At 40.5% G+C, this 121,896-nt stretch overlaps 7 protein-coding genes and 2 pseudogenes across 10 annotated transcripts; 4 read left to right on the top strand and 5 right to left on the bottom strand.

Annotated features, from left to right (window-relative positions):
- Window positions 1–2,475: 2,475 nt before the first annotated feature.
- Window positions 2,476–5,737, top strand: LOC103706266 (G2/mitotic-specific cyclin S13-7-like). 2 transcript variants are annotated; one of them, XM_008790322.5, is made up of 10 exons: window positions 2,476–2,746; window positions 3,365–3,473; window positions 3,560–3,595; window positions 3,685–3,748; window positions 3,855–4,070; window positions 4,166–4,291; window positions 4,407–4,655; window positions 4,740–4,898; window positions 4,999–5,177; window positions 5,271–5,737. In XM_008790322.5, the coding sequence occupies exons 1-10, from the start codon at window positions 2,704–2,706 to the stop codon at window positions 5,434–5,436; spliced, it is 1,347 nt and encodes a 448-aa protein (XP_008788544.4). In that variant the 5' UTR covers window positions 2,476–2,703; the 3' UTR covers window positions 5,437–5,737. The 2 variants fall into 2 exon arrangements, with proteins under 2 accessions (XP_008788544.4, XP_088559332.2); XM_088703206.2 differs by having other exon boundaries at window positions 2,569–2,746; window positions 3,858–4,070.
- Window positions 5,738–6,655: 918 nt separating this feature from the next.
- Window positions 6,656–14,168, bottom strand: LOC103706267 (UDP-glycosyltransferase 87A2-like). 2 transcript variants are annotated; one of them, XM_008790325.6, is made up of 2 exons: window positions 13,466–14,168; window positions 6,656–7,876 (listed from the first exon to the last, which is right to left on the bottom strand). In XM_008790325.6, the coding sequence occupies exons 1-2, from the start codon at window positions 13,968–13,970 to the stop codon at window positions 6,963–6,965; spliced, it is 1,419 nt and encodes a 472-aa protein (XP_008788547.4). In that variant the 5' UTR covers window positions 13,971–14,168; the 3' UTR covers window positions 6,656–6,962. The 2 variants fall into 2 exon arrangements, with proteins under 2 accessions (XP_008788547.4, XP_008788548.4); XM_008790326.6 differs by having other exon boundaries at window positions 6,656–7,870; window positions 13,466–14,116.
- A 4,509-nt stretch (window positions 14,169–18,677) lies between these two features.
- On the bottom strand, window positions 18,678–21,093 carry LOC148702776 (tryptamine hydroxycinnamoyltransferase 1-like). The gene has a single exon (XM_088702085.2). The coding sequence runs from the start codon at window positions 20,973–20,975 to the stop codon at window positions 19,677–19,679; it is 1,299 nt and encodes a 432-aa protein (XP_088558211.2). The 5' UTR covers window positions 20,976–21,093; the 3' UTR covers window positions 18,678–19,676.
- A 1,156-nt stretch (window positions 21,094–22,249) lies between these two features.
- LOC148702775 (tryptamine hydroxycinnamoyltransferase 1-like) lies at window positions 22,250–23,708 on the bottom strand. Its single transcript, XM_088702084.2, has one exon. It carries the CDS (start codon window positions 23,599–23,601, stop codon window positions 22,315–22,317), a length of 1,287 nt encoding a protein of 428 aa, XP_088558210.2. The 5' UTR covers window positions 23,602–23,708; the 3' UTR covers window positions 22,250–22,314.
- Window positions 23,709–32,195: 8,487 nt separating this feature from the next.
- LOC103706325 (uncharacterized) lies at window positions 32,196–48,718 on the bottom strand. The gene is made up of 9 exons (XM_039124729.3): window positions 48,544–48,718; window positions 46,939–47,712; window positions 46,721–46,843; window positions 46,571–46,637; window positions 40,912–41,015; window positions 40,696–40,798; window positions 40,305–40,600; window positions 32,914–33,219; window positions 32,196–32,828 (listed from the first exon to the last, which is right to left on the bottom strand). The coding sequence occupies exons 2-9, from the start codon at window positions 47,587–47,589 to the stop codon at window positions 32,472–32,474; spliced, it is 2,007 nt and encodes a 668-aa protein (XP_038980657.3). The 5' UTR covers window positions 47,590–47,712; window positions 48,544–48,718; the 3' UTR covers window positions 32,196–32,471.
- LOC148702774 (Alpha-L RNA-binding motif/Ribosomal protein S4 family protein) lies at window positions 34,504–35,186 on the top strand. Its single transcript, XM_088703204.2, is given in 2 exon segments — window positions 34,504–34,828; window positions 34,831–35,186. Coding segments are annotated over 2 exon segments (537 nt in total). The 5' UTR covers window positions 34,504–34,632; the 3' UTR covers window positions 35,172–35,186.
- Window positions 48,719–73,478: 24,760 nt separating the features above from the next.
- LOC103706327 (transcription factor MYBC1 pseudogene) lies at window positions 73,479–74,495 on the top strand (annotated as a pseudogene).
- Window positions 74,496–90,889: 16,394 nt separating this feature from the next.
- Window positions 90,890–104,553, bottom strand: LOC103706269 (uncharacterized). Its single transcript, XM_089925012.1, has 8 exons — window positions 103,538–104,553; window positions 103,320–103,442; window positions 103,170–103,236; window positions 98,160–98,263; window positions 97,944–98,046; window positions 97,554–97,849; window positions 91,567–91,872; window positions 90,890–91,481 (listed from the first exon to the last, which is right to left on the bottom strand). The coding sequence occupies exons 1-8, from the start codon at window positions 104,123–104,125 to the stop codon at window positions 91,128–91,130; spliced, it is 1,941 nt and encodes a 646-aa protein (XP_089781138.1). The 5' UTR covers window positions 104,126–104,553; the 3' UTR covers window positions 90,890–91,127.
- Window positions 104,554–113,234: 8,681 nt separating this feature from the next.
- On the top strand, window positions 113,235–114,771 carry LOC103706270 (transcription factor MYBC1 pseudogene; annotated as a pseudogene). The gene has a single exon (XR_015968245.2). The product of XR_015968245.2 is annotated as a transcription factor MYBC1 pseudogene (transcript).
- The last annotated feature ends 7,125 nt before the right edge of the window (window positions 114,772–121,896 follow it).

Genomic DNA, 121,896 nt, shown 5'->3' with positions numbered 1-121,896 from the left:
ATTTAATAAATGGATTATGTGGATCGGATCGGATTACTTGTTTAATAAATAGTTCGGATTCAGATTTAAAATTTTAACATGTTTAATAAATGGATCAGGTTTGGGTTGATAGATTCTTGACCCGATCTACTTCTGACCCGGCCCGATTGCCACTCTCAAGTGAAGATGACAAGATGAGGAAGAAGATAAGTAAAAAGTATTTTGTATTATATTTTACATTATATAATATATTATATTATATATATTATATAAATATTGGAGCCCGGGTTGTTTAAAGTGTGGGCTTAAATTTCAAGCCCAGGCCCGTCTAAAATGATCCGATCAAGAATGGGCCACCTGGTATTTGAGGAAGTCTAGAATAAGTTTGGCTCGCCGCTGGTACCGATCGCCACGCACAAATGATGATAGGGGCACGTGCGATAGGTCCCTATGTGTGTCACATGGTACATAGACCTATGTGGGGGTGGCGCGTACCGCACGTGGGAGATCACCATCTGCGCCCAACGGCGAGGCAAAATGCTTTTATTTTTTTTTTGAACTTCCCTAATCTTGACGAAAAGTGGGATCTGAAATCGAGTCAAAAAAAAAAGTATGCAAATTAAATTTCTCACGTTTTGTCAACTCTTTCTAAGTAAATGTGTTCTTTGGATTGAAATTTTGTGAACATGATTTTAAATAAGATCAAATTTAGGTTGCAAGCTCGGCGATCCTTTTTCTAATTTGATTAATTTGATTCACCTTATGTCCAACTCGAACCAATACAAGTTGACCTGGCCTATGCCAAGCCACAGAGCCTAAATCATGTCAGGTTGCAAGATTTTCAGGTGGGGATGGTGTGGTCTTATTAGTTTCCAGACTGTGGTTGCTCCAGAAGCGTTTAGGTTGGGACTAGTTGTATTAGATTTGATAATTTTGTTAATATGGCTTCAATTGCTTCACCTCTAATCTGATATAAGATGCAAGATGCATCCCATTTGATAGTTTGTGTTGTTTATAAAAATACATAGAGAAACATTGGAAGAAAGGCCTGTGCATTTTTGACAATGGCGTATGAATAATTGTTGTTGTGCACAAGCTCTAGCTCAGGGATTTACAAATTATCAAAGGTATGGGAATGATATGGGATCCTAGCCTAATTACATGCGCACTTTAAGCATAAGAAAGAGCAATAGATATAATAATATTAAAACAAAAAATGGTAAATTAAATAATAATATAATAGGCCTCTCTCGGCAATAATTTGATGTGATTTTTATATTCATGTAGCGTGTGTGTACATTGGTGCATGCATACACGTGCGAGATCAGTGTTTACAAGACTATGTGGCGAAAACTCAATAATAAAGTCCAAGACTTCCAAAATCTATTAGCATAGAGAATATAACCCTAATTTGAGAAAATGATTCATATAGCCGGTCTCAACTAGTTTGGGACTCAAACTTGGTTGAGTCAAGCCAGGGTGTATAAGAAGGGATAAATCCAAATTATAGAAATAATAAGTAACTTCATAGTGGGTGATATGCATGAAATATAATACTTGAATAATTCAAATAAAGTTTGTTAAAAGATTAATAGTACTCATCATTCATCAAAAGTTTGGAAAAAGCAAAAATGATTATATTTGGAAACAACTTTAATGAATGTTAACAATATGTCATTGTTGATGATATCTATGTGTATACATTTTTCAAAAATGATGCATTTATTTATGCAAAACAAGCACAATAAAGATATGATAACGAACAAATCTTTAAATCTTGAGAATAATTCGAAAAACAATTCAGGGAAAGAACATTTTGAGATGCATTTAGAAAATTGTCAGTAATTAGTGAAATTACTTGAGCACCCAACATGTTGTTTAAAGTATTCGTAAAGATTTCGCAAGTGATTATATATATAAAATCCATACTAAAAAGTACCTAAAATTTAGTGCTCATGGCAATGATAATTATACTAGCACACCTTTTTTTTTATTGTTTGTTGAGATCCCCTAGCAAAAATCTCATGTGATGGATGAAGGACTAGGTATTGTGGCTATTCAGCTACTCTTCCAGTTTTAATGGGTTAAAATTTGTTCATATTACAGATAGGCATATATAGGAAAACATGTAGCTCCTTGTTTGAAGTGGTCCAATGGCCGAGTCCAGATAGGTCTTGGGTTGATCCAACCCATTTGCACCCAACCTGAGTGCACCCTAAACATCCGTTATTCCTCAGGGCCACATGCCCCGAGATCAAGTTCATCGAACGGCGTTAATTAATTCAAAATAGGAATCTTGCTTTAATAACCACACCCGCTCCCCAACGGCTACTTTTCTAGGAGCACTTCCTCCTCTGCCCCATCTGAGCCGTAGGATTTCGCAGATCGGACCGTTGAGACTTTAAAAAATTCGACCGTTGGGAGGCACCCTTCCTCCCAAAGGCAACCCTCCTCCCCTCCGGCCTTTTAATGTGAGGCCAACGAGCCGAGAGAAACAGAGAAGACAGAGGCAGATAGTGCAAGAAAGAGAGCAGAAGGGAAGGAAAGGAAGGGAAGAATAGAAAGGACTTGTCCTTATTCTTCTTCTCTCAGAGCTGAATCCAGGCGGTGGTGGTGAATCCGAGCGTAGAAGGGGAGGGGAAGCCGCGGACGGCTCGCCTCCATTCGTTCCTCTCGTCGGTGTTCTTGAGTCTCTTCGGGAAGAACCAGGAAGGAGAAGAATCCATGGCTACCAGGCATCACGCTGTGGTTTCCCAGCAGCAGAAAGGTAAATCTACGGGAGAACTGTAATCTATGGATCCTTTTTCGATGGGTTTCTTGAGATTGTTACAATAAAAGATCGTTTCTTTTCTTCTTGGCTCCTTTTTGGATCTTCCTCTCTTTGCTTTCTTTTCTTCGGTGGATTTTTGTTGGGTTTCTTTATTTTGTCTTGATGGTATCTATGTCGAGGTTTCTTCTGGTTTCCAGAAATTTTTGTCTCATAAAGGTTCGTTTTTTCTTTGTGGATTTTAAAAACTTCCGATCTTTGATCCTTTTAGTTTTCTGGGTAATAATGGTTAGCGTCCTCTTTTCCGTCGCTTTAATTTGGCAGGGGGAAATGTTGGTTCTTTGAGTCTATTAACCTTGGCTTCATCTGTGGAGCAGGCTCAGCAAGATCATGTCTTTTGATTTTATGATAGATTCCTAATTTTTCTTTAATATTGTGATATTTCTTTCCTTGCTTCGTTTTGGTTGTGATTTTTCTCCTTAATCTTCTTGTCTTCATGGATTCTTGTTCTACGTGCGGCCTTTGAAGGAAGAGGTTTCTTGAATTCTTGCGTATGATCTTCTTGTAGATATTAATTTGAGTGTCTTAAATCAATAACATATCTTCTAAAATCATCAGGCGCGATTATTCCTGCGGGCAAGCAGAAAGCTGCTGCCGGTGCAGATGCGAAGAACCGGCGAGCCCTTGGAGATATTGGTAATCTAGTCAATGTCCGAGTTGCTGAAGGGTAAGAACACCATACCTTATTTTCTCCCCCAGGATCCATATATTTGATGCTTTAAATAACTTTCTTTTATATTTTCTTCTGTTCAGGAAGCCGCTTCCCACAGTTAATCGGCCCATTACCAGGTGGGTTCATCTTCACCCCCATATCTTGCAGTTCTAATCCTCTTTCTTTCTCTTGTTCAACTCATCTCATATCCTTTGTTTTATTTCAGAAGTTTTGGTGCTCAACTCCTTGCAAACGCGCAAGCCGCCGCCGCCGCCGCCGCCGCCGATAAGGTACATTGATCACCTCCATATTGTTTCCAATAATTTTTTTTGTCGTTATCAGTGGTAGGATGGATTAAATGAATGATTTCTGTATGCCTCATTAATGATGGTGCAGAAGCCTGTAGTTGTTCCTGCTGATGGAGCAGCAGTGGTTAAGGCTGCCGCAAAAGCAACTAAGAAGATTACTGTTAAGCCAAAGCCTGAGAAAAAAGCCATTGAGACCAACCCTGATGAGAAAACAAAGGAAGAATCTGAGACTAGTAGTTCCCGCAGCAGGTCTTCAAGGAAGAAGGTCAATACACTTACTAAAGTACTTACAGCTCGAAGCAAGGTATAATTTTTTTCCCACTAGACTATAACATTACCTGCTTTGATTTGTATGTGATGAGTTTACTTAAATGTTCCTCCACATTCCATCCATGTCAGGCTGCCTGTGGAGTCACTGACAAACCCAAAGATTTGGTTCCTGATATTGATGCATCGGATGCCGATGATCAGTTGGCTGTCGTGGATTATGTTGAAGATATCTACAAGTTCTATAAACTTGCTGAGGTACACTTTTCATATAAACTCTGCCAATTTTATCTATAATTTCTCATTATCCATTAACCTCTGTACATAACTGCCAATGTTTGCTGAAATTGTTTGTTTTCAACTGTTGATGCAGAACTCTTTCCGGCCGCATGACTACATGGACTCACAAGTGGAGCTCAATGCGAAGATGAGAGCAATTCTGACCGACTGGCTGATCGAAGTGCATCACAAATTCGAGCTACAGCCTGAGACTCTATACCTGACTTTCTACATCATTGATCGCTACCTTTCAAAGGAAATAGTCATGAGGAGAGAACTCCAGCTTGTGGGAGTCTCTGCCATGCTAATTGCGTGCAAGTACGAGGAGATATGGGCTCCAGAGGTAGGCTATATTTACAACTATCTGCACCTTTTTCTAATTTCTCCATCGATTGTTTAATCCAATAAGCTTGGGCATCTGGTGCAGGTCAATGATTTCATCTGCATATCAGATAGGGCCTATACCAGAGAGCAAATACTAGTCATGGAGAAAGGAATTCTGAACAAGCTGGAATGGAACTTAACCGTTCCCACGCCTTACGTATTTCTTGTGAGATTTTTGAAGGCCGCGTTATGCGACGAAGAGGTAATATTAATCGGAGGTTTTCTGGTGTTTTTCTATTGCTCATTCCCTTCAGCAGTCTCAATTGCAGTTCTTACTTTAGTTTCTTCTGATTAAATTGCAGATGGAGCACATGGTTTTCTTCTTTGCTGAGTTAGGTCTGATGCAGTACTCCATGATCATGTTCTGCCCATCAATGGTTGCTGCTTCTGCTGTTTATGCAGCTAGATGCACTCTTAAGAAAAGCCCACTTTGGACTGAAACACTCAGGCACTACACAGGGTTCTCTGAGCCACAGCTATTGTATGCAGTTATGCCTGATCACTAGTTACAAATATTTATGTGTAGAGGGAAGTAATCAATCCTACTGAAAAATATTGTTTTTGGATGCTGCAGGGACTGTGCACAAATTTTGGTGAACTCTCACTCAGAGGCACCAGAGAGCAAGCTGAAGGTTGTGTACAAGAAGTATTCAAGTGAGCAATTTGGAGCTGTGGCTTTGCAACCCCCAGCAACAAAACTGTTGGAAGAGTTGTTGGATGCTTCAAGGAAGAAGAGTTAAAATGCTTCAAGGAAAGTGATCTGGGAGAAGTGATGCTGGATTACCCACTGGTAATTAATATATATTTGTTTCTTTGTTTCCAGAGAGATGAATCAGTGAGGAAAAGAAGGTGGTGCTGAATCATCCAAGTTGATGATACAGAGGGATTCCTTTTGTCTGTTTTTGGTCCCTACTCTTCACTCCAGAGTTTTATTACTTTGAAGGAAGCAAAACAGTTTACTGCATTCTTTTAATGTGCATATAGTTTGCTGCCCATTGGTTGTTGAGACGTCTGATTTTTATGAAGCAGCTTTTTGTCGAAGCATAATGATATATATATTTTTATCCAAGCCATTTTTATGTCATAAATCCTTTTCTCGTTGTGCGTAAAATTTTTATGCAGCGACGTTGTAGTTAGATTTGATAGAAAGAACACCTTGGCACGTTGCCGCCACCCTTTTCCAAAGGATACCAGCATCTCTTGGTTCACATACATGAGAATCTATAACGATAATCTAGCTTTTTTCACCTGCATGTTCAAAGTGCAGGACCCAAGACGTAAGCAAAATAAGTAACGTTACATGTATCACTGCTATACTTTTATATCTGGCTACTGTGCTATGTGAATCAAGCCATTCAGTTGTAAGAAAAAAAAATAATCAAGACAACCAGTTTCTGTTTAATTAAGATGCAAGCTAGCAAGTGAAGTTCCATTCAGTAGTCCTCTGAAAGTCCAAAGTAGAACAAGATTTTTTCGTTCCAAAAACTACCCAAGTTAAGATGTACACGAGACTTGAAACCTGAAATCTCAAGTTAAGATACTTAGGGTTTTGGCGATCTTTTCTATCTAATGAATATGAGGAGTCCATTTGGAAATCGTCCGCCATGCATCCACCTCCGAGTATATGATTTAACAGAAATCACACAAGAGTAGATTGATAGAAACATCTGATTCTTCCCCCAATTAACAAAGAGATCTTGGCGAAATTGCCACATATGAAATTGAATATAATTTTGCAAAAAAATACCCTACTTATTTCTCGAGAAGAGACGGAAAACATGCTCAATATATCCTTACTTGAAGAAAACCTCCCCTTCAATTGGTCTTTTTTCACAAAAAGCAGACATGAGATAATAAGTCAAGTCTTTCCCTAAGATTTCAAATAGCTGTCCCGAATTCAAGTTGATTATGTTTGAGATGGCTCCATGTGCTCTGATTCTTCATTTGTATTCATACATATACTACAACATGTATTTTTATTTTTGAGAAAACAAACTCTCCTCTTTTTAGAGGGGTCCCATTCATACATAGACTACATTTTTGAGAAGACAAAGTCTCCTATTTTTAGAGGGGCCCTATTCATACATGGACTACAACAAGTTAAGATACTTAGGGATGTACTACTACACGAGACTTGAAACCCGAAATCTCTTCTTTTCCGAGGGGCCCTATTCATACATAGACTTGTAACATATTATTTTTATTTTTGAGAAGACAAACTCTCCTCTTTTTAGAGGGGCCCTATTCATACATAGACTACAACATGTTATTTTTCTTTTTGATAAGACAAACTACAAGTTATACTGGCATCTAACAGATCTCTGACAAAAGAATTGAAATTAGTCCATGATGATCCACCGTCTTGAATTGCTCTATGAGAAGCCTCTCTCAGTTCTGCAGCTCTTCTCCTCATCTCCCTGTTTTCAACTGTATCTTCCATAAACCTCTTAATAGTTTTAGCAATCTCCTCTCTCCCAACTACTTCGTCTTTCGTCACCATTTCCTTCAGACTCAGACCTACCTTCCATTCATCCACTATAAGCCTGCTATTAGGTGGTTGATCCCAACTAATAGGAAATGTAAGCATTGGCACCCCCGTGAACATACCTTCAAGAGTTGAATTCCAGCCACAGTGAGTCAAGAAGCCCCCAACCGAAGGATGACACAACACCTTCAGTTGGTCACACCAAGGCACCACTAAGCCCATGACACCACTCATTTCCTGCACTTGAGAAGAGTCCCCACGAGCAACCCACAAGAACCTGGTCTCACTAGAACGCAAGCCCATTGCAATCTCATCCATCTGAGAGCTTGATACTGAGAGGAAGCTGCCCAGTGAGACATATAGTACGGAGCTCTTTGGTTGGGAGTCTAACCAGTCGAAGTAGTCCTTGCCACTGCCATTAAGCAGTATGGGCTCCTTTGGTTTCTCTTCAAGGGTCATATAAGGAATGGAAGGGCCGACCGGGCACACAGGACAAGAGAGCTCTGCTCGTAATGCATCTATAACACAAGCCTCAATCTCATAGAACGAAGTGAAGAGAACACATTGTGCTTTCCTTACCCAAGAGAAGGCTTCCAATGCTTGTCTCAGTGTCAGCACGGAACGGACAGTTCTGAAATCAGACAACCTCACCGAAGCAAGACAAGGAAAAAACTGCTCCAAAGGCTCATCTGCATCTATTGCAAATACAAAAAGCATTTTCAAGACCCAAGCATTCTCTTTAACTCAACTGGATACTAGATAAGTGAATTCAATGAAGTGCAAATTAGTTATGGCTGGACTAACTGACAACTATACTGAGGTTGCCAGAGCAAATAAGGCTTCACTTCTCCCAGATTCAAATAGAGCCTAAATTGCTAATAAGGCTTCAGTCTGCTGGTTGGTACCTCTTACCCAGTGTTGCACCGGGAAGAGATTCCAACTTCAACTTGGAATGTGGCTCTCCCACTGATGCTATCCTTAATTGAAAAAAAAGCCTAAATGTCCTTGAATCAACTATGTTTTAGTTTCTTTCGAAGAAGAAAGTTTAATCCAGACAAAGGATAAAGCACCTAGCCTATTGATATGGTGCAGCACTAGAAAGCTTATGCCAGATAAAAATCTTCAGCAGATTGGCCACTCTTCAACAAACAATGCAAATCTTAAGGCATGCTCAAAATTCATTCAGTACTGAAATACTAAGAAGCTATATCATGGTTCCTTGACTAGCGAAGATGAACCTTAAACATCGTCTACGTGATCTTGTTTCGGACTACGGCATGTTTCATCAAAATTTAGGAATGTTATCTAACATGCGCTAAACATGACACCAACCATATAGGCTGGTTCCAATTTCTTAGGCAACTTTGGATGAGAGATTTGGCACAAAACTCAGAAAATCTATTGGTAGGTAGTGGAACTACCTTAGTAGTTGCACAGCATAAGCACAAAAGGGGAGAAACTTTGTTTTTCTCCAAAACAAAGCAGTCATATGCACTCAACTCATATTGTTAATGATTCTTTGATCTAGATGCCATGCATTCTACATTGTTTGCCAATGAGTTCTGCAATGAAAAATCTTTGGAGGGCCATGAAGAATCACATGCAGTATTGTCCTTGACAAGGGATCAATCAAGTAAGATTAGATAGTAACTTGATAAAATTTTTTTGAAGAAGAAAAAGAGTAGGTGGAACAAATGCATATCACCACCTTCTTTTATGAGTGCAGGCAGCAGATTAGACCTAGGTCTCTAGCATCCACACAAAGACAGATATTTCTTTACGGATATTTGCTTGCTGGTATTGGGTAAATAATGTTCTACCTGACAGTTTTTTTGATATAATTCTACTTGACATAATTGAAGAGAAGATAATCATAAATCTGTAGGCACATTAGAAAGTTTGTACCAAACAAAATCCTTAAAAGGGCAAAGAGAAGATGATGGAGCTAAGTGAGAAAATTTATTAGTCGAACATTGTAATTTGGGAGCATTAATAAGAATGAGGTTATAGAAGCAGAAAAGATATCAAGGAAAATGCTTTGGAATATTATGCAAAAAAAGGTTCCTTGCACCCATTAGGTCCAGCTTGGCAACTTCATAAACAAGCACTTCAAATCAATTCCTGCAAGTCAGCATCATACCATGTGGCAGGATAGCTTTTTGTGTGCAGGAACCCCCATAGCATTACTCAGATATCAAAATCAGCTACTATACTAAGCCTTTTGATACCGTCAAAGAAGCTGAAACTATGCTTACCCCCCCCCCCCCCCCCCCCCCAACCCTCCTCAAAAAACAAACAAAAAAAAAAGGCAAAAAAGGAAAAAATTTCTTCTTGTTAGCTAGTGAGCTAGTAAACATACTTCAATATTAGAATGTAACTTAGCACCAAACATGAAGATAGCTGAAGTTAAGGTTTCAATAACACCAGCATTTCACTCAACAGGGAAGCCAGAGATAACACTAAACTGATCACCAGGGGTCCTAGCGGGTCATATCAGGTCAGGTCATCCAGGTTTCGCTAAGTTATGCAGACCTAGTAGGGTGGGTCTTATTCCATACTCAATCCTTCGAAGGTTGTCGGGTTTGAGTTCAGGAAATAAAAATACAATAAGATGCATCAATTCTTGAAGTCGACTTTGAGTTTGGGTAATAAAAATATCATAAGACCTGTTGATTTGGGTTTAGGATGATCAATGTGCATTGGGTTTAGGTAGGTTGAGTCAGAGTTTCCACTAGCAACCAAGAAATATATCTTGAACAATTAATAAACCTAAAATTATTCATGCTTTAAGAAGCTTATAGATGAAACATCAAATTATACGCTCCAAAAGTTAAATCATGAATAGAAAGCACTTGACACATAACTGTGTAACAATGTTTTATTGGAAGTTGAAAAGTTACACTTAATTTAAAATCAAGTACAAACACTAAATTAGACGAGATTATTTCAAAGAGCTCATAATGTTTGAAGAGTCCTCTTTGATAAAGAACATACATGTACTTTTTTTCATATATTTTCAAAATTTTACTATATATTAATCAAATTTCAATTAGTTTTATACTCCTAAATTATATGTTAACTTTTCATGCATTGTTTTCAAAAAAAATGATTTATGATTATTTTATATCCATGCTATAATTAAAAGGTGGTGTAAAATGACCTAAATATTAGTAATTAAACTAAAAATATATAAATAAGACTGTATGTGTATATGTATATATTTATGTATTAAGAATTATAAATGTGAGATTTTAGACATTAGTAGGCGGATAAGTAGCAGTGCAAATATATACATGCGTGTATGCATGCTTATATATTTTAAATTCCATCTGTCAAATTTCGTGAGAATAATAATCTTAGTTCCTCTCTTCATGAATATTTGTATAAAAACACGATATATAATCCAAGTGTGCCTCTTTTTGTTTCTGCACCTCTACCTTTTTTATTAGACATTCCAAACCGATTGGTCTATATTTTAAAAAGAATTCTCTACCTATTCCTCACCCTTTTGACTCTTTTTTTAATATTTTAAAAACAAAAATATTGATACATTTTCTAATATTTCATGTTTTATCTCCTTATCCCCAAATTTCTTAAATTCTTTTTCTTAATAATCTGTAACATGAATAGCACATGTCTAGTTGCTAGTGATTTATACATATACATATACTATATACATGCATATATATATATATATATATATATATATATATATATATATAATACATAGATATATACATATGTATATATGTATGTATTTATATATATATACATGTATGTATATATGGGTATGGTTATAATACACATAGGGTCTAAAGAAAAGACTTTATACCTGCCGCCGAATTCAATATTAGTAGTCAAAAAATAAAAACTTAAGGCTGTTGGATGTGATGTAGAAGGCCTAAAATATCTATATACAAAATATCATATGAATTAAAGACACCTAGCCGATGCATCAGATCACCGATAAAAATAGTTATAATGGAACATATATTGTTTTGATTTTGGGATGACTTGAGGGGTCGAGAAAATATATGATTTTTGTTTATATAAATTTTAGGCCTTCTAGATCACATCCAGTGGCTTATATTTTCATTTCTTGGCCATCAACATTGAATTTTGTGGTGGGGTAGAGTTCAGTATAAACACCCTATGTCTATTATAACCGCATCCACATGAATTTCTCCAAGGGTGGACCCACGATTTTTTCCTTTGTTTTTTTTTTTTTTTTTTTTTGTGGGGGGGGGGGGGGGGGGGTGGGGGTGCAAAGGATGTACTTTAGGTCTGTCGTGCAAACCAGTCGACTAGAATGGGTGTATGATGATCTTTGAGATTTATACTCAAATCATCATCTTTGCATGAGACGACTAATAATCTAATTTGCGTTATCTGTATAATGTAAATCTCATAGTTCATGTTGCATTATTTCTTTTACATAGCAAATCTAGACAACATTATACAACAGAATGCATAAATAAAATAGTATAAGTTGACCAATCAAATTTAATTTTTTTAGAAATTATTGAAATAATTATTATACATTATATATTCTCTAGTGGGAATGTATTAAGCTAACTACATCAAGTCCTAAATTGTCCTACTATTTAAGGGTATATAAAAATTACATATAATTTTAATGGAACATGAAGAAGCAAATAAAAAATAATTCATCTTTTTATCATTTAAACCTAAGCGGATGTCAATAATAAGTGTATTTGTAACCAGTGAGCAATACTATATTTTTATAAAAATGTTCAATAAAATGTGTAGATTGGGATCTTTGATGATTTAGAAGGGGGGAACATTTTCTTTGGAGCCTAAATGTACCCATTAACTGTCCTCCTCTACATCGAGAAATTCCTCTCTTCTATCCTCCCTGCTTAAGCCAATTATCTTGATATATCCTAAGGTAATCATCATTTTTTACATAAAAATAGGTAACCCAATATAAAATCTTAATAGATGTTATCCAATTTATAATTGCAGTAATGTTAAGTCAGTGTTTGGTGAGTAGGCAGCTACTGATGGTATTATGGACTCGATAGTTATTTTGAATAAATCTTGTACATCTCCTATTTCTCAGCAAAAGGAGGTTGGTGTTTTGGATAATAATGCAGGTTCTTCTATCTGAAAGAGCGCCAGATTTACTGCAGATGGTACTGATAACTCTCATATGTTGGACAGAGCTAGTAAGAGAAAGAAGGACATTATGAAGGTAATGAAATGACTAAGAAGTCAGAGAAAGATTCAGCAGATGCTCCTCTTGGTTCTATGATGATCACAGTTTTGGATAGGTTAACCAGTGAGGAACTTATAACCATGGCTGCTAAATGTAAATTGTTGTCTATTGGTCCAAAGTTCTGCTGGAATAAATGAAATCAAAGAAGTAGAAAGGGTAAAGCAGATAGTTGAGTTGGAGTTGTTGTTAAAGAAAAATGAGAAGGAAGAGGAGGACGATAGCTCCTCTTATCTTCTAATTTCATTTTTCTGTTTACTTTGATTTTTCTTTCAGAACTGAAGCTTTTTATATTGGAATGTTAGGGGTATCTGTGACCTTTCTAAGAGAAGCTTGTTAAAGAATGGCACCGAAGCAAATGGCTGCATTTTGGCTTCTTTTCAGGAAACATCTATGTCATTTCTCAGATCTTTTGCTGGTTCTAGACTGAATTGTTGGTTTTATTAATTGGTTGGTCAAATCAGTGGGTTAGTGGTGTGGAAAAAGTGCAAGGCCAGCATTCTATGTTAGTTATGTTTACTTTTATTAATTCTAAGGTTAATGGTTATTGTCTCATATATATGGTACTTAGGATTTAAATGAGAAATTGGTGCTCAGAAGACATAAGAAATACTAGAGCTTCTTTTGGTGTTCCATGGATAGTGTGTGGGGATTTTAATATGACAAGGTGTGGTTGTGATAGAAGTGGTGATCCAGGTTGACCTAGAGATATGGAATTATTCAATATGTTTGTTCAAGAGGTACAGCTTACTGATTTACGTTTATGTAAAAGAAACTTAAGAGTAATAGAAGTAAATTATTGACCATGGGATCAACTGGCTTTACGTAATCCTATTATGCAAAAAAGGTTCCCATTATTGACAAGGTTCCTATTATGCTAAGCTTGACAAGGTTCTTATTTCTGCTGAATGGGATCAATTGGCTTTACGGAATCCTATTATGCTAAAAAGGTTCCAATTATTGACAAGGTTCTTATTTCTGCTGACTGGGATCAATTGGCTTTACGTAATCCTATTATGCAAAAAGTGGAATTGCTGACGGGACTCACCGCTTTCGTCCACCAGCAGCGGCCGGTCTCCGGCGACAGGAAGGCGGTCGAAGTGGTAGAGGACGGAGAAGAACGACGCCGACATGGTGAAGAGCGAGATCACCGGAATATTCCTCCGGTTCCCCAACGCCACCGCCCATGGGAGGTAGGTGTCGGCCACGATGGCCGTCACCGGCGGCTCGAGCCGGTCGAGGAGCTGCTCGACGGGGTCCTCCATCTTGGTATAGACGGCCTCGAGGAAGCCGTTGAAGTCGGCGGCGCGGCCCTTCTCGGAAGGGATGACGTTGGGGATGGTGCGGAGCCGGACGCCCGGCGGCGGCGCGGGGGAGGATTGGAGGAGGCCGAGCCACTCCTCCGTGACGACGAAGGTGACGGCGACGCCGCGGGCGGCGAGGGGGCGGCAGAGGGCCGTCATGGGGTTGATGTGGCCGCGCCCCGGGTACGGCATCGCCACCACGTGGCAGCATGTTGATGCTCCGCTTGCGTCCAGATTCGGGGGAGACATGATCGGACGGTCGAGGTTAGCTGCACTTACGTCCAGATTCTCTCTTCTGGTCGCTCGCACTTGCTCCCGAGCGGGGAGGGGATGGAGAGGGTTTTCGATGCGATCAGGGGGTGAGAAAATTGGAGACGGAATGGATATCGTCACCCCAGGTGAGTGAGATGACCGAGGTTTTATTTAAGAACTTTTTGTTACAGTGGAGTCATCAGAGGGATGGGAAAGTAATTTCCCGTTTATTTAATCAGCAAGCCATGACCACGAGGCGCGGGGGTTGTTGAGCAGCTCGAAGATGGAAAATTAGCGGACGGCTTTCTACTTTCGGCGCGATAAGTGGCCGGCAAGTTTCCGTAGGATAACGACCAAGTTTTTATTTTGGATCAAGCAAATATAAAGTTTTTATGTGATAAGATTGGGTTCTGTGTCTTTTGTCCATTATGCACAGTGGCACCGAATTCTATAGGCCATCAAACACTGTTTTATCCCTTCTCTATGCCTTCATCAAGACTTATTGCTCCTCTTTTTATGCAAACAGTCTCTTAGTCAAACAATTGCTCGCATGTTCTACTAAATAAGACTACGGAGCAGGGCATCACATCAAATACCGAGGCTTGGACAATATTTCTTGGGATGAGGGGGGGTGAGACGAATCTCTCATAGACTACGGCAATCCACCTGCAACCGGGCATCTTGACCACGAGCTTGTCTCTCATTATTAGGCGACATTTTGCTGTGTACATATATTGGCGTATGTCACCATGTGTTAAGAAAGGAGCCAAAGAACCAAAGTCCTCTCATCACGGGCTCACGGCAGGACGATAACACACAAGAAAATTCTCAATACAGTCTTTCCTTCTCTTTCTCTTTATGCTTCCTTTGTGAGAGGAGATTGATACCTTAGAAACTAATAACACTTGGACCTTGACAGAGTTACGACCTGGTGAAACCTTTGTCGACAATATGTGGGTCTACAAGTTTAAATTCAACTCTGATGGCACTATGGAGCAACGGAATGCATGCTTAGTTGCCAAGAGCTATAGTCAGAGGCCGGGGCTTGATTATCTTGAAACGTTTGTTTCCGTTGCCAAAATGGTCACCATCCGCACAATTCTCGCCCTTGCAGCTACTTGCGGATGGCATCTTCACCAGTTAGATGTCAACAATGCCTTCTTGCGTAGCAATCTTGACGAGGATGTCTATATGAAGCTTCCTCCTGGTTTCGGACGAAAGGAGAGACTAATGTTTGCAAACTCAACAAATCTCTATACAGTCTTAAGCATGTATCTCGACAGTGGTATGCAAAACTTTCATCAACCCTCATTAATGCTGGATATACACAATCCAAAGTAGACTGCTCACTATTCGTTCGGTCCCATGAAGATACTTTTACAGCTATTTTGGTATATGTGGATGACATCATTTTAGTAGAAAACAATCTTGAGCAGATTAATGAACTCAAGAAATACTTGAAGGAATGTTTCAAACTCAAGGACCTTGGCACCTTGAAGTACTTTCTGGGGTTAGAAGTGGCTCGTACAACAAAGGGTATTTTCCTTTCACAAAGGAAGTATGCATTGGAAATACTCGAAGATATAGAATTTCTTGGTGCTAAACGAGTGGCATGTCCTATGGAACCAAATCTGGCACTTAGTGAGAATGATGGAGAACATATTCTCGATCCATCTTTATATCGCCGACTGGTTGGAAGATTAACTTACTTAACCATTACCAGGCTGGACTCATATGCAGTACATGTACTCAGTTAGTTCATGGACAAGCCACGAACATCCCCCTTGGATGCAGCACATAGAGTTTTGCGATATATCAAGTAGACACCAGGACAAGGAATTTTCCTCTCTGCTGATAGTGGTACTCAATTATATGCATTCTACGATGCAGACTGGGCGCGTTGTAGAGACACTCGACGATCAGTGACTGGATATTGCATCTTACTTGGGAAGTCGCCTATATCCTGGAAGACGAACAAACAAACGACAATGTCACGTTCTTCGACAGAAGCAGAGTATAAATCTATGGCTTCCACTTGTCGTGAGATCACTTGGTTGAAATATCTATTGACAGACCTTAATGTACCTCATCTGCAGCCAGTTAAGATGTACTGTGACAACAGAGCAGCAATCTGTTGGAAATTGTATCCTAAGAGTCAATCGTCAGTATGTTGATGATTGAATTTTGTAAATGAATTGATAAATTAATAAAATGTTATTTGGCATTATTCATCATTTCATTGTACATCTTCAAATGAACTATTATATGATGAAGTCCTTAGGACTTATTTTATGATAAAGGAGGATTTATTTTCAAGTCCTTAAAACTGTTCGCGATCAAATGATATGCTATTACTAGGACGACAGTATTATCGAGATTAGGTCGCTGTGTGACATATACGTTGGTTGTCCTCTTAACCAAGGAGTGTGGAGACACTGATATGTCACACAGGTGAAGTGTAGGAGTACATTTCACTGAACGTGACCAATTCCGGAATGCTCTAGTGTCGAGAGATGTTCTGAGTGGATATGGGTATATGTGTCCTTCCTGGGTGCAGTCAAGTACTTGCGAAGTCGATGTGTGAGTCAAGATGGAATTGACCCCTCCTAGTGACAGGAGATAATGCCCTTGTGTTCAATTTAGCAAAACCTTGGCCACGGTAATCCTTGTGAAGAGTCACAGGATTTGTAAAGTTGAAACACATTATAGATGAACTGATTAAAGAGTTGACAGTGAACTCTGAAGTCGTCCTGAGCATTTGGAGTCATAAGGATGAATTATACGGTAACCATAGTCCAAGGGTTTTTGAATGTTGCTTTGCAATCATTCGGCCTATCTGGACGTCGGGTACCATTACTAGATGGTTATTTCGATTAGTACAAGAAGTTGTTCTTGTGCTATCGGCTTAGGTTCGAACCTATGGGGTCGCATGCATAGAAGTTTCTAGGTTGATCAAATGGCTGATTGATGATTAAGAATCATTTAGGGGTAATTTGGTCAATTCGATTGACAAATTATCCTAAACAAAAGTTGCATTAAAATAATTATTGAATTATTGGAGGATTAATTAGCAATTAGATTGCTAATAAACTCAATTTGATTGAGTAATTGGGCTTAGGTTGAGCAAAATTGAATAGGATTCAATTTCGGCTGCATCAGGGTTTGACCTAATTGGATTGGGTTCAATCCAAGTAGATTGAGCTTGACCCAATTGATGGGACATGACCCAACTGGATTGGGCTTGATCCAAATCAATTTAATGGACTTATTTGATGAGGATTGTGAGTCCAAATAATCAAAATTAGATAAGGAGAAGAATCCCTAAATTTTAGGAACCCATCCTTATCCTTCTTAGAGAAGAATGACACCTTGATTTATCCCTAAGATGTTCCATGCCTATCCTATTTATTTTTGGCCAAAAATTGGCGTGCGAAGAGAGGAGGCGTGGGGCTATATTTTCTATAAAAATGGCACCTCAAATCTTCCTAAAAATATTTATATGAATTTTCTAATTTGTAGGAATTACATGGCGCATGAAATAGGGTGGTCTGTGGCTGAACTTTGGACGCATGAATTCCTATCTTTTAGGGATCCAAAATGCACGAAATTTGGATATGTTTATCTGGCAAATCACCATAATTTTTTGGGGATTTTATCAGCCAAATTAATTGGCTAAATTAGGTGTGAGGCGTGGGGGGGGTCTTTTAGTTATAAAAGACCCCCATGCCTAGGGTTCAGAATATACAATATTTAGAGGTTTCAAAATATTCTGAAAAAATTCTCTGAGGGCCTCCAACCCTTCTTCTCCTTCTTCCTCACGTCCATCCTCCATCTCCTTGAAGAACAATCAAAGGTTGAGTGTTTAGAAGGAGAAAGCTTCAGTCATTGCAGCGTTCCTGCGCGAGCTAGCACTCCCGCGGAAGACGATTTACCTAGGGCTTCGCGTGGACAATCTATAAAGACCAGATATGTGTGCGGCTGCAAAGCGTGATCAAGAAGTCATCCAAGAACTCCAAGGAATCAGGTATGAGATTTGATCTCATTAAAATTTAGATTAGATCTTAAACATGGTTGCTGAAATTTCAGGGTTGCTGAAATTTCAGAATTGTATGTTAGATATGCAATCATTGTTTCATGCTTTACATAAATATTTAAATCATGGTTCTTATTTTTGTTGTAGAGATTTGATCTCTAACGTGCATGAAAATTAAATAGTTTAATTTTTAAATGCTTCCGCTGTAATTTTTTTTTGAAAATAAATGCATGCAGCCCGCAAGGGTTCCTTTCACAATCCATATAGCATCCAATCCTATATTCCATGAGCGGACAAAGCATATAGAGATTGACTGCCATCTTATTCAGGAGAAACTTCAGAGTGGTCTTATTCAAACTATGCACATGTCTATAGATCATGAACTAGCAGATTTATTCACTAAGGCACTTGGTCCAACACAATTTCAATATCTACTTGACAAGTTGGGTGTCATCAATATCCACTCCAACTTGAGGGGAAGTGTTAAGGAAGGAGCCAAAGAATCAGGGTCCTTCCATCATAGCAGTAATGGACCCGAAGATTATGACAAGATCACAGAGTTTGTTAAGGAAGGACTCGAAGAATCAGGATCCTTCCATCACGATAGTAATGGACCCGAGGATTCTGGCAGGATCACAGGGTTAAAGGACAACGGCTAGCAATTCCATTGATGATTCAATCACATGATTCCTGCTTTATTTGCTTCAATTTTGTGTATAAATAGGACCATGTACAGGACGACAACACACAAGAAAATTCTCAATACAGTTTCTCCTTCTCTTTCTCTTTATGCTTCTGTTCGTTATCTAGCTCTGATTTTTCACCATGGATCCAACAACCACCCAGAACACCCCAAACTAGACATTGGGCGGCTAAGAAGATCTACTACACACCCATAATGCTCACACTTTGGATCAATCCCAAACATATTATATTCATCCTATTGAAGTATTCCAGCCTGACATGGCATACCAACGGACCACAAACCTTTCCGGCAGCTGATTGAAGAGCTGATGGGCAGTGGCGACGTCACCATACCGGGCATGACCTGCAATTGTGGCGGGCCAGGAGACCACGCTCCTCTCAGGCATTCGATCGAACACCTCCCTTGCCGCCGCGATGCTGCCGCCACAGGAGGAGCAGCCCGAGACCAGAATGTAGACCACCAGCTCGTGAGGACTGAAGGAGTGGTGGAGGGAGGGAAAAGAGCAGCAAGTGGGGGAGAAGGCATCGCCCTGCCAAATCAACTGCTTTGCGACTCTTTGAGCAGATTATTTGAGTTAATCGAGCATTTGCCTTTCCTTATTACCTCTTCATATAAAAATCATATAATAGTACCGTAGCAAAACTCTCTCTATATATATTATATTGCTTCGCCTCAACGTACGTGGCAGCACCAAATTTAACCAAAGGCTAGCCTGACGTACATTATGTGAATAAAGGCAAACAAAATACCATTTTAATTTCGAATTCAACGCACTTGTCGTGCTTGTATAACACTTCCACGTTACGAGTCAAACACTTAACTCATACTTGATGCGACAAACCAACCTACGACACAATTGTTCAAAATTTAGATAAGATAAACAGCAAAGATAACAATGAACGCAAACTTTCTCCGTGGCTGGACGTTGCATGGCAGGATGCCAGAGTTATTAGAAACAGAAGATCTAATCTAGAGAGTGAGATATCTGCCTCATTCTCTGGGCATGCTCCTCAAGCAAGGGAACAAGGACATCTATTCCTCCACCCCGGTCCACCCCAGGGAGGAACATCACCATACCCTCGACAGGGATCCAAGAAGGTAAGAAAGCTTGCAGTTTCCCCCCACCACCAATATCCATATCCTGGAACTTAAAACCTAGCCAGCTATTTGCCTCCGCGATGGGCGATAACACGTTCCCATGCAATTCATAAACAGGGACAAGATCCTCGTCCTCGTACATCGCCCCAAATTCTATAAATGACTGTATAAAGCGACTGTCGATACTAACAGCCGCTTCATGAATCAGTCTGGTGGCCTCCGCAAGACCTCCTTCCATAAGCTGCTTCACACTAGCCTTCGCATGAGCATCGACGACCAAATTGCCGAAAAACTCACTGGGAACTGCTGGCTTCAACCTTGGCCTACCATTCACCGCAAACTCCATCGCGGTGTGCTCACTGTCCTCGAGCCCCCGGGCAATTGTTATCTTCCTCCAAACGTGGCCGAGTAAAGTCTCAAAGGTAGTATACTTCTCTTTCATGTTAGCCTTCAGCTTCGCAGTTATGTACTCGGAAGAGTAGCGCAGCAGTACGTTGGTTATCTTGGTAGGATCAACATCAACCCGACGATGCACTGTGAAACCGGCTTGATTTGGCGAGATTGGCACGAAATCAATGCCCCAGTGTTGGAACTCAGGCTTTGGTGGGCACCGGGGCTTGAGCCAAGATCGATCGTAGACCGGAAGGCGGTCGATGGGAATGCCACGAACCGTCCGTCCCCATGCAACAAAGAAGGTGCTCATGGACTGGCCGTCGGCCACCTTATGGTGCGCGGTCACCGCGATTACGAGCCCGCCGCACTTGAAACGGTTGAGCTGGACTTGGAGCAAGTGCTTGGCTTCTTCTCTCGGGGGGTGCAATAGCTCGAAGTCCGGCGATGGCTCTAGCGGCAAGTGGTCCGATAAATTCGAGGCAACCGTTGCTTCTACCACCAGTGCACCTCCACCGCCGCCGCCTATTAGGAGGCACGGACGGTTGCGGTGGCTGCAGGAAAACCGACCGGTGAGAGTCGGGAAGTGGACTAGAGTCTTTGACAAGGCTTCGATGAGTGCGGAGTTTGTGGGGGTGGGAGGGGTGAAGGCGAAGAGGACGGCAACATGGATGTTGATGGCATAGCGGTCGAAGATGGTGAAGGGTACTTCGGAGGGCTCGGCATTTGGGTTGCCTTGGGCTATGATGGTGGAGCCATGGACATGGACCTCCATTTGGTTCACCAGCTCTTGAGCTGCATATATGGTCTTGTGTTGGTTGGTGGAGAGATGAATTTATATTGGGATGGATGGTGTTGTAGGTCTCAGAGATGACGATCACTCTTTGTAACTCGTGGGTAAGTGGGTTTAAAATTTTTAGTATTCATGAGAAACTCCAAAAGGTGACACAGGTTGGACTTGAATAGTCTTTTGGCCACCTCTAACGTTTGAATTTGATGATAGTAAGCAGTCACAACTCACCGCTTTTGGCATCAATGAGAAGCAGCACTTCACTCGAATTCTCAGGAGAATTTGCTTTTTACACGCTTATTTCTATTTTCTAGACACTTATATTGATTAATAAGCAAACGTAAAATAACTTTTGAAATCGAGGGATAGGAATAATCTCATATTAATTCCCTTCCCCCCCTCTCTCTCTCTACCAGACAATTTAACAGGATAACACACTAGCCATTCGCCTTATTCATCAACTATCTTGATCCAATCTGTCCGGCCCATTGAGCCAGATTCTCTTGTGAACTAATTTTTGAGCCGTAGCCTATACCACCTACTTCGCACAAAGGGACAAGAATCCTACGATAGCACTCCTTGAACTTCCTTCATGCGTACTCTTCGATGAACCATGCAATTCGCAGTGACCATCAAATCCGCCGAGTAGTTTGTCATCAATTTGACTATCATGCATGCTATCAAACTTGCGGAAAAGACGAAAAGGGCCCGTCCGGTTGTCTTTGTTGGAATAAAGCGCCCGTGAAAACAGAAGACCCGAGACTTTCTTTCACATGGGTGGCTAATTGGTTCGCATGTATTTTACCGCATGTATTATTTCAATTCCTCCGATTATTATAACAATCAAAGTGGGTAAGGCACTAAGGCTACGTTCATGATTTTCTCCCATTAGAAATATATAGTTATGAAACAATATTGTAACTTATGTTTATTGGTAGTGAAACAATATTGGAAGTTCACAATACATAGTTGATTCAATCTATTCAATAGTGAGTTGAATATATTTATTGATAATAGAAAGAGATGGGTTATCTTTTGTAACTTATCGTCAGAGATTTGCTTCAAAGTGGTCGCACCAAATTCAACTTAAGATCGGCTTCGTGTGCACCAGGTGAATAAAGAGCAGCAATACCATTTACCACCAAAGGGACTGAAACACTCACATCCAGTGAACCCTTACCTGCTATACGACAGACCAACCCACGACACAATTATTTAAAATACAGACATGACATGAGTAGAGCTAGCGATCACGAGCACAAGCTTTCGGCCTAATTAACTAGCCATTGGCAGGATGCCAGTGTTATTATTACAAACCGAAAATCTAATCTAAAGAGTGAGATATCTGCCTTAGTATCCTTGCATGCTCTTGGAGCAAAGAAACAAACACGTCTACACCTCCACCCTCGTCCACGCCGGGGAGAAACATCACCACCCCCTCGACAGGGATCCAAGTAGGAAAGAAAGCTCGCAGTTTCCCTCCACCACCAAATTCCACATGCTGGAACTGAAATCGGAGCCAGCTATTGGCCTCCACGGTTGGTGACAATACGTTCCCTTTCAACTGATATACGGGAACAAGGTCCTCATCCTCGTTTGTTGTCCCAAAGTCTATAAATGATTGCATATAGTGACTGTCAACCCTAACAACTGCTTCATGAATGAGTCTAGCAGCATCTGCAAGACCTCCTTCCACTAGTTGCTTCACACTGGCCTTCGGATGTGCATCAACTACCAGATTGCCAAAATATTCATCTGGAACTGAAGGCTTCAACCTTGGCCTACCATTCACCGAAAGCTCTATCGTGGTGTATTCACCATCATGGAGCCCACGGGCAATTGTTATCTTCCTCCAAACGTGGCCGAGTAAAGTCTCAAAGGTAGTGTACTTCTCTTTCATGCTAGCCTTCAGCATTGTAGTTATGTACTCCGAAGAGTAGCGCAGCAGTATATTGGTTATCTTGCTAGGATCAACATCAACTTGATTCACAGAGAAATCACCTTGATCTGGCAGGAAATCCAGGCCCCAGTGCTGAAATTTAGACTCTGGTGGGCTTCGGGGCTTGACCAACGATTGATCATAGACGGGAAGGCGGTCGATGGGCATGCCACGAACCTTCTGTCCCCATGCAACGAAGAAGGTGCTCATGGACTGGCCGTCGGCCACCTTATGATGCACAGTCACTGTGAGTATGAGCCCGCCACACTTGAAGCGATTGAGTTGGACTTGGAACAAGTGCTTGGATTGTTTGGTCGGAGGGTGCAATAGCTTGAAGTCAGGCGATGGCTCGAGTGGCAGGTGGTCCGATAAATTCAAGGCCACCGTTGCTTCTACCACTAGTGCTCCTCCACCATGGCCTCCTATTAGGAAGCATGGACGGTTGTCGCGGCTATAACCAATCCTAGAGGTGAGTGTTGGGAAGTGGACTAGAGTCTTTGACAAGCCTTCAATGAGTTCAGAGTTCGTGGAGGTAGGTGGGGTGAAGGCGAAGAGGGTGGTATAATGGATGTCGAGTGCATAGCGGTCGAAGATGGTGAAGGGTACTTCGGCGGGTTCGGTATTTGGGTTTGCTTGGGGTATGATGGTGGAGTTATGGACATGGACCTCCATTTGGTTTACCAGCTCTGCGCTGCATGGTCTTATGTTAGGGGTGCGGGAGATGGATTTATATTGTGATCGATGGAGGTGACATCAATCTCAGAGACGATGGGCACCGTTTAACAATCTAGCTAGCGGCCGTGAGCTAGTTCCATATAGATCAGCTTAGATAAAATCCAAGAAGATAAAAGTTACATACCCCTTATTAGATTGGATAGAGTTCGACTGTAAATCACACTAAATATAGAAGCATAGGCCGAAGAAGTGAATTTGACCATAACATGGATAGAGAAGTCGAAAGATTAGAAGCTGGCTGTGATTAACTGTGATGCATTGGAACGATTCATGGACGAAAGTATATTGAATAGTGCTATGGTTCATGGTTGTGGTATAGATGGGGTCTTAGGAGTGAATTTTCGAAATCGTTGAGGATCATGGCAATGTGGGTAGTTACAGGGATCAATAGTCGTGTTCATATATTTTGTCAACGCATCTTATTTTATCATAATTTATCTTACCAATAGATTTCTATCTTAAGAATAATGTTGACTTAAATTTCTAGTACCATAGCCCAGGCTATAGTCCTATCGCTATCTGAATCCATTTTTTCGAATAGTAGTGTGATGATGGTGAAAGTTCTCGAAGATTAAGGCACCAAGACTCGCTCTACTCTCGTAACTTTCCTTCGATCAACCTCTTTACGACTGATCTAAAGCTGGTAGCACGTCTGCGCACCTATCTACTTATTGTCATCCTTTCTATCAAACAACGAGTTCTTTGGTACACTCGGATGGGATACGAGGACACAAATAAGTTTTGTGGCACGCCCGAACGATACAAAAAGGGCCAACACTCACTCTTAGTAACACATGGATAGATGGGTTTAAAATATTAAGGGCCTATTTTGAATATTCCTGTAGGAATATCTTAGAGAAATCAGGTCTGTTGGCAGGCTCATCTAGTCGCCACGTGTACGGTGTTCCTTGAATATTAAGACATGGTGTAAACACATGAAGATCTTTTTTCTCTCACGTAGGATTAGGACTACAGGGGTATTGGATTAACATGGGCCATCCATAAATAAGGCTGCCCAATTCATGAATCTATCAAAAAAATCCGACCGCATCTTGCTAGATTTTTCAAACAAGCCCTAGGTTGTCCCGGTAAACTCATACAAAGACAGTCTTTTGGACACATCTAACAAATGAATTTGATGAAAGTAAGGCGTCACAACTTACGGTTAGTGGTATATTAATTGAGGGGCACTTCAGTCACGAGCTACCAATCTTAACTTTTTGGTCCTCAGTGTAACTAGCATTTTATGTCTACTTTTTGATTTCTTACACAACCATCCCCGCTTCTTACATGCTTATTTCTATTTTCCAGACATATTATCCTTGTCAGATAACTTTTGAAATCAAGGGACAAGAGTTACTTTGCAATAAATAGATTAAATGTAAAATGACAGAAATTAAATTCAGTGGGTGGAACTCAATTTACCCTCCTCTCTCTGTGGAACACATCAGAGACATTTTAATTAATTAACAGCCCTTCTGTAAGGTATTTTATCAGCAATCCTGAACAATTAATCTGTCCGGCCTATTGGAACAAAATCATATTCTCAGCTATATCGATCCCACTTTCCACCAGTGGATAAGAGTCCTATATACCTTGGCTCTCCTCGAAACTTATGCGGTGACAACCTCGAGACTCAGTTCTAAGATGAACGGAATCTCCTTCATCAGGCACACATTCAATGGACCATGCAATTCATAGTTCATCAAATATATCAAGTAGCATATCATCACTTTGACTATCTTGCATGCCAACAAATACGTACGTAGCCGGGACAAATCTAGCGCCCGATAAAACAGAAGACGTACCCCATGCCAGGTTCCGCCACCTACTCCGGTCCTCAGCCTCTTTCCAAAATGCTCCTCTCTCTCTCTCATCTCTTTATGTCTTGGATAATCTTGAAACTTGCTAGAAGTTGACGGTCATTGCTCTCTCATTCCTGCTGCACCAAGGCCTGAACCCTCCACCTAATCGCGGTCTAGCAACAGTCTAACCAGGTACGTAAAGGAGCCTTGGCAATGTCGATCCGTTATGTATTATTACAAAGTGAACACTCGACGGTACAACTTCATTGATGCTACTTTTCAAATAGAGTATAGGCGTACGTGTCTTTTCTACGTGGGAGCATGAGTCATTTTCTTGTTTGTTTTTGGGTCAACTACTCGTATAGTTGGTAAAGTTATTGAGGTTGATGCCAAGACCCGATCCAAGTCTTGCTGTGACCTTATTTTTAACTTGCTTTATTTCTTCTCATCCAGGTTCGACGTGCTGACTTAAAATGAAAAACTGCATTGTCTTTTGCATCTTTTGTCAAATGAGTTGCTATATATATATATATAGACTGGGCTATAATTAAACAGATCTCCAGTGCTCAGATCTAGTCAGATCTAGATTGGATGATAAAAGTTCTATATCGATGACTCGAGATATTGGATATGAACTACTATATTTAATCTACTTACATACCAAAGATCATATGATTTGGAGATCCCTCATTAATGCTGGATATATACAATCCAAAGTAGACTACTCACTATTCGTCCGTTCCCATGAAGATACTTTTACAGCTGTTTTGGTATATGTGGATGACATCATTTTAGCAGGAAACAGTCTTGAGCAGATTAATGAACTCAAGAAATACTTGAAGGAATGTTTCAAACTTAAGGACCTTGGCACCTTGAAGTATTTTCTGGGGTTAGAAGTGGCTCGTACAATAAAGGGTATTTCCCTTTCACAAAGAAAGTATGCATTAGAAATACTTGAAGATATAAGATTTCTTGGTATTAGACCAGTGGCATATCCAATAGAACCAAATTTGGCACTTAGCGAGAATGATGGAGAACTTATTTTCGATCCATCTTCATATCGCCGACTGGTTGGAAGATTAATTTACTTAACCATTACCAGGCCGGACTTAGCATATGCAGTACATGTACTCAATCAATTCATGGACAAGCCAAAAACATCCCACTTGGATGCAGCACATAGAGTTTTGCGATATATCAAGCAGACACCAGGACAACGTGATGGCTTAAAATGGAAAACTGCATTGTTTTTTGCATCTTTCATCAAATGAGTTGCTATATATATATATATAGACTAGGCTACAATTAAATAGATCTCCACTCAAATCTAATCAAATCTAGATTGGATGATGAAAGTTCCATACCGATGATTCGAGCTATTGGATATGAACTACTATATCTAATCTGCTTACATACTAAATATCATATTATTTGGAGATCCCTAGACTATATATTAATTCATCGAATAACATGAAATAACACGTTATTTTTGATTACTTGAAGAATAGGCTAAGGATCTTGAAATCATATGCTTTTTAATATATAAGTAGTTTAAAGATAATAGATCACATCCAATGACTTAGATCATTGATGTAGAATTCTGATTGTCTAATTTAGATCTGACTGAATCTGAGTAGAGATCCACTCAAGTATATATAGCGAGTGGGGGATGGAGAGAGAGAGAGAGAGTTAGACTACACATTTTGTGTTTAATTCTTGAAAAGTAAATTAATAATTCAATATCTTGTCAATATCAAAATGAATGGTTTTTATAATATGATATATATTTTACTATGACCTAATTTTCAAAACTAGTGAATTTAAATTCATTCATATTTTAAGATATGTAGATTATAATTCATAAAGTGGATTTTCATTTTATGTACCCTATAATATATTTTATTATACTACTATAATTGATGCTATTCGTTTAGGTGCTGACTTGATGTGTGGGTTATTGTGCATTGTATATTTCAATAACATTATATCATAATAAATTATATATTATTCATTTTCTTTTGTATAACATAGTTATTATATTTATTATATTTAAGTGTTATGCTAATTTTATTTTCGTTATTTTTAAATCTTATAACGAATATTATGTTATTAACATAATATGATTAATTATTTAGTATACTCATCATATATTATTAATTGCAATATTAGGTTATACAAGATCTGTGATTATTTATTTTGGTATCATAATGATCGATGATGTTAATATCACCGTTTATTCATATTATGATATGATGTTGTATTATTCATTTAAAATTATGGTAAAAGAATTTTGATATTGATTCTATTATATTGATAATATTAAAGTTATAATATAATATAATATATTATATAATGCTACACTATAATCCGTATAATTATAAATTATAAATATTATACATGATGTTTATTATATTATTTAGATAAGAATTATTATTCTATTGTATAATATACTATGAGACAATATCATATGAATATTATACTGTATTTAATATAATAAAATAGTTCGGTAACAATGTCAAGTCTGGCTGAAATGAAATCCTATGATTTATCAAAGGATTCAATATTCTCGTTCGCCAGGAAGAAAAAAAAAAGGATTCAAGATAAGCTGAAGTTTTGGCATAATTTCTTTCTTTTCCTTTCTAGCAGAGTAGGTTGTAGTCGATGGATTGCGAAACAGGATTAGTACATCCCCGCAAACCAGTAACTCTCCAAAGAGAATGGAGGATTTGGATCTAGATCTCAGACTTTACTAAGTTGATAAGAGACTTTATCCTCCTTTGATAATGAGGTTGAGCCCATTTATATTACATGAACTGTAAACGTCTGTGCTGGATTTAAAAAAGAGATCGTCCAACCCATGATGACCTAACGAAGCCCAAGGATCAAATCCATACTTTGCCCGTTTGTGAGTGCATTAATTCCGGGTTACCCCAAACTTGACCAACTTATTGAAAATATTAGTCAAAATTTTCTTAATTCAGAGGGTCTAAATGTGGGAATAAGATTATATCTCCGTAGATTGCGATCACCAATCGATATGGAAGATACGAAGAAGTCTGGGATGTTAATCCCACGCCCACCGTGTTTGGCACCAATAGCCCGAGTTAACGGAAAAGAAAGTGACTTCTGGGGATCCTTAACATGCATCTTTACTTGGGGCGCCCACTCGAGCTTATTTCTTGTCATGGCTACAAGAAAGATAAAATGACGTGATTTGGATTGCTAAGCCTGGCTTGTTAAATGCAATGGGTCTTTGATCTTGATTCGTTTTAAAGGCTAAGATTGATTTAAAATATTCAAACTTGGACTAAAAACAAACTAAATATCAATTCCAGTTTGAGCTCCACTTTTCTGACTCATGAATGCTCGGGCTTGGTGTGAGAACCAGGCCAATTGGGCCCATCCAGGAGACCAAAGTCGGCAGGCCCAGTCGGCTTCAATTCAAAAAAAATTCAAAAATGCAAGCCGTGCATATCCTAATGCATAGCAGCTAATAATCTAAAACATCTATTTAAAAAGGCAGGCCTTAGGTTGGGGTACGACACTTGGTCCTTAAAATATGATTTGACCTTGATCAGATAAGCTCAAGCAAGCCTGTTATTGAGTTGGGCCTAAATTGTTCTTCAATGGCTGGGTTCAGTGGTGAACCTGGGTTCCTACTATTATTTCTTCTTTTAAGACAGACAAGAAGTATAGCAACCAAAAACGCCAAAGTGTATTTAGTATCTGACATAAGTCTTTTTTTTCAAGAAAGAAGAAACTCATCACAGCCATACATCTTGCTCCTGCAACCCATGTACCAGATGCTGGTATCATTAAAGAAAAGATTTTGTTTCTTTCTAGGACAACGCTTGCCGGCTTGCCTAATGAACGAGCCAGCCCTCGATACAGTCTTCGGTACAAGACCGGCCCAACTTTTAAGCGACTGAGACGGTCGCCCAAGGCCCCGGCCCAAAGAGAACCCACCGCAGGGACAAAACAGAAAGGAAAGAGCCTCCTCTGTATATTCACCTAAAGCCGGCTCACTGCAGGAAAAGCCTCAAAGGCAACAGCCTTAGGCCCCCAAGTACATTGGGCCTCTCCTCTTGTGGCAATCTATTTATTACATGGCCTCCTCGAATCCAGCTCGTTTGCACTTCCTAGTCTTCCTTGCACAGGTTCTAGAAATTTAAAACTATAATTTAAAGTTGTAGAAGCAAATCTTTAGCCCGGTGTTTTACTTATATATATATATATATATATATATATATATATATATATGTATGTATATATAGTAAGGTTCTAACAAATACTGATATGATCCAATAACAGTCCCCATTCCAATAGTTTTTTTTTTTGTTAATTGAGCTTCCACCAGATCGTGGCACTATCAAGTAGGTGTCCAACTAATAGCCAAGGCTCATGTCTGGTAATTTCTTTACGCAAGCTTCAATACTAATTACTTTTCCCCTCCTTGCTTTATAAAAACCAAAGGACCTCATGCATACAATGGAATACATATGTAATCTGTCAAGATAGACAATGACCAATTTCTTAAACAGATACACTATGACCTCTGAGACTCATGAATTTGATGTACTCCTGTAAAGCATCCAATCTGCTGACCTCCCAATACAGAAGCAAGAGTGCACGTATACCAAATGTGTTGTTCTTCTTCTTTCTTTTTTTTTTTTGAGGAAAAAAATTGGGCAAAGTCCAATCTAATTAAGCAGGAAGAATCTATGCAGGTACATGAGAAATGCAATTCAGCTACGAGCAAAGAAAATGAATGTTAAATATTAAATAAAAAATGGTGCAAATAAAGTTTCTAAGTTTGTCTTAGTGAAAAATTATGCAGCCACATTATTTTCTTTCTTATCTTGATCATGCTGCAGAGCCATCTCAGCAATCTTGTCTTTCAATGTGCATCATATATCTCTAGTATCTTATTCTATTGCTTAAAGTTTGATATCCATATAACATTATCGACTTCGTTGTCATTGTACAAAAAAGAATTCTTTTGAGCTTCACAAGTATGTGATAATTCTAGAATGTTTACTTCATCCACCTTCATCTCATTTATGATATTTGTCATGCTATGTTTAACAGATCCAAGATCATGAGAAATGACTCCTGTGGAGAATCTCTTGGCCATAAATCTTAGGTGAAACCTCATTATCATTTATATTTCTAGTAAAGTCGCATTACGTGTACTATACTGAAGTTGTACATATGACAAGGACACAACATTCTGTTGGATTTTTTAGTTCGTTGCACTCCCATCAAAAGCAAATAGAAGTGGTTGTTTGCAATTTAGAGGTTGATTTTTATTAGTGATAACTGATAAAGGAAGGTTTTATATAAATATTCGATAAAATAATAGATATGATTTAACTCATATGATTTTGATGAGTTTACATGATTAAGTTGTGATCAGCAAGAGAGTTAGCTTTCTCATATCGTAGCTTTATAAAAATAGACAAAATTAAATAGACTGCTTAATATAATATTAGTTGGTAATAATAATTGTATGAAAACACAAGAAGTGCATAAATTCATTTTTTTATAATTAGTACGACAATATAAATAAAATTATGAACAACTCACTCTTTTTAAATATGCTTGTTTATAAAAAAACAATATTTAGAGGCATCATCTATTTAGCATATAATACATTGGAGACAATCTATTTAGTACTAAAGGCATTGAAAAAATGTAAAATTTATAAGATGTTGGAGGAAATGGACAAAGCATCTTCATATACATCCTTGTTGTCTTTTTCAGCGAACTAAAAATGGTAAACTCTATTTGGTATATTATAATATTGAAGTTTTTAGAAAATATTTTTCTGGATATCTCCTTAGCAGTTTCTAAGTTTTTTATTATTATATTTATATATGATAATCTATAAGTAGTTTTCACAAGCCAAAAGTTCTATTATTTAATTTTTGTACAATAAACAACTAAAATAAAGATTATATACTAATGAGATTTATATTCAACATTATATACTAATGCGAGATTTTATTTGTTACAATATATACCTCAACCATCACCATTTGTTTATATAACGACTATTGCAAAGGTCATCTAATAGCAACGATTTGAAATTACAATCAGATGGATCATATGATTGGGGAATGCCGAAAAGTCATGAGCTCAAACTGGTTGGGCTTTAAAAGAACAAAGCTTGCTCGCTTCCGGCTCAACTGTGCATTCGTTCAGCGGTGGGGCATCATAAAAACATATTTTATATCTACTTTTATTTTTTATAAAAAAAATATCACTCAAAAGTTATTCCAAAAAAAAAGGGGCCTTTTGCTATTTAAAAGTGGAACAAAAAAAGATTGGCATAACTCATAGAATAACTATGCTCACATACTTCACTCTTACTATTTCCGTTTTCCATAGATCCAAATCAAACGTAGTCCAAGGCTATTGAACATTCCAAGACCATGGAGTATCGAAACAATAACGATCAACATCTACATTTATATTGTATTACTTAAACAGACCCTCCAAGTGATGACCGATATAATTGCACAAGTCTGCGACCAAAAAGAAATATCTAGCTTTTTAAACTAGCCAAAGATAAATCGAATATCTTTACTGCTAGTGGCAAACTGCAAGCCAGCATGGCAAAATCAAAAGCACAATGCAGCTATTCATTCAAACAGTCAAACCTGCTAACTGTTCCCCAGCTCATGCACAGAGAAATACTCCAAACCATTCAAATGGGACATTAGCTTTCCTCCAATTACTGGTAATCAACTTTGATTCCTAATACTTGCTGAAAGAGAAATACTTTGAATGAACAAAATACAGAGACCAAATTCATGAGGCAAAACTAACACCAAATACAGAGACCAAATTCATGATGCATAAGTAACACCATTTGACCCACAATCCTCAAAAAAATTAAAAAACTAATAATATTTACTGTTTACAAGATCATTGAATACCTCTAAAGTCAAAAATATACTCGAGGACAACATAGGGGACTTGAGGCTTCAGAATGTTTCATCATTTCCTCTTCCTTCTCTTACTGTGCCTCCCATCACTTTCAGAACTTGGTTCCGACTCCGACTCAGAACCTGGTTCAGAGCCAGAGCTACTTGAACCCAACTCTTCAGAACTTTCAGATTCTTCATCTGAATCTGACACAGTTTTCTGCTGCTGCATTATGAGGCGAGGCATATTTTTCAAATATTCTCTCAAGTTCTCCGTAATGCCACCTAGTCCAATTGATGTGAAAAAATTGATGGCAAATCTTGTGTTTTTTGGGTTATCCTTGGGGAAAATAGACTCAAATGAATCTTGCATGGTCGGATCATTTAGACGTTCATTAAGCAAACGTATGCCGAGATGTTCTGACAATTCCTGCATTAAAATTACATGTTATTTTAAATTTAGAAGCGTCAATAAGATAATGAAGAAATAGAATTCCATAACACAGGATATATACCTGGAAGAGAATTTTTATAAAAATTCGAGAAGATGAAGTCGTGTCCTCCTCCGTCAAGCGGATATAAGCTAGAACATGCCAAGGGAGTGCATCAGTTCCAAGTAAGTGAGCGAAGAACTTAGCCACATTACGTAGTTTATTAGTTTCAAGTCGATGTATCATGGAATACTGTTGCACAAAGCATTTCTCAAAGTTTTCCTGGTGGACTTTATTGATCATGCAAAACCGCTGTCCTAGAAGCCCATAATAACGAAGATATGTTCTCTCTTGGCTGCAGCACTCGAGCAGCATTATGCATAATTCCATCTGTAGTGCAAACAAAAGAATAATGGATGAGTAAATAGGGGGTGCAAGTTTGATAATTCATTTCATTACTTTAAAAAACAAACAAAATATTTGTTGGAAATATAGAGGAAACAATTAAAACAAGGCATGCAAATAACAAGGCAAAAAGTATCTCTCAAAAAACAAAGTGAAAAATATAGAAACAAGCCAGACCAGACTCATAATAATAATCATTTAATATAAATCATATTTTTATAGGTTTCTATGAATTAAAAATGGGTGATCAATTTGCCTACTACAGATCCCATACTGTGTATCATGGACCGAAAATCTATAACCCTGATTTAATTGACCTATGCTTGTTTGAACAAGATCTCTACATGGTTCCTCCTCTGAATGAAATTCTATGCGGTCCATAGAGACCACATCTTCATCCATAGGGTCCCACGTGCCCAGATCAATAAAAAATTAGTCAGATCCAAATTCCTATTGACGATAACTCCATTAATGCTGGCATTTTTAATATCCTTTTCACTATCCTTGTCAGATCACCTAGGCTCCTCATCCTTTGTGACCCTTCGACAAGTCCAAACCCATACCTGTTGATGCTCCATCTAGTTACTGTGGTAGTAACTAACTCAAAGCTCAACCTTCTTAATTTATCCACCCTAGCACTGCCATGCCAACCTAAGGATTATCATCTAATGCAAACATAATGCAGGCAATGAGCCCGATAGTATAAAAAGAAACTAAAACGAAGGAGATTATAGGATGTGGAAAAATCAAGATAAATTAGCTAAACACATCTCGGAAATAAGAATGAAACTTTGTCTTGACCAACAGAAAGTTTAGCACAATTTGCGACCAGAGGAATTCCCCCTAGAGAACAACAAACGCCATAATAATTCACCGCAACTTTAAAGCATAAGGTGTTGTTGCTTGCTTTAGATTCAGTCGTGACTAATCGCACCTCAAAATGCATGCATGCAAGCCACTAGCCCAAGAAATCTGTTAATGTTACTACATGTGTTGAAAAGATGTATATGCATAGTTAGCATATAAGCCTTCTATATGTTAACCCATTTATCCATATGCTGTTCGTGCAAGTGTATAACCCTCCCAAAATATATAAAATGGCACTTGCGGCTTGCTTACACGCTCAAATATTTACTTGTCAATCTACATTATACTGTGCCATAGAATATGCAGTACATTAGAAGGTTACCAACACATTTGAGTGGGTGCATGCTCTGTACAAGGTGCATAGAAACAGGTACTGGTTCAGATCTACCTGTGTCACAGGGATTCACAGCAACATACTATGATAATTATTACAGCATAAAAAATACTCTACTAAACAAAATTTACAGTTATGGATTGTTTTCACATCCCATAATTATATTTTAATTTCACATAAAGCATTAACTACTTATCATGGTTTACAATAACGGTGTTCTAACTGATAACTGTTTCGGCCAACCCTCTACTCATTTGAAAGTTTCCCACGGTGATCTAATATCTTTTCAAGAAAATTACGCGAGAACCCGCGGTGAAGAAATAAGGAGATCTTTCTATATCGACATATCAGTTGGAAAAATCATAGGCAAATTCCTGCCGGTCAGAATGTGGAGAAAACCAAAATAGAATGGTTCCGCCTACTCAAAACTCAGAGGGGGTGCCGCCTACTACTAAAATCCCGGTTTTTGCAAGAGTTGCGTTCTTCTATGCAAGAAGAAGACTTAGAAAGAACAAAGAAGTTTGGATCTGAAAAAGTATGCTTAGGCAGTTCCTTTGCTAAGCACAACATAATGAAGAGGAATTTGTTTCATTTCAAATACTTCTTCTTATTGAAGAGAAGGAACGAGAAAAACCGAAATCTTCCTACTCTAACAATAAGTCCTTTTGTTTACAAGGCTTCTTTATATAGTAATTCGACCTATTGCTCCGGATCCCCGTTTACTTCATTGAGGTAAATATCATAGAAAAATATAATTTCTGTTAGTTTCTGTTATTTCTTGTTCTAATACAAATAACGACTGTTATTTTCACTTGTACCTTCTTTTAAATATATATATATATATTCAACACTTAAACCTTTTGCCTTAAAATTGCTGACCCCACCTCCCCAAAAAAAAGGTGATTGTACAGTCCCCAAAAAAAATAATACCATTCTATCTGATGAAAAGTGAAGGGAAGGATAACACCCATGGAATGCCGTACCGGCCGGTACGTACCGGTCCGGTCCTAGACCGGTACCGGAACCACTAAAAAACCGGTATTTTCCGATTTTTTAGCCGAACCGGCCGGTACGGGTGCGTACCGGCCGGTTCGGACCGGTACGATTTTTTTTTTTTAGAACCACAGCGCCTCGCGCTGTGGTTTTTGAAACCACCGATACCGGCCGGTACGTACCAGTCCGGCCGGCCACCGGTACGCCGACCGGTATCGGTACGGTGGACCTTGCAACACCACTATTTTTCCTATTATTTCCCATTATGATACCATTATATAAGCCATTATTTCAGTGATTATTTTAATATTAAAATTTGAAAGTTGCTTTTCGAGACAAATAACGACCGTAATAACTATTATAACGGTCAATAACAGTTTCGGTGGTGGTCCGTTATATATGGGATAACACATTATTTAAAACCTTGCTATTAATTTCTGCTTACAGGTGCTGGTGCTGATAGTCAAGATTAATAAGTTTTCACAGTGAAAATTCTTGTCTCTGTTTTAGTCTCTGAGATTGTTTTATCCTATGTTACATTAGTTTCTTCAACTGATTTCTTTACATAATTGTGATATACAAGTCCATGATGCGTTTCTCAGGAAAAGAATGCATGTTTCATCTGACTTAAAACACTACAGAGAAGAGTTAAGGTTCTAGTCTGAATATCCAAAAGGTTTACTCTTCCTGTAAGAGGGAAAATAGAAGTAGCACAAGAAATGCCCGCGCCGGGGGGGGGGGGGGGGGGAGCAACACCAAGAGAAATGCAATGATCAAAGATAAGCTTCCACCCTCAAGTTTATAGTCTTCATCAATATCTCTACAACTTTAAAGAAAATGTTTTCTTGTCCTATGAGGCAGTTACTGTTGTTCTGACTTCTTTAAAGGTGGCAGACTCAGTAAATCTTCCCTTCATAATCTCAGACATCCTTCTATAAAATTTGCTGCCTCTTATATTTATATCTACACTACAGAAGCCCTGCCACCTTTTGCCTGTCCCACTTGGATAAATTGTACTTCCTTATTACACTGTTAGAATGTTCAAATGGGAAAAGACAAAAACAACTGTTAGAAGCGGCTTCTGCTCGGTTCATACCACTTGGACATCATATGTTTGTGGTGCTTTTATATATTTTACTCTAATGCGAACTGATGCGAAAAGACAAGCAATCCCAGCAGTCAAGGCTATTTCTGAAACTTTTTCCTTCCAATAACAAAAAAAAGGGTGGTCAGTCATGTTCCTCAAATAAGAATGTTATCTACAATGAAAAACAAAGGCAAGATCCCACTAAGATTATGGTGTTACATTTCATTACACAAAATCATATCTCCTGGTTGTTTGGTTGGGTCAACGGAAGTAGGTTATCTTAGTGGTACTCTAGTATATTAAAAAAAACTTAGCGCTACTCAATTTCTATATAACATTAAGATGGGGTTAACGTTTACTATCGCATGTCCTTAGCCAAGCTTCTTCATCTGGCTTGCAAACAAGAAGCATCATCAAACTTTTCTTCTTCATCTTAAATAAATGCTTGTCATGATTTTAGCTAACGGTCCAATTTCTATATTATATGTGATCATCCAAACAAGTGCGTTAGTTTCAGTTATGACAAAAAGGAAAAAATAAAACCCTTAGTGCTTTCTAACTTCGAACAAAACTATCTTTATTCTACCAAAAATAACACTTTGTAAGATCTCAACCATCTAGAGTTAGGGCTACAAAGTAGTTTGGTTAGACTAAAATTTTGGCACAATTTCAGCTTAATCAAAATTTGGATTAAGAATTAACTCAAACTAACCTTGATCTACTTCTATCTTAGGTTGGAATCAATAGAGAGATAAGTGTTGCAAGCCTTCTGCTGGCCAAACACTTCTAGAAAACAGGAACGCCGAATAGTTATTCCAAGGCTAGAATAATTTATTCATTGGATAAAGCCCTCATTATTCTTTCCTCTGTTTTTGCAATAATAGGATTAACGCGAGAGTTCATGTAGTGCCATGTGGCCCATATGAAGTAGTCCTAAATTATTTTTTTGGTAAAATTCAGACACATCTAAGGATTATGTTCTGACATTTATCAACTTAGCATTAATGAGTATAGCTCATTATGAAGCATATCTATCCACAATTTCACACGCTACAGTATGCAGTACAGCTTTCTCATATAAAACATAAAATTGATAAGTTCTAGAGGCAAACTATCTGAGAATATATTTTCATTAAGATTTGTTATACTTAATCATAACATGTTGTAGCACACATTCTTATGCATGTTTATTGAATGAATATTAAATTTAACAACGAAATTCAAATAATGTGGTTAAAAGAATTTCAATCTAATAATCTCTTTTTTCTTCTAAAAGACCTAGGGACACATCTGACGTTTGAATATGGAACCACTTCCCAATAAAAGAGAGGAATATCCATTGGGTTACAGCTTAAAAATGTTTGCATGATAATCAAATGATTTAAAACTGCTAAATTTTCGTCCTTTTAATTCTACATTTTCACCTGCAACTTTTAACCCGACAAGTGTGGGTGCAATAGGTTAAGCATGCCTAAATCCAGTAATGAACTAAATCCATCTCTATCAATTTATTCAAAAAAATCAATCTAGAATTAAATAGTACATCTAATTCACGAATTAAACATGGATCTTGGAATAAGCGTATAAATGCTCAATCATATTTTACATGGGAATAAATAATAGCAACCCACTTATATGTTGATCCTGCTAACTTGATTTTGAACTCTATTTAGTTATGAATAGCAAGAATGGATAAATTTGATGCTCTTTATCACTTACATAAGCTAGAAAGAATTTTTTGTTTCTTTCCTACTTCGGTTGGGGGCACTTGGAGAGGAGGTTGTATGGTTTTAAGAAGCTGCAGATTATTTGGGCTCCATGAGTTTAATGAGTGTGAATTGCTATTTATGATTATAAACACAGGTATTGCAAGAGCCATTAGATAAAATTTCATATAACATCTTAACCAAGGTTTCTACAATGCTGACATGTTCTAACAACACCCCAAAACCATTCCATGTACTCATGACTTTTGCAAACTGTATTATATGGATATTTTCATACCTTTTTTCCTTTTAAGAATACAGATGTTCTAAATTTGAGGGATTTGTTGGGTCAAATTAAAATTTTTGATTATGCACACATGAGTATTACAAGGAATGTTACATAATGCTCAATACAACACCTTAAGTAAGGTTCTAACAAATACTGATATGATCCAATAACAGTCCCCATTCCAATAGTTTTTTCTCCTTATAATAGAAATAACAGTTGTTATTTGCTCATTTAAATTAGATTTTTGGGAATAAAAAATTGGCTCTTATATCAGCTGTTGTTAGCTGTTATATCAAGAAATAACATACAATGATGATAAAATAATATGTTTTTTAATTATGTCGTTATTCACAGAATAAGTAGATAATTTGGCATGAGAATTTATATATTAAATATTATTCTAAGCAGATGAAATTGAAAATATCAAATGTTATGAACAGGAAACAACTAAGTGATGAGGCAAGGTTTCAATTCTTTATTGTAGCTATTAACTAAAACATAATCTTCATAGGCCTCAAAAAAAAAAAAGCATGTTTGTTCTTCCCTTTTTTAAGGTGTAACTAAATTAAGCTCTCTTTTTTATCCTTTCTAAATTTTAATAAAATGCCTTTGACACATGTAGAGATGGGTTGCCATCTTTGGCTCCTGACTTCATAGAAGAATATATTTGTCATAAATAACATTATCACAGATCTTTCTCTTGGTTTATCAATTAATTTTATTATTAATTTTTATTTTATTCTTATTACGACTATTATTATTATTACTATGGTGTTGCATTGAATTTTTCTTACGAAAATCAATTAATACTATGCACAGATTTTTTTTGAGAGTAAAATATTTGATAGGGGTATTTTTGGAGAAAAGGCACCTATGAGTTTTAATTTAATTAATCTGCAAAAAATTCAAATACTATAATTCATTTCAAAGAGAATCTATAATTTATGATGCATTTTCTGAATCAAACAATGGTTTGCAAGTATCGAGTTTGCCTATTAATTTTCATACATGTATCCAATATGATCAAAAATGCAGCAGAAAGGCATCCTGACCATATCTTTATAGAAACAGTTGGCTTGGCAAATCGGCATAATAAAAGGATTAGATAACATCACAGTATGCTACTTTAAAGTAAGTTTAACATAGTCAAATTTGACTTAAATGGCATTATCACATAAATAATTCCTTCCCTTCAACAAGTGTTCTAATTTTTGCAGAATTCATGTTTTTTCCCTTCATCAGCTATCAAAATCATTAAAATTGTCCCATATATCCCCTCATAAATGATTATATCTTATCATGTTCCAACTATTTTTAACAATTACGAGTCAACAGTTTCAAACTTCATTATCAACACTGAAACAAGCAAGCACATTCTCCAAAATTGGGATGCACGGTTTATTGGCAATCCAAATTCCAATATATGTGTACAGGATACAAGATAAAATGTACCGGAAATCAGACGGCATTGGAAACATTCAGCTATTTTACAATAGATATTAATAGACAATACTACAAAACATCGAAGCAGCCATCATTTTAATAGAAGATGAGAAACATAAAATGATTTGAAGCCACTGACAGGACAGTATAAAATTCAAAATATCCATCTATATTAAGCCTACAGCAATTAAATTAGTCATTCTTTTCTCAGAAATCATATAATGAAGTCATATAATGCAGCCAATAAAAACATGATCACCTTTGACAAGCTTTAGAAGTTACAAAAATAACTAATCTACTAGCAGTCAATATAAACTAATGCAAGTGAAGAGTAAGGATTTTATTACTTACCTCTTGACCAGGCTCAAGTTTGATTTTTAACAGCTTATGACCAGCCTCCTCAAAATCAACACTTGACATGATTGTGAGATAAATAGTTCTCCGTAAATTAACAAGATTTGTCTCCGTCTCATCTTTTATTTCCATTTCCTCTGCTTCCTCCTCTTCAGATTCTTCTTCGTCTTCATCATCTGAGGCTACATCAGACCCTTCTTCATCTTCAGAAGACTCCATCCCAAGGACACTCTTCTTAATATTTTCATAAGCCTTCTCATCATCCAGAAATTTTGGATTTGGCTTAAAAACATCTGCCAATTAAACAAAAGAGTAACAAACTTGCAATATATTAGCCTATGTGGCAAATCACCACAACATAAAAGAAAATTTATAATTAATAGAATACCAAGATTTGTCTCTGGATCTATTTCATCTTCCAGGGATATTTCATGGGTAAATTGATCTTCTTGCTCCACAAGATCCAATTCTGGGCGGATAGCTGGAAATCCCTGAATATCGATGTGAAACCATATAAAATGATTGAGTGAACCATACACTTTGACTTAAATAATATAGAGACATGCATAATTCAAGACAATACCTACAGAAAGTTCAACCATACCTGAAATTTGGCTTTCCTTATTGCAAAAAGGCCTTCAATCAAGAATTGAACTCGTTTATCTATCTCTCCTTCATGAAGTATTCCCCTAAAACGTTCAAAAATACCTGCAAAGATTGAGAAATATAAAAGTTAACCATGAGAATGTAGATGTGTTGCTTGCAATACCTTTGGTATCCAATGCAACAACAAAGAATGCTCATCAAATGGCAACAGTATGGACTATGGAACTTTTGAACAGTACAGTTAAGTGCAATTGTGTGTTGCAGATGCTAACGAATAGGGATGCATACCTCAGATACAGATAATTACAAAACTAAACATAGGTAGCATTGTGCAGTCCGAGGACTCAAAGGTGCTGCTCTAAAATCTGAACTGCTATTTATATCCTCCTAAACACAACATAGATTATTCTTTACGGCAAAGTGAACCCTTGACAAAATTATACATATCAACCTAGATATGCCCAAAAAACTATGCATTTACATATGTCAGCAGAATATGAGGCAAAAAATGGTTGCCGAACTATAGAATGTTGGATCAAACAATTCATATTTGTAAGGATACCACAATGATAACTTCCACAACAAGACATTCACTTATTTGCACCATTCTTATATAAAATACTGAATGGAAAAGGAAAATCACCTATAATGAGTTAAAAATATCGGATGGAAGAGCAAAAACACCAATTATAAGTTGTCTAGTTGTGCAAAATCAATCAACTACCCAGCGTATGCCGAACCGGCCCGTACGGGCCGGTACAAACCGGTCCGGCCAGCTACCGGTACGGCGGAGCCGTGGAAACCGGTACAGGCCGGTTCCTTGCCGGAGACGAAGAAGACGAGGAGAAAAAGAGGAAGCGCGGGGAAGAGAGGGAGGGAGCCCACCTTCGGCCGCCATTGGAGAGCCGCGGAGGGGCGTCGGAGGCCGATGGGGGGCGGCGGAGGCCGGCGGGGGGCGGCGGAGCCCGCGGGGGCGCTGCGGAGGCCGCGGCCGCGTCACTGTTTCAAAAGAGACAGGGGACGCGGCCGCGTTTTTTAATTTGGGGATTTTAAGTGAAGTCGGTTTCGAAAGAAACAGGGGACGCGGCCTCCGCAGCGCCCCCGCGGGCTCCGCCGCCCCCCGCCGGCCTCCGCCGCCCCCCACCGGCCTCCGACGCCCCTCCGCGGCTCTCCGATGGCGGCCGAAGGTGGGCTCCCTCCCTCTCTTCCCCGCGCTCTCTCTGGTTCTCTTCTTCTTCCCCGGTTCCGGCGGGGAAGAGCTTCCCGGTTCGTACCGCCCGGAGCACGGTACGAACCGGCCCGTACCGGTCCGGTAGGCAACCGGTACGCCTACCGGACCCGGTACGGTGGACCTTGCAACTACCCGTAAAAGGTTTAACTAAGCTCCATATATATACTGAAGACAAATTTCAGCAACTAATAGAGACAACCATTAGTTATACCTGGATGTCTTGTTATAAATATCAGACAAGTATATGACATGCCAGCAATTTTTTTCCAGTCACACAAGACTTCCTCCCCTTAAGAAGTGGTTCACATAGCTTAATACATAGGTTAACATGGGTTAGGCTGCACCAGCAAAAACTAGATCCACTAAGCCACTTATATCAGTAAAACCAGACAATGGAGCTAACAGCTGATTTTATACTTGAATCAAGTCTCTAGCACCTGAAAAGTAAATGCTTGCATCTAAACCTCAGTATGTGGAGCTCAAGTATCTACCAAATAGGATAATACTCTAAATCTTCAGATAAGAACTTCTAGACATGACATTACTTAACATATTGCATTAATAGTTACATAGTGAGGTGTCATTTAGTGTAGTAGAAAAAGGGTTGGGATCAAACTAAGAAAAAAATTGTAACCATATTGAGAACAAAGTTGATCAAATTAAATCCCCCAAGGTCAAATCTTGTTGTCTGCTGTTTTCTGGTCAAGATTTGGTCACGCTCATGGCAGAGCAATAATAATTGTAGAGATGGTTCATGCTGAATACTTGAATGTATAAATTCCAAGTTCCTACCAAAGTGCTGGTAGCGTGGTCAAGCTGTTATCCATTTGTGCTAATGCTAAGTGTTGGACCAGATCCCACAAAACCAAGAACAAAATGGGTGGTCTGCTACATGGCAAACATGTATGATACTCCAACCTTGAATAAAATATACATAAGGAAGTCCTACCCAATATACATAGAAACATTATTTAACCATAAGATCAACCATCAGATGGAGGATTTGGAAATCCTGGTTGGGTATGCATTGTAGTTAACTATAGCATACCCTAGCTAGGGCCTTTGCCATGACATGAATGGTTTAGGAATACATCGTACAGAAAAAATGGAAATGACAAATGCTTATTTGGATTGAAAGTGAGGGGAAAAAACTGGGCAACATAAGCATAATAATCCAAAAATATAGCAAAAGGAAACCCATTTATCATCTTGCAGAGACCTAACAAGGAAATAAGTGGAAACAAACATAGAGAACATATTGGCTTATTTGTCATTGCAAACATGAATGGAATAGAAGAAAATATTAGAGGTTGATTACAAAAACAGAAGACCTAGATAAGATAAGAAAATGAATGTGGACTCCATATGGCCATATGTACAAATACAGCATCTATAGTAAAAATGAAGGGTTAAGCACACTACATGATTTAGACTATACCTATACAGCAGAATACATTTATAAGAAAACCGAATTACGGTGATCTCATTGCCAAAAAGAACTTCCTTCCACATAACTGAGCATTTCCACAAACAGTGCAATGTTTTTGCAGCTTGATCTAGCATGCAACATGAGGGTGAGCTTTGGTGCAACAATACAATCGCTCCCTTGTGACCCGAGTGTCATGGGATCAAAACACGGAAATAGTATTCCGCACTTGGAGGTAAGATTGTGTACATCTAACCCTCCACAGACCCAACAGTGGTGAGAACCTCATGCATCGGTCTGCCCTTTTTATATGAACATGCAACATCAACTCTTTTGGACTGCAATGGTAAAAGCTGTTATACTAAGTGATGCAAGGATGGCAAGGAGAGTAAAGCAATGAAGAGATAAGAGGAAATAACCACCAGTACATATTCTAGTGGTATTGAATGTCAACAAAAACTTATTTAGGCAATGGTTTGACAATAGAGATCAATATCCTAACTTAAAACTTTATCCCAAATATATATATCAAAGTATGACTACTTTATGGATCTGAATTGAAGATTAAATACCACAATCATAACCATCCAACCTTCTTCCCAACTATTTGGGATCAGCTTTACGGACCTTCGCTAAGTATTGCTATTTAGGACTACCTATGATGTTATTCTTAGCTACTCCATATCCTTCTTCATAACCTCCATCTAGGTTACCTCGGATCTTTCCCTCACAACCTTCCACACAAAAATTAAAATACCTCTTCTTACTAGAGCCTCCTTAGATCTTCATTATGCACATCCAAGCCATCTCAAATGATTTTCCATCACTTTGTCCTTAATACATAGCAACTTCTCCAACCCTTTTATACATTAATTTCTTAATCTATCCTTTTTAGTTTTACCAAAGATCTAACTTAGCATTCTCATCTCTATCGCACTACTTATGAACTATCATTATTACCCAACATTGCAAGTTATACAGCATTACAGGCCTTGTCGTTGTTCCATGGATTTTTCCCTTAAATTTCCAAGGCATGTGTCAATCACATAATACTCCATATACACCTCTTCATACAACCAGCTCTAATTCTATTACCTATATCTATTCGTATCTCCCCATTAATTTGTATAATAGATGTTAATCATGGAACCAATTACTTGGTGATATCTCTTAATCCATCAATCTCGATTGTAATTTCACCTTCATTTCCATTCACCCCAAATTTACATTCCATATACATTGTCTTTGTTCTATTGATTTGTAATACTCTATCCTCTAAAGCTCCATTCCATAAGCCCAATTTAGTATTTAACCTAGTTCTTTTTTCATTAATCAACATTGTATTCTCAACATCATAATACATTTTGTTTATTAGTAGTAGGTTCAACCATAATTAGTGCAAAAAAAGTATAAGCTTAGTATTGATCCTTGGTATAAGCCTATTGTGATTGGAAACACACTTGTACCACAACAATTCCTAACAATTTTCGATGCTACAGCATATATACTCTCAATTAATATGCCATTTATGTAAAATATTGCTTCTTAAACCCCACCAAATTACTTTTCTTGGTACTCTATTATAAGCTTTCTTTGAGTTAATAGGCACCACATATAAAGTTCTTCCTTTTCTCAATATTTTTTCCATCAACTGCCTAAGTAAAAAAGCTACTCCGCTGTTGACTTTTCAAGCATAAACCCAAATTGATTGTCTGAAATTGTTGTTTTCTTTCTTAATCCTTGTTCAATTACCCTTCTCCACAATTTCATAGAGGGACTCATAACGTTAGAGGTGGCCCTAAATTGGAATTCTCGATAAATGAGGATCCATAAAACCGATTCCAAATAGCTAAAAAAGGACAAGTTGTTAAGGTTATGATTATGGTACTCCTAAGATTAGTTCCTCAATTATTAGAAAAATTTTGTGCATCACTTTTACTTATGACAGACTTCTCCTCCAATCATTTGGAGTTTTCTTGTTTTTCAGAAACTTGTTAAATAAGCTAATAAACCAAGTTAACCCAATATTTCCTATGATTTTCCCAATCTCTATAGGTATTTCATCTAGGTCTTATTGTCTTAGCATTTGGCATTCTTTTCAGCTATCTCCACTACTATCTTATGGATTATACATATAGAATGTCGCCTCCTCCCTAACTGCACTTCTTCGATAAAAATTTCTGCAGTAGAATCCCATTTAAATTCTTTTAGAAATAATGACTCCAATTTTTTTTTTAGGTTTCTCACTTTTCACTATCCTCACTCATAATCCATCTACTTCAATCAGTATCTTTAGATTTCCTTTCTCTAACTTTAGATATTTTATAAATTTCATACTCACCTTATTTTGAACCTAAACTATCATATAGATTATCGTACACCACATAGTTAGCTTTATTTACAAGCCTTTTTGCATCTTTTTAACAAATTTCACTCCTAATAAAATTTAACAATTGCATGAATCTTGTTGCCCTCAAAGAGAGTTTTGTATCAAACTGCAATATTTGGAAACTTCCTACAGCCATGCTTGACAATTTAGCAATCCAAAGCTCCCAGTACAGTACAATAAGGATTATTCAACTGGCTTGAAATTTCACTTCCTCGGTAACTCTTTAAAAAACCAGAATTTGCAGTTTGCAGCTATAGAAAAGCTCTTTTTAAATCAAGCTTTAGGAAGCTAGGAACATAAACAAGAACAACATATAAGACCAGGTTTTTTTATTTGTAAAAGTAGATGTTCGTCGCATATATTTTAAACTTGGATCGCTATTTAGATAATACCTATCTACATCCTCCCTTAACATAAAAATATATGTATATGTGTGTGTGAATGCATGCACGTATAAGCACATCTTTGTAGGTGGTCAACAACAGCTAAACAATCAACTTCCACAAATGAAACAAACCATAGAGCACAATCAAATTATCAAGCTAAAATGCCCCAAGCATACATCAGCTAAATAAAATTACAATTTGCACTAAAAACTAAATCCAACTCACCATGGAGACCTTGAGGGGAGAAATCTTGAAGCAATGCTCCACATTCTTTAACAAAACCTACAGCCACCTGCACAAGAATAGAAGATGTACACATAAGGATGGTTCGACTAAACTTAGCATGATGAAAACACTTATAAAAGAAAACTTTACCTCTACACTATCATCAGTGGGGTTTTCCAGCAACACTGTTAGAAGCTCTAATGCAATAATCTCATGGGCTACTTGTTGATTCACAAGATGAGCTATAAATTTTGTTGCAGCAAGTAATTGAGGCTGACATAGAAAATATTCACCAAATATATTAGTACATCATCCTTTCCTAATCAAAAGACAACGGCAACTGAAAGGTGAGGAACACAAATGCAAACCTTGTCATTCCGTTTATATGCCCTTTTGAGTTGTAACACGATTCTTTTCAATAGAAGCAAACCCACTTCTGGGAACTTGGTATTCACAACAGCAACTAATGCAGCAAATACATCTGTAAATCCAGGTGACGCCATCTGTGATTTCATACATGACCGGCAGAACAGGCCCCGCCCGCGGATTAGGTTTTCTGAGAAAAGCTCGGGGATTATATTCTTGATGTTGGTGGCATTGACTTTGTTCACGAGTCCATTAATGCTCTTCCGAAGAGCATCCCAGCTGAGTCGCTGGTAGGCCTCGCTGCTCTTGTCCTGTACCTCCCGCATCATCTGTGCCATCCTGAACGGAGGGATGTATACACCACCAGTCCTTCCCGCATTGGAATCAGGCATCGGTGGTGGCGGTGGCAGCTCGTTTTCGACTTTCTTGGTTTCTTCCTCTCCTGGATGGCTTTCTTCCATATCTCTATCTCTATGTCTTCTATGCCGTGCTCCGCGGTCATCATCTGTGTTCTTCTCTCGCCTTCGAGGGCTTCTATCATCATCCGAGTGCTGCTTCCTGCGATCCCGCTCTCTGTCTCTCTTTTTGTCTCGCCGGCGAAGGCTATTGTCCCTCTCTCGAGCCCTAACATCTCTACCATCCTCGCCGTCCATCCAGCTTGTTCGAGGCTCAGGAACTCGCCTCTCTCGGTATTTTATAAGGGGCGCTTGGTAACCCCAACAGAATCATCACCGGTGATAACTAAGGTGATTTGATCCCAAGTGACCTAAGATTAACTGATAAAGGAAGGTTTTATATAAATATTCGATAAAATAATAGATATGATTTAACTCATATGATTTTGATGAGTTTACATGATTAAGTCATGATCAGCAACAGAGTTAGCTTTCTCATATCGTAGCTTTATAAAAATAGACAAAATTAAATAGACTACTTAATATAATATTAGTTGGCAATAATAATTGTCCGAAAACACAAGAAGTGCATGAATTCATTTTTTTATAATTAGTACAATAATATAAATAAAATTATGAACAACTCAATCTTTCTAAGTTATGCTTGTTTATAAAGAAACAATATTTAGAGGCATTATCTATTTAGCATATGATATGTGATAACCGCCCCACTCCCAAGAGAAACGGAGGGGGGCCATTACACCATCGTGCAGGCGTTTGTAACGCCTGATGGTGGGCGGTTACAACCGTCCGCCTTCCCCAGCAATCGGAGGCTACAAGAAGCCCCGATCGGTGGAGAATTTCAACATCCTCTTCCCTCTTCTCCATTGTCTCTCTCTCACAAACCTTCACGGTTGGCAGGATCCGGTGTTAGGCCCACGCCGCCGGAGAAGAGGGCCGCGTCGCCGGAGTAGGAGACGAATGCATGTGGCCGCGAGCTACGTCGGCTACAAGCCGCGGCGGCATGGGAGGCCGCAAGCCGCGGCGGCATGGGAGGCCACAAGCCGCGGGGCCGCAGGGTCGGCCGGTGCCGCGGACCGGCCGGGGAGCGCCACCGGCTGCGGCTAGGGCCCTCCCCGAGTACGATCTTCCCTTCACGGGAGAAGGAAGGGGGAGGAGGGCAAAAAAAAAAAAAAAGGCTTAAGGACTTACCTGGGAGCCGCCGGCCGGCCTAGGGGGGGTGCTGCTCGGCCTCTCCCAAGCCCTCCTCCTTTTCTTCCGTCGCGAGAGAAGAGGAGGAGAAGAAATGAAGGAGGGAGAAGAAGGTTCGGGAAGGAAGAAGGAAGAAAAGAAAAAGAAGAAAAGAAGAAAAAAAAGAAAAGAAAAGAAAAGAAAAGAAAAGAAAACAAAAAAAAATCCCTAACGGGTCCGACCTAACAGGTCGGATCTGAGTTCGGGTCCGAACCTGTTAGGCCCAAATAAAAAAAAAAAAAAATGGGTTTAGCTAAATTTGTCTAAACTCGATCCCAATCAGAATGGGCTAAGTCCGAACGAACCCAAACTATAAATTGGGTTAAATCCGAACCAAATTAAGCCCAATTGAGTTGGTCTGAACCCAATTAAGCTGAGTTAGTCTCGGCAGACCCAAATTGAATATGAAATAAGACCAATTCAAAACTAGTTTAAATAAATTGAGACCAAATTGACTTCAGGCTGACCCTGACTCAAGCCTAAATCAGCCACATTGACCCTGGACCAAAATTAAATCTAACTGGACTTGAAATTGAGCCCAATAACCTAATCAGAAGACCAAATTGACCCGAAAGGGCTAGACCCAATTAAGAACCGAGCCCAATTCTTTAATTAAAGACCCAATTGACCTACATGAACCCAATCTGGTTCTAAATCGAGGCTAAGGGCTCTAAATTAGGTAAATTGGACTTGAGATCCAAGCAAGTAAATTCATGTTATGATAAATTAGAAAATTATGAAATAAATAGAGAATAATGTGACCCTTATGTTATTTATTTAGGTAATTAAGGATTTGTCACCCGGACGTAAAAAAAATTGGAAAGCATATTGCTGTAAGTAACCTTGGCACTGATCTTAAAGTTTTTAAATTACTGTTTATTCATCATTATGAAAATGTATTGCTTATGATATATTTTCCTCAAAATTAGGATCAAGTATATGATTGCATGTGATACATGAATTTGATTAAAGAGCATCCTTCATGAATATTTGATGATGTATGAATTATGAAATTATGATTATGTTAGACTGTATGAAAAATGATATTTGAGGCATGTTTATGCATTTTAAATTATATAATGCCATTTATCATTTTCCAACCTATTTATGATGATTATGATTTATGAAAGAAAAAAAATATGATTTATGAACTCTCAGATAGCTATGACCACCTCTAGAAATAGAGGCCAGTCGACACCCTAGAGCTAGCATCCAAAGAATAACAGGCTCTCTGCCAACGGGTTAAAGTTGGTAACGAATAACAGAATTAGTCGACTAAGATTAACAGGCCCTGTCACGGGATTATAGTGACCATAGCAGCACATCCGTCTGAGAGTATGTTTTATAAAGTATGGATAAATGGCAATATTTCTATATAATTTGCATTATCATGATTTTGAACTTTCATGGATGGAACATGCATTGCTTTATGACCTGATTTGTGTATATCATCTATAAAATGTTTTATTTTGCTACAATTGATGGCTTTTTAATCACTGCATTGGCATAATTGTACTTGATCCAATAAGATAGTACTTGGTTACTTACTGAGCTGTGTAGCTCATATCTTTGCATCTATTTTTTTTCTACAGATGAATAAGACTACTAGGAGCAGGGAGCTTGGTGTTATTCAGGGTTGGGGTAACTAAAAATGTTATGTAATAATTAAACTTTAGAAGCTCTGTACTGTTCCAACTTCATGAATAATGTTATGATATTAGTAAATGAAACTATTTATTTTTATTATGAAATTTTAAGTGGCTTCATGTTATTGTGTGCATAAGATTGCAATAGCACGGCCGTGTCATGATCCGGATTTGGGGCGTGACATTTAGTGGTATCAGAGCAATAGGTTTAATAAAGAGTTAAAAAAAAAGTTTTAGTAAGGGAAATGGGTAGTTAAGTCTCGTTAAATTAAATTCGGCATATTCAAAATAAAGAAAATTAGTTAATTGAATTATGCTAATATTTTTATAGGTGAAAATGAGGAACAGAGAGAATGAAGTCTTGGCAAATATTGCAGCTCGGAGGAGAGGAGCAAGAGGGAGAGGAGTTGCCAGGCAGCCAGTCGAGCAAACTCCTAACCCAGATGCCACCCAAGCCGATTTTGCCAGAGCAAGTCAGGTGATGACTATGCAGCAGCAAATGCAGCAACAGATGCAGCAGCAGATGCAACAGCAGATGCAGATGCAGCAGCAGGTGCAGGTGCAGATGCAGATGCAGCAGTAGGTGCAGGCCACTGTCCGACTTGCACAGTCCATTGAGTCCTACTATGAGCGATTCCTTAGGCTCAACCCACCTATGTTTGATGGTGGAGCTGACCCTCTGGTTGCTGAGACCTAGATTCGAGAGATGGAGAAAATGTTTAAAGCCTTGCAATATCCCGAAGAAGTGAAAGTCAGATTGGTTATTCCTATGCTGAAGGGAAATGCAGAGTTCTGGTGGACGACCATTGAAGCTGCACTCTTGGGTGAGGACGAGCTACCGACATGGGAGGAATTCAAGAAGATATTTTATGAGCAGTATTTTCTTGAGTCAGTTAGAATATCTAAAGAAAATTAATTTTTATCTCTGAGGCAGACAGATGATATGACTGTGCTAGAATATGCCAACAAATTTACTGAGCTGGGTCGGTTCCGTCCTCAAATGATAGAGGTTGAGAGAAGCAAGGCTAACAGATTTGAGTAGGGCTTGAGAGACGAAATTCGATCCCGGTTGTCAGTTCTGATCCTCACCAGCTACGGAGAGGCCCTGGAGAGAGCATTGAAGGTAGAAGCAGATCTGAAGAAATCATAGAAGGAAAGAGGTGAACAGAAAAGGCTCGAGATGTCAAGGAATCTGAGGAACCGGTCAAGGAACTTTGAAGGCCCTCCTAGCAAGAAGAAGAAATTTAAGGCTTGTCATTATTGTGGCAAAATGCATTCTGGTCCTTGCTTGAAGAGAATGGGAGCTTGTTTTATATGTGGGCAGCCAGGACACATAGCCAGAGATTGCCCAAACAAAAAGAAGGTTGAATCTGGACCTTCTAGACCAGCTGATCAGATGCAGAGAGGAGCTGCACGGGTGTTCGCACTGACACGACAGGATGCTAGTGCTAGTGATAGAGTTGTGGCAGGTATGATTCCCATCAACTCTGTTGATGCTTCAGTACTATTTGATTCTGGTGCTATACATTCCTTTATATCCTCCAAGTTCTCTGCATCCTTACATCTTATGCCTGATAAGTTAGATGAGCCTTTACTTGTTGCTACCCCTCTTAAGAAGACAGTAGTGGTTGATTCTGTTCATAAAAACTGCATAGTTCAGATAGAGGACATAAATTATTGGCTGACTTGGTACTGTTAGACATGTATGATTTTGATGTTATCCTTGGTATGAATTGGTTGTCTGAATATCATGCTCACAATGATTGTTTTGGCAAGAGGGTAGTGTTTCAGATACCTGGTGAACGAGAAATTTTCTATCAGGGTGATGCACCCACTATGAATCCCTCTTTGCACATTATCTCTACAATGAGTGTAAGGAAAGCCCTCAGAAAGGGATGTCAGGCCTACCTAGCTTGTGTGGTAGACACTACAAAAGAAACAAGGCTGGAGGATATCCCTGTTGTGAGAGAGTATCCAGAAGTATTCCCTGATGATCTACCTGGATTACCTCCTGATCGGAAGATTGACTTTCGAATCAATCTCTTACTGGGTGTTGGACCTATCTCGAAGGCTCCTTATCGGATGGCCCCGGCAGAGCTGAGAGAGTTGAAGGTCCAGCTACAGGAAGTCCTAGAGAAGAAATTCATTCGCCCGAGTGTTTCACCATGGGGAGCTCCTGTACTATTTGTCAAGAAGAAGGATGGAAGTATGCGGCTGTGTATTGATTACCGGGAGTTGAACAAGGTGACAGTGAAGAACAAATACCCTCTACCCCAGATTGATGATTTATTTGATCAGCTACAAGGTGCACAAGTCTTCTCCAAGATAGATCTACGGTCTGGGTATCATCAATTGAAAATTCTAGCTGATGATGTGCCGAAGACTGCATTTCGAACGAGGTATGGGCACTATGAATTTTTAGTTATGCCATTTGGACTAACCAATGCGCCAGCTGCTTTTATGGATCTGATGAACATGGTCTTTAAGCAGTATTTGGATCAGTTTGTTATTGTTTTCATTGATGATATACTGATCTATTCTAAGAGCAAAAAAGAACATGAAGATCACTTGAGAGTGGTATTACAGATTCTTCAGGAGAATAGATTATATGCCAAACTGAGCAAATGTGATTTCTGGCTGGATAGTATTGTATTTCTTGATCATGTAATCTCTAAAGAAGGGATGTCAGTGGACCCAAAGAAAATAGAAGCAGTGGTGGATTGGCCTCGTCCTACTAATGTCACTAAAATCAGAAGAAGCTTCTTGGGTTTGGCTGGTTATTATAGAAGATTTGTGGAAGGATTCTCTCAGATTGCTACTCCTTTGACTCGTTTGACCCAAAAATGAGCAAAGTTTGTATGGAGTGAAGATTGTGAGCAAAGTTTTCAAGAGCTAAAGCAAAGGCTGGTATCTGCTCCTATTCTTACTTTGCCAACCAGTACTGGAGGTTTCACCATCTATAGTGATGCCTCCAAGAAAGGATTAGGCTGTGTACTAATGCAGAATGATAAAGTAGTAGCCTATGCCTCTAGACAGTTGAAGCCATATGAGCAAAATTATCCGACACATGATTTGGAGTTGGCAGCAGTGGTCTTTGCTCTGAAGATTTGGCGACATTATCCGTATGGTGAGCCTTGTGAGGTTTTTACTGATCACAAAAGCCTAAAGTATATATTTACTCAGAAGGAATTAAACATGAGGCAAAGAAGATGGCTTGAGCTACTAAAAGATTATGATCTAAGCATCAAATATCATCCGGGAAAAGCTAATGTTGTGGCAGATGCTCTCAGTAGGAAGTCAGCAGTAGGCTCCATATCTTTGCTTACCACTCAGAAGCAGATTTTGAAAGATTTTGATACGATGCAGATCGAGGTGATTACCAAGGATGCTGGAAGTATGTTGGCTAGTTTGTTGGTGCAACCTACCTTGATAGAAAGAACAAAAGCTGCTCAACAGACAGATGCACATTTGTGTCAGCTTAGAAATGATATGGAGAGAGGGTTACAACCCGAACTTCGAATCCACCCGGATGGTACTCTGCATTTTGGTAGTAGATTATGTGTGCCCAAGGATGCTGATCTAAAAAGAGAGATTCTGGAGGAAGCTCATCAGTCTCGTTTCTCTATTCATCCCGGCAGCACTAAAATGTATAGAGATTTACGGGAACATTTCTGGTGGAACGGCATGAAGAGAGAGAGATAGCAGGATTTATAGCTCGGTGCTTGGTATGTCAGCAGGTAAAGGCTAAGCATCAGAGACCGGCTGGTTTGCTAGAACCACTAGAGATTCCAGAGTGGAAATGGAAGCACATTACTATGGATTTTGTTACTGGGCTTCCGAGGACAGTAAGGAGGAATGATGCAGTGTGGGTGATTGTTGATCGTCTCACGAAGTCAGCTCACTTTTTATCCTTTAGGGTTGGCACTTCACTTGACAGGCTGGCTCAGAGGTATATTGATGATATTGTACGCTTACATGGGGTACCAGTAAACATTGTGTCTGATCGGGACCCCTGCTTTGTATCTGAATTTTGGAGAAGCTTCCAGACTGCTATGGGCACTGATCTGAGACTCAGCACTGCTTACCACCCTCAAACTGATGGTCAGTCAGAGAGGACGATCCAGACCTTGGAGGATATGCTACGGACTTGCACTGTTGATCTGTGAGATTGCTGGGATGATCATATATCACTAGTGGAGTTTGCTTACAATAATAGTTATCATTCTAGCATCCAGATGGCACCTTATGAAGCCTTGTATGGAAGAAAATATCGGTCTCCTCTACATTGGGATGATGTTGGAGAGAAGAAGTTGTTGGGCCCTGAATTAGTTTAGAGTGCTAGGGAGAAGATTCTACTGATCAGGAAAAGGCTCAAGGCAGCTCAAGATAGACAGAAAAGCTGGGCAGATAAGAAAAGAAGAGAAGTGAAATTTCAGAGGGGGACTTTGTATTCTTAAAAGTTTCACCCTCGAAAGGTGTTACAAGATTTGGAAGACATAGTAAACTGAATCCTCGCTACATTGGACCCTTTGAGATTTTTGCCAGAGTAGGGGAGGTTGCTTACAAACTGGCTTTGCCACCAGAGTTATCTAGTGTGCATAATGTCTTTCACGTTTCTCTTCTACGGAGATACATTCCTGATCCCAGCCATATAGTACAGCACGAGCCCCTGCAGATTGATAGAGACCTGACTTATGAAGAGTATCCTTTATGCATCATTGCTCATAAGGAGCAGGTCCTGAGGCGACGTATCATCCCTTATGTGAAAGTTCAGTGGAGCAACCATTTAGAGAGAGAGGCCACATGGGAACTTGAGGAGGATATGCGAGCAAGACATCCGCAACTCTTTGACAATGCAGGTATGTAAATTCCGAGAACGAAATTCTAATAAGGAAGGGAGAATGTGATAACCGCCCCACTCCCAAGAGAAACGGAGGGGGGCCATTACACCATCGTGCAGGCGTTTGTAACGCCTGATGGTGGGCGGTTACAACTGTTCGCCTTCCCCAGCAATCGGAGGCTACAAGAAGCCCCAATCGGTGGAGAATTTCATCATCCTCTTCCCTCTTCTCCATTGTCTCTCTCTCACAAACCTTCACGGTTGGCAGGATCCGGTGTTAGACCCACGCTGCCGGAGCAGAGGGCCACGTCGCCGGAGTAGGAGACGAACGATCCCCTTCAGGTAACGCCCTTCCTCATATTTTATTCTTGGTAGATCTAGATAGTGATTAGATAAAAAAAAGAAAAAAAAAGGGGAGACGGGCGCCCGCTGCATGTGGCCGCGAGCTACGTCGGCTACAAGCCACGGCGGCATGGGAGGCCGCAAGCCGCGGGGCCGCAGGGTCGGCCGGTGCCGCGGACCGGCCGGGGAGCGCCACCGGTTGCGGCTAGCGTCCTCCTCGAGTACGATCTCCCTTTCACAGGAGAAGGAAGGGGGAGGAGGAAAAAAAGGCTTAAGGATTACCTGGGATCGCCAATCGCGGGTGCCGGCCACGGCCGCAGGCCACCCGCCGCGGCCACGGGTTGCGAACCACTCGCGCGGCCGTAGGCCACCTGCCACCGCCGCCCGCACAGCCGCAAGCGCGGCTGCGTGTGCCGCAGGCCCAGCCGGGAGCCGCCGGCCGGCCTAGGGGGGGTGCTGCTCGGCCTCTCCCAAGCCCTCCTCCTTTTCTTCCGTCGCGAGAGAAGAGGAGGAGAAGAAATGAAGGAGGGAGAAGAAGGTTCGGGAAGGAAGAAGGAAGAAAAGAAAAAGAAGAAAAGAAGAAAAAAAAAGAAAATAAAAAGAAAATAAAATAAAATAAAAGAAAAAAAAAGACCCTTAACGGGTCCGACTTAACGGGTCGGATCCGAGTTCGGGTTCGAACCTGTTAGGCCCAAATAAAAGAAAAGAAAAATGGGTTTAGCCAAATTTGTCTAAACCCGAGCCTAATCAGAATCGGCTAAGTCCGAACGAACCCAAACTGTGAATTGGGTTAAATCCGAACCAAATTAAGCCCAATTGAGTTGGTCTGAACCCAATTAAGCTGAGTTAGTCTCGGCAGACCCAAATTGAATATGAATCAAGACCAATTCAAAATCAGTTTAACTAAATTGAGACCAAATTGACTTCGGGTTGACCCTGACTCAAGCCTAAATCAGCCACATTGACCCTGGACCAAAATTAAATCTAATTGGACTTGAAATTGAGCCCAATAACCTAATCAGAAGACCAAATTGACCCGAAAGGGCTAGACCCAATTAAGAACCGAGCCCAATTCTTTAATTAAAGACCCAATTGACCTACATGAACCCAATCTGGTTCTAAATCGAGTCCAAGGGCTCTAAATTAGGTAAATTGGACTTGAGATCCAAGCAAGTAAATTCATGTTATGATAAATTAGAAAATTATGAAATAAATAGAGAATAATGTGACCCTTATGTTATTTATTTAGGTGATCAAGGATTTGTCACCCGGACGTAAAAAATTTGGAAAGCATATTGCTGTAAGTAACCTTGGCACTAATCTTAAAGTTTTTAAATTACTATTTATTCATCATTATAAAAATGTATTGGTTATGATATATTCTCCTTAAAATTAGGATCAAGTATATGATTGCATGTGATACATGAATTTGATTAAAGAGCATCCTTCATGAATATTTGATGATGTATGAGTTATGAAATTATGATTATGTTAGACTGCATGAAAAATGATATTTGAGGCATGTTTATACATTTTAAATTATATAATGTCATTTATCATTTTCCAACCTATTTATGATGATTATGATTTATGAAAGAAAAGGAATATGATTTATGAACTCTCAGATAGCTATGACCACCTCTAGAAATAGAGGCCAGTCGACACCCTAGAGCTAGCATCCAAAGAATAACAGGCCCTCTGCCAACGGGTTAAAGTTGGTAACGAATAACAGAATTAGTCGACTAAGATTAACAGGCCCTGTCACGGGATTATAATGACCATAGCAGCACATCCGTCTGAGAGTATGTTTTATAAAGTATGAATAAATGGCAATATTTCTATATAATTTGCATTATCATGATTTTGAACTTTCATGGATGGAACATGCATTGCTTTGTGACCTGATTTGTGTATATCATCTATAAAATGTTTTATTTTGCTACAACTAATGGCTTTTTAATCACTGCATTGGCATAATTGTACTTGATCCAATAAGATAGTACTTGGTTACTTACTGAGCTGTGTAGCTCATATCTTTGCATCTATTTTTTTCTACAGATGAATAAGACTACTAGGAGCAGGGTGCTTGGTGTTATTCAGGGTTGGGGTAACTGAAAATGTTATGTAATAATTAAACTTTAGAAGCTCTGTACTGTTCCAACTTCATGAATAATGTTATGACATTAGTAAATGAAACTATTTATTTTTATTATGAAATTTTAAGTGGCTTCGTGTTATTGTGTGCATAAGATTGCAATAGCACGGCCGTGTCATGATCCGGATTTGGGGCGTGACATAATACATTGGAGACAATCTATTTAGTACAAAAAGCATTGAAACTATGTAAAATTTTTAAGATGTTGGAGGAAACTGACAAAGCATCTTCATATACATCCTTGTTGCCTTTTTCAGCGAACTAAAAATGGTAAACTCTATTTGATATATGATAATATTGAAATTTTTAGAAAATAATTTTCTAGATATCTCCTTAGCAGTTTCTAAGTTTTTTTTTTATAATATTTATATATGATAATCTATAAGCAATTTTCACAAGCCAAAAAATTATATATGATAATCTATAAGTAATTTTTGTACTGACCAGTGATTCCTCGCCTTCTCTCCATCGTCAGCGTGTCGGCGGTCCCGATGATCGTCCGCCGAGCTCCGCCTCTTTCCTTGGCCACCCGAATCGAAACCCTTGTCACCGGAGCGGCTGCGACCCTCGTCACGGTGCTTACTTTTCATCTCTCGGAGGATCCCTAGAATCAGCACCGCCGAATCTAGGCTTGTCGTGGCTGTCTCGGGCGTTGGAATCGGCGGCACCTCCTCGTCGGACCTTCGTTTCTTGTCCCTCTCTCGAACCCTAACATCTCTACCATCCTCGCCATCCTCGCCTCTCCCGCGTCCCCTCCCGTCCGACCGATGATTCCTCGCCCGGCGGTCATCCGCCGAGCTCCGCCTCTTCCCTTCGCCATCCGAATCGGACCTCTTCGAGTAGGTATCGGAGGCGGCCATTCAGCTTGTTCGAGGCTCAGGAACTCGCCTCTCTCGGTATTTTATAGGGGCGTTTAGTAACCCAACAGAATCACCACAGTGATCTAAGATCCTGGTGATCTGAATTCTAAGGTGATTTGATCCCAGTGATCTGAGATCAATATGTTTGGTAGACCATAGTTCAGTGATTAAAAATCTCCAAATATTCATGAGTAACTTGTTTGGTATGATTCAGGGATCCAAAATTACTGACTACATAATACCACAAATATCCCTGATATATTATAGATGGATTTTTTATGTGTTTTTAATTCCAATGAATTAAAAATGTAAGCCAATATGCTAATTTCTATAATAGCTCCATAATTTTGTCACATATTCTACTTTTAGTAGCCCTTATCATATATTTATTAATCATATAAAATATATTATAATAATATATTAATATATTTATCAATATATTAATTATTAATATATCATATAAAAATATATTTATTACTCCTATAAATTATTAATCTTATAAAAATATGTTATTTTTCATTATAGAATTAATATTTTTATTTATACTTATAATACATTTTTTTAATACAAATAATTATTTTGATTAGAAAAATAAGGTAAATAGGAGTAATATAGTAATATATTAAATATTTTCATTATATAAATATAAAATATAATAATATATTTCTACTATAATTTAAAATTATCCTTCAATAGTAATAGCATAATAATATGATTAGTAATATTTTATAATATAATTTATATCATTAATATAATATATAATATCAACATAATATTATATATATATAATATTGACATAATGTATTGATGGTATATTGATATATCAATTTTTTTGCTAACTTGAGAGGTATTTTTGTCTTTAATTTTCAACCTAGGATCATTGCCCTGGGTTGATCTTGGATTCCTGACCTCAAGGACGGTATCCCATCACCGAGTCATGTGGGTGGAGGTGATGAGATCACCGCGTTTGGTTGCACCACGGTGATCCTACATGGCGGTGATCCTATTATAGAAATTAGCATATTGACTTATATTTTTGATTCATGAGAATTAAAAACACATAAAAAATCCATCTAAAATATATCAGGGGTATTTGTGGTAATATGTGGTCGGTGATTTTAGATTCTCGTACCATACCAAACAAGTTACTCATGGATATCCGAAAATTTTTAATCACTGGACCATTGCCTGCCAAACATATTGATCTTAGATCACTGGGAATCAAATCATCCCAGCATTCGAATCACCGGGGATCTTAGATCACTATGGTGATCCTGTTGGGGTTACCAAACGCCCCCATAGGGTAGGGCTAGCAATGGCTTAAATGGGTCCGGTGCAGATTTTTCCAATTTTGGGGTGATTCCGACTTTGACACGGATCGGGTCAGATACGATCCGGATACTTCCAGAACCAAAAGCCAGGCTTGCTGAGGGGTTTGATAATTTGAATCCAGATCTTTATTTATATAACCCAAAAGGGCCCAAACTCATCCAAGAATTGGATGGGATCCGCACTGAAATCTGGACGTGGTCAAAGTCCTGGTGCGGATCCATCCAATTGGAGTACATTTCAAATCTAGGTTCAAAATGGATGTTGGATTAGGACCCGGTTGGATGGTGCACATCTCAAGTAGGTACAATTATTTCGAAAACTCAATTTTCATTGTGCATCAAAGCTACTAACTAATGATTTAGTCTATAAATATATTTAATAATAATAATGACAAAATTTCTAAAAATATGAAAGATATAAGAATCAAAGTATTGGATTCCATACTAAATTAGAATCGGCTCTTGAAAATCAAATACATATGCTGTTCAATATAATATATGCTTAAGTACATATGGAATAAATTTTTGGTTATGAAGGATATTGCTACAGTATCACCAACTAGATTATTTGCCCGGCATGGTATTCAAAAATTGGTGTACTACAGGAGCAATAGATGGCATTTAGCTACTAGAAAGGACATGATTGTTGTTCTACCAAGTTGTCGATCACTATAAAAGATCATTGATTTCGGTGATATTGTAAAAGGTGACCTATAATTAAATAAAATTGCATGCGGTTCATTTATTTATAGATAATGTATATTGAGCAACCTTATGACCAATTAATTCTCTATTCCTCTTTATCATGATGAAATGCCTTGTATGTTTGTGTAGAGAGTTTTCTATGAGCATGCGGCGATTTCCATGACCCTCGGCTCGTAATCTTAGGTCGGGGCGTGACAATCTATATCTAAAACAACATATACCACTTTACCTATATTGAAAGCAATATACACTACTGTATTCAAATACAAAGAAACATATACAATATATATCCATAGCCACCATATCCTATGTGAATTGTTCTATAGTAGTCCTACAAAGATCATCTGTCAGACCAGTCTATGAATGTACAGTCACACTAACCAAGGCCCAAATCCTTCATTTGACTTAACATTGAAGTTCATGTCTACAGTATAGATCTGGTTCAAGCTTGCGGTTTAAATTGCAACCTAATCATCCAAATGTCCAACTAAAGCCTAAGCTACACCTATATTTACAACATATGCAGACCAATGACTGCAATCCATAGATCTATTAACGATCAACTTCAGAAAGTCATCTAGTATAAATTGAGTAATAATAGGTTTGTACGAGAGACATATTTGCCGGTAGAATAAGAGGTGCTAGAAGGACGTCAACCTTCGATCAAGTATGAAGGTGCAAACTGAGAACTCGGTCAGTAGGTCGAAGTACTCAACCCCTAGGTTGAAGTTGGACTCAGCTAGCAGATCAAATTGCATTGCAATATGCCAAAGTTGTACTCAATCTGTAGGCCGAAGTACTCAGTCAGCAGGCTGGCTTCTATTAAAAGGATGCCAACCTCGGACAGAGTATTTGGAGTACAAGTCAAAACACTAAAGGTGTAGGCTGAAATTCCAAAGATGCAAGCTGAAATACCAAGGGCAAGGCTAAAGCATCAAGGTGCAGCCCTAGTACCTAAGGTGCAGATCAAGAGGAGTGAAAGCTATTGGCCTAGGATAAAGCTTTTAGTAAAGTAAAACCCAACAAGGATGACTGACCAGCAGTTACTCCTATCTGGAACGTAGAAGGAGTGGTGACACTAGCTAAAATGTAGGAGTCGTGAAAGGAAGTATTGCCTTTTCCTATCCTTTTTGGACCTGCCGTGGAAATTGTTTCAGCCCTTGTGTCCCATCAGGACGTGCCAAGGAACTCGTTGGTTGATGGAAAAGGTGATAAGTCAAATAACAACGAGTAGAGAGGTGTGCAAGTGTACCACTGACATTAGAGCAATCAGAAAGATAGTGACCGAAGGGACGATGCAAGAGTAGCATGGATCTAGGTGCTTTGATTTTTAGAGATTTTCGCCATTATCACACCACTGTTCGAGGAAGAAGCTCACTCTATGATAGTAGAAGTCTAAGTTAACACTACTCCTAGGCTAACAAGACTACTGGTAAGGTAAGCTAAAATAAAAAAAAAATCATTGGTAAGTTAGATTGTCGAAGGGTTCTTTTGTTCAAATTATAATTTGATATTTATCATTGGCTCCTCTTAACTAGTAAGATAGGTGCTACTACTCATCTTAGGCATGTTTCTCACTATTTTATGCGACATGGCCTACTGTTACCATATATGATAATAGTGATTATGGGCCCTACTTGAGCACAAAAATATCAAATTTTAAAGAGGCCCAACCATAAGCTCAACTACAAATGAATGTAGTTTAGGCCCAAGGCTTGGTCCATGATCAACTCTATATGATAGGTAGTGCTATCCTACTTCTCACGTCATGGACTGTGGAAAGTTGGGTACTATTACTTAATATGGACATTCGCCTTTGTTGCTATGTGCGATATGAGCCACTATTTCCATGCATGGTATGTTTGACTACACTTGTCATGCACGGTTAGTTGTAATCGCTGGCCAACCACTATTATTGGACTCTGGTCCACTAAGGCTTTGTCCTAAGCCGAGCACTCTTGCCCTCTTGGATGTACACCATATTTACTTGGCCTGCATCTTTGGTGGTTTGGCCTGAACCTTCCTTGGCGTATCTCCCTTTTGATCATAGCTAGTATGAATGTGGTGTAAACAATGCCCCCCACATCCCATCATTTGACGATTAGGAGGATGGGATGTATCTGTCAGGCCTCATTTTGGACTTGGATATCATTCAACTTGACCGATTTAAAAGCTATAGAGGATCTAGAAGAGGCTGGACTTAAGCTTGAGTAGCAAGTAGAAACCATGAAGAATCTGGTAGAGATAAGATGATGCAGCACTACGATGGGGGAAGGATGCTGTAACGACAGATCAGCGAAAACCAGAAGATAGGGGAAAGGAAGAAGAGGAGGAGAGGAAGAGCGGAAGAGAAGAGGGGAAAGAGAGAAAGAGAGGAGAAGAACGTAGATGAGAAAATTTTAATCACTTCATTAAAAATCCTAATCATGAAAATAGTCCCCTATATATAGGGCCCAAATACACAATTAGCATAAAACCCCCTAATACAGAAATAAATCCTAATAAGCCCACAAATAACACAAATAAGCCCTAAAATGCAAACAAGCCCAGAAATAAAAATAAAATAAATATGCAAATAAAATGGTGGCCTAGCTGATGTCCCCATCAACTCCTTCCGGATGGAAAAAAAAACTCGACCCCTTCGAGTGCAGATCTGGCCGGCTGTCGTACTGCTCCAGAAGGTCAGGGTCAAGGCGCTGCAACTTTGCTCGCGAAATCCACGTCACATCCGATTCGAATCGACCTTTCCACTAAACAAGGTAACGTTGGTAGCTTCCTCTTCTGATAGATATAACCTGCTCATCTAATATATGTTCTATGTGTTCTCTGCGTGCATGAAACTTTGGAGGTGGAGGCTCAATAGCAGGTACTGGGTCAGGGTGATCAACAAAAGCGGGTGCATCAACAAAAGGATCAAAAGGAATGAATGTTGACTTTTTGTATGAGACTAAATCTTTAATATTAAATGTCGCACTAATCCCATAAGCTTCAGTAAGATCTACAACATAAGCATTCGAACTGATTTTCTTTAGGACTTTGAACGGTCCCGCACTACGAGATTGCAACTTTTTGAACGTTCCCAAAGGGAGTCATTCAGGTCTAATTCTCACCATAACATAATCGCCTACATTCAATTCTTTATAACATCTATGCAAATCAGTAAGGGATTTATATTTTAAGTTATTAGAGTGAATATGTTTGCTGATTTTCTGATGCAGTGATTGCAGGTGTGATGCAAATGATTGTGCAGACTCAAAGACTCTATGTTGATGAGACATGGGAATCAAGTCTAGGGCTGCCTAGGTTTATATCCATTCACCACTTCGAAAGGTCTCATGCCTAAGGACATATTGACCGAACTATTATATGCAAACTCGGTAGTCGGTAACAGTAAATCTCAGGTCCTAGCATAGGCCGACGAAAATTTTAACTTAGTGCCAATTATGTGCCCAAGAATTTTCCTAAAGGAGCTCACGAATCTAATATCTCTATCAGATATAATAGATTTTGGAAGGTCAGGAGGTCTAACGACTTCATTGAAATAAAGTTTGGCAACTCTAGAAGCGTTAGAAGTCCTAGGACATAAGAGAAAGGGAGCCATATTTGAAAAATGGTCCACAACCATAAATATGAAATCGTGCTTGATATAGGTATGAGAAAATCCCAACACGAAGTCCATACTGACATCTTGCCATGGGATCGTGGCTTTAGACATAAAATCTAAGAGGTCGTTCATCCTAGGGATGGAAAAACGACACTTAACCGTAATTTTATTGGGGGTGAGGAGTGTGGGTATAGCACTGGGGCTCAAACTCTTACAAATATATCCTTGAGTGAGGAGTTTGTCAACTTGATATTTCAGTTCGATGTGGTTGTTTGGGTTGAGCCTATGATGGGGAAGATTTGGCAAAGATGCTCCAAGAATGAGATCAATGACATGCTGGAGATCACGCATCGGAGGAAGTGTATCCGGAAGATCCCGAGGAAAAACAGAGTGAAACTCCTCCAACAGGGAAACTACTGCGGGTGGGTGCTCAGGATTCGACTTCACATTGATAACTCTAGCCACAAGGTTAAACATAGGTGATTGGCTGTCGATATCTTTCATTACCGCGTTCGAAGTAATGATGTGAAGTGATTCATCTTTCTATAGGGTAGCACTCTTTTTGGTAGGGACGGGCTCCCGAGGGGGCAATGAGTTCAGTATAATTTTCTGACCCTGAAACATAAAGCTACACTAATTCGAACGTCCATGAAGTGTGACATCCCTATCGTATAACCAAGATTTTCCTAGAATGACTTGACCTACGTCCATCGGAAGGCAGTAGCACCAGATCTCGTCTTTATAAGATACAAATTGAATCAGAACAAGGCATCTTTCCGACACCGAGATGGATGTATTATCTACCCAGGCTACCTTATATGGGTTGGGATGAGGGGTAGATTTCAGGTCGAGGCGGGAAACAACTCCAGACGCAATGGCGTTGATGCAACTTCCGCTATCAAATAGGATTTTGCATGTTTTACCATTGATCTTAATAAGCGTGTAAAATAGGGAGGTTCTGCGCCAATCTTGTTCGATCTTGGTTTGAGCTAGAGTATACCGAACCACATGAAGCCCAGGATTTTGGTCATTCCGATCAGTGGGCTCATTTTGGGGTTCAGGCCGGATAAACTCTAACCCGGTCTGTTCGTCTCTAAAGTCTTCTACAAAATCCTCGATGTTTGGTTCATAGATTTCTTCGACACATTCAGTCTCCTGGGTCCCTACTTCAAGTTCAGTCATTAGATAGGTCTTAGCATTACATTGGGACGCGATATGGCCAAACTTTTGGCACCTGAAACATTGGGTTTGGCTTCTAGAATGAGGATTGGGATCTAGTATGCCCTTTTCTTTATCATTTGAAGAGTTCTGGACAGGTATCGGGGATGTCCGAATCGGTGCTTGGCTAGGGCCGGGCTGGTTAGAAGGATTGGGAAGCTGCCTGGGTTGTGGGAGGTAGTTTTGATTAGGTCGGGCTTCTGGGGCCATGGATTGAGGGTCGGTACGCCTCACTACAGGGGTTTGTAAGAAACTATCTACATCTTGAGCCAACTGGTATGCTTGGCCAAGAGTAGTAATTTCTCAGAGGATTAGTTCTTTCTGGATTTTCTCGCGGAGTTCTGCCCGAAATCTAGAGAGAGTAACAGTCTCCTCTTCGATGGCACTGCACCTCATATGAAACTCCTCAAATCGTGCAATGTAATCAGCAACGGTTGATGTCCCTTGAGTTAGTTTCTGCCACCTATCCATAAGGCGTTGTCGGTAAGAGAATGGCAGATACTTCTCATTCAGCTTTTCCTTCATATCCTCCCAGGTGGTGATACGAGGAAGCCTTTGGGTCTCATGCATATGTTCAACATTATGCCAGTACCAGTGAGCTTGCCCAATAAGCTTTATTTTAGTGAATCGTACTTTTCTATCGTCAGTCATTTTGTACCACTCAAAATAATTATCCATGGCTGCTCTCTAATCAGGATACATGCTTGGCTCTAGTTGACTAGCAAATATGGGGGCATCTACTCTTACAGTACGAAGTAGTCGTTCGTCAAGATCGTGCTGGTGATCATGAGGATGTTGGTTCCTAGGAAGATGAGGAAGATCTACAGGTGGTGTGGCCAAACCAAACTCGGGATAAGCTGTGATTGGGGTTGACGGTTCAGGAGTCCTAGGATGTTGTACTAGAGCACGGATCTCTCGTTTGAATTCGTCATGATCAGCTCGTAAGGCAGCGACTTGTTCCACAAGATCTTGCAGAACTCCAGAATCTATTGTGGCTAAAGGGGTCTTAGAGTGAGTGAGAAGGTACTCCCTACCACTACGGGTTGGCATGCAAGGGCTTCCTAGTTGATGATGTGATATGCAATGCTACTAATGAACCCTAACTGACCAAATGTGATGCAGGACAACTTACTAATGCAATTCGGAAATCAGCAAATTTTCAAAAAAGAAACTTAAAATTAAATGTTACTAATTTGTACTTTGGTTATTTCAGAATTAAAGTAGGAAATTAGTCACTATAAGAGGTTAGGTTGCAAGTACGTATTACAGTCGTTCTAATCCTAAAGTTATATGATCGACGGATGTTGAGAATTATCCGATCGCTAAGGTGTGCTAATTTAATATCTAGATTTAAATAGTGAGTAGGATGGGTGTGGTAGTAGATGTTCTAGATTTTGCAGTTTGACAAGAAAATAATTTTCAAAATAGGATTGTCATGCATGAGAACTAGAACATAATTAGACAAACAAGCCCAAAAGAAGGAAGAACCTGTTACCTGTGGCGGATGCAGTCAACCGGAAGCGTCTATTGTAGAGTCTCGAGCACGAAGTTGGCGCCGGATGAAGCTAGCTGGAGATGTGGACCTAGATCTGCAGCACAAGGGGCTCCTGGGCTTCTGGAATAGACTGAAGAATGCGCTGTATCGGGCCTGAAACAGGGCCTGTGGCCTATTGGGCTTGGGCCGCGCTTAAAGAAGCATGCGCGCGGGCCTGGACCAAGCCGAACCTTCGGCTGCTTGGGCCTGGGCCGCGCTCAAGGAAGCTGGCGCGCGGGTCTGCGATGGGGAGGGGAAAAGGGGTTCACGTCTTAGGTGAAAGGTGGCCGAGAGAAGGGAAAGCGGAGGGGGAGACGGTGCGGAGGAAGAAGCATGCGGAGGATGGCGGTAGCGGCTCGGAGAAGAGGGGGGCCTAGGCGGTGGTCCCCTCGGGTGCGGTGATGGCGTGCAACAGCGGAACCGCGGTGGCGAGGATGGCGGAAACGCCGGTGTCGGTGGACGAAGCTCGGTGGAGGCGGAGCCTGGCGGAGGCAGCGCAAGCGGTGGAGCGGCGCTGTAGTTCGGAGGGAGAGCTCGGAGGAGGTGGTGCCTGAAGGGGCGCTCGGCGGAGGCGGTGCTCGGAGGATGGAGGCGGCGGCGGTCTTCTAGCGGTGGCTTTGCTGGTGAGGCTGGAGGGGCGACGGCCGCGGCGGCTAGGGTGGAGCGGCACTTCACGGGCGGCGACGACGACGAGCGAACAGAGGTAGACGATGAGCAGAGGTAAGTTTTTTTTTTCTCCGCGTGCAAAGCACATGCTACTCTTTTCTTTTCTTTTCTTCTTTGGATCCGGGGTACCGGATTCGGGTTAACAGGTTTTGTGACTTACCCGTTAATCCTTTTCTTCAACCTCCCGACGGTTTTGGGAGGACATGCCGCCCTTCGTGGCGGCGGCTGCGGGCAGGGCGGAGGTCGCGGCCGCAGCTCTGCGGTGACGGTGGCAGCCAATCTTGGGTTTCCCGGTGGCGGTCTCCTCTGTGGGCCCGGCTCTACGGTGACGGTGGCAGCCAATCTCGGGTTTCCCGGTGGCGGTCTCCTCTGTGGGCCCGATGCAGGCGGTTGGCGACAGACGCGGGCGGCCCGAGTTGTAGCGGCGGAGGGAGGCGTTAGGGCGGCGACGGAGAGGGAGAGCGATGTCCCACTCCCGGATCTAGCCATAGAAGGTGGCCACAGGGGTCGCGGTGGTCTCCCGTGGTGAATGGTCAGCGAGCGTGCCCTTTTCTGGGTGGTGCGGCCACGAGCGGGCAAGGGAACAGCGCGAGCAGTGGAATGGCGGGCCTATGAGGGGTGTCGGGCCTTTCTCCTCTAAAACAGATGAGGGGTTTCCTCTCTGTTTTTTTGCATGAAGCCCGAGAGAGGAAAGACAAGCACTGGATCGTGGCTTTGGCGATAGGGGCAAAGCCGAGGCTCTGATACCAAGTTTATACAGCACTACGATGGGGGAAGGATGCTGTAATGACAGATCAGTGAAAACCAGAAGATAGGGGAAAGGAAGAAGAGGAGGAGAGGAGGAGAGGAAGAGAAGAGGGGAAAGAGAGAAAGAGAGGAGAAGAACGTAGAGGAGAAAATTTTAATCACTTCATTAAAAATCCTAATCATGAAAATAGTCCCCTATATATAGGGACCAAATACACAATTAGCATAAAACCCCCTTACACAGAAATAAATCCTAATAAGCCAACAAATAATATAAATAAGCCCTAAAATGCAAACAAGCCCAGAAATAAAAATAAAATAAATATGCAAATAAAATGGTGGCCTAGCTGATGTCCCCATCATAAGACCCATTGCTATACTTGGCTTCCAACCCATGGGTATGTTGGATACGGTAGAATACGTTGCTCCCTACATATAGATTTGGCTTGTATGTCTAGTGATGGCAAGAAGATGTGGTATCCATTGAGGTGGTTTCCCTCCAACCCTTAGGATAGGGATATGCTGCACAGTAAGCAGTTTGAACTACTGTTCTGTACTTGTCTCTCTGAGAGGATGGTCGGCTCTAATGACAAGCCATGTATTGGTGTGATTTCACTGACCGAAGCATTATTGATTGCTTGTTCAGTCTGATATGCTCCTGCAATTGCATATACGATCTCTTCCTTATTATCTAAGTCTGCACATTCTGAGAGCTCCACAAGATAAGATTCGGCTTCTTCCTCGTGATAGGTTGAAATTTCAAAGTCAGGTTCCTTGAAGACCTCAACATTTTTATGTGAAGATTGATGGGGTGATCATCTATCATGAAGATAGGATCGGCTAATTCCAGCACAATGGATATTGGAAAGTGATGCAGCTTATAACATCGGCTCTTAATAGCAGAAACAAATCTTTCGACCCATTATAGTTCCGAAACTAAAGATACCATGTAGCGCTCTATAAATGACCTTTGCACAGTGGCCATTTTATTCTTAATCGCTTCATCAATCTCTGGATGCAGCAGCATAATGGTAGCTATACAACTGTCCCACCAGGTATGCTAAAGAACTTGCTTGCCCTTTTTCTGACCCATTTCGGCATGGCATAGAATTTGTTTGGGCACTTGTATCCTATTGTATATGCTAAGAAACTCGTTGACTAACGGAAAATGTGACAAGTCAAATAGCAATTTGTAGATAGGTGTGTGAATGTATTGCCGACATTAGACCAATAAAAAATAGGGGCAATTAATTCCCCACCCTTTAAAAGACCGCACTATAATAAAAAATCCCTGTTGACCAGTCTTAAAACTTTCCGTCCAGTATCTCTGCCAACTTTAATTCCCGGTCCTTTAGCTTTTTTCTTTTTTTTCAAAAAATACCGAAAATGCCCCTGCCCCTTTTGATCTCCCATTCCTAGAAGAACAAGAAAAAAAACGTATGGCCACTGCTGACCACTGCCTGTCCCCGCTCGAGCTCCTTCCCGCGGCCGCCGCCGACCCTGGCTCGCCCCCTCCCGAGCCCCCTCCCACGTTCTGCCCCCACCCGAGCTCCCTCCCGCGACCGCCGCCAGCCTCGGCTTGCCCCCTCCCGAGCCCCCTCCCATGACCGCGCCGCCAGGAATGCCCCCGCCCCTTCACGAGCCCCCTCCTGCGGCCATCGCCGGTAGTAGCCCGCCCTCCTCCCGCGTCCGCCGTGGCCCAGCTCCTTTCCGGAGCCGCCGGCCTCGCGAGAGGAGAGGTGTTCTCCGCTGGCCAGCCGCCGCCGACGGTGGCCCCGCCCCCTCCTGCGGCCTCTCCAATGGTTGCCACGGGTCGGCCCCCTTCCGGCACCGCCGGCTTGCGGGAGGAGAGGAAAGAAGAAAGAAGAAAAAGGGAAGAAGAGAAGAAAGAAGAAGAAGGAAAAAAAAAGAAAAGGAAAGAAGAAAAGAAAAAAAGAAACAAAAGAAAAATAAATAAATAAATAAATGCATAAATAAATGCATAAATAAATAAATAAATAAATATAAATAAATGAATGAATAAATAAACAAATAAATAATATATTCTAATGAAATAAAAAATATAAAAAATAAATAAATAAAGCCGCCACGGTCGGGCCCTCTCCCGTGGCCTCCATCTGCGGCCGCCATGGCCCGGCCCCCTTCCGGCGCCGCCGGCTCGCGGGAGGAGAAGAAAGAAGAAAGAAGAAGACAGGAAGAAGAGAAGAAGAAAAAAGAAAAAAAGAAAAAAAGAAGAAAAGGAAAGAAAAAGAAAAAAAGAAAAGAAAAGAAAAAGAAAAGAAGAAAAAAAGAAAAGAAAAAAATAGAAGAAAAGGAAAGAAAAAAAATTTAAGTGTGTGTAGATAAGACTTGATTTTATTTATTTATTTATTCGTTCATTCATATATATATACATTTATTTATTTATTTTTCTTTTTTTCCTTCTCTTCTTCCCGATGCCTCTTCTTCTTTCTTCTCCTCCTTCCTTTTCCTCCCGCGAGGCTGGCGGCGCCGGAAGAGTGCCGAGGCCGGCGGTGGCTCGGCGACGTGGCCGGTGGAGCGCGGCCGAAACCCTTTCGCCTCCGGATTCTCTCGCGGGCGGCGATGGTGGGGAAGAAGCACGGGTGGAGGTCGAGGGCAAGGGAGGCGGCGGTGGAGAGGGAGTCGCACTTGGCCTGGAGGTCGGAGCCGATGATGCAGAAGCGGAACGGGCACACGCGGACCTTACGGGATGTCTTGGAAGGAATAGGATTCAAAACAGGGGGAAAAAAGGGAAAATGAAGATGAAGGAGGTGAAGGGCATTATGGTCTTTTATGAACATTTATTATGCATTGGAAATGGGTATGGACCGGTTGTTAAAGCTATGTTCAACGGGGATTAATCATTACAGTCCGGTCAAAAAATGGACCGGACATTAGTTTCCCCTAAAAAATATGGTGATTGAAGGGAGGATACATGAGTAGCATGAGTTCAGATGTCTTGATCTTCAAGAATTTGGAGTTGGGACCTGATGAGTCTGACAATAGAAAGGAACATCTTTCCAACAGAAGCATAAAAATCTTCGTCCATGTGCTAATGTTTGCCCTCAATGCTTCCAACCAAACATATCAATCTTCTAATTAAGGGTATTATGCTTAGGGTTTATCTTTCCATGGGCTTCATGCCACACTCAACTTAGATAACTCCGGAAACACTTATGGTTGGGACAAACTTGTCTGCAATGTTCATGACACATCACACCTTAGATGCATGAAGTGCCATGCACTCTCAGAGATACAGTCATAATATATAATCGATGTTATGTTGGATAATTATAAAGTCAACAAGTTGAGCCGGAAGGCTGAAATATTTTCATGTTATAATCTTGTGCTGGAAAATCATTCAGCACCTATGATTTTTTTGGTTTTTTTCCATGGGCTGTGATACCTAAGCCTTGCACCTTTCAATCACAAGAAACTACTCAAAACACAATTCATTAGAAGACATCGACCGCAAATTTAGGACACCAAATTGACCTGCCTGATCCTTCTTTTCATTACAGCACCTACAATGAGGTTGTGCATAGACATAAGTATGGATTCTTCTATAGTTTTAATCTATATCCATAGTTCAGGTATGTGGCATAATACTATAGCTGCAATATTCTAAACTTCACTCTGTCTATGAGGCAATAATTGGCTTAATTGGAATGATAATTTTACCATAGTTCCTTTTTAACTATCAGAACTTCTTGTGCAGCCAAATTGTGAGGATTATAGAGGATCCACTGCTCATTTAATAATCTTTACTCCTTTCTGTCTGGGGAGTATTAACTACAGTTTTTTCTTTTTTTGGTAATACATTTCATTTTTCTCTCTCTTAATAGAGCTAACAACTAAACAAAATGGTACTATTTGTAACTCTTTATCATAATTAGAAGAATTAAATTAAGTAGGAGAAAAATAGTAGTATCATACAACTACCTTTATTTGAATTATAGACATATTATTATAATTTAAAAAAGATTTTAGCAACTAGCTCTCAAAATTTTATTTTATTTTTTTATAAAACGGATGTATCATACATGGCAGGTACAAATACATCCAAAAAAGTAAAAAAATAATAAGTTCCAGAGCGCACCGGATAATCCTCTCGCTCAGCTAAAGGATCTCCCCAGAATGATTAGCCACATATGATGCTATCCAATCTGTTGCAAAACCATCTCACTATTCATCATAGCTTGAATATTTCTAAGCAGCACATGGTTATCGCCTCCCTCCTATATTTTGTTGGATTCAACTAATAATTATAGTCAAATCGTCCTCGTGACAACACTGACTCGCAACTAAAATATTGAAGATCCGACCATCACTGGCCGCAATTATTCTGAAGTCCAAATATTTGACGGTGAAGCCGGCCTCTTTCTTACTCCTGCCATCCGGTGCACATCCCTCGAAACCTGCTCAACGCTGGGAAGTAGAACGGATGGATGAACGTCACCAAAAGCAGTGCCCTCGTACCAACCGGGCTCATAAACGTACCACCGTCCCGTATATAACGGCGAGTCTCTCCAAGTCCACATCACCCCCTCCGAGTCCCCACCGCCCCAGCCACCGAGGTCCAAATCGAACCAACTCCAGGCGAGAGAAGAACATGGCCATAACGTCACTGTAATAATTGCAAATCCCAAATAACCAAAATAAACCTCACTTAATAAATCACGAGCGATAACGAACCAAAACAAACAAACAAAAACAACAGAAATAGAAAACAAAAGAAAGAGATCCACCTCGAAGTCTCTTCCTCGCCACCATCTTCCCACCCATTCATTCCCCTCTCCAATTCCATCAGCCTCTCTCTTCCCACATCTGATATCTTCTTTTTTTTTTGGTGAAAAAATAGGAGGGGAGGGGGAGGGACCAGCCCACCCGCGTAGCAACTCCATTACTGGGCCCCCCTTCCACCAGGAAATGTTCGATACAGATCGCAGGTTTCGCGTGCCTTCCCCGACCCGTGGGCTCATCCCACTGGGTTCACCGCCTCACGTGTGGGTACGTCACCCCAGCGCCACCTTGGTACAAGTGGAAGGAAAGCATAACCGCCAACAAGCCAGCCGGGCGTGGGGCATCCGGTCCCCTAATTTAATCGACGCCCGCGCGTTTCGAACCCGGGCAACTTGGGCGGAATTATCGCCCCCTTACCACCAGGCTACTACCTTGGTGGCGATATCTTCTTTCCCTCCCCATAAAAAAGTATAAGAAAAGAAGGAGAAAGAGGGAAAGCAATGGTAGAGAGATCAAGAGTAATGGGAGGAGGGATGAGAGAAGAATCGGAGGAGGAGTCGTCAAACATCAATACTACCAACAGCAGTAACAACTGGTTCGCCAGCTGGGAGGATCAGCTGCCGAAGCCCGAAGAGCTGATGCCCCTCTCGCAAACCCTCATCACCCCCGACCTCGCCCTCGCCTTCGACCTCCCCTCCCATCACCGACCCGCCCCTGCCGCAGCCGCCGCAGCCGCAGCCGCAGCCGCCCTCCCCGACCACGAATCCGGAGGCGGAGCCGCCCTGGTCGGAGACGAGGGGGCGGCGGCGCGGACGCTGAAGCGGCCAAGGCTGGTGTGGACGCCGCAGCTCCACAAACGGTTCGTGGATGCGGTGGCCCACCTGGGGATCAAGAACGCCGTCCCCAAGACCATCATGCAGCTGATGGGCGTCGAGGGCCTCACCCGGGAGAACGTCGCCAGCCACCTCCAGAAGTACCGCCTCTACCTCAAGCGCATGCAGCAGACCTCCTCCTCTGCCGAGGGCCACGGCGGCGCCGCCCTCGCCGGAGGCGGCCACATCTCGGCGGCCGACCACCAGCTTTTCGCCAGCGGCCCCGTCCCCCACCACTTCCTCGGCCCCCGAGGGCCGGAGCCGCCCTTCGTGCCGCTCGTCCCTGTGAACCCACTCCACCACCCGCACCATCAGCACCAGATCGGGCAGCAGTACTACTATCAGAGGCAGATGGGGCATTTTGGGCCGGCGGCGAGCGGGGGCGTCGGTGGTGGTGGTGGTGGTGGGCTCGATCACCGGTTCCTGTCGCAGGCCTCGGCACGGCCGATGGGTATGCATCAGATGGGAATGGGAATGGGGATGGGTTTCCACCCAGCGGCAGGTTCGTATGGGGAGGAATTGGAGTCGGGGGAGAGGGGAGGTGGAAGGAGGGAGCACACTCTTTTTCCCACAGGTGATGATTTGTTATGAAAAGAATAAATTGTAAGGAAAAACTTATCAGTTGAGGCGTGTTTCACTGTCCTTAAGAATAGATTGCGCCCTTCGAAAAATGAATTTCAGTGTAGTAGGTAATGACGGCCTATTCTCCAGGATATAACAACCGGGTCACTTCAAGCGAGTGTGCCGGATACGACAAGTCAGGCTCAAGCCCAACTCCCATGGGGTTGGGGGGGTCCCCTCCTGCGCGCGATGATCGAGCACGACGCGCCCGGTTAACCCGTTTCTAGATCGAAACTACCAATTTTGGCTTGGGTCTCCATTGGACTCGTACGCACGTGGGTTACTTACTTTCTTTGTTTCACCAGATTAAAAAAGGTTAAAGATTATATAAAGACCATTTGATTATCATCTCTTTCCAATGTGGGACTAAAAAAAGTACCCAAGAAAAAGGAAGGGTAGGCTTGAAATTTTGAAATACTCCAACAATCCCCCGCATATTTCAAAATTCAATAAACAATAAGAAAAATAAAAGATATAAAGGAGCGCGAGAGTTCAATGCATCAAAATGGTATTTTTGAGACTATGATCTATTTCTAGGACTAGTGAAATATGAAATTTCTAGGACTAGTGAAATATAAAATTTCTATGAACCAAAAGTTCATGTAAATCAGTGACCCATAGACCACATTGACCTCTCAAGTTCTAGGCTTGTTCTAAACGGGCTGGTGCAAATAGGCCATGCACCTTACCTAAATATTCATGAGTGCTTTAGAGAACTGCCTAATTCTCATAGGAAGCGGCCCTACTCTCACACCCATATAGGTGGATCCATCAAGTGTGTATTGCTGGTAGACATACCATCCTAAAGGACTATGGTATCCATTAAGAGCTTTATCTCATCCTCATACACTGCAGTTTGCACTATCTACACCATAGGGAGGGATTCTCAAAATTAAATATGATAGTGCACTCACAGTCAACTAACGACTTGTTATTACCCATATGAATATGCTTCATGGGATCTCCAATCACACATGTTGGGTTTCTATCGTTATTGACTTCGATATAGGTATAAGTCCCATCCCCCTCGATGTTTCACTCACTAGTTTTCTACCTAGTGGTTTGGTTAGAGGATTAGCCAAATTCAACTCTGACTTAACAAAATCAAGAGATATAATCCCATCATCAAGCAGCTACCTTACAATATTATATCTCAATCTAATGTGTCTATTTTTTCTATTTTTTTCATTATAAACTTTATTCTTAACTCAATATATAGCAGCTTGGTTATCATAAAAAATAGACATAGAAGGTGTTGGTCTAGTCCATAATAGAATATCCCCCATAAGACTTCTAAGCCACTCAGCTTCAGAACCTACCTTTTCCAAGGCAATAAACTCGGACTCCATCGTAGACCGAGCGGTGCACGTTTGTTTGGATAATTTCCAAGATACTGCACCCCCACCAAGTGTAAAGATATATCCACTCGTGGATTTCATCTCATCTGAATTGGAGATCCAATTTGAAACTAGGTAAAGAAAAAATTGACTCTCTACCTCATAATAAACAAGAAAAAGAGACATATGAAAATTATGAAGGTGACTTAAGAAGAAGTAAAAGAATTAGAAAAGAGAAAAATTTTGAAAATGACTTTTATACTTTTCTTGTTGATAATGAACCTCAAACTTATAAAGAAGCAACAATTTTGTTGATGCACCTTTTTGGAAAGAGGCTATTAATAATAAAATAGAGTCTATTATGTCTAATCATACTTGGACCTTAGTGGATTTGCCTCCAAGTGCTAAAACAATTGGTTGTAAATGGATTTTTAAAAGAAAGTTAAAACCTAATAATTCAATTGATAAGTTTAAAGCAAGGTTAGTAGCGAAAAGATATTCACAAAGAAAAGATATTGATTATTTTGACACCTTTGCACCAGTTTCTAGAATTATATCTATTAGAGTTCTCATTGCATTAGCATCCATTCATAAATTGATAATTCACCAAATGGATGTAAAAACTGCATTTTTGAATGGAGACTTAGATAAAGAAATTTACATGAAACAACCAGAAGGTTGTGTTGTTCCTAGTAATAAGGACGTGTGGGCTACTTACTTTTTGTATTCCAGCAACTTTTTTTTTTTGCTTAAGCGGGTTATTCATACCTCACGGGTACGAATACACCCTAAAGAGTCAGAATACAAAATGTCCCGAAGAGCTCCGGGCATCTCTCTCTCCCCAGCCCATAGGGTGCCTCCAGAGTGGCTCGCAACAAACGCGGCCACCCAATCGGCCGCCCCATTGGCCTCACGATATACATGCATAGCCTGTAGCGTAACACCCTCCCTCACCATCATCCATATGTCACGAAGCAGAGGATGAGCATCTCCGTGACCGACCGGGCCCCTACGAATCCAGCTGATCACCGTAGCCGAGTCGCCCTCCAGAAGGACCGAACTCGCCCGAAGTACTCGCCGCACATAGGACAAGCCCAACCAGGCCGCTCGCAACTCTGCCCCTGGGACAGAGATATCAAAAATCTAACGGCCCCCTGCTGCCACCACATCCGACCTCGGGCCCCTAACAACAAAACCGGCCCCTCCCCTCCTACCACCGTCCAAGACTGAACCATCAAAATTGACCTTGAGGAAACTCGGGGGTGGGGGCTCCCAGGTAAAGAATACCCTGTGTGGAGCTGCCGAAGCACTATGGGATCCCCAGATGTCCCGAGCTATCAAAGGTCTATGAGCTGGCTCTGCCTGAATAATCTCTGTCGCCTGAGCACAGGCCCGCTCCATCACAAACCGTAGGGACAGCCGACGCTGACAAAACACCCGGGCGTTCCTGGCCAGCCATATCTGGTACGCTGTGCAGGACGCCCTAATAGCCAATCCCCGCATCTGAGTAGAACCCGCCCAAAGCCGAACCTCCTCCAAGTAAAACTCCCTACTCCTCCAGGTATCCTCCGGTATCCCAGTCAGCCTCCAAACACCTCTCGCCCATGCACAGTGGAATAGAACATGATCCACCGACTCGTCCACCCCACAGTCCGGGCATAAGGGTGAAAGGCCCATACCGCGTCTACACAGCTCTGAGCATGTCGGCAATCGCGCCCAGGCCACCTTCCAGAGGAAAAGAGCAACCCTCTGGTGTAGCCCAAACCTCCACACCCAACCACAATCTAGCCCCGACTGTGAACCTGGCTGAATAAGCCGGGTAACATCGCCGACCCCAATGCTCGCTCTACTGGTGGTGCTCCAGACTCTGACATCTGGACCTCCTGACCCCGGAAGGGGAATCGACCAGACCCGCTCTACTAGATGCTCTCCAAACAGCTGGCCCAGCCTGTCACTATCCCACTCGGCTCCTCCTGGTCGGAGCAGATCGGAAACTCGGAGACCCTCCCCCGCCTCAGCACAGAGAGTCGTCGGCCATAGTCTCAAGGGAACTGTATCCACCCATGGGTCCGCCAGCACATCAATACTCCGTCCATCACCGATCAGCCACCTCGAATGCGCTAGGACCATAGGCACATGCCTCTCAATCTCTCGCCACATAAAGGATCTCCTCCGCCGGGCTATCCCCTAACCCTCAAGGCCCGTCCGGCCGTACCTGGCTATCATAACCTGGCTCCAGTGACCATGCGGCTCCAGGACAAACTGTGCCGCCCTCCGTGCCAATAGGGCCTCGCGTCGCACCAGGGGTGACTGCACCCCCAGCCCGCCCTCCCGCAGTGGTAGACACACCCTCTCCCAGGCCACCAGATGTATCCCATGCCCCCCTTCGTAGGAGCCCCAAAGAAAGCTCCGCATGAGCCGCTCAATCCCCACCAGCACAGTCTTCGGCACTACTGTATGAGCCATCAGATAAAAAGGCATGGAACATAGAACTGACCTGATCAATGTCAACCTCCCCATCATAGAAAGTGATGATGCCCTCCATCCCTCTAATCTGCTCCGCACCCTCTCCAGTAGGGTAGAGCACTCTGCCACCCGTAATCTCCTCCCTGTGATGGGAACCCCAAGATACACCAGAGCCCCTGTCTGCTCCTGTATCCCCAATGTCGCCCTGATCTCCCGGCGCACCCTCCCCACAGTGCTTGGGCTGAAGAAGATGGCGGACTTGTGTAGATTGACCCTCTGCCCAGACATCACACAATAATCGGATAGCACGCCCTGGAGGGCTCTGGCGTCCGACACCCTCGCCCTAGCAAGTAGAAGGCAGTCATCTGCAAATAGTAAATGAGAGATAGGTTGGGAACCCGGGGCTGGACAGTAGGGTGCCAGCCCCCGATTCCCACAAGCAGTGTGCAAAGCTCGGGAAAGCACATCAGAGCAAATAATGAATAGAAACGGGGACAGAGGACATCCCTGACGTAGCCCCATAGTAGCACGAAAGAAGGACGATGGTGAGCCGTTGATCAAAATGGAGAAGCTAGGCCCATGCACACATCCAAGAATCCAATCAATCCAAACCTGGTGGAACCCAAAACTCTCTAGTGCCCGCCGCAGAAAATCCCATCGGATCCGGTCATAGGCACGCTCCATATCTAATTTCACTGCCATCAAGCATTGCCTCCTCGAGGCTCGCTGCAGATCCCCCATCATCTCATGGGCCAGCAAAATGTTGTCTGAGATGCTCCTCCCTCCCACAAAGGCTCCCTGCTCCTGACTAATGATACGTGGCATAAGGTGCCTCATCCTCCCCACCATGATCCTCGCCACCACCTTATACAGGGTGTTGCATAAACTAATGGGTCTGTAATGACTCGGTTCCGAAGCATCGGGACGCTTCGGTATCAAGGTGATGAAGGTGGCCTTCCAGTCATCTGCCATGCCAGCTCGGCTAAAGTAAAGCTGTACTGCCTCCACCACTGCCCTCCGAATAATGCACCAATATCTACGAAAGAAAAATGGAGGAAAACCATCCGGACCAGGGGCCTTGTCCTCTGCGAGCCCCCAAACTGCCTCCTGCACCTCCAACTCCGTCACTGGCTGAATCAAGGCTGTGTTCTCTGACTCCTCCACTCTGAACTCCGACCGTGGGAGAACTCCCGTCTCAACTATCCCCCCCTCCTCAGTCCATCTAGACCTGAAGAACTCAAATAACACCTGCCTAACTGCCGAGTCCTCCTCCACACGGTGGCCCGCCCCAACCCTCAAGGAGCGGATCAAATTCCTCTGTCTTCTGATGACTGTGGATCGGTGAAAAAAGCTAGTGTTCCGGTCACCATCCTTAACCCACTGAATTCTGGACTTCTGTCTCCAAAAAATCTCCTGCTGCCGCAACAAGGAATGATGGGAGGCCAATGATCGCCGCAGGTCCGCCAGATCAGCCTCCGAAAGCACCTCCCCTCGATCCTCCCGCCCCTGGGCGTCCGATATCGCTGCCTCTACCTCCTCTAGCCTCCTGAAGATATTACCGACGGTCTCCCGGTTCCAACGCCGAAGACGGCGTTTGGTGAGCTCCAACCTGCGTGACACCCTCTGCATAGCGTCACCTCGTACTGGCACCCTCCACACCTCCCTAACTATCTCCCAGGACTGGGGATATGACAACCACAGCTTCTCAAAGCGGAAGGGGCTATGATGCACAGATCCCGACACTGTCGATATCAAGAGAGGACAATGGTCAGAAGCAATCCGAGCTAGATGACTAACCTGGTAGGCCGGAAAACGCTGAATCCAATCTGGGGATGCAATGGCCATGTCGATCCGCTCCCACACTCTAGCTTGCCCAGATTGATTGTTACACCAAGTAAAACGAGGTCCAGAGTAGCCGAGGTCCACCAGCCCATTCCTCTCCACAAACTCTCGGAACTCCCTCCTGTCCACCGAATCAGAGTATTGTCGACCTCCTCTCTTCTCATCTGGGCCTAAGATACAGTTAAAATCACCTACCACCATGGTCGGTACTCCCTGTGTCAACAAACTAGTCAATTCTCCCCACAGAGTCCTCCTTACCCGGTAGTCGGTGCTAGCATACACCCCACACAACACCCACGGGGGTTCATTTGGTTCTGAAATGACCATAACAATCTGCTGGGAGCAATTACAAAACACATCCACCGTACCTATACCCCGCTTCCACAACATCAGTATGCCTCCAGAAAGACCCCGGGATTCCACTGCTAAGACTTCCCAGTCACGTGCCAATCGCCTCTGTACACGCCGTAATCCGTCACCGGAAACCCGTGTTTCACAAAGAAAGCAAATCTCTGGATCATGAAGCTGAACTAACCTCTTGAATGAGGAGAAAAAGGATGGCTTGGCCGCCCCCCTGCAATTCCAAGCTAACACCTTCATTAAAAAACAAATTAGTTCTTCTTCCCCACTCCAGGAGCCAAGGCGCCATCCTGGATTGAAGCCTTCAACAAATCTACAACCCTCCCATGATCCAAAATAGGAGAACCTTGTTTGGAGCCCCCTGGCACGCCCTTTGTCACCACCGCCCCTGCTGGCAACGGCACACTCCCAGGTAGGCGTGACACTGTGATCGGCTGGATGGGAGATCCACTAGCCGTGACCTCCACAGGGAAACTCGGGACCCCTTTTCCCTTGCCCGACTCCACCGTAGAAGCAACCTCCTGCTTACCACTCAAGGCTCGATCCAGCCCGGCATCAACTGCCGCAGTCGCCGGCGTCGTCAGTCCCCCACTCGTCGGCAACATCCGACACAGAGCAGTACCCTGGACATCCAAGGAGGAGGAGGGGAGCGAAACCAAGGTTACCTGCTCTCGAACCGTCGTCGCCGACAGCATCCCATCCGCCAGCTCCTCCGGCCCCGTCCCGTCCACCGCCGCGCCATCAGCCCGTGGAGAGGTCGGCCGCAGTACCATTGAAGGACCATCGACCCCCCTAAGTAGAGCTCCGGCCGGCCTCTGACGAATAGGAGCCCTCACCGGAGGTAAGGAGGCACTCCGGAAGTGCCTCCTGCCTTCCTCCCTCCGGCGAAGCACCAGACCGTCGAAGGAGGGAGAAGACGAGGTTCTGGCCAGACCGTGGGCCGGCCCATTCACTGCTTTCCCCGCTCCGGCTGCTGGACTGGGCTTTGATGGGCTCCTAGCCCGTTTCATTGGGCTTGGACCCTGACCTTTAGTCGGTCCATGGTCCGCCTGGTGGACCGACTCATCCGGGCCTACCTTCTGGCCCGTCTCCACTACCGAGTTCCGGGCTAACCCGGTCAACCCGGTCGTCACACCGAGATGGGTGGACTCACCATTCATGGCTACCGAGCTGCTCGCCTCCCCCTTCGCCGGCGACCTCCGTCTGGCCAGTTTGGTGGGCTTTTGCCACCCCTCCGTATCCACCGGTGACTCGGGAGAGCGTGCCACCAAACACGGTGAACTCGGCCCCGGCTCAGGTGAGTGGCGTACCTGCGATGCCTCCCCTCGTGATTCGGTCGTCTTCTTCGCCGCCGGCTTGCTCGCCCACGGCTTACGGATCATAGATGTCGACATCCAGGGGCCAAAAAGGCTCCTGCTCCCGGGTGGTAGACCCGTCTTCCCCGCCCCATCCCCCTCCCTTGACTCCGATGACGATGCCTGCTGGGCACTAGTTGCAGTCGCCATCGGGGCTGGAGGAAACGGGCAAGCCTCCTCACCATGGCCGAGGCGGGCACATTTGTAGCAGAAGCTTGGGAGATTCTCAAACCGGAAGAGTTGCCAGTGCAGATCAGATCCAATCCGGATGAAAGTCCCCGGTCGGATCGGCTCCCGGGCATCCAGTTCCACCTTGACTCGTGCGAAGCCGATCTTCCGACCAAGATCCGTGGTTTTGTCCAATGCCAGAGGGCGGCCGGCCTTCGCAGCAATGCTCAAGATTAAGTTTTTCGACCAGTACTCCATTGGCAGGTTGGGGAGCCTCAGCCATACGATAAGCCGATGGAGATTCCCAGCATCCGGCACAAAGTTAGGTCTCCACCTCTCCATGGCTAGAAGCTGGCCAGCCACCAACCACGGCCCGGCGTCCATGGCGGCTTCCCGGTGCATCTCCGTCCGGAAGCGAAAGGCAAACGTGTCGTTCGACATCACGAAGGCCTCGACGTCGTAATCTAACTTCCCGACCCTTCGCAACTCCCGGCTGATCCACTCCGCTGGCACCCGACGACCCACACTCCGAACAATGACTGCAGTATCCCTCCATGCCGCTCTTGCTAGCTCCCCCTCCTCCGGCGGAATGTCCACCACGTCCGTGAATCGCAGCTTCAGAGCCTCCAAATCAGCTTCCGGGATTTGGTCGTTTGTCCAGAGCGGCGGCGGCGGCCTCGCCATTCCTTTCGTCACCTCCGCCCACGACCGACCGGTCGGCTGAGATCGCGACGGCTTCTCACCCTGGTCCACCGCCTCCGCCTTCCCAGAATCGTCCCGGCCAGGTGACCCCATTGTGCTGCCCGGCGTTCGAACAGAGACCCCCCTAGCCCGGCTACAGCCGGACCCACCCGAACTCCCCCTCCCGAGACCTCGTCTGTTACGCCCCCCAGGTGTTTGAAGGAATACCCCACCCGTCGCACGAGTTCCAGCGCAACCGGGCGCACATCCCAAGTCACTCTCTCTCCAGCAACTTCTCAGACATATTTTTTATTCAGATTCTTCCAAATTTTTGCAGCTTTTTTGTATGAACAGTAGACATCAAAAAGGTTTTTTGACAGTGTACTCAGAATTGTGTGCCTACATACTTTATTTTCATGTTCCCACTCTTTGAGTTTAGTGTCAAAATCTTCAGACCCTTCTATCGGTTTCGACTGATTTAAATACTGAGCAAAATTAATTATATCCAATGCAGAATAAACACATACTTGCCATCTCTTAAAATGCATGCCATTGAAACTTTCAATTTTTGAAATATCAGGAATTGATCTAGTAGTAATCATAGCAGAATCTATAGTGATCTATTCTTAAGATTGTTATGCGAAGATAAGATGGTAAGAAAAAACTTATCAGTTGAGGCGTGATTTCACCATCCTTAAGAATAGATCATGTCCCTCGAAGAATGAATCTCGGTGTAGCAGGTAATGACAGCCTATCCTCCAGGATATAACAATCGGGTCACTCCAAGCGTACACTCACAGATGTAGTGACACTAGCAAATAGTCCAGAATCGCTCAGGAACACAGAAAATAGAGAGAAGTATGAAGAGGAGGAAGATAAGATTTTTTTTGTGATAATCCTCGAATCTGAATAGGGTTTAAAAAGAGAAGAAAGAGGCGTTTATTTAAAGGACACGATGTTTTACCAAGAGACAAAACCAAAATGATTATAAAATTTAAATTCAAAAAAAAAAAACCAAATAGCAAAAATAAGCTAGGCTCAAGCCCAACTCCCGCGCAGGGGCACGATGATTGAGCGCGACACTCCCGGTTAACCTGTTTACGGATTAAATCTGCCAATTTTGGCTTGGGTCTCTATTAGGCTCGTGCGCGCATGGATTACTTACTTTTTGCATTCTAACATCTTCTAAGACATATTTTTTATTCAGATTCTTTCAAGTTTTTGCAGCTTCTTTGTATGAACAGTAGGCATCAAAAAGTTCATTTGATAGTGTACTCTGAATTGTGTGCCTATATACTTTATTTTCATGTTCGCACTCTTTGAGTTTAGTATCAAAATCTTCAAACCTTTCTATCGGTTTCAATTGATTTAAATACTGAGCAAAATTAATCATATCCAATGCAGAATAAATACGTTCTTGCCATCTCTTAAAATGCATGCCATTGAAACTTTCAATTTTTGAAGTATCAGGAATTGATCTAGCAGTAATCATAGCAGAATCCATAGTGATCTATTCTTAAGATTGTTATGAAAAGAATAGATGGTAAGAAAAAACTTATCGACTGAGGCGTGATTTCACTGTCCTTAAGAATAGATCGCGCCCTTCGGAGAATGAATCTTGGTGTAGCAGGTAATGGCAGCCTATCCTCCAGAATATAATAACCGGGTTACTCCAGGTGTATACTCGCAGATGCAGTGACAGTAGCGAACAACTCAGAATCGCTCAGGAACACAAAAAACAGAGAGAAGTATGAAGAGGAGGAAGATAGGATTTTTCTTGTGATAATCCTCGGATCTGAAATGGGTTTAAAAAGAGAAGAAAGAGGCATTTATTTAAAGGACACGATGTTTTACTAAGAGACAAAACCAAAATGATTATAAAATTTAAATTCAAAAAAAAAAACCAAACGGCAAAAATAAGCCAGGCTCAAGCCCAACTCCCGCGCAGGGGGGTTCCACCCAACGCACAATGATCGAGCGCGATGTGCCCAGTTAACCTGTTTCTGGATTGAATCTGCCAATTTTGGCTTGTGTCTCCATTGGGCTCGTGCGCGCGTGGGCTACTTACTTTCTGTATTCCAGCATCTTCTAAGACATTTTTTATTCAGATTGTTCCAAATTTCTGCAGCTTCTTTGTATGAACAGTAGACATAAAAAAATTCATTTGATAGTGTACTTCGAATTATATGCCTACATACTTTATTTTCATGTTTCCACTCTTTGAGTTTAGTATCAAAATCTTCAGACTTTTCTATCGGTGTCGACTGATTTAAATACTAAGCAAAATTAATCATATCCAATGCAGAATAAACACGTTCTTGCCATCTCTTAAAATGCATGCCATTGAAACTTTCAATTTTTGAAGTATCAGGAATTGATCTACCAGTAATCATAGCAGAATCCATAGTGATCTATTCTTAAAATTGTTATGAAAAGAATAGATGGTAAGAAAAAACTTATCGGTTGAAGTGTGATTTTACTGTCCTTAAGAATAGGTCACGCCCCTCGGAGAATGAATCTCGATGTAGCAGGTAATGGCGGTCTATCCTCCAAGATACGATAACCGGGTTACTCCAGGTGTACACTCGCAGATGCAGTGATACTAGCGAACAGCCCAGAATCGCTCAGGAACACAGAAAACAGAGAGAAGTATGAAGAGGAGGAAGATAAGATTTTTCTTGTGCGGTTTTGAATAGGGTTTAAAAAGAGAAGAAAGAGGCGTTTATTTAAAGGACACGATGTTTTACCAGGAGACAAAACCAAAACAGTTATAAAATTTAAATTCAAAAAAAAAAACAACGGCAAAAACAAGCCAGGCTCAAGCCCAACTCCAGTACAGCTGCGCAGGGGGGGTCCCCCCTGCATGCAATGATCGAGTGCGATGCCCTCGGTTAACCCATTTCCGGATTGAATCTACCAATTTTGGCTTGGGTCTCCATTGGGCACGTGCACGCGTGGGTTACTTACTTTCGCTATTCTAGCATCTTCTAAGACATATTTTTTATTCAAATTCTTCCAAATTTCTGTAGCTTCTTTGTATGAACAGTAAACATCAAAAAGTTCATTTGACTGTGTACTCAGAATTGTGTGCCTACAAACTTTATTTTCATGTTCCCACTCTTTGAGTTTAGTGTCAAAATCTTTAGACCTTTCTATCGGTTTCGACTGATTTAAATACTGAGCAAAATTAATCATATCGAATGCAGAATAAACACGTTCTTGCCATCTCTTAAAATGCATCCCATTGAAACTTTCAATTTTTGAAGTATCAGGAATTGATCTAGCAGTAATCATAGCAGAATCCATAGTGATCTATTTTTAAGACTGTTATGAAAAGAATAGATGGTAAGAAAAAACTTATCGATTGAGGCGTGATTTCACTGTCCTTAAGAATAGATCGCGCCTCTCGGAGAATAAATCTCGGTGTAGTTGGTAATGGCAGCCTATCCTCCAGGATACAACAACCGGGTCACTCCAAGCGTACGCTCGCAGATGCAGTGACACTAGCGAATAGCCCAGAATCGCTAAGGAACACAGAAAACAGAGAGAAGTATGAAGAGGAGGAAGATAAGATTTTTTTGTGATAATCCTCGGATCTGAATAGGGTTTAAAAAGAGAAGAAGGAGGCGTTTATTTAAAGGACAAGATGTTTTACCAAGAGACAAACCAAAACAGTTATAAAATTTAAATTCAAAAAAAAAGGCAAAAATAAGCCAGGCTCAAGCCCAACTCCCGCGCGGGGGTGGGGGGGTCACACCCGGCACGTGATGATCGAGTGCGATGCCCCCGGTTAACCCGTTTCCGAATTGAATCTGCCAATTTTGGCTTGGGTATCCATTGGGCTCGTGCGCGCGTGGGCTACTTACTTTCTGTATTCCAGCATCTTCTAAGATATATTTTTTATTCAGATTCTCTCAAATTTCTACAGCTTCTTTGTACGAACAGTAGGTATCAAAAAGTTCATTTGACAGTGTACTCAGAATTGTGTGCCTACATACATTATTTCCACGTTCCCACTCTTTGAGTTTAGTGTCAAAATCTTCAGACCTGTCTATCGGTTTCGATTGATTTAAATACTGAGCAAAATTAATTATATACAATGCAGAATAAATATGTTCTTGCCATCTCTTAAAATGCATGCAATTGAAACTTTCAATTTTTGAAGTATCAGGAATTGATCTAAAAATAATCAGAGCAGAATCCATAGTGATCTATTCTTAAGATTGTTATGAAAAGAATAGATGGTAAGGAAAACTTATCGGTTGAGGCATGATTTCACTGTCCTTAAGAATAATTGCGCCCCTCGGAGAATGAATCTCGATGTAGCAGGTAATGACGGCCTATTCTCCAGAATACAACAACCGGGTCACTCTAAGTGTACACTCGCAGATGCAGTGACACTAGCGAACAACCCAGAATCCCTCAGAAACACAGAAAACAGAGAGAAGTATGAAGAGGAGGAAGATAAGATTTTTCTTGTGATAATCCTCGGATCTGATGTTTTACCAAGAGACAAAACCAAAACGATTATAAAATTTAAATTTAAAAAAAAAACCAAATGGCAAAAACAAGCCAGGCTCAAGCCCAACTCCTGCGCAGGGGGCGTCCGCCCCTACGCACGATGATCGAGCACGACGCACCCGGTAAACCCATTTTCCTGCGCTCGTGCGCGCGTGTGCTACTTACTTTCTTTACTTCACGAGGTTAAAAAAGATTAAAGACTATATAAAGACCATTTGAGTTTCATCTCTTTTCAATGTGGGACTAAAGAAAGTACACAAGAAAAAGAAAGGGTAGGTTTGGAATTTTGAAATACTCCAACATGATTGGGTAGGTAATCTTCCTTAATTCTATGAGAAAGGTTGAGGTTTGGGGGAAATATAGAGAATAGAACGGAGAAGGGTTCTATCATTAGGTTGGGGTTTCTTTTTCCATCCTTACATTGTAATGGTCATCTCTGTTACGGCCGTCAAAACATTCTCTGCTCATGTTGTTGTTGTTGTTGTTGTTCTCATTGTTGTCATCAGTATTATCATCGGTAGCAGTTATAATTAATATTGCCTCAAAATTGAGTGGAATTAGGTATTGGAGCTCCAATGTAGAATAGTATCTCTAATCGAGTGATGGCTATCATAACTGGGGATGTTATCAGAACTAGGATTTTGATCAAAACTTGTTGCTTTATTTTTCTGGGTAGTTAAAGAAAAATGTGGTGATAGACTTCTTGAGCCAGCATAGGATGGTGATGGTATCATTTGTCTTTGAAGCGAATGGAAGTTAAGGAAATGCATAATCAGGGTTTATTTGATTGGTCTACAAGGACTTGTGTACCCTTTGATTCTTAGGCTTTTGATTTGTAAAGTTAAAGATCGTAAAATTGAACGGTGCTAGTTTCTATTTCCTTGTTGTTGCCTATTGTTCTGAATTACATGACTTGAAAATTCTGTTAAAAACTAGTATTTATGAATGTTGTCTGAATGTTTTCTGTATAACAAGCGGCTATGCAGGTACATGAGAAATGCAATTCAGCTACGAGCAAAGAAAATGAATGTTAAATATTAAATAAAAAATGGTGCAAATAAAGTTTCTAAGTTTGTCTTAGTGAAATATTATGCAGCCACATTATTTTCTTTCTTATCTTGATCATGCTGCAGAGCCATCTCAGCAATCTTGTCTTTCGATGTGCATCATATATCTCTAGTATCTTATTCTATTGCTCAAAGTTTGATATCCATATAACATTATCGACTTCGTTGTCATTGTACAAAAAAGAATTCTTTTGAGCTTCACAAGTATGTGATAATTCTAGAATGTTTACTTCATCCACCTTCATCTCATTTATGATATTTGTCATGCTATGTTTAACAGATCCAAGATCATGAGAAATGACTCCTGTGGAGAATCTCTTGGCCATAAATCTTAGGGGAAACCTCATTATCATTTATATTTCTAGTAAAGTCGCATTACATGTACTATACTAAAGTTGTACATATGACAAGGACACAACATTCTATTGGATTTCTTAGTTCGTTGCACTCTCATCAAAAGCAAATAGAAGTGGTTGTTTGCAATTTAGAGGTTGATTTTTATTAGTGATAACCGATAAAGGAAGGTTTTATATCAATATTCGATAAAATAATAGATATGATTTAACTCATATGATTTTGATGAGTTTACATGATTAAGTCATGATCAGCAAGAGAGTTAGCTTTCTCATATCGTAGCTTTATAAAAATAGACAAAATTAAATAGACTACTTAAAATAATATTAGTTGGTAATAATAATTGTATGAAAACACAAGAAGTGCATGAATTCATTTTTTTATAATTAGTACAATAATATAAATAAAATTATGAACAACTCACTCTTTCTAAGTTATGCTTGTTTATAAAGAAACAATATTTAGAGGCATTATCTATTTAGCATATAATACATTGGAGACAATCTATTTAGTACAAAAAGCATTGAAACTATGTAAAATTTTTAAGATGTTGGAGGAAACTGACAAAGCATCTTCATATACATCCTTGTTGCCTTTTTCAGCGAACTAAAAATGGTAAACTCTATTTGATATATGATAATATTGAAATTTTTAGAAAATAATTTTCTAGATATCTCCTTAGCAGTTTCTAAGTTTTTTTTATAATATTTATATATGATAATCTATAAGCAATTTTCACATGCCAAAAAATTATATATGATAATCTATAAGTAATTTTTGTACTGACCAGTGATTCCTCGCCTTCTCTCCATCGTCAGCGTGTCGGCGGTCCCGATGATCGTCCGCCGAGCTCCGCCTCTTTCCTTGGCCATCCGAATCGGAACCCTTGTCATCGGAGCGGCTGCGACCCTCGTCACGGTGCTTACTTTTCATCTCTGGGAGGATCCCTAGAATCAGCATCGCCGGATCTAGGCTTGTCGTGGCTGTCTCGGGCGTTGGAATCGGCAGCACCTCCTCGTCGGACCTTCGCTTCCTGTCCCTCTCTCGAACCCTAACATCTCTACCATCCTCGCCGTCCTCGTCTCTCCTGCGTCCCCTCCCGTCCGACTGGTGATTCCTCGCCCGGCGGTCTCGGCGATCGTCCGCCGAGCTCCGCCTCTTCCCTAGGCTATCCGAATCAGAACCCTTCGAGTAGGTGTCGGAGGCGGCCATCTAGCTTGTTCGAGGCCCAGAAACTCGCCTCTCTCGGTATTTTATAGGGTAGGGCTAGCAATGGCTTAAATGGGTCCAGTGCGGATTTTCCCAATTTTGAGGTGATTCCGACTTTGACACGGATCGGGTCAGATACGATCCGGATACTTCCAGATCGGAATCAGCTTGGCCCTTCTTTATTGTATTTTTTTATAATATTTATATATGATAATCTATAAGTAATTTTCACAACCCAAAAATTCTATTATTTAATTTTTGTACAATAAACAACTACAATAAAGATTATATACTAATGAGATTTATATTCAACATTATATACTAATGATTTATATTCAAGATTATATACTAATGAGATTTTATTTGTTACAATATATAACTCAACCATCACCATTTGTTTATAATAACAGCTATTGCAAAGGTCATCTAATAGCAAAGATTAGAAATTACAATCAGATGGATCATATGATTGGGGAATGCCAAAAAGTCATGAGCTCGAGCTGGCTGGGCTTTAAAAAAATAAAGCTTGCTTGCTTCCGGCTCATCTCTCAGCGGTGAGGTATCATAAAAACATATTTTATATCTACTTTTATTTTTTATGAAAAAAAATATCACTCAAAAGTTATTCCAAAAAAAAAACCTTTTGCTATTTAAAAGTGGAACAAAAGAAGATTGGCATAACTATAGAATAACTATTCTCACATACTTGACTCTTATTATTTCCATTTTCATGGATCCAAATCAAACGTAGTCCAAGGCTATTGAACATTCCAAGACCATGGAGCATCGAAACAATAACAATCAATATTCATATTCTATTACTTAAACAGACCCTCCAAGTGATGATCGATATAATTGCACAAGTCTGCAACCAAAAAGAAAGATCTAGCTTTTATACTAGCCAAAGATAAATCCAATATCTTTACTGCCAGTGGCCAACTGCAAGCCAGTACGGCAAAAGCAAAAGCATAATGCAGCTATTAATTCAAATAGTCAAATCTGCTAACTGCTCCCCAGCTCATGCACAGAGAAATACTCCAAACCATTCAAATGGGATATTAGCTTTCCTCCAATTACCGGTAATCAACTTTGATTCCTAATACTTGCTGAAAGAGAAATAATTTGAATGAACAAAATACACAGACCAAATTCATGATGCATAACTAACACCATTTGACACACAATCCTCAAAAAAATTAACAAAATAATAACATTTACTTTTTACAAGATCATTGAATACCTCTAAAGTCAAAAATATACTCGAGGACAACATAAGGGACTCAAGGCTTCAGAATGTTTAATCATTTCCTCTTCCTTCTCTTACTGTGCCTTCCGTTACTTTCAAAACTTGGTTCCGACTCCGACTCAGAACCTGATTCAGAGCCAGAGCTACTTGAACTCAACTCTTCAGAACTTTCAGATTCATCTGAATCTGACACAGTTTTCTGCTGCTGCATTATGAGGCGAGGCATATTTTTCAAATATTCTCTCAAGTTCTCCGTAATGCCACCTAGTCCAATTGATGTGAAAAAATTGATGGCAAATCTTGTGTTTTTTGGGTTATCCTTGGGGAAAATAGACTCAAATGAATCTTGCATGGTCGGATCATTTAGACGTTCATTAAGCAAACGTATGCCGAGATGTTCTGACAATTCCTGCATTAAAATTATATGTTATTTTAAATTTAGAAGCGTCAATAAGATAATGAAGAAATAGAATTCCATAACACTGGATATATACCTGGAAGAGAATTTTTATAAAAATTCGAGAAGATGAAGTCGTGTCCTCCTCCGTCAAGCGTATATAAGCTAGAACATGCCAAGGGAGTGCATCGGTTCCAAGTAAGTGAGCGAAGAACTTAGCCACATTACGTAGTTTATTAGTTTCAAGTCGATGTATCATGGAATACTGTTGCACAAAGCATTTCTCAAAGTTTTCCTGGTGGACTTTATTGATCATGCAAAACCGCTGTCCTAGAAGCCCATAATAACGAAGATATGTTCTCTCTTGGCTGCAGCACTCGAGCAGCATTATGCATAATTCCATCTGTAGTGCAAACAAAAGAATAGTGGATGAGTAAATAGGGGGTGCAAGTTTGATAATTCATTTCATTAATATAAAAAACAAACAAAATATTTGATGGAAATATAGAAGAAACAATTAAAACAAGGCATGTAAATAACAAGGCAAAAAGTATTTCTCTCAAAAAACAGTGAAAAATATAGAAACAAGCCAGATCAGACTCATAATAATAATCATTTAACATAAATCATGTTTTTATAGGTTTCTATGAATTAAAAATGGGTGATCATTTTGCCTACTACAGATCCCATATTGTGTCTCATGGACTGAAAATCTATAACCCTGATTTAATTGACCGATGCTTGTTTGAACAGGATCCCTACATGGTTCCTCCTCTGAATGAAATTCTATGCGGTCCATAGAGACCACATCTTCATCCATAGGATCCCATGTGCCCAAATCAATAAAAAATTAGAAGCCTTTTAGAGCATTTGTCCAAATTCCTATTGACAATAACTCCATTAATGCTGGCATTTTTAATATCCTTTTCACTATCCTCGTCAGATCACCTAGGCTCCTCATCCTTTCTGACCCTTCGACAAGTCCAAACCCATACTTGTTGATGCTCCATCTAGTTACTATGGTAGTAACTAACTCAAAGCACAGCCTTCTTAATTTATCCACCCTAGCACTGCCATGCCAACCTAAGGATTCTCATCTAATGCAAACATAATGCAGGCAATGAGCCCGATGGTATAAAAATAAACTAAAACGAAGGAGATTATAGGATGTGGAAAAATCAAGATAAATTAGCTAAACACATCTTGGAAATAAGAATGAAACTTTGTCTTGACCAACAGAAAGTTAAGCACAATTTTTCACCAGAGGAATTCCCCCTAGAGAACAACAAACGCCATAATAATTCATCGCAACTTTAAAGCATAAGGTGTTGTTGCTTGCTTTAGATTCAGTCGTGACTAATTGCGCATCAAAATGCATGTATGCAAGCCACTAGCCCAAGAAATCTGTTAATGTTGCTACATATGTTGAAAAGATGTATATGCGTAGTTAGCATATAAGCCTTCCATATGTTAACCCATTTATCCATACGCTGTTCGTGCATGTGTATAACCCTCCCAAAATATATAAAATGGCACTTGCGGCTTGCTTACATGCTCAAATATTTACTTGTCAATCTACATTATACTGTGCCATAGAATATGTAGTACGTTAGAAGGTTACTAACACATTTGAGTGGGTGCATGCTCCGTACAAGGTGCATAGAAACACGTATTGGTTCAGATCTACCTATGTCACAAGGATTCACAGCAACATACTATGATAATTATTACAGCATAAAAAATAGTGTACTAAACAAAATTTACAGTTATGGATTGTTTTCACATCCCATAATTATATTTTAATTTCACATAAAGCATTAACTACTAACATGGTTTACAATAACGATGTTCTAACTGATAACTGTTTCGGCCAACCCTCTACTATGTTACTGAGGTAAATATCATAGAAAAATATAATTTCCATTAGTTTCTGTTATTTTCTATTATTTCTTGTTCTAATACAAATAACGACTGTTATTTTCACCAGTACCTTCTTTTATATATATATATATATATATATATATATATATATATATATATATATATATATATATATATATATATATATATATATACAACACTTAAATCTTTTGCCTAAAAATTGCTGACCCCACCCTCCCAAAAAAAAAAGGTTGTACAGTCCCCAAAAAAAATAATACCATTCTACCTGATGAAAATTGAAGGGAAGGATAACACCACTATTTTTCCTGTTATCTTCCATTATGATACCATTATATAAGCCATTATTTCAGTGATTATTTTAATATTAAAATTTGAAAGTTGCTTTTTGAGACAAATAATGACCGTAATAACTATTATAACGGTCAATAACAGTTTCGGTGGTGGTCCGTTATATACGGGATAACACATTATTTAAAACCTTGCTATTAGTTTCTGCTTACAGGTGCTGATGCTGATAGTCCAGATTAATAAGTTTTCACAGTGAAAATTCTTGTCTCTGTTTTAATCCAACTAAGATTATGGTGTTACATTTCATTACGCAAAATCATATCTCCTAGTTGTTTGGTTGGGTCAACGGAAGTAGGTTATCTTAGAGGTACTCTAGTATATTAAAGAAAACTTAGCGCTACTCAATTTCTATATAACATTAGGATGGGGTTAATGTTTACTATCGCATGTCCTTAGCCTAGCTTCTTCATCTGGCTTGTAAACAAGAAGCATTATCAAACTTTTCTTCTTCATCTTAAATAAATGTTTTATGTCATGATTTTAGCTAACGGTCCAATTTCTATATTATATGAGATCATCCAAACAAGTGCGTTAGTTTCAGTTATGACAAAAAGGAAAAAATAAAACCCTTAGTGCTTTCTAACTTCGAACAGAACTATCTTTATTCTACCAAAAATAACACTTTGTAAGATCTCAACCATCTAGAGTTAGGGCTACAAAGTGGTTTGGTTAGACGAAAATTTTGGCACAATTTCAGCTGAATCAAAATTTGGATTAAGCATTAACTCAAACTAACCTTGATCTACTTCTATCTTAGGTTGGAATCAATAGAGAGATAAGTGTTGCAAGCCTTCTGCTGGCCAAGCACTTCTAGAAAACAGGAACGCTGAATAGTTATTCCAAGGCTAGAGTAATTTATTCATTGGATAAAGCCCTCATTATTCTTTCCTCTGTTTTTGCAATAATAGGATTAACGCAAGAGTTCATGTAGTGCCATGTGGCCCATATGAAGTAGTCCTAAATTATTTTTTTGGCAAAATTCAGACACGTCTAAGGATTATGTTCTGACATTTATCAACTTAGCATTAATGAGTATAGCTCATTATGAAGCATATCTATCCACAATTTCACGCGCTACATTATGCAGTACAGCTTTCTCATATAAAACAAAAAATTGACAGGTTCTAGAGGCAAACTATCTGAGAAAATATTTTCATTAAGATTTGTTATCCTTAATCATAACATGTTGTAGCACACATTCTTATGCATGTTTATTGAATGAATATTAAATTTAACAGTGAAATTCAAATAATGTGGTTAAAGGAATTTCAATCTAATAGTCTCTTTTTTCTTCTAAAAGACCTGGGGATACATCTGACGTTTGAATATGGAACCACTTCCCAATATAAGAGAGGAATATCCATTGGGTTACAGCTTAAAAATGTTTGCATAATAATCAAATGATTTAAAACTGCTAAATTTTCGTCCTTTTAATTCTACATTTTCACCTGCAACTTTTAACCCGACAAGTGTGGGTGCAATAGGTTAAGTATGCCTAAATCCAGTAATGAACTAAATCCATCTCTATCAATTTATTCAAAAAAATCAATCTAGAATTAAATAGTACATCTAATTCACGAATTAAACATGGATCTTGCAATAAGCGTATATATGCTCAATCGTATTTTACAGGGGAATAAATAATAGCAACCCACTTATATGTTGATCCTGCTAACTTGATTGTTGACCAGTGTTAATATTTTGAACTCTATTTAGTTATGAATAGCAAGGATGGATAATTTGATGCTCTTTATCTCTTACATAAGCTAGAAAGAATTTTTTGTTTCTTTCCTACTTCGGTTGGGGGCACTTGGAGAGGAGGTTGTATGGTTTTAAGAAGCTGCAGATTCTTTGGGCTCCATGAGTTTAATGAGTGTGAATTGCTATTTATGATTATAAACACAGGTATTGCAAGAGCCATTAGATAAAATTTCATACAGCATCAAAAACCAAGGTTTCTACAATGCTGACATGTTCTAACAACACCACCCCAAAACCATTCCATGTACTCATAACTTTTGCAAACTGTATTATATGGATATTTTCATACCTTTTTTCCTTTTAAGAATACAGATGTTCTAAATTTGATGGATTTGTCGGGTCAAATTAAAATTTTTGATTATGCACACTTGAGTATTACAAGGAATGTTCCATAATGCTTAACACAACACCTTAAGTGAGGTTCTAACAAATACTGATATGATCCAATAACAGTCCCCATTCCAATAGTTTTTTCTCCTTATAATAGAAATAACAGTTGTTATTTGCTCATTTAAATTAGATTTTTGGGAATAAAAAATTTGCTCTTAAATCAGCTGCTGTTAGCTGTTATATCAAGAAATAACATACAATGATGATAAAATAATATGGTTTTTTAATTATGTCATTATTCACAGAATAAGGAGATAAATTGGCATGAGAATTTATATCTTTAATATTATTCTAAGTAGATGAAATTGAAAATATCAAATGTTATGAACAGGAAACAACTAAGTGATGAGGGAAGGTTTCAATTCTTTATTGTAGCTATTAACTAAAACATAATCTTCATAGGCCTCAAAAAAAAAAAGAATGTTTGTTCTTCCCTTTTTTAAGGTGTAACTAAAGTAAGCTTTCTTTTTTATCCTTTCTAAATTTTAATAAAATGCCTTTGACACATGTAGAGATGGGTTGCCATCTTTGGCTCCTGACTTCATAGAAGAATATATTTGTCATAAATAACATTATCACAGATCTTTCTCTTGGTTTATCAATTAATTTTATTATTAATTTTTATTTTATTCTTATTACGACTATTATTATTATTACTATGGTGTTGCATTGAATTTTTCTTACGAAAATCAATTAATACTATGCACAGATTTTTTTTGAGAGTAAAATATTTGATAGGGGTATTTTCGGAGAAAAGGCACCTATGAGTTTTAATTTAATTAATCTGCGAAAAATTCAAATACTATAATTCATTTCAAAGAGAATCTATAATTTATGATGCATTTTCTGAATCAAACAATGGTTTGCAAGTATCGAGTTTGCCTATTAATTTTCATACATGTATCCAATATGATCAAAAATGCAGCAGAAAGGCATCCTGACCATATCTTTATAGAAACAGTTGGCTTGGCAAATTGGCATAATAAAAGGATTAGCTAACAACACAGCATGCTACTTTAAAGTAAGTTTAACATAGTCAATTTTGCTTTAAATGGCATTATCACATAAATAATTCCTTCCCTTCAACAAGTGTTCTATTTTTTGCAGAATTCATGTTTTTTCCCTTCATCAGCTATTAAAATCATTAAAATTGTCCCATATATCCCCTCATAAATGATTATATCTTATCATGTTCCAACTATTTTTAACAATTACAAGTCAACAGTTTCAAACTTCATTATCAACACTGAAACAAGCAAGCAAGCACATTCTTCAAAATTGGGATGCACGGTTTATTGGCAATCCAAATTCCAACATATGTGTACAAGATACAAGATAAAATGTACCGGAAATCAGACGGCATTGGAAACATTCAGCTATTTTACAATAGATATTAATAGACAATATGACAAAACGTCGAAGCAGCCATCGTTTTAATAGAAGATGAGAAACATGATATGAAGCCACTGACAGGACAGTATAAAATTCAAAATATCCATCTATATTAAGCCTACAGCAATTAAATTAGTCATTCTTTTCTCAGAAATCATATAATGAAGTCATATAATGCAGCCAATAAAAACATGATCACCTTTGACAAGCTTTAGAAGTTACAAAAATAACTAATCTACTAGCAGTCAATATAAACTAGTGCAAGTGAAGAGTAAGGATTTTATTACTTACCTCTTGACCAGGCTCAAGTTTGATTTTTAACAGCTTATGACCAGCCTCCTCAAAATCAACACTTGACATGATTGTGAGATAAATAGTTCTCCGTAAATTAACAAGATTTGTCTCCGTCTCATCTTTTATTTCCATTTCCTCTGCTTCCTCCTCTTCAGATTCTTCTTCGTCTTCATCATCTGAGGCTACATCAGACCCTTCTTCATCTTCAGAAGACTCCATCCCAAGGACACTCTCCTTAATATTTTCATAAGCCTTCTCATCATCCAGAAATTTTGGATTTGGCTTAAAAACATCTGCCAATTAAACAAAAGAGTAACAAACTTGCAATATATTAGCCTATGTGGCAAATCACCACAAATAAAAGAAAATTTATAATTAATAGAATACCAAGATTTGTCTCTGGATCTATTTCATCTTCCAGGGATATTTCATGGGTAAATTGATCTTCTTGCTCCACAAGATCCAATTCTGGGCGGATAGCTGGAAATCCCTGAATATCGATGTGAAACCTTTTAAAATGATTGAGTGAATCATACACTTTGACTGAAACAATATAGAGACAAGCATAATTCAAGACAATACCTACAGAAAGTTCAACCATACCTGAAATTTGGCTTTCCTTATTGCAAAAAGGCCTTCAATCAAGAATTGAACTCGTTTATCTATCTCTCCTTCATGAAGTATTCCCCTAAAACGTTCAAAAATACCTGCAAAGATTGAGAAATATAAAAGTTAACCATGAGAATGTAGATGTATTGCTTGCAATACCTTTGGTATCCAATACAGCAACAAAGAATGCTCATCAAATGGCAACAGTATGGGCTATGAAACTTTTGAACAGTACAGATAAGTGCAATTGGGTGTTGCAGATGCTAACGAATAGGGGATGCATACCTCAGATACAGATAATTACAAAACTAAACATAGGTAGCATTGTGTAGTCTGAGGACTCAAAGGTGCTGCTCTAAAATCTGAACTGCTATTTATATCCTCCTAAACACAACATAGATTATTCTTTACGGCAAAGTGAACCCTTGACAAAATTATACATATCAACTTAGATATGCCCAAAAAACTATGCATTTACATATGTCAGCAGAATATGAGGCAAAAAATGGTTGCCGAACTATAGAATGTTGGATCAAACAATTCATATTTGTAAGGATGCCACAATGATTACTTCCACAACAAGACATTCACTTATTTGCACCATTCTTATATAAAATACTGAATGGAAAAGGAAAATCACCTATAACGAGTTAAAAATATCGGATGGAAGAGCAAAAACACCAATTATAAGTTGTCTAGTCGTGCAAAATCAATCAACTACCTGTAAAAGGTTTAACTAAGCTCCATATATATACTGAAGACAAATTTCAGCAACTAATAGAGACAACCATTAGTTATACCTGGATGTCTTGTTATAAATATCAGACAAGTATATGACATGCCAGCAATTTTTTTCCAGTGTCACACAAGACTTCCTCCCCTTAAGAAGTGGTTCACATAGCTTAACACATAGGTTAACATGGGTTAGGCTGCACTAGCAAAAACTAGATCCAGTAAGCCACTTATATCAGTAAAACCAAACAATGGAGCTAACAGCTGATTTTATACTTGAATCAAGTCTCTAGCACCTGAAAAGTAAATGCTTGTATCTAAACCTCAGTATGTGGAGCTCAAGTATCTAGCAAATAGGATAATACTCTAAATCTTCAGATAAGAACTTCGAGACATGACATTACTTAACATATTGCATTAATGGTTAGTGAGGTGTCATTTAGTGTAGTAGAAAAAGGGTTGGGATCAAACTAAGAAAAAAATTGTAACTATATTGAGAACAAAGTTGATCAAATTAAATCCCCCAAGGTCAAATCTTGTTGTCTGCTGTTTTCTGGTCAAGATTTGGTCACGCTCATGGCAGAGCAATAATAATTGTACAAATGGTTCATGCTGAATACTTGAATGTAGAAATTCCAAGTTCCTACCAAAGTGCCGGTAGCGTGATCAAGCTGTTATCCATTTGTGCTAATGCTAAGTGTTGGACTAGATCCCACAAAACCAAGAACAAAATGGGTGGTCTGCTACATGGCAAACATGTATGATAGTCCAACCTTGAATAAAATATAAATAAGGAAGTCCTACCCAATATACATAGAAACATTATTTAACTATAAGATCAACCACCATATGGAGGATTTGGAAAGCCTAGTTGGGTATGCATTGTAGTTAACTATAGCATACCCTAGCTAGGGCCTTTGTCGTGACATGAATGGTTTAGGAATACATCGTACAGAAAAAATGGAAATGACAAATGCTTATTTGGATTGAAAGTGAGGGGAAAAAACTGGGTAACATAAGCATAATAATCCACAAATATAGCAGAAGGAAACCCATTTATCATCTTGCAGAGACCTAACAAGGAAATAAGTGGGAACAAACATAGAGAACATATTGGCTTATTTGTCATTGCAAACATGACTGGAATAGAAGAAAATATTACAGGTTGATTACAAAAACAGAAGACCTAGATAAGATAAGAAAATGAATGTGGACTCCATATGTACAATTACAGCATCTATAGTAAGAATGAAGGGTTAAGCACACTACATGATTTAGACTATACCTATCCAGCAGAATACATTTATAAGAAAACCGAATTATGGTGATCTCATTGCCAAAAGAACTCCCTTCCACATAACTGAGCATTTCCACAAACAATGCAATGTTTTTGCAGCTTGATCTAGCATGCAACATGAGGGTGAGCTTTGGTGCAACAATACAGTCGTTCCCTTGTGACCTGGGTGTCATAGGTTCAAAACATGGAAATAGTGTTCTGCATGTGGAGATAAGACTGTATACATCTAACCCTCCACAAACCCCACAGTGGCGAGAACCTCATGCATCGGTCCGCCCTTTTTATATGAACATGCAACATCAACTCTTTTGGATTGCAATGGTGAAAGCTATTATGCTACGTGATGCAAGGATGGCAAGGAGAGTAAAGCAATGAATAGATAAGAGAAAATAACCACCAATACATATTCTAGTGGTATTGAATGTCAACAAAAACTTATTTAGGCAATGGTTTGACAATAGAGATCAATATCCTAACTTAAAACTTTATCCCAAATATATATATCAAAGTATGACTACTTTATGGATCTGAATTGAAGATTAAATACCACAATCATGACCATCCAACCTTCTTTCCAACTATTTGGGATCAGCTTTACGGACCTTCACTAAGTATTGCTATTTAGGACTACCTATGATGTTATTCTTAGCTACTCCATATCCTTCTTCATAACCTCCATCTAGGTTACCTCAGATCTTTCCCTCTTTTTCTTACAACCTTCCACACAAAAATTAAAATACCTCTTCTTATTGGAGCCTCCTTAGATCTTCATTATGCACGTCCAAGCCATCTCAAATGATTTTCCATCACTTTATCCTTAATACACAGCAACTTCTCCAACCCTTTTATATATTAATTTCTTAATCTATCCTTTTTAGTTTTACCAAAGATCTAACTTAGCATTCTCATCTCTATCGCACTACTTATGAACTATCATTATTACCCAACATTGCAAGTTATACAGCATTACAGGCCTTGTCGTTGTTCCATGGACTTTTCCCTTAAATTTCCAAGGCATGTGTCGATCACATAATACTCCATATACACCTCTTCATCCAACTAGCTCTAATTCTATTACCTATATCTATTCGTATCTCCCCATTAATTTGTATAATAGATGTTAATCATGGAACCAATTACTTGGTGATATCTCTTAATCCATCAATCTCGATTGTAATCTCACCTTCATTTCCATTCACACCAAATTTACAATCCATATACATTGTCCTTGTTCTATTGATTTGTAATACTCTATCCTCTAAAGCTCCATTCCATAAGCCCAATTTAGTATTCAACCTAGTTCTTTTTTCATTAATCAACATTGTATTCTCAACATCATAATTAGTAGTAGGTTCAACCATAATTAGTGCAAAAAAAGTATAAGCTTAGTATTGATCCTTGGTATAAGCCTATTGTGATTGGAAACACACTTGTACCACAACAATTCCTAACACTTTTCCATGCTACAGCATATATATTCTCAATTATTTCAATACACCATTTATGTACAATACTGCTTCTTAAACCCCACCAAATTACTTTTCTTGGTACTCTATTATAAGCTTTCTTTGAGTTAATAGGCACCACATATAAAGTTCTTCCTTTTCTCAATATTTTTTCCATCAACTGCCTAAGTAAAAAGCTACTCCGCTGTTGATTTTTCAAGCATAAACCCAAATTGATTGTCTGAAATTGTTGTTTTCTTTCTTAATCCTTGTTCAATTACCCTTCTCCACAATTTTATAGAGTGACTCATAATGTCGGAGGTGGTCCTATATTGGAATTCTCGATAAATGAGGATCCATAAAACTGATTCCAAATAGCTAAAAAAGGACAAGTTGTTAAGGTTATGATTATGGTACTCCTAAGCATAATTCCTCAATTATTAGAACAATTTTGTACATCACCTTTACTCTTATGACAGACTTCTCCTCCAATCATTTGCAGTCTTCTTGTTTTTCAGAAACTTGTTAAAGAAGTTAATAAACCAAGTTAACCCAATATTTCCTTTGATTTTCCCAATCTCTATAGGTATTTCATCTAGGTCTTATTGTCTTAGCATTTGGCATTCTTTTCAGCTATCTCCACTACTATCTTATGGATTATACATATAGAATGTCGCCTCCTCCCTAACTGCACTTCTTCGAAAAAAATTTCTGTAGTAGAATCCCATTTAAAATCTTTTAGAAATAATGACTCCAATTTTTTTTTACGTTTCTCACTTTTCACTATCCTCACTCATAATCCATCTACTTCAATCAGTATCTTTAGATTTCCTTTCTCTAACTTTAGATATTTTATAAATTTCATACTCACCTTATCTTGAACCTAAACTATGATATAGATTATCGTACACCACATAGTTAGCTTTATTTACAAGCCTTTTTGCATCTTTTTAACAAATTTCACTCCTAATAAAATTTTAACAATTCCACGAATCTTGTTGCCCTCAAAGAGAGTTTTGTATCAAACTGCAATATTTGGAAACTTTCTACAGCAATGCTTGACAATTTAGCAATCCAAAGCTCCCAGTACAGTATAATAAGGATTATTCAACTGGCTTGAAATTTCACTTCCTCGGTAGCTCTTTAACAAACCAGAATTTGCAGTTTGCAGCTATAGAAAAGCTCTTTTTAAATCAAGCTTTAGGAAGCTAGAACATAAATAAGAACAACATATAAGACCAGTTTTTTTTATTTGTAAAAGTAGATGTTCGTCGCATATATTTTAAACTCGGATCGCTATTTAGATGATACCTATCTACATCCTCCCTTAACATAAAAATATATGTATATGTGTCTGTGAACGCATGTACGTATAAGCACATCTTTGTAGGTGGTCAACAACAGCTAAATAATCAACTTCCACAAATGAAACAAACCATAGAGCATAATCAAATTATCAAGCTAAAATGCCCCAAGCATACATCAGCTAAATAAAATTACAATTTGCACTAAAAACTAAATCCAACTCACCATGGAGACCTTGAGGGGAGAAATCTTGAAGCAATGCTCCACATTCTTTAACAAAACCTACAGCCACCTGCACAAGAATAGAAGATGTACACATAAGGATGGTTCGACTAAACTTAGCATGATGAAAACACTTATAAAAGAAAACTTTACCTCTACACTATCATCAGTGGGGTTTTCCAACAACACCGTTAGAAGCTCTAATGCAATAATCTCATGGGCTACTTGTTGATTCACAAGATGAGCTATAAATTTTGTTGCAGCGAGTAATTGAGGCTGACATCAAAAATATTCACCAAATATATTAGTACATCATCCTTTCCTAATCAAAAGACAACGGCAACTGAAAGGCGAGGAACACAAATGCAAACCTTGTCATTCCGTTTATATGCCCTTTTGAGTTGTAACACGATTCTTTTTAATAGAAGTAAACCCACTTCTGGGAACTTGGTATTCACAACAGCAACTAACGCAGCAAATACATCTGTAAATCCAGGTGACGCCATCTGTGATTTCATACATGACCGGCAGAACAGGCCCCGCCCGCGGATTAAGTTTTCTGAGAAAAGCTCGGGGATTATATTCTTGATGTTGATGGCATTGACTTTGTTCACGAGTCCATTAATGCTCTTCCGAAGAGCATCCCAGCTGAGTCTCTGGTAGGCCTCGCTGCTCTTGTCCTGTACCTCCCGCATCATCTGTGCCATCCTGAACGGAGGGATGTATACACCACCAGTCCTTCCCGCATTGGAATCAGGCATCGGTGGTGGCGGTGGCAGCTCGTTTTCAACTTTCTTGGTTTCTTCCTCTCTTGGATGGCCTTCTTCGATATCTCTATCTCTATGTCTTCTATGTCGTGCTCCGCGGTCATTATCTGCGGTCTTCTCTCGCCTTCGAGGGCTTCTATCATCATCCGAGTGCTGCTTCCTGCGATCCCGCTCTGCGAAGGCTATCATCATCACGAAATCTGTGGCTATCTGAAGCCTTGAAGGGTTTGGAGGGGGGGTTTCGGTGGTGCTGTCTGTGGAGTCGGGCTTCACGGCCGGCGGCGCGGCGTGCGGGCGAAGGGAGGCGGAGCGCGGCGGGGCTGGGGCTTCAGCCTTCAAGCCTTCGAAGTTCGAAGGCAATGGGGGCAGTCGGGCAGACCGGCAGAGCTGGAGAGGGAACTAGGGCAGAGCTGTGCCGTAGCAAGTCGGGGAAGGCCGGAAGGGGATCGTCGGACGCCGGATCCGGATTCCGAAATCGGGGGAGGGCTGGGAGTGGGAGAGGCCGAGAGGGAGACTAGGGCATGAGCATCTGGGTCGGTGGGGGCTGGAGAAATCCTAATTAGTCGATGACATTGGCTGGAATTTGGGATTTGGGAGTCGGGACTCGGGAGTCTGGACTCGGGAGGGGTCTGGCCGGGTGGTTCTATATACACCCCCCCCTATTGCTAAGGACACCCCCAAAAACCAAAAAAAAAAATACCCAAACTAACCTTTAGTGTAATTACCATATTGCCATTGAAATTTTCTCAGTACACCCCCTTCCTCCTCACTGCCGCCTCCTCCTCCTCCTCCTCCGCCTCACTGCCGCCTCCTCCCCTCCCCCTCCTCCTCACTGCCGCCTCCTCCTCCTCCTCCTCCGCCTCCCCCATCACCCCTCCTCCTCCTCTTCCTCCCCCCTCCCCCCTGCGCCCGCTTCCTCCTCCTCCCCATCCCCCACCTCCCTGTCCTCCTCCTCCGCCTCCCCCCTCCTACCCCTCCTGATTCCCCGCCTCCCCCATCACCCCTCCCCCTCCTCCTCCTCCTCCCCATCCCCCACCTCCCCGTCCTCCTCCTCCGCCTCCTCCTCCTCCTCCTCCGCCTCCCCCATCACCCCTCCGCCTCGTCTTCCTCCCCCCCTCCCCTCTGCGCCCGCTTCCTCCTCCTCCCCATCCCCCACCTCCCCGTCCTCCTTCCTCCTCCTCCCCATCCCCCACCTCCCCCCCCTCCTCCCCTCCACCTCCCCGTCCTCCCCCTCCACCTCCCCCTCCACCTCCCCGTCCTCCTCCTCCGCCTCCCCCCTCCTCCTCCGCCACCTCCTCTCACTCCTCTTCCCCCACCTCCCCGTCCTCCTTCTTCCTCCTCCTCCCCATCCCCCACCTCCCCCTCCGCCTCCCCCCGCCTCCCCGTCCTCCTTCCTCCTCCTCCCCATCCCCCACCTCCCCCTCCGCCTCCCCCCGCCTCCCCGTCCTCCTCCTCCGCCTCCCCCCTCCTCCTCCGCCGGCGGGTGTTTTGGAGGGGAAGAGCGGGGTGGGGGGGGGGTTTGGGGGGTGTAGAGAGCAATTTAGGTGAGGGGGTGGGAAGGGTGGGGGGTAATTTAGGAATTTTTAATTTTTTAGGGGTGTCCTTAGCAAATGGGGGGGTGTAGAGAGTATTTAATTTTTTTTTAATTTTTGGGGGTGTCCTGAGCAATAGGGGGGGTGTATATAGAACCACCCGGTCTGGCCGGGTGGGCCCATGGCCATGGAAGACTGGGAGTCAACCAGTATTCAGCAAATAGCCAAAGGCCCAAGCTCGTTTGGGCTCGTGAGCTGCTTGAGCTCGAGCTCGGATGTAAACGAGCCTCATATTAGGCTCGGGCTCGAGCTCGTTTGACTAACGAGCCGAGCCCGAGCCGTGCTTTTACCGAGCCGAGCCCGAGCAGCTCGGCTCATTAACAGCCCTACCTCCGAGGACTTTCCTCCTCGTCGGACCTGCTTCCTGTCCCTCTCTCGAACCCTATTAGGTTTTTGGAGGCGGTGCGGATTTTCCGGTGATTCCGACTTTGACACGGATCGGGTCAGATCCAGATACTTTCAGATCCAAAAGCCAGGTTTGCTAAGGGGTTTGATAATTTGAATCTAGATCTTTATTTATAGAACCCAAAGGGGCCCAAACTCATCCAAGAATTGGATGGGATCCGTACTGAAATCTGGATGTGGCCAAAGTACTGGTGCGGATCCATCCAATTGGAGTACATTTCAAATCTAGGTTCAAAATGGATGTTGGATTAGGAGTGGGTCGGATGGTCCACATCTCAAGCAGCTACAATTATTTCAAAAACTCAATTTTCATTGTGCATCAAAGCTACTAACTAATGATTTAATCTATAGATATATTTAATAATAATAATGACAAAATTTCTAAAAATATGAAAGATATAAGAATCAAAGTATTGGATTCCATACTAAATTAGAATCGGCTCTTGAAAATCAAATACATATGCTGATCAATATAACATATACTTAAGTACATATAGAATAAATTTTTGGTTATGAAGGGTATTCTACAGTATCACCAACTAGATTACTTGCTCGGCATGCTATTCAAAAATTGGTGCACCACACCAGTAATAGATGGTATTTAGCTACTAGCAAGGCCATGACTATTGCTCTACCAAATTGTCGATCACCATAAAAGATCATTGATTTCGGTGATATTGTAAAAGGTGACCATTATCATTGTTCTTTTATATGGTATAATTAAATGAACTTGCATGCAGTTCATTTATTTATAGATAGTGTATATTGAGCAACCCTATGACCAATTAATTCTCTATTCCTCTATATCATGATGAAATGCCTTGCATGCTTGTATAGAGAGTTTTCTATGAGCATACGGCGATTGCCACAACCCTTGGCTCGTAATCTTAGGTCGGGGGTGTGACAATCTATATCTAAAACAGCATACACCACTTTACCCATATTGAAAGCAATATACACTACTGTATTCAAATACAAAGAAACATATACAATATATATCCATAGCCATCATATCCTATGTAAATTGTTCTTTAGTAGTCCTACAAAGATCATCTGTTAGACCAGTCTATGAATGTATAGTCACACTGGGATTTTAATCTTGGGATATGCAATGTACACGGCTGAGATGGAATCAACTAACCAAGGCCCAAATCCTTCGTTTGACTTAACATTGAAGTTCATCTCTACAGTATAGTTCTGGTTCAAGCTTGCAGTTTAAATTGCAACCTAATCATCCAAATGTCCAACCAAAGCCTAAGCTATACCTATATTTACAACATATCCAGACCAATGACTGCAATCCATAGATCTATGAACAATAAACCTCAGAAAGTCATCCAGTATAAACTGAGTAATAGTAGATCTATATGAGGAACATATTTTGCGGGCAGAATAAGAGGTTCTGGAAGGATGTCAACCTTTGATCGAGTATCAAGGTGCAAATTGAGAACTCGATTAGTAGGTCGAAGTACTCAACTGATAGGTTAAAGTTCTAGCAGATCAAATTGCATTGCAATATGTCAAAAATGTACTCGATATGTAGGCTGAAGTACCCAGTCAGTAGGCTAGCTTCTATTAGAAGGATGCCAACCTTAGACAACGTAACAAGTCAAAACACCAAAGGTGTACGCTGAAATTCCAAATATGCAAGCTGAAACACCAAGGGCAAGACTGAAGCATCAAGGTGCAACCCTAGTACCTAAGGTGCAGACCAAGAGGAGTGAAAGCTATTAGCCTAGGATAAAGCTTTTAGTAAAGTAGAACCCAACAGGGATGACTGACCAGTAGTTACCACTATCTAAAATGTAGGAGTGGTGACACTAGCTAAAATGTAGGAGTTGTGAAAGGAAGTGTTTGCCTTTTCCCATCCTTTTCAGACCTGCCATGGAATTTGTTTTGGCCCTTGTGTCCCATCAAGACATGCCAAAGAAATCGTTGGCTGATGGAAAAGGAGATAAGTCAAATAACAACGAGTAGATAGGTGTGCAAGTGTACCACTGACATTAGAGCAATTAGAAAGATAGTGACCGAAGGGACGATGCAAGAGTAGCATGAATCTAGGTGCTTTAATTTTTAAAGATTTTCGCCATTATCACACTACTGTTCGAGGAAGAAGCTCACTCTATGATAGTAGAAGTCTAAGTTACCACTACTCTTAGACTAAAAAGACTACTGGTAAGGTAAGCTAAAAAAAAAAAAAAATCATTGGTAAGTTAGATTGTCGAAGGGTTCCTTTGTTCAAATTATAGTTTGATATTTATCATTGGCTCCTCTTAACTAGTAAGATAGGTGCTACTACTCATCTTAGGCATGTTTCTCACTATTTTATGCGACATGGCCTACTGTTACCATATATGATAATAGAGTTGATTATTGGCCCGACTAGAGCATAAAAAATATCAAATTTAAGTAGGCCTAACCAGAAGCTCAACTACAAATGAATGTAGTTTAGGCCCAAGGCTTAGCCCATGATCAACTCTATATGATAGGTAGTCTTATGAAGATAGGCAACTTTTATTTCTCATTCACAAATCCATCCTTGTCTATGCTGCTAACTCTCGCTATCCTACTTCTCACGTCATGGACTGTGGGAAGTTGGGTACTATTACTTAATATGGACATTCGCCTTTGTTGCTATGTGCGATATGAGCCACTATTTCCATGCATGGTATGTTTGACCACACTTCTCATGCATGGTTAGTTGTAACTGCTGGCCAACCACTATTATTGGACTCTAGTCCACTAATGCTTTGTCCTAAGCCGAGCACTCTTGCTCTCTTGGATGTACACCATATTCACTTGGCCTGCATCTTTGGTGGTTTGGCCTGAACCTCCCTTGGTGTATCTCCCTTTTGATCATAGCTAGTATGAATGTGGTGTAAACAATGCCCCCCACATCCCATCATTTGACGATTAGGAGGATGGGATGTATTTGCCAGGCCTTATTTTGCACTTGGATATCATTCAACTTGACCGATTTAAAAGCCATAGAGGATCTAGAAGAGGCTGGACTTAAGCTTAAGTAGCAAGTAGAAACCATGAAGAATTTGATAGAGATAAGACCTATTGCTGTACTTGGTTTCCAACCCATGGGTATGTTGGATACAGTAGAACACGTTGCTCCCTACATATAGATTTGGCTTGTATTTCTGGTGATGGCAAGGAGATGTGGTATCCATTGAGGTGGTTACCCTCCAACCCTTGGGATAGGGATATGCTGCACAGTCAGCAGTTTGAACTACTGTTCCCTACTTGTCTCTTTGAAAGGATGGTCGGCTCTAATGACAAGCCATGTATTGGTGTGATTTCACTGACCGAAGCATTGTTGATTGCTTGGTCAGTCTGATATGCTCCTGCAATTGCATGTAAGATCTCTTCCTTATTGTCTAAGTCTACACATTTTGAGAGCTCCACAAGATAAGATTCGGCTTCTTCCTCGTGATAGGTTGAAATTCCAAAGTCGAGTTCCTTGAAGACCCCAACATTTTTATGTGAAGATTGATGGGCTGATTCATTTTCATGAAGATAGGATCGGCTAATTCCAGCACAATGGATGTTGGAAAGTGATGCAGCTTATAACATCGGCTCTTGATAGCAGAAACATATCTTTCGACCCATTATAGTACCGAAACCAATGATACCATGTAGCGCTCTATAAATGACCTTTGTACGGTGGCCATTTTACTCTTAATCGCTTCATCAATCTCTAGATGCAGCAGCATAATGGTAGATATACAACTGTCCCACCAGGTATGCTAAAGAACTTGCTTGCCCTTGTTCTGTCCCATTTCGGCATGGCATAGAATTTGTTTGGGCCCTTGTACCATATTGTATATGCTAAGAAACTCGTTGACTAACGGAAATGGTGACAAGTCAAATAGCAATTTGTAGATAAGTGTGTGAGTGTACCGCCGACATTAGACCAATAAAAAATATGGTGATTGAAGGGAGGATACAGCAGTAGCATGAGTTCAAATGTCTTAATGTTCAAGAATTTTCGCTATCGTCACAACACTATTTGAGAAAGATAGATTTCAGTACGAATATGGATGTAGCCTGGGCTACTGTAGTAGAAGTCTAAGTTGACATTACTTCTAGAGTAAAAAGGTTATTAATAAGGTAAGGTAAAAATAAAATAAGATGCATTGATAAGCTGGATTGTCAAAAAGTTCTTTTGTTCAAATTATAATTTGATATTTATAAGTGGTTCCTCTTAACTAGTAAGATGGGTGCCACTATTCATCTTGGATATATGTCCAAACTATTATGTGCTATCTTAAGTATCTAAAGCAGGATTGTCCATTAATGCCCGAGATATGGTGTCTCCACTCAAGCATCTTCAGTTTGCAGAAGCCCTCACGGACTGGTAATTTGGAGCATCTATTGGCTCGACATCAATTGCTTTGAATCTTCAAACAACCTGCCCCTAAGTATGCTCGAGTGCTTTCTATTCTCCACTTTAATAATAATTAAAAATTCAAACACAAGCCTCAGCTAGTTGACTGGATTAACCAGTCGGCTCCTTCCTACCACAGTTTAGTCAACTCAATTATGTTTCCTGTGCTAATGATGTCCCTTCAATATCACATCCATTCACATTCGTGCTTCATGATTTGATATGTAATTTCCATGAGGTATAGAATAGGTGAACCGCCAGGATAGTTTCAGAAGGGCACTATGGATGTTAAGCTGGGAAAGCAAACACCATGGCTGTGCATAAATTTGGAGTTGGGCCCTGATGAGTCTGACAATAGAAAGGAACATCTTTCCAACAGAAGCATAAAAATCTCTGTTTTTGCCCTCACTGCTTTCAACCAAACATATCAATCTTCTAATTAAGGGCATTATGCTTTAGGGTTTATCTTTCCATGGGCTTCATGCCACACTCAACTTAGATAACTCCGGAAACACTTATGGTTGGGTCAAACTTGTTTGCAATGTTCATGACACATCACACCTTAGATGCATGAAGTGCCATGCACTCTCAGAGATACAGTCATAATATATAATCGATGTTATGTTGGATAATTATAAAGTCAACAACTTGAGCCGGAAGGCTGAAATATTTTCATGTTATAATCTTGTGCTGGAAAATCATTCAGCACCTATGAGTTTTTCTGGCTTTTTTTCCATGGGCTGTGATACCTAAGCCTTGCACCTTTCAATCACAAGAAACTACTCAAAACACAATTCATTAGAAGATATCGACCGCAAATTTAGGACACCAAATTGACATGCCTGATCTTTCTTTTCATTACGGCACCTACAATGAGGTTGTGCATAGACATAAGTATGGATTCTTCTATAGTTTTAATCTATATCCATAGTTAAGGTATGTGGCATAATACTATAGCTGCAATATTCTAAACTTCACTCTGTCTATGAGGCAATAATTGGCTTAATTGGAATGAGAATTTTACCTTAGTTCCTGTTGGGGGGAAACTGGACCACCCCACAAATATAATCAGAACATCCGAATCCGACGGCAAGGCCGAACCCAGAAGACCGAGCTCATGCAGGGCGAGCTCAGAAGTCCGAGCTCATGCAGGCCGAGTCCAGAAGTCCGAGCCCATGCAGGCCGAGCTCATGCAGGCCGAGCCCAGAAGACCGAGCTCATGCAGGCCGAGCTCAGAAGTCCGAGCTCATGTAGGCCGAGCTCATGCAAGCTGAGCTCATGCAGGCCGAGCTCAGAAGTCCGAGCTCATGCAGGCCGAGCTCAATCAGGCCGAGCTCATGCAGACCGAGCTCATGCAGGCCAAGCCCAGAATACAGAGCTCATGCAGGCCGAGCTCATGCAGGCCGAGGCCAGAAGGCCGAGCTTGTCGTCCACATGCTGCGGCCACGCCCTGCAGTAGTCTCACCGCACCATGCTTTGCTTGCCGGCCACGCCACGGCATATCAATCAGGGACCATACCCTGCTACGACTGTCAACAATTAAATGCGCACGATTTCCACGGATCTCCAGCCAGCCCAAAGTCTCAGGCCATCCACGGTAACTCGTTGACTCACTCAATCCCGTCCAGTCATCCACGGCAACTCATTAATTTACATGATCACACGCAATCATGACGGTAACCCATTAATTCGCCCAGTCGCATCACATGTAACCCTGGCACCCCTCCTATAAAAAGGAAAACTTCTTCCTCTCAAAAAGGGGCTTCGGACTTTTACTTGTAGTCCATCTCCTTCTCCAAACTAAGCCCTCCTCTGACTTAAGCATCGGAGGGCCGGCGCCGGAAACCCTGGCCACCGGCTTCTTGCAGGTCCCCTGGAGAGAGCCGTTCGCCGCCGCACTGCCCGCCGGAGCTCCTCCTTCTTAGCCCGTGGTTGCCCCCGGGTTCAATTTCCAGCAACAGTTTCTTTTTAACTATCAGAACTTGTTGTGCAACCAAATTGTGAGGATTATAGAGGATCCGCTGCTTATTTAATAATCTTTACTCCTTTCTGTCTGGGAAGTATTAACTACAGTTTTTTTTTTAATACATTTCATTTTTCTCTCTCTTAATAGAGCTAACAACTAAACAAAATGGTACTATTTGTAACTCTTTTATCATAATTAGAAGAATTAAATTATGTAGGAGAATATAGTAGCATCATACAACTACCTTTATTTGAATTACAGACACATTATTATAATTTACAAAAGATTTTAGCAATTAGCTGTCAAAATTTAATTTTATTTTTTTCTAAAACGGATGTATCATACATAGCTGGTACGAATATACAAAAAAAAATCAAAAGATAATAAATTCCGGAGCGCACCGGGTAATCCCCTCTCGCCCAGCCAAAGGATCTTCTAAGAATGGTTAGCCATATATGAGGCTACCCATCTGCTGCTCGTTGGTCTCTCAATACACAGGCTCCGTCTGCAAAGCCATCTTATCACTTATCATAGCTTGAATATTCTTAAACAACATGTGGTTATCGCCCCCCTCCTACATCTTGTTGGATCCAATCAATAACTATAGTCGAATCATCCTCAAACATGATAGCACTAGCTCGCAACTCATGCCAAATATAACTTATGTTAGTCCAAGTTATCCATAACTCCACCACTGAATCAAAATATTGAAGATCTGACGATCACCGGCCGTAATTATTCTGAAGTCCAAATATTTGATGGTGAAGCCGGCCTCTTTCTTACTTCTGCCATCCGGTGCACATCCGTCGAAACCTGTTTAACGCTGGGAAGTAGAACGGATGGATGAACGTCACCAAAAGCAGTGCCCTCGTACCAACCGGGCTCATAAACGTACCACCGTCCCATATATAACGGCGAATCCCTCCAAGTCCACATCACCCCTTCCGAGCCCCCACCGCCCCAGCCACCGAGGTCCAAATCGAACCAACTCCAGGCGAGAGAAGAACATGGCCATAACGTCACTGTAATAATTGCAAATCCCAAATAACCAAAATAAACCTCACTTAATAAATCGCGAGAGATAACGAACCAAAACAAACAAACAAAAACAACTGAAATAGAAAACAAAAGAAGGAGATCCACCTCGAAGTCTCTTCCTCACCACCATCTTCCCACCCATTCACTCCCCTCTCCAATTCCATCAGCCTCTCTCTTCCCACATCTGATCTCTTCTTTTCCCTCCCCATAGAAAAGTATAAGAAAAGAAGGAGAAAGAGAGAAAGAAATGGTAGAGAGATCAAGAGTAATAGGAGGAGGGATGAGAGAAGAATCGGAGGAGGAGTCGTCAAACATCAATACTACCAACAGCAGTAACAACTGGTTCGCCAGCTGGGAGGATCAGCTGCCGAAGCCCGAAGAGCTGATGCCCCTCTCGCAAACCCTCATCACCCCCGACCTCGCCCTCGCCTTCGACCTCCCCTCCCATCACCGACCCGCCCCTGCCGCAGCCGCCGCAGCCGCAGCCGCAGCCGCCCTCCCCGACCACGAATCCGGAGGCGGAGCCGCCCTGGTCGGAGACGAGGGGGCGGCGGCGCGGACGCTGAAGCGGCCAAGGCTGGTGTGGACGCCGCAGCTCCACAAACGGTTCGTGGATGCGGTGGCCCACCTGGGGATCAAGAACGCCGTCCCCAAGACCATCATGCAGCTGATGGGCGTCGAGGGCCTCACCCGGGAGAACGTCGCCAGCCACCTCCAGAAGTACCGCCTCTACCTCAAGCGCATGCAGCAGACCTCCTCCTCCGCCGATGGCCACGGCGGCGCCGCCCTCGCCGGAGGCGGCCACATCTCGGCGGCCGACCACCAGCTCTTCGCCAGCGGCCCCGTCCCCCACCACTTCCTCAGCCCCCGAGGGCCGGAGCCGCCCTTCGTGCCGCTCGTCCCTGTGAACCCCCTCCACCACCCGCACCAACAGCACCAGATCGGGCAGCAGTACTACTATCAGAGGCAGATGGGGCATTTTGGGCCGGCGGCGAGCGGGGGCGTCCGTGGGGGTGGTGGTGGGTTCGATCATCGGTTCCTGTCGCAGGCCTCGGCACGGCCGATGGGGATGCATCAGATGGGAATGGGGATGGGGATGGGTTTCCACCCGGCGGCTGCTTCGTATGGGGAGGAATTGGAGTCGGGGGAGAGGGGAGGTGGAAGGAGGGAGCTCACTCTTTTTCCCACAGGTGATGATTGAGCCTTCCTCCCAGGTAATCTTCGCTAATGCTATGAGAAAGGTTGAGGTTTGGGGTAAATATAAAGAATAGAAAGGAGAACGGTTCTGGCATTAGGTTGGGGTTTCTTTTTCCATCCTTACATTGTTATTGTCATCTCTGTCGTGGTCGTCAAAACATTCTCTGCTCATGTTGTTATTGTTGTTGTTGTTGTTGTTCTCATTGTTGTCATCAGTATTATCATCGGTAGTAGTTATAATTAATATTGCCTCAAAATTGAGTGGAATTAGGTGTTGGAGCTCCAAAGTAGAATAGTATCTCTAATCGAATGTTGGCTATCATAACTGGGGATGTTATCAGAACTAGGATTTTGATCAAAACTTGTTGCTTTATTGTTCTGGGTAGGTAAAGAAAAATGTGGTGGTAGAATTCTTGAGCCAGCATAGGATGGTGATGGTATCATTTGTCTTTGAAGCGAATGGAAGTTAGGGAAATGCATAATCAGGGTTTGTTTGATTGGTCTACACGGACTTGGGTACCCTTTGATTCTTAGGCTTTTGATTTGTAAAGTTAAAGATTGTAAAATTGAACAGTGTTAGTGTCTATTTCCTTGTTGTTGCCCATTGTTCTGAATTACATGACTTGAAAATTCTGTTAAAAACTAGTATTTATGAATGTTGTCTGAATGTTTACTGTATAACAACCTCCTTGTCGAAATGAAAATGTAGCCAAAAACTATGAGCTTACAAATTTATTCATCAATGCATTTGGCTTGTGCTCTTTTTATTTGAATGATGATAGTGGACTCCTACCTGGACAGTTACTCTGATTTTAGCTGCTTTCACTACTAAGAAAATACACATTTGGACATTTAACTTTGTTTCACTTCACCCAAGATTTTTTGTCTCAGTTATCCTTTACTTGTCTAGGTTGAGATCAATTATATAAACTTCCATCAAATGATAGTTATGTCAGTCAAACACTTTATTGGTGCCATTTTGTAAACTTTTCTGCTGTATTCTAGGAATAGATACTGATTTGAAAGGAGAGTTTACAATGGGTTGGACCGAAAGTAATATGACAGAGTTTGGTGGTGCTTAAGGTTTATTATCAATGATGCTGACATCATTTAATCTATAGTGAGTAAATTACATTCTAATCCAGGTAGAGCTTATGTGAACTATACCTATGCCAAATGTTCATTGAATCCAAAAATGATCCTTATCAAGAACTGTTATGCATAGCTTTGATTGTTGGTGATGTTTGAATTTATATGGAACCTTACAGAGTATTCAATGAATCTGGTTTCTGCTTGTCTTGACTTTTTTACCATTTCATTTTCTGTTTTGTATGTTTATAATTTGAAGATTTCCCTACTTCAAGGCCAGATATTATTCTGTGTTAAAGTTGTACTCTCAGGTTGAATATCTATGAACTACGATGTTCCTATCGATCTTCCTTGTTGTGCATTGCCATCCACACCCCCCCCCCCCCCCTCCTCCTCCTTTTTTCCTCTGTTGTCTTGTCATAAAACTGATTTCCAAAATAGCCCAGCAATTATGTTAAACATACACAGAAGTACAAGAACACTGAATTTCTTAGCATCTCAGATGAGATATGTAGATTATACTTCTTACCAGAGCAGATACACTAAGCTGTGAAAATGTGGCATCAATAATAGTTGGTTGAGGCCTACCAGTCCCAGTGCTACACATTTTTTCTCCCTAGAATCTGTAACTGAGTAAATTTCAAGAATATAACACAGATTATGTCTTTCAGTCGACATTTGAGTCGCTAAAGTAAGAAACGATACTAAAAATTAGTCTAGGTTATATGCTGTCCCTTTATGTTACGGACAAGCAAATAATAGTTAGCTATTTTAGTGACCTTGAAACATATTCTTTAATTGCTATATCCAATTAAAAGTTAGATCTACCAGTTTCTTGATCAAAATCTAGATTAAACAGTAAACAGTTTCCCAGTAGTAAGTTGAATTAAATCATAGAATTACCTTGTTTGGGACTCAGGTTGCGTGTTTAGATCTCTTGAGACTTAAAACTTGAAATCAACAACAATTTTTTTTTAATAGAGAGGAGAAATAAAAGTTCTTAATGTAGTTAGAAGAAACTACTTTTTGGTAAATATACTTCTAGAATGTTGTCTGAATTGTCAAATCCTAGGAAACTTGATGGAAAATTATGAGACATCAATTATGGGAGTAATGTTTTGTGGATCAAATATTTGACTGATACGGTAGTGGGCATGAGTGCAGTAGAACCGATGATATTAGATTTGTGGTAATAGTAAAGGTACATTTACAATAACATAAATTGGATTATACATAATGGTGGACTGTTCGAGTTAATATGATCATAGGCAACGAAGGCTGATGATGCTGTATGAAAAATGGAGCTTGATTTGAAAAAGTCAGGTAAAGCAGAAATTTTCTATTTGCAGGCTTGATGAAGCCAAAATCTTGGAGAATATGACCCTTACAGTAAAGGAGTGACAATAAAGGATGCTGAAAATGGGACTTGTCTTACCTTCATTCAGAGTATAAATTACAATTGCTCTACCATTGCAACTTATTAAGTGCTTGTTTAAGAATCCATATATAACTAACTAGCATTTGCAAAAGCATAAAACAGAAGTATATACTTAATATTAAAATAAAATATCTTTTGTCAAAAATTAGATGATATAATGCCCAACTCGATGGATTTTCCTACTTGATCTCATTCTTTACATAAGGCCCTGACTTGCATGAGCCCAGCCACCAACTAATGGGATAATGCTTGTTTCTTATTGTTGTTTTCTTAGTTCCTGAAAAGTATCGTGCTGAGATATGAGTTGGTAACTTCCAAGTTTTAAGTAAAGGAATTTAAGTGATTTCAGTGTGCCTATGTAGTGGCAGATAATGTAAGGAATTGTTAGTGACAGATTTTTATGGCTCTCTACAAGCAAAGTACTAATGGTCAAGGAGTCAGAGTGCATTAATTTATCTCTACTGTAAACAAATAGATCTCGATAGCTTATGCTAGTTGTAGGTTCAACGTTACTTGACCTAATTGTATTTAGAGGGTTCTATCAGTCTTGAAGATTCATTTAGAAAATGAGAGGGTGGCATGTGGCAACAGTCGCCTCAATGTGTTCTATCTCACTGTATGTATTTGGTATTCAGTTGCTTATGATAGTGACAGTTGGATATTATGTCACTTCATAAAATTATTATATGTGACTAATTGGAGTATTAATTGGTTTATCAACACTCAGATATTAAATTTGGATGAAGATGTGGACTTCAAAAGCAACCACATACAGTTTGCCTAGTATGGACTTCCTTCCAATGCATTATGGTAGTCAGAGGTGATCTTGACCTATCACTACTCATAGGGTGCAATTCAGCTGGTTACATGGTGAAAAGCTGGTTCGCGCCAGTGGTCGCTATGCTTGTTAATATGTACGAGGACAAAGTGTTCTTATCTTATAAGTTTGAAAACAGGAGGATCTTATGAAATGCAAATATGTGGAGCACTCAAGAGAACAATATGCGGCATTTATTTGAGATACTAGAAGGTGTTATGAGTGTGGTTCCCGAACTTAGTCCCACATCGCCGGATAGTGGAAAGGTCTGTGCCTTATAATGAGGAGGCCAAAATCTTTCCTCTCGAGGGCTCTTTTGGGACAAAACCGTGAGGGGGGGCTGGTGGCTCCTGTCAAAAAAGGGGCAGTACCTATGCGGACCCCCGCAGGCTACGATCCACGAACCCCCCAGAGCGGACAATACCTCGGAAGGGACGTAGTCGCTTTCTCTGTCCGGGCGGTGGGGGCTGTTGCCGGGGCGAAACCCCGCAACAGAAGGAAACTATTAAATACCAATGATTGCTAAGATATCAGATGTTTACATGTGAACGAAAAGTGTGGAGAATACACGAGTGGTTTAATGCCTACCAAATTGCTTCATCCTAAATCCTGTCAAGTATTTTAGGGAAACTAGCATTTGTAACAGGGTGAGTTCCTTATTTTTTGACTAAATGAGTATTTTCATGGAGCTTGCAAGGGCAACAAGCGTTCTCAGTATAAATTATTGACCTCGTTGTAACACATAGCACTAGGAAGGCTGAGCCATGCTCTAGGTAATGGTGACAAGTGCCATTTAGGCATGTAGTTGGAATAAAATCTGGACTGTAACTTCATGCTTGGGTTGGCCTTAGAGCTAAGGACCCTAGCAAATAGGTTAATGGAGGTTTTTTGCTTCATTGTGTATAGAAAAGCAAAGTAATGCATGTTGATTACCAGCTGGTTGAATAGTTTAAGGCCCTGTTTGGGGGAGCTTTTGGAGAGCCAAAAGCACTTTATGGCCCTCCAAAAGTACTTTTAGATAAAAAATGGTGTTTGGTAAAATTTTCGGAAAGCTGTTTCAGCTTTTGCGGGAAGCTGAAAACAGCTTTTGGGAAGAAGCTCCAATTTGGAGCTTTCCGAAAATGCTGTTTTCAGCTTTGTCGGGAAGCGTTTTTTTGGACCAAAATACCCCCATTTAAATCTCACTTTTTTTTCCCAAAACCCTCATCCCACCTCTTTCTCTCTCACCCATCCTCTCCCTCTCCCTCTCTATCTTCTTCTTCCTCTCAACGCAAATAATATTTATTATTGTATTATACTATAAATATAATATTATATTACATTATATCATAATACATTGATATGTTATGTTAAATAATTTAATATTATATTAAATTATTATTCTATAATACATAATGTTATGGTACTATATTATAATAATATTATATTACATTACATTAATATTATATTATATCATATATTTATGTATTAATACGTATTATATTTTATTATGCTTTGTTGTATAATACTGGTAATGTCCTTTATGGTCATTTTGTCACACAAAAGTACTTTCTCAGTTTGTTTACCAAATACATGTTAAAGTGCCACAGCACTTTAGAAATGTAGTTACCAAACAGCAAACATTTTTTTATAAATGCTCTGCTTCAGACAGCTCTACTTCCAAAAGCTCTACTACTAACAGCTCCCCCAAACAGGGCTTAAATCACCAACCCTCAGATGCAATTTTAACTTCCACCAACTTTTGATATCATTGGGGATTGACTGGGCATCTTAGTTTTTTGTCCAAGGTTCGCCATCTCAGTGCCAGACCCCGTACTGGTGCCACACTAGCACGGTGTCGTATGGTACGGTACGAAAATTTTTTGACGTACCGAGTGTCGATACGCCACTTATACCGGATACTGGTACCGAACTTGTATGGTACGGTATACTCCGTACCGTCCGATTCGGGCCAGTACGACATACCTTGCTTTTGTCCTTGTATCACTCATTTCTACTCAAGTATTGTTATTTAAGTAGGAAATATACAACAATTACTTTAACCTTGTACCATTGTTCTAGTGGTGTTTTGACCTCATTTAGCAAGATACTAAGCAGTGTCGTAAGACAAGCAATGATGCATTAACATCTGCTTATTGAAATCCAACTTTTTCTTTGTTTGCACTGAAGATTGATGCTAGTCATTGAAAATGGCTAGTTGATCCACATATTTCAAGATTAATCTTGAAGCGCATTCCAGAAAAGATTTTTTTGGACCAAAGTGAAGAAAGGTTTTTTTTTTTAAAAAAAATTCTGGTGCTTTCCATATGTCATGCCCACCCTAAATGGTTGTGGACAAGGTTTGATGATTATGATTATGATTCTTTCATATGTCTTGCTGTATATCATATATCTGATGTCATGATAAATATATCCATGAGGACAGAATCTTTAGACAGTTTGTCACTCAGACTAGGTAAGCACAATTTTTGTATTTAGAGCAGACAATAACAAGTCATCTCACTTTTAGGTCCTTTTAACTGCATATGTTTTTAGCTAACAGAATGACAAGTTGGGATGGGACATCTTTCTTGCTTTCTGGATTTATGCATTTTTCATGCAAAGCTGCTCTATTATGGCAGCTTAAATGGATCCAAAGTGGTGAACTCTGATAAATTACACCCTTTTGTGGTAAGTTTGCAGAAACCTGATAAATTAGGGGAGCTTCATTAATTACAGTTTCAAGAAATACGGTGATAAGGAATAAGAAACAGGTTCAGAATCCAGGGATAAGTTGGGCAACACAGCTTAATGCTCTCTATGTTTAGTTGATAAAGAGAGGGGAAGAGAGGGCTGGTGGGGGCGCTGATTTAAGGGGACTCCTGAAGGATTGCACTCAAGGATTGCAGTATTGGTAGAGAAGATTAAATTTAGCTTCACTGGCATGGCATATAACGTAGTAGCTGCTCTGGTAAGATTCTGAATAAGTTTTGTTGAACAATAGCATGATAGCATATATAAATCAGAAAATTATTATAGAAGGATGAGATTGCACATATCATCAGCAGAGGGCATTGCCTTGTCCTAATTTTAGATCAACATCTGACCTAGCTGAAATTATTGAAAATGTCAAGGTCAGCAATCTTGTTACGTAAATATCAAATGCAATAACTTCCTATTGAATGGACAAAATCTGGCTCCTCTTTCAATATGCATATTTATAATAAAAAAATCAAATTTCAATCGGTATTAAAAAAATAAAAGCCTTTCGAAAATAAGGAAGGTACATTGTGCTGAACTCTCTAGATCTTTAGCTCGTAAGAACAAAGAGGCATTCAAGAAATTCAATCAGTTTTAGCACGGTTGCTTTCATGCATGTGTCGTTCATGTCTTTGTTGAAGTGCAGGTTCCCAAACTGTCAAAAAAATTAGTGTTAACAAAAAAAAAAAAAAAAAACCGAAGGAGCTAGCTTTGTTATGCTGACTTCCCATGGATTGGGTGCCTCAAATGGCATGTTTGGTGCGTGGCATGAGTCTTGTTATTATGGTTTTCTCATGGTGCCGTGGTGGTGACGGTGGGGCTGGTGGTGGTGAAGGGCGGGGGGATTAAAGATTTCCACCGAATTGTGGGCAGGTTAAAATGGATACTATGAGTAATTACCAGGGTGATGCCTTTAAGAAGCTACCAGCACCAGCTGTTTGACTAAACAGGCCTCCAATTTTGATATACCCAGGCTCTTAGATTCGCATCTTAAGAAGGTAAACTACATTCATGCCTTGTTTGTAACTCACACGATCGACGATGGACCTTTAGGAAATTAACCATCCTTTGGATGAATGAGAAGCATCCAAGAGTTCATGTAACTATTAATCCGCGGAGTTAGAACTACCGTCAAGGAACAGAATGTGAACGCCTTTAGTTACGTATACGAAATTGAACCTCAAGACGCAAACAATGCGACATCTTTTAGGATGGCGCGCTTGGAAGTCATATAAGTACAGTTTTGTGGTCATTAAGTCCAATTACACTCACCCTCTCCTAACGTG

The sequence above is a fragment of the Phoenix dactylifera genome, chromosome 8 (genome assembly GCF_051530095.1).
Source record: "Phoenix dactylifera cultivar Ajwa chromosome 8, Ajwa_hap1_PhDact_Kaust_v1.1, whole genome shotgun sequence".
NCBI classification, from domain to species: domain Eukaryota; kingdom Viridiplantae; phylum Streptophyta; class Magnoliopsida; order Arecales; family Arecaceae; genus Phoenix; species Phoenix dactylifera.
This window is presented reverse-complemented; position numbering and strand designations above follow the sequence as displayed.

Coding starts and splice junctions, on each gene's coding strand:
- LOC103706266 (XM_008790322.5), top strand. CDS start 2,704: ATGGCTACCAGGCATCACGCTGTGGTTTCCCAGCAGCAGAAAG. Junction 2,747..3,364: donor GGTTTCCCAGCAGCAGAAAG/GTAAATCTACGG, acceptor TAAAATCATCAG/GCGCGATTATTCCTGCGGGC. Junction 4,656..4,739: donor AGGAGATATGGGCTCCAGAG/GTAGGCTATATT, acceptor CATCTGGTGCAG/GTCAATGATTTCATCTGCAT.
- LOC103706267 (XM_008790325.6), bottom strand. CDS start 13,970: ATGTCTCCCCCGAATCTGGACGCAAGCGGAGCATCAACATGCTGCCAC. Junction 7,877..13,465: donor GCTGCTGGTGGACGAAAGCG/GTGAGTCCCGTC, acceptor TATTTGCAATAG/ATGCAGATGAGCCTTTGGAG.
- LOC148702776 (XM_088702085.2), bottom strand. CDS start 20,975: ATGGAGGTCCATGTCCATGGCTCCACCATCATAGCCCAAGGCAACCCA.
- LOC148702775 (XM_088702084.2), bottom strand. CDS start 23,601: ATGGAGGTCCATGTCCATAACTCCACCATCATACCCCAAGCAAACCCA.
- LOC103706325 (XM_039124729.3), bottom strand. CDS start 47,589: ATGGACGGCGAGGATGGTAGAGATGTTAGGGCTCGAGAGAGGGACAAT. Junction 40,601..40,695: donor AGATCCAGAGACAAATCTTG/GTATTCTATTAA, acceptor TTTAATTGGCAG/ATGTTTTTAAGCCAAATCCA. Junction 33,220..40,304: donor AACTTGAGCCTGGTCAAGAG/GTAAGTAATAAA, acceptor TTTGCACTACAG/ATGGAATTATGCATAATGCT.
- LOC103706269 (XM_089925012.1), bottom strand. CDS start 104,125: ATGATGATAGCCTTCGCAGAGCGGGATCGCAGGAAGCAGCACTCGGAT. Junction 103,237..103,319: donor CCACTGATGATAGTGTAGAG/GTAAAGTTTTCT, acceptor ATTCTTGTGCAG/GTGGCTGTAGGTTTTGTTAA. Junction 91,482..91,566: donor TTATAAAAATTCTCTTCCAG/GTATATATCCAG, acceptor ATTTTAATGCAG/GAATTGTCAGAACATCTCGG.